The sequence below is a fragment of the Cannabis sativa genome, chromosome 2, assembly GCF_029168945.1.
Source record: "Cannabis sativa cultivar Pink pepper isolate KNU-18-1 chromosome 2, ASM2916894v1, whole genome shotgun sequence".
NCBI lineage: Eukaryota > Viridiplantae > Streptophyta > Magnoliopsida > Rosales > Cannabaceae > Cannabis > Cannabis sativa.
The window spans coordinates 68,138,383-68,282,561 of NC_083602.1; the positions used below are offsets into that span (position 1 = coordinate 68,138,383).

The 144,179-nt window shown below is 33.1% G+C and overlaps 8 protein-coding genes and 4 non-coding genes across 18 annotated transcripts; 8 read left to right on the plus strand and 4 right to left on the minus strand.

The window, feature by feature from the left end:
- Positions 1-36,158: 36,158 nt before the first annotated feature.
- On the plus strand, positions 36,159-41,713 carry LOC115721094 (uncharacterized). 2 transcript variants are annotated; one of them, XM_030650340.2, is made up of 8 exons: positions 36,159-36,918; positions 37,277-37,354; positions 37,442-37,584; positions 37,649-37,719; positions 37,938-38,036; positions 40,776-40,868; positions 40,955-41,045; positions 41,274-41,713. In XM_030650340.2, exons 1-7 carry the CDS (start codon positions 36,457-36,459, stop codon positions 41,035-41,037), a joined length of 1,029 nt encoding a protein of 342 aa, XP_030506200.2. In that variant the 5' UTR covers positions 36,159-36,456; the 3' UTR covers positions 41,038-41,045; positions 41,274-41,713. The 2 variants fall into 2 exon arrangements, with proteins under 2 accessions (XP_030506200.2, XP_030506199.2); XM_030650339.2 differs by having other exon boundaries at positions 36,213-36,918; positions 41,296-41,713.
- Positions 41,714-44,665: 2,952 nt separating this feature from the next.
- On the plus strand, positions 44,666-46,947 carry LOC115720862 (uncharacterized). Of its 2 annotated transcripts, none has more exons than XM_030650049.2 (3): positions 44,666-44,851; positions 45,287-45,598; positions 46,463-46,947. In XM_030650049.2, exons 2-3 carry the CDS (start codon positions 45,346-45,348, stop codon positions 46,495-46,497), a joined length of 288 nt encoding a protein of 95 aa, XP_030505909.1. In that variant the 5' UTR covers positions 44,666-44,851; positions 45,287-45,345; the 3' UTR covers positions 46,498-46,947. The 2 variants fall into 2 exon arrangements, with proteins under 2 accessions (XP_030505909.1, XP_030505910.1); XM_030650050.2 differs by having other exon boundaries at positions 44,671-44,851; positions 45,308-45,598.
- Positions 46,948-55,669: 8,722 nt separating this feature from the next.
- LOC115720777 (uncharacterized) lies at positions 55,670-59,805 on the plus strand. Its single transcript, XM_030649958.2, has 7 exons — positions 55,670-56,135; positions 56,437-56,555; positions 56,659-56,724; positions 56,817-57,014; positions 57,571-57,689; positions 57,811-57,916; positions 58,891-59,805. Exons 1-7 carry the CDS (start codon positions 55,910-55,912, stop codon positions 59,458-59,460), a joined length of 1,404 nt encoding a protein of 467 aa, XP_030505818.2. The 5' UTR covers positions 55,670-55,909; the 3' UTR covers positions 59,461-59,805.
- A 790-nt stretch (positions 59,806-60,595) lies between these two features.
- Positions 60,596-63,778, plus strand: LOC115720413 (F-actin-capping protein subunit alpha). The gene is made up of 10 exons (XM_030649562.2): positions 60,596-60,860; positions 60,991-61,106; positions 61,613-61,702; positions 61,894-61,958; positions 62,049-62,210; positions 62,365-62,443; positions 62,573-62,650; positions 62,757-62,831; positions 62,914-62,949; positions 63,271-63,778. Exons 1-10 carry the CDS (start codon positions 60,755-60,757, stop codon positions 63,376-63,378), a joined length of 915 nt encoding a protein of 304 aa, XP_030505422.1. The 5' UTR covers positions 60,596-60,754; the 3' UTR covers positions 63,379-63,778.
- A 93-nt stretch (positions 63,779-63,871) lies between these two features.
- On the minus strand, positions 63,872-63,943 carry TRNAE-UUC (transfer RNA glutamic acid (anticodon UUC)). Its single transcript has one exon. It is a non-coding gene; the product is annotated as a tRNA-Glu (tRNA).
- An 82-nt stretch (positions 63,944-64,025) lies between these two features.
- On the minus strand, positions 64,026-64,097 carry TRNAE-UUC (transfer RNA glutamic acid (anticodon UUC)). Its single transcript has one exon. It is a non-coding gene; the product is annotated as a tRNA-Glu (tRNA).
- An 80-nt stretch (positions 64,098-64,177) lies between these two features.
- Positions 64,178-64,249, minus strand: TRNAE-UUC (transfer RNA glutamic acid (anticodon UUC)). The gene has a single exon. It is a non-coding gene; the product is annotated as a tRNA-Glu (tRNA).
- Positions 64,250-64,486: 237 nt separating this feature from the next.
- On the plus strand, positions 64,487-68,946 carry LOC115720876 (uncharacterized). Of its 5 annotated transcripts, XM_030650074.2 has the most exons (13): positions 64,520-65,462; positions 65,719-65,856; positions 65,972-66,053; positions 66,297-66,373; positions 66,458-66,573; positions 66,656-66,773; positions 66,874-66,990; positions 67,095-67,186; positions 67,650-67,716; positions 67,819-67,900; positions 67,982-68,073; positions 68,166-68,309; positions 68,520-68,946. In XM_030650074.2, exons 1-13 carry the CDS (start codon positions 65,331-65,333, stop codon positions 68,664-68,666), a joined length of 1,404 nt encoding a protein of 467 aa, XP_030505934.2. In that variant the 5' UTR covers positions 64,520-65,330; the 3' UTR covers positions 68,667-68,946. The 5 variants fall into 5 exon arrangements, 3 of the variants coding, with proteins under 3 accessions (XP_060966787.1, XP_030505935.2, XP_030505934.2); XM_061110804.1 differs by having other exon boundaries at positions 64,487-65,462; positions 68,166-68,946; XM_030650075.2 differs by lacking the exon at positions 68,520-68,946 and having other exon boundaries at positions 64,505-65,462; positions 68,186-68,308.
- Positions 64,782-64,946, plus strand: LOC115721608 (small nucleolar RNA snoR127). Its single transcript, XR_004012617.2, has one exon. It is a non-coding gene; the product is annotated as a small nucleolar RNA snoR127 (small nucleolar RNA).
- A 3,143-nt stretch (positions 68,947-72,089) lies between the features above and the next one.
- LOC133029035 (F-box/WD-40 repeat-containing protein At3g52030-like) lies at positions 72,090-75,097 on the minus strand. The gene is made up of 9 exons (XM_061110805.1): positions 74,778-75,097; positions 74,513-74,698; positions 74,185-74,239; positions 73,684-73,782; positions 73,502-73,605; positions 73,195-73,284; positions 72,861-73,000; positions 72,471-72,587; positions 72,090-72,429 (listed from the first exon to the last, which is right to left on the minus strand). Exons 3-9 carry the CDS (start codon positions 74,221-74,223, stop codon positions 72,311-72,313), a joined length of 708 nt encoding a protein of 235 aa, XP_060966788.1. The 5' UTR covers positions 74,224-74,239; positions 74,513-74,698; positions 74,778-75,097; the 3' UTR covers positions 72,090-72,310.
- A 27,354-nt stretch (positions 75,098-102,451) lies between these two features.
- Positions 102,452-107,221, plus strand: LOC115718997 (26S proteasome regulatory subunit 6A homolog). The gene is made up of 10 exons (XM_030647838.2): positions 102,452-102,851; positions 103,088-103,204; positions 103,849-103,956; positions 104,442-104,633; positions 104,735-104,926; positions 105,030-105,148; positions 106,049-106,136; positions 106,262-106,381; positions 106,472-106,612; positions 106,739-107,221. Exons 1-10 carry the CDS (start codon positions 102,735-102,737, stop codon positions 106,814-106,816), a joined length of 1,272 nt encoding a protein of 423 aa, XP_030503698.1. The 5' UTR covers positions 102,452-102,734; the 3' UTR covers positions 106,817-107,221.
- Positions 107,222-109,749: 2,528 nt separating this feature from the next.
- Positions 109,750-115,146, plus strand: LOC115718968 (E3 ubiquitin-protein ligase RFI2). Its single transcript, XM_030647799.2, has 6 exons — positions 109,750-110,221; positions 111,358-111,530; positions 112,081-112,139; positions 113,531-113,556; positions 113,678-114,059; positions 114,216-115,146. The coding sequence occupies exons 1-6, from the start codon at positions 110,041-110,043 to the stop codon at positions 114,688-114,690; spliced, it is 1,296 nt and encodes a 431-aa protein (XP_030503659.2). The 5' UTR covers positions 109,750-110,040; the 3' UTR covers positions 114,691-115,146.
- The last annotated feature ends 29,033 nt before the right edge of the window (positions 115,147-144,179 follow it).

The following is a 144,179-nucleotide window of genomic DNA, read 5'->3' on the forward strand; positions in this document are numbered from 1 at the left end:
ACATGCCTATATGTTATTGTTGGGTTTTATGCCCTAAATAAAACTCATTTCATATAATCAGATTTACTTATTAATAAAGATCAGAAATAACATTTTATGTTGCATGGTTCACATGATTTATTTCATGATTATATGTATATAATGTATGAATTCTTTTTAAGTCCAGAACATATGAGTTTGTTAAAGATTATAGTGTTGTCAGCACAGTGGAATATAATCTTTATTATATGCTCAAAAGTTTATTCCCTAATTTGTCAGAACACTGGATTTAGACTGACATGGTATAATCAGCGATAGGTATTCTTACACCTTGGAAAAGTGTTATGTCCTTTCCAGGACATTGGCAAAGTTTACCAGTATCGGATGTATGGAGTATACATCGGAAGGGACCGATATTGAACTTTGATTAGATATATTAAAATTTATCGTAATATCTATTCAATTCAATATCACCTGTTGATCCTAGATCAAATGATCTTAATCCTGATATGGTTAGGTTCAATCTCAAGAGTGTTATCCGTGTTCTTCGATTTGTTAGTTAAGCTTACTTTTGGGTCAGGGTGATACTTACATTTTGGGAACACGGTAATGCAATTGAGTGGGAGCGCTAACATAAATATGGAATCTATAGCTTCTATCTGGCAAATAGAAGTAAAGGATGATTTCCTTCGAGCTTAACCAAATGAAGATAAATGGTGGAGATCTCATTTCACTTAGGTGAAATATCATTTATACAGGGTTAAGTGATTTAAGGATAAAATACATTGAAGGTGTAGCGGTAACAGTAGTGCCTTTTCAATGTAGATCATCTATATAAAGGATCATTGATCACATTAGGGTTATAACAATGGATAACTAATGACGTGTCTATATCGTGGAACATATAGAGCATTCTATATGACTGAGAGTGCAATTCCAAGTTCTAAGTGTGGATTCAATGAGGAATTAATAAGTTAGGGAATTTACTTGGTAAATTCGGTTCAACTTATTGGAAGCTCGGTTATATAGACCCATGGTCCCCATACTAGTTGAGACCATACTGCTTGTAAGACTCAGTTAATTGATTTTAATTAATCAATTATAATTCTAAAAGTTAGACTATGTCTACTTTATGAATTCTCACTAAGTAAGGATGAAATCGTAAAGAAAAGGGTTTCTAGGTTTAATTATTAATTGAGAGACTTTGCATGTCTAATTAATAATTATTTTAAATGACAATATTATTTAATAATCTATTTTAGTTATTAAATAATTAGTTTTGGCATTTAAATGATTAGAATTGGAAAAATGGCATTTTTGGAGAAATAGAAATAAAATTGAGGAAACTGCAAAATCCAAGTGAGGCCCATATCACCCTATGGCCGGCCACCTATTTGTGATTTTCCCAATTATTATTTTCAATTTTAATTGCCATGTAATTGCTAATCAAAGCCTAGGAAAAATAGGAAAGTTGTAGATCACACTAAATAAGGCAGTTAATTGATTACACAGTAATTAAAGAAACTGTTTTATTTGGAAAGTTGTGCTCTCCCTTTTCCCTATATAAAGAAACCCTTGTTCTCTTCTCTTGTATGCTTATGTAAGCTTAAGACCACGAAATTGAGAGAGAAAAATAGAGAGAAATTTCGAAATCCTTGTGAGATGAGTAGTGCCCACACACATCAAGTGGTACCTCAATCATAGTATGTAAGACTATGGAAATTCTGCATCAAAGAAGGAGAAAAGAAGATCCAGGTTCAGATCTTGGTGATGCTCTGCTACAGAAAGGAATCAAGGGCTAGAGATCTGAGCGGAAGGAGTCATATTATTCTGCTGCACCCACTGTAAGGTTTTCTAACTTTATATGTGTTTATTTTCATTGTTTTAGATTCATATTAGGTTGTTAATCCAACATACTTGTTAGTAAATCTAGATCCTGGTAAAATAAATTCCAACAGTTATGTCTATCTACCTCCTTCCATTATTTATATACAGGTCTATCTCCTCCCATTATCTTCATAGATGCCTATATATTATGTCTGTCTACCTCCTCTTAGTCATATGTATCCATCTCCCTACAGTATATATGCATATAAATGTCTATTTTCTTACACATCATACACACGTACGTCTATCTGCTCTCATCTCATATTTTGAGATAGATAGCCAAATATTTTTCATTTGACCCAACAAGACGACTTGGTCTAGTTAAGAGTTCCTTTGGAGAACTAATTGATCACACAAATATTATTGGCCAAGGTAGCCACATACACGCATGCGACAAGGACTACCCAACCACCATGCTCGAACCATTCAGCCTATTTTCTTGTGTCAAAAAACAAGGCTAGCGTACAACGCTTACTCAGACAGAACTCTTGGCCAACACCTAATTTAATATTAATAACTCTCCAGCTAAAATAAATTCTAGCTAGAGAGTGAGGGACAAACTATAGAAGCAAAAATTTGCTTGATACTTGTGATATTTTTGAGAAGTTTAATATGCAAGTCAGACGAGCTCATCAATAATGGATCCAACAATATTGGGCCCAATAAGACAGTCAGACGGACTTACTAGGCCTTGAAATAGACTAGAGAGTGAGCCTATAGGCCACAAGCCGAATCATCCCGCAACTGGGTCCGAGCCCAGCCAGTCCGCCAAACGGGTGAAATCAAGTAAATATGGAACAAGTCAGAAAGACAGTTACTACTCCCTAAGAATTAGGGAAGCAACCAACTTGTACGAGTCCAACGGGTGACGTGGACAGAGGGCAACGACACTGAGAACACACGATAAAAGGAGCCATACGATAGACGCTGGACAGAACACATTAGATACTCACACTACTCTCTGACCAAAGCAGACAATCACCCTTTCTAAGCTTTTCTCTTAAGCCTCACCACCATAGTTGCTCCTTTAGTCCGTCTGTCCGCTTGTCCACTCATCCGTCCGGCTACCATTTATATTACATTTATTTTCCGTTATTATTATTTTTTACTATAATCGTACTGACTTGAGCATCGGAGTCCCTTTGGCTGACACCCCACTGATGCTCCCAATTGAACTTTTGTCTCTCTCTCTTTGTTCTTGACACCAATTTGGCAGACCTACATTTAGACTAAGGGGAAAATGGGGTACCACACCCATGCAAGTCACCCAACCAGACAAAAGTTCATATTACAACCTTAAAAACATATAACACCTTACATATAGTTAACTCAAGAGAGATGTGAGTCATCCACTGGGAGATCGTTCGTAGTCATCTCTTCAAACGAGTTAGCCATTTGGCTAGTTCGAGCGTCTTCCTCGGCCCTCATCTGCAGCAATTCTTCATAATCAGCAATGTACTGGGGTATGTCCCAAGACTCGGCCTTGTTGTCTCGATACTCCATCGCCATTTTTCCACAACACTGGATCTCAGCCTCCAGTCCCATTTCCATTAACCGACCTTCCAACATGTCCACACGAGCTTGGGCAGTAGCAAGATCAGCCAAGGAAAACTTCAAACAATTAGAATCTTGCTCCTTAGCATCGAGTTGAGTTCGTAACTCTTCTTTGATACGGTCAAGCTCTTTCTTGCAGCCCTTCAGCTCCTTAATCTCCCCGCGTAAATTGTCACGCTCAGTCCTCATGTCCTTCATTTGCTCCTTCATGTTCTTGATCTTATCCAAAGCGTACATAAGCCCTTGCATACCCTGTCATACAATATAAAGTACCATAATAGTGAGACACAATAATATCTCGAGTTTATCCACACATAAATTGTAACATAGGAATACATGCATACCTGAAAGGAGCGAGAGATGGACAATTCCATGGAGGCTATTTCTCCGACGTTCTCAAAATGAGCTCGATCCTCTAGAAATAATAGCTTACTGGCCTCACCAAGGTGTAGGCCAAACTCAGAAAGCGCAGCCGCTGAAGATGGAAAAGAAAGATCAACTGTATTACTCAACCAATCGATCGACTCAGTCGGAGACGGTCTCTTGTTATTCTTCTTCTGAGCCCTCGCAAAAGGACAAGAAGGAGCAGCAATAGTAACAGCCTCCTTCTCAACACTAGGAGTCGTCCTAGTCTTCTGTTTGCGTGAGCGTAAACGTTCCATAGCACCGTCACAAGCTCGAGGAAGAGTGAAAGAAGATTGGGCCATGAATCGATCTGCAAAATCTCGTCCGCCTGATGTCAATTCAGGTAGAAATAAAGGTTCGCATCCCAAAATCTCCAAACTTCTTTGGAGTATAGCAACTTGAGACTTAGCGCGATTCTTAGGATGAGATATACCTTCGGGTTGACGAGGAACGTGATCCCTCAAACTGCTGTCTTGAAGAGAAGAATCAGACAATAGAACGTTCCAATAGCGCACCTCCTTCGCAATCTGAAGAACTTGTTCAACTCTCATTGGTGCTTGCCCACACACCCAACTAAATGGAAGGCCAATCCTCCCTACAAAGAAGACAAATCAACCAGTTATGTAAAGACCGCTTAGTTTAATTTGGAAATTAGCAGTTAATCATGTTTAATTATGAAAATTATTTATAGCTATTTAAATAATTATTTATACTGTTATTATTGAATTCTGAAATGCATTTTATGTCATTTAGTAGTTTTCATAATTTTGCATTTCCGGTGCCCGGTAACATGGAACTCGATGTTTGGCTCAGTAAAATCACAACTTAGTATGTTAGTAGATTGGGACGGTTTATTAGACATTGGGAATGTCGGGAATGGCCGGGAATTTAGAATTTCCCAAAAATACCCCTTTAGTGTTATTTATGTTATTTTAGCATGGAGGGGTAAATTGGTCATTTTGCCCCATTGTTATTTTGTCCTTTTGTGGACTTAGTATGTGGAAATTAAGGGTTTATTTTATTAAGTGTTGGCTGAAATGAAGTTATTATGTGATTAGTTACTCTTATTTCATTTTACCAAAAATTTAAAGAAAAGGAAAATTTCAAAATCACTCTTTCTCTCTCAAAGCTCTCTCTCTTTCGGCCACCTTTAGAGCAGCTAGGGCTTTTGATTTTGCTCTCTCAATCCTTTGATTCCAGCAGCTCTTTGTGTAATCTAAGCCAAGGTTTGATCTCTAACAACTTTCTTTGTGTTTTCTTGAGTTGTAAGAAAAGTTTGATAGTTGCATGCTTGATAATTTGATGTTGTTGCTGCTGTGTTTATGTGATATTTTCAGAGGTTTAATCTTGTTATTTTAAGTAGATTAGAGCTAGTTTAATGCATGATATTTGCTTTGATTCAAGATTGGAAGTTTTTAGCTCAAAGTTTAGTTTTCAAAGGGAAATTTCGAAATCTGTTGCTGTGATTATTGCTTGAGTTAGAGTTTGTTTTCTGCAGTGTTTTTATGCATGATTATGTAGTTTTAATCTAGTTTTGAGGCTTGTAAGTGAGCTTTAGCCAAGTTTGAGTTTGAACTCAAAGCTTGGAGCTCACATGGTGATTTTTAATTCTGTACTTTCTGGGCTGTATTGATGCTTTAGAATTGTTCCTTAGGGTCTAAATAGTAGGTCTGGAAGTTTTGGCATAGTTTGGTTTGGATTTGTGCAGTGTGTGAATTTTTGAAAAATTCCTGCGAGGAACCGGAATTCTTGTTGTGCATCCGGAATTCCAGATGGGTTTTGAAAATTTCCAGAACCGGAATTCCGGTTGGACAACCGGTCTGCCGGTTGGGTGATTTTCAGAAACCCTAGATTTCCTCGTTTTTATGTTATTTGGGGTATTGCCATGCTTTTTATCGATTTTAGTTCCTAGTTTAAGTCCCCGGGAAGTGATTTAGCGTATCACTTATAGTGTTGTGATTTTTATGGTTTAGGAGCCTGTAATTCGCCGCGCAGTTCGTTCCAGTCAGGTTGACCGGCACACCTGAATTTGGAATTGAGGTAAGATTAGTATAACAGTATGCATATATAGATTACATGTTTAGCGTGCATGTTAGAAAGCCTGTTAGATTACATTAGATATGTATGTTGGCTTCGAACCATCCGACTGTGTCACATCAGTACAGGCTAGAGTATGACTAGCAGCTGGAGTATGACCAGTTTGACCGAGTATAGGCTGACACTGTATCACATCGGCACATGCTAGAGTATGACTAGCAGCTGGAGTATGACCAGTGTGCCGAGTATAGGATGATACTTAGGTTGGTGGTTCCGTACTATTTGACGTATCACATTGGTACAGGCTAGAGTATGACTAGCAACTGGAGTATGACCAGTTCGACCAAGTATAGGCTGATACTGTAACACATCGGTACAGGCTAGAGTATGACTAGCAGCTGGAGTATGACCAGTTCGACCGAGTATAGGCTGTTACTTGTCAATAGTACCGTCCCTATGAACGTTCAGGACTCAGTATCGTGTTGGACATGGCAGTTAGGGTTATGGTCAGGGGTATGGGCGTCTGATCATGACTCGGGATTTATGTATGATTATTATTATGTTTTTCTTACTGAGTCTGTCGACTCACAGTGCTATGTTTATGTGTAGGTAAGGGCAAGGCTAAGGCTGATGGACCGTGAGAGCGAGCCGGTGAAGATTGTACATGTTGGGGCGGTTAGGCCTGGAGCGTACGATCATCGGGACAGCAAGGCTATTTTTGTAATTAGTCGCTAGGCGACAAGTATTATGTATAGACAGTTAACTTTTGTAAATGGTTTTGTAATCGGGATCCCGAGTATTTTGTATAAATATTTTATAAGTTTAATCAAAAAGTAAAATTTTTAATTAATCACGTTTTCCATAAACCTCGTTGATTAGCAACGAGCTGCACAATATGTTTAAAAATCACGTAATACGCTTATGCTAGTTAGGGTGTTACAATTTGGTATCAGAGCCGCCAGGTTGTCTTCCAAATATCGTCACGACATGTACAATCATCATCAGCAGTTAGCTCCTTCTACGGTTTAGTAAGCTTTTATTGCTTTAGTAGTTTATTTAATTTTTATGAAATAAGAAAAGCCTGATAGGAAGCATGTTAGTAGCCTGATAGTAGAATAGGCGCATGTTTCATTTTTAATTTCCAAATTAAGCGGCATTAGTAAGCTTTCCTTGAACATGACCTGATATGCCAACTCTTGGTTTCGCAGGCGGTTCCGACTAGATGGACGCCAGGCGGACTACCAGGAGCCAGGGCAATTCAGTAGGGTCGAATCAGGGACAGGGAGCTCAGTTTCCCCCGTAAGCTAGGGGCCGAGGTAGAGGTCCCAGGGGCAGGGCTCGTGGTCAGGGTGATGAGAACCCTGTTGGGAATTATTTTACTAGGATCTTAGATCTACTCACAAGTATGTTTATTAACATCCTAAATATGAACTTTCTAAAACGATAAAATAAACACATATAAAGTTAAGAAAACCTTACATTGATGCAGCGGAATTAATGTCTCCTTCCACTCAGATCTCTAACCCTTGATTCCTTTCTGTAGCAGAGTATAATCAAGATCTGAGCCCGAATCTCCTTCTTCTTCAAGCTTTGATCCTTCACAGTCTTCCAATCTATGATTGAGTTACTGCTTGCTGTGTGTGGGTACTTACTCTTTCACTAGGGTCACGAAAAAGATGAAGGGAAAAGAGAGAGAGGTATTTCGGCCAAGGTAGAGAGTGAGGGAAGGCTCAGTTTTCTGAAGAGAGAAATTTCTGTCAGAAAGCTAATCTGAAAACTTGTGATTTGACTGAGCCATCACTTTCTATTTATAGGCAACTACTAGGTCTAGGTTTAGAATTATTTGGCATTAAAATAATGAAAATATTAATTTGAAAAAGCTAATTAAGTGGCCGGCCTAGGTGTTGTAATGGGCCTCACTTAATTTTGCAATTTTATCAAATTTTATCTCTATTTTCTCAAAAATACCAATTTTCCAATTCTAACCTTTTAAATGCCAAAACTAATTATTTAATAACTAAAATAGATTATTAAATAATATTGTCATTTAATTTAATTATTAATTAGACATATAAAGTCCATTAATAAATAAATAAACCCAGAAAACTCTTTTCCTTACAATTTCACCCCTAATCAGTGAAAATTCATAAAATTAGACATAGTCTAACTTTAGAATTATAATTGACCAATCACGAATCAATTAATGAGTCTTACAAGCAGAATGTTCTCAACTAGAATGGGGACCATGGATCTATATGCTGAGCTTCCAATAAGTGAACCAAATTTACCAAGTAAATTCCTACTTATTAATTCTTCGTTGAATCCACTCTTAGAACTTAGAATTGCACTCTCAGACTTATATAGAGCATATTGTATGTTTCACGATACCAATATACTATCTCATTTAACCATTGTTATAATCTTATTGTGATTTAAAGATCCTCTATATAGATGATTTACATCGAGATGGGATTTCTTTTACCGTTCTCACCCCTCAATGTATTTTGCCCCTTAAAACACTTAGCTACCTGTAAATGGTGTTTAGTGATATAATAATTAGTCAGTTAAACAAGAGCTCATCCATTTACTTCTATTTGCTAAGCTCGAAGGGAATCATCACTTGACTTCTATACACCAGTAGAAGCTATAGATTCCATATTTATGTTCAGCACTCCCACTCAATCATACTATCATGTTCCCAAAATATACGTATCACCCTGACCCGAAAGTAGGCTTAACTAATAAATCTAAGAACATGAATAGCACTCATGAGTTGAGCCTAAGCATATCAGGATTTAGATTCTTTTAATCTTAAGATCAACTACTGATATTGACTTGGAAAGATATGTATAACGGTAAGTTTGTAATATCTTAACTTAGTTGCAATATCGGTCCAGTCCAATGTATTCTCCATACATTCGAAACTAGTATACTTTACTAATGTCCTGGAAAGAACATATAACACTTACTCCAAGTGTAAGTACACATCATCGCTGATTATCACATTAGTGTAAATCCAATAACACTGATGAAACAGGGACCAAAACTTTTGATTCATATGATCACAATCACATTCCACTGTGTTGACGATACTGTAATTGTGAATAAACATATGTTCTGGATTTAACTGATTTTGTGTGTATGAATGTAATAAACATATTAAACATGTTAAACATATTAAACCATTAGCATGTAAAATTCATGCAAACATCAATCACTTCAAATTTCTTATATTGATAACTAATCAGATTGTAAAGAGTTTTATTTAGGGCATAAAACCTAACAAACTCCCACTTGCACTAATATAAAACAAACTGTCCAAATAGGTCAATCTGATGTCTTGATCTTCAGATCAAGTGTAGTATATTTGAATCCACCCAAACTTTTGGAAACTAGTTCATAAATACTCTTATGAAACATCCTTTACTATATGCTTTACTCATCAAGGGATACTGAAATCTTTACTGTTTTAAAAGTACATCTGAATTAACAGAGGACATATCTCTCATATTTTAAAATATGTAATTGAGATAATACAGTGTAGATTTTTCTTCAGTGATATAACTTTCTGGTATTTTCGAATAGACCAAGTTATAGTTCTTCTCTGGTAGAGCTTGAATTATTATTCAATAATTCCTCCACCCCCAAAGTAAGCACCATCTCATAGAAATCGAAATTAGATGGTGAGATACAAGGACAACTGATACACAGTTCCTTAATATCTGACATATAGATCACTTTCATAAATCTTTCTTGAATATCTTCTAATGTTCCCTATTTGATTACATCTCAGATAGCTCCCACTCAATAGCAGATGTCTGGTTAAATAATACTTTTAACCTCTGATTGTTTAGAGAGTTACCTAGTTGTGACTTTTGTATTAGTCTGAAACTTTAAGTCAAGACTAAGTCATCAACATAGCAGACTAGTATTTGAAGTGAAAAATACATGCCAGAGTTTAAAGTAATCAAAATTAAGATACCAACAAATTTTATGAGGATTAAGAATTCTTGGTTCAAGTCATTCGAATGGACTGAACTAGAGTTCTTTATCTTATTCTCATAATTCTGATAAGCTATACCTATCCATGTGAATGGTTAGATTTGCTTTTCAGTAGTATTCTTAAGTACCTATCACAATTATCAACCTAATGAAGATGGGTATAGAACTTTAAAATTCTCCCACTCAATTAAGGTAGTGTGAAACTTTAACAAAGAACTTTCAAAGGTATCATACTTTTACTTACAGCAGTAAAATCGAAATGGAACATACAATCAAGATCAAGAATTTATATTGACAATAGCTGACTCATTATATTACTTCTATGTTTAAACAAGATATGTGTTTCATAGGGAATTGTGGAATAGATTCCACCCCTAAGAATATACATATAGGGTACTATGGATAACCTCCACCCCTAAGTATATAGAGATTATGATCCACCCCTAAAGGTTGTAAAGATCATGATTCTCTTAGTGTGATAGAGTTTGTGTGGAGTTGAATACTATCCAGAGTTCATTAGATGTAAAAGATCGTTGAACTGCATAGTTTTCTTAACTTTTCTCCACCCCTATCAGATCATAAGATCCTTTTATTAAACAAATTCTTAATAATTGTATTAGAATTAACAATTATTGATAAACATAGAAATAGTTTCTAATGTTTATATAATATAACTCTATGAAGAGTTGTAAATATTATAGAATTTGCATCAATAATAAAAACACTTACACATACAAACATACAAATATAATGTGGTAATAATTGATGAAGATAAAATAAATGAAGCTCAATCTCATAAATTGCAATAGGGAATTTCGAAAAAAAACTTTATTAATATTAAAAAAAAAATGTATTGCAACAATATGAGAGAAACAGGGATAATTATCCCTAACTAAAATTTGAAATCCAAATTGTCTTTAAACTAAAACAATTAATTCAAAAATTGAAGAGCTTCATCTTCATCTGGACGATTTCACCCTTGGTCCAGCTTTCTGATCCAACTCAATTGAGTTCAAGTAGCTGGGCCTATAAGAAGAAGAAAACAAATAAACAAAGTTTAGTCCAGAATCATAAATCCAATTGGATAATAATTCACTAAAACTCTTAAAGTTTATAAATGGAAATACCTTGTTTCTTTGCAAGAAGTTTAGGACACTGGGGTTTCCAATGACCTTTTTCATTGCAGTGGAAACACTTTCCTTTAAGTGTAGCATCACCAGAAGGAGCAGCCTTTTTCATGGCTTTTGCTCGCTTCTTGGTGTTCTTCCACTTCTTCTTCGATTTGGGCTTTGAAGCAGAGGCAACATTTGCTTCAGGTTTCATCGTCCCATTACCATTACCAGGATGAGGTTTACTCCCTTTCTTCTTGGGTCCTCCAATCAAATTTTCATAAGTTTGAAGGTCATTGACTAATTCATGAAAGTCAATTTCCTTCTTATTCATGACATAATTTGATGTATATGGTAGAAATGCGGAGTCGCTATTCAAGATAAGACTAACTTGAGTAGCACTTGTCCATTTCAAAGCACCATGATCCTGGGCTTCTTGGAAATAACTGGACATGAGGAGAACATGATCACGCACGTTTTGATGAGGTTCCATCCGTGCGTTAATGTACTTCTTAGTCGCGTCAAAGCGTGACTGAAGTGATGCCTTACCGAATAGCTCATTTAACTTCGTCATAACTTCAAGAACCTTCTCGCCTTTAGAAAACCGAGTTTCGAGGGTGTCAACCATGCTAGAAAGCATAAAGTATAGAGCTTTGTCATTTGCCTTACGCCAACGCTCATACTTTTCTTTCACGGCTTTGGATGCATTATCCCCGTGCACTTCAGTGACGGCTCGGTTAAAACAAACAAGGCACTTTCTCCTATGAGAGCAATATTAATGTTCTCATTCCATTTATTAAAGTTAGATCCATTCAGCTTATTTTCAGTCAACAGTGATAACATGGGATTCATTTTGACAAAACAGGATACTACAAAATAATAGAAATCAATAAATAGAAATTAATAATGGTTTAATACACAAAATCAATTCAGAAATTATAAGCACATAGCAAGTAGGAATGATATGAGAAAATACTTAAAAATTCAATCCTAAATAATTTCCAAGGTTTTCAACAAACTGGTATCAGTGTCCCGTTTAGGCGAGAGTCAAAGCTACCATCCATTGAATAGAGTTGTCAGCTCATCTAAAATGTTAAACATTCTAGCAAGCTTTTATTCGATCAAGATCAGAATCCAGCGTTGTCCCGTTTAGGCGAGAGTCAAGGCTATTCTATCTTATCAGCTTCTACCATTATTTCGCAATTTGCAAGTCAAATATGGTCGCCACCATTAGGGTGATCTATACCATATAAAACACTTACAAACCACTTATCATGCGAGATTAAACGGTGCGAAATTGCTAATGAACGTTCCTCCATTAGGGAGGATTACTCACTAAAACAAACGTGGTGTAAAACCCACAATGGAGATCGAATATCTTAATAATAATAAAGCTCATTGTTTAAAATGTATTTTCTTTATTATTCTAATAAATAAATCTCATTAAATTCTAAATTAAGAATTAAAATTCAAAAATAAGAATTTAATATAATATTTATAAAATTATACTTAGATGGTGATTGAAATAAAATTAATTATTTCCATCTTAGTAATAATCTAAAATATAAATATTAAGGAAATTAATTTAAGTTGAATTAAATAAATAATTAGCAACTTAAAAATTTCCTTTGAGAATATATTTATTGGGTTCGAAAATTTAAAGTATATAAAATATACAATTTTCGAAAAATAATAAAAAATAGAAACGAAATACTTCAAGCAAAAAAATCACCTATCTAGATTTTCTTTTGACTAGTTAATTCAATTTCTAATAATATATATATATATTTTAAATTCATTTATTTTAAATTAATCAATTAAATGAAAAAATCATTGACTTGAGTTGGTCCAAGAATTAATTAAAATAAATAATTAATTTACAACTCAATCTATTTTTAAAAAAAAATTCGAAAATATTGCATTATTAAAATGCAAATTTCGAAATTGATTAATAAAATAAAGAAATATATATATATTGAAAATTATTTAAATTTAGGTTGAAAAATTAAATTTCAACCTAAAAATAATTTTCTATTTAATTAAGTGTCATGAAAAATCAATAAATATTTAAGTATCATGATGAAAATCAACTTAGATATTTAGATTTTTCAAGTTAATTAAATGTATTAAATTCAAGAAATAAATAATTAAGTGTAGAGAAGGCTTAATTATTAAATTCTATTTAATACTAGGAAAAATATACTTAATAAAATTGTACCAAAATTAATTATTTAAATAATTAATTTCACAAAAGTATAATATTTTCCTATATAAATATTAGAAATAATAAGTAGTCTAGAAATTACTATCTAGAAAATATCTTATTTGACTAAGTATCTTTTCAAAATTTGAAAAATATCTAATTTAAGTTATATAGAAAAAATCTAAAACTTAAATAATCTCAAATCTAGATTTAATTAAATATCACAAATTAAGTTGTAACCACTTAATTTGAAGATATCTTTTAAAGTTAATATTTGAAAAGATATTAACCAAAAAATATCTAAGATATTCCATTTCAAGTTAATATTTGAAAAGATATTAACTTAAAAAATATCTTAAGAATCTTTAATAACTAATGCCTAAGATTCCTCAACTTGATTTAAAATTTAAATCAAATATTCAAATTTAAGTTAAATAAGAAAAATCAGTTGATACAACTAATTTATAACTTAAATAGGAATATTTAATTAAATAAGCTCCAGAAAGAATCTTAGTTAGTTAAATTCTATATTTAATTAAATACAAGAAAAATACAAATAGTTTATCTAGAAATAATATCTAAAACTAAAAGTGTTTTTTTTTTAAATTAACTTTAAAATATTAAAATGAAAAATAAATTTTCATATATTTTAAAAGTTAATTATGTTGCTAATTCAATTTTATTAGGTCAAACTAATATAATTAACCTAGTACAGTTATTTAAATCAGGCAAATGGGCCTTCACAATTGGGGTAGTTCATGTGAGGGGGTGCTGGGTTCAGTATGTCGTACCCACTTCTATGGCACCCAACTCTCACACAAGGCCCAAAAGAGAGGAATTTAACCTTAAAATGAATAACTATTATTAATTGAATAGGTCCAATAACTAAATGGACCTAAATAAAATCTATCATGGTGTGACATTTTATTTAGCAACAACCTATATGTATCTATATTAAAACAAATAAACATATAGGCTCACACAGACACACTTTGGATGGATCCTATCATGTTGCTAGGTCATACACAGATGAAAGAAGATTGTAAAATATACCTGTTACAAATTATTAACTTGACCAAGGGAGCCATCAGATCATTAGATCTGGCAAAAAGTAACCATGGCTATTTGCAATCAAGTAATAATAGGTTTTTAAAACTTACACACAAGCTAAAAACACATACTCCTGCAACAAGGTTAGCTGGATAGTTGGAAGTAGGATTTATTTAATTTTAAATAAATAATTTCGAAAAAATAAATAATAAAAAAAATATTTTAATTTTCGAAAAATAAAATAAAAAAAATATTTTAATTTCGGAAATAATAATTTAAATTTCGAAATAAAAAAAATATTTAAAATTAAACCTACTTTTTGAAAAATTAGGTTTCAACCAACCTAAATATCATTTCAAAAATTTGCTAACTACTTTTAAAAATTAAATGTTATTTTAAAAATAAAAATTAAATAAAAAATTAGAAAAGATAAATAAAATATCTTTTCAGATTTTTTTAATTTAATTTAAATAAATAAAATAACAAAATTTAAAAGTTAGCAAAATATCTTATATCTATTTAAAATTACATGATTATAAATATCTTATTTTAAATTTAAATAAGGTCAAAATATCTAAAAAGATTTAATTAAAAAATCTTAAAAGATAAGATATTTTTAAAATATCTTAAAAGATATTATAAATATCTTTAAAAGATATTATAAATATCTTAAAAGATAAGATATTTTTAAATATCTTAAAAGATATTATAAATATCTTAAAAAAATCTGACCTTAAATTTAAAAAAAAATATAATCAAATTTAAAAATAAGATAGATTTTTAAGCAAAAAGATAAATACTAATTCTATTCAAATTCAAATTACACTAATATCTTGAATTAAATTAAAAAAAAAATAAATTAATTCAAAATGATAATTAGAATTGAATTAGGAATAGTAATAGTATATATACAAAACCATACAAAAAAATTGGAAGTTAATTCCATGAAAAAGTATGAAAAATTGAAGAAAAAAGGAAAAATCCGAAACTGTACGGACAGTTCTGCGATCGCAGGAAACTATCAGCACAGCCCCGATTTTGTCAAATCTTCAAAAAATCATAACTAATTCAAATAAAATCCAAATTGAGTTCTGTAAAAGGCTAACTTGCTTAATTTTTTCCATACTATCCAATAAAAATAATTCCAGAAACGAAATCACAATTATTTTTCATGAAAATTTCACAATCATCAATCAATCATCAAATAACACTCAATACAACATGATACCATCCAAAGAACATACAAACAATCATTTTAAAGTCCAAATTTCATGTAAGTAAATCAATTACCATGGCTCTGAGGCCAGTTGTTGGGAATTATTTTACCAGGATCTTAGATCTACTCACAAGTATGTTTATTAACATCCTAAATATGAACTTTCTAAAACGATAAAATAAACACATATAAAGTTAAGAAAACCTTACATTGATGCAGCGGAATTAATGTCTCATTCCACTCAGATCTCTAACCCTTGATTCCTTTCTGTAGCAGAGTATAATCAAGATCTGAGCCCGAATCTCCTTCTTCTTCAAGCTTTGATCCTTCACAGTCTTCCAATCTATGATTGAGTTACTGCTTGCTGTGTGTGGGCACTTACTCTTTCACTAGGGTCACGAAAAAGATGAAGGGAAAAGAGAGAGAGGTATTTCGGCCAAGGTAGAGAGTGAGGGAAGGCTCAGTTTTCTGAAGAGAGAAATTTCTGTCAGAAAGCTAATCTGAAAACTTGTGATTTGACTGAGCCATCACTTTCTATTTATAGGCAACTACTAGGTCTAGGTTTAGAATTATTTGGCATTAAAATAATGAAAATATTAATTTGAAAAAGCTAATTAAGTGGCCGGCCTAGGTGTTGTAATGGGCCTCACTTAATTTTGCAATTTTATCAAATTTTATCTCTATTTTCTCAAAAATGCCAATTTTCCAATTCTAACCTTTCAAATGCCAAAACTAATTATTTAATAACTAAAATAGATTATTAAATAATATTGTCATTTAATTTAATTATTAATTAGACATATAAAGTCCATTAATAAATAAATAAACCCAGAAAACTCTTTTCCTTACAATTTCACCCTTAATCAGTGAAAATTCATAAAATTAGACATAGTCTAACTTTAGAATTATAATTGACCAATCACGAATCAATTAATGAGTCTTACAAGCAGAATGTTCTCAACTAGAATGGGGACCATGGATCTATATGCTGAGCTTTCAATAAGTGAACCAAATTTACCAAGTAAATTCCTACTTATTAATTCTTCGTTGAATCCCCTCTTAGAACTTAGAATTGCACTCTCAGACTTATATAGAGCATATTGTATGTTTCACGATACCAATATACTATCTCATTTAACCATTGTTATAATCTTATTGTGATTTAAAGATCCTCTATATAGATGATTTACATCGAGATGGGATTTCTTTTACCGTTCTCACCCCTCAATGTATTTTGCCCCTTAAAACACTTAGCTACCTGTAAATGGTGTTTAGTGATCTGATAATTAGTCAGTTAAACAAGAGCTCATCCATTTACTTCTATTTGCTAAGCTCGAAGGGAATCATCACTTGACTTCTATACACCAGTAGAAGCTATAGATTCCATATTTATGTTCAGCACTCCCACTCAATCATACTATCATGTTCCCAAAATATACGTATCACCCTGACCCGAAAGTAGGCTTAACTAATAAATCTAAGAACATGAATAGCACTCCTGAGTTGAGCCTAAGCATATCAGGATTTAGATTCTTTTAATCTTAAGATCAACTACTGATATTGACTTGGAAAGATATGTATAACGGTAAGTTTGTAATATCTTAACTTAGTTGCAATATCGGTCCAGTCCAATGTATTCTCCATACATTCAAAACTAGTATACTTTACTAATGTCCTGGAAAGAACATAACACTTACTCCAAGTCTAAGTACACATCATCGTTGATTATCACATTAGTGTAAATCCAATAACACTGATGAAACAGGGACCAAAACTTTTGATTCATATGATCACAATCACATTCCACTGTGTTGACGATACTGTAATTGTGAATAAACATATGATCTGGATTTAACTGATTTTGTGTGTATGAATGTAATAAACATATTAAACATGTTAAACATATTAAACCATTAGCATGTAAAATTCATGCAAACATCAATCACTTCAAATTTCTTATATTGATAACTAATCAGATTGTAAAGAGTTTTATTTAGGGCATAAAACCTAACAAACCCGCCACAGGCTGCCCAGGCTGCCCAAGCCGAGTAAGGAGCCCAGAATTGGGAAATTAGGTTTGCTGAAATGCAAGCCAGAATTGAAGAGCAAGACCTTGAGATACAGAGATTGAGGCAGCAGGGTGCTCCTGCAGTGCCTGTGCCAGAAGTTCCAGTGGCACCCGCCCCTGCTGCTCAGGCCGAATTGGTAGTAGCGGCAAACAGAATGGAACCCTTGTATGAAAGGTTTCGGAAGCAAGCACCTCCGGTTTTTCTGGGAGGTCCAAATGTGATGAAGGCCGAACAGTGGCTAACGGTGATCACCAGAATAATGAACTTTATGGGTGTCACCGGTAATGACAGGGTGGTGTGTGCCACCTTCCAATTCCAAGAAGACGCTCTGGTCTGGTGGGACATGGTGTCTCAGATCCATGACGTCACTATCATGACCTGGGAAAGGTTCCAGGAACTCTTCAACGCCAAGTATTATAACGAGGCGGTCAGAAACGCCAAGAGGAAAGAGTTCACCCACCTGACCCAGCAGGAGAATATGAGCGTAACAGAGTATACTACTTAGTTCGACCGGTTGGCGAGGTTAGCCTCGGGAATAGTGACAACCAACTTCAGCAAAAAGGATAAGTGTCTGGACGGGTTAAATGTGAAGATTAAACACGACTTGATGATCACCACTGAGTACAAGACCACCTATGCTGAGATGGTGGAGAAGGCACTGCGAGCTGAGGGCACAATTGGATGTATGTCGCAGTCAGCTAGTACTCCAGCGAGTGGCGGGGCTCCTACCCCTCCTGCATCAGGCTTTAGCAGGGGGAGTAGTGGTTCGGCCATGGACCAGAAGAGGAGAACATCCACTGCATCTGGTGGCTCGAGTCAGAACAAGAGGTTCTGGGGGAACCAGAGTAGAGGTAGTCGTCGTAGTGGTGCAGAGACCCGGTTTTCTTATCCTGAGTGCCCCAGCTGCAAAAGGCACCATCAGGGTGAATGCAAAGGTCAGGGATGCTTTCATTGTGGCATGCCCGGACACTTCAAGAGGGATTGTCCCCAGCTCCGATCAGAGGCACCAAGGGCTCCGGCGAGACCCACTCCAGCTAGGGTGTTCGCCATCACTCAGGCTGATCCAGATGCCAGCCCCTCAGTTGTAACAAGTCAGCTTTCAGTTAATAACTCGTATTACTCAGTGCTGTTTGATTCTGGGGCTACACATTCTTATGTGGCAGCCAGAATCTTTAGTAAATTGGGTAGACCGTATGATAGATATGAATCAGGGTTTGGAACCCTATTACCTGGCGGAGAGTTAGTTATCTCCAAAAGGTGGATTAGGTCTATGCCGATCAGAATAGATGGTAGGGAGTTAAGTGCTGACTTGATAGAGATGAGCTTAGTAGAGTTCGATATTATTTTAGGAATGGATTTCCTATCGAAATATTCGGCTAGTATTGATTGCAAAAGGAAGATGGTGATCTTCCAACCAGAAAGTGATGAACCATTTATGTTTGTTGGTTCAGTTCGAGGATCCCGGATCCCGGTGATTTCGGCCTTGTCAGCTAGAGAATTATTACATGGTGGATGCTTAGGGTTTCTGGCTGTGGTGATGGACACCACTCGGCCAGAAACCATTCGGCCAGAAGATATCAGAGTGATTCGGGAATTTCTAGATGTTTTTCCCGAAGAACTTCCAAGGTTACCACCTCAGCGGGAGATTGACTTCGTAATAGATTTGGCACCAGGGGTGGAACCGGTTTCCAAAGCCCCGTATAGAATGGCTCCAGCTGAACTTAAGGAATTAAAGATTCAGCTCCAGGGGTTGCTTGACATCGGGTTTATTCGGCCTAGTGTGTCACCCTGGGGAGCCCCGATTTTATTTGTCAAGAAGAAAGATGGAACTATGAGGATGTGCATCGATTACAGATAATTGAACAAGCTAACAGTGAAGAATAAATATCCACTACCTAGAATCGATGATCTGTTTGATCAACTTCAGGGGAAGGCGGTCTTTTCTAAGATTGATCTCCGCTCGGGTTATCATCAGTTGAAAATCCGAGAGGAGGACATTCCGAAGATGGCTTTCCGTACTAGGTATGGACATTATGAATTCCTGGTTATGTCGTTTGGACTAACCAATGCTCCTGCAGCGTTTATGGATTTGATGAATAGAGTATTCAAGGATTTCCTCGATATCTGTGTGATAGTGTTTATCGACGACATCCTCGTGTACTCTCAATCAGAAGAGGAGCATGAGTTACATCTTCAGATGGTAATGCAAAGGCTTCGTGAACACAAGCTTTATGCCAAATTTAAGAAATGTGAATTCTGGCTATCTCAGGTGTCCTTCTTAGGGCACATCGTTAGTAAAGATGGGATCAAGGTGGATCCCGAGAAGATTGAATCCGTCAGGGATTGGCCGAGACCGAAGACAGTGACAAAGATTAGAAGCTTCTTGGGTTTAGCTGGGTATTATCGTAGGTTTGTGGAAGGGTTTTCTAAAATTTCAACACCCTTAACCGAACTTACAAAGAAGAATCAGCGGTTTGTCTGGTCAGACAAGTGCGAAGCTAGTTTTCAGGAGCTGAAACAGAGGTTGATTACCGCTCCAGTGCTAGCTTTGCCTTCAGACAACGAGAAATTCGTAGTTTATTGCGATGCATCCAGACAGGGCCTAGGGTGTGTGCTGATGCAAGCCGACCGGGTTATCGCTTATGCCTCCCGTCAGTTAAAGGATTACGAACAGCGATACCCGACTCATGATCTAGAGTTGGCCGCAGTGGTTTTTGCATTGAAGATCTGGCGGCATTACCTTTACGGAGAAAGGTGTGAAATCTATACCGACCATAAAAGTCTCAAGTATTTCGTTACTCAGAAAGATTTGAATATGAGACAGAGGCGTTGGTTGGAATTAGTGAAAGATTACAACTGTGAGATTCTCTATCACCCTGGGAAGGCCAATGTAGTGGCCGATGCCCTGAGCAGGAAGGGTCCCGGACCGGTAGCTAGCATGGTTCAGATCTCACCTCAGCTAGCAGAGGATATGGTTAGATCCAGCATTGAGTTTGTGGTAGGTCAACTTCACAACTTGACGCTGCAATCTGATCTATTGGAAAGAATTAAAGCCGCTCAGATGACTGATCCAGAGTTAGTGAAGATCAGAGATGAGGTTTTGGCTGGTCAAGCCAGGGATTTCTCAGTGTCAGACAATGGGATGCTTCTGTATAAAGCTAGGGTTTGTGTTCCGAGTAGTGTGGAACTCAGGAATGAGATCTTTGAGGAGGCTCATTCTACCCCTTATTCTCTGCATCCCGGCACCACTAAGATGTACCAAGATCTTAAACCGTACTTCTGGTGGAGCGGTATGAAGAAAAATTTGGTAGAATTCGTATCGAGATGCCTCACTTGTCAGCAGATTAAGGCTGAACATCAAAGACCAGCAGGGTTGTTGCAGCCTCTAACCCTACCTGAATGGAAGTGGGAAGATATCACGATGGATTTCGTGGTCGGGTTACCTAGAACCACGGGTTTGTTTGATTGCATCTGGGTAGTGGTGGATCGATTCACGAAATCTGCTCATTTTCTGCCTGTTAGAACAACATTTACAGTGGATCAGTTTGCAGAATTATATGTTAGAGAGATTGTAAGACTTCATGGGGTACCGAAGTCTATAGTTTCGGATAGGGATCCAAAGTTCACCTCCAAGTTTTGGCAGAGTTTGCAACGAGCAATGGGTACAAAACTGAAATTCAGTACAGCATTCCATCCTCAGACAAATGGTCAGTCCGAAAGGACAATTCAGATATTGGAGGACATGTTACGAGCCTGTGTTATGGATTTTGAAGGCTCTTGGAATAAATACCTACCATTGATAGAATTTTCTTACAACAACAGTTATCAGAGTACGATAGGGATGGCTCCCTATGAACTGTTATACGGTAGGAAGTGTAGATCTCCCATCCACTGAGATGAGACAGGGGAGAGGAAATACTTAGGTCCGGAGTCAGTGCAGCGGACCAATGAGGCAATAGAGAAAATAAAAGCTAGAATGCTTGCCTCGCTGAGTAGACAGAAAATTTATGCAAATCCGAAACGCAGAGATGTTGAGTTCCAAGTAGGGGACCATGTGTTTTTACGAGTCTCTCCAATGAGGGGGATCAAACGTTTTGGGAAAAGAGGCAAGTTATGCCCTAGATTTACAGGACCTTTCGAAATTCTTGAGAAGATAGGTCAAGTGGCATACCGGTTAGCATTGCCTCCAGCTTTATCAGCAGTTCACAACGTATTCCATGTCTCGATGTTGAGAAAATACGTTTCAGATCCCTCTCATATACTCAGTTATGAGAGCCTAGAACTGCAGCCAGATATGTCTTACGAAGAACAGCCAGTGCAGATCCTGGATAGAAAGGATAAAGTCCTTCGGAATAAGACCATAGCATTGGTCAAAGTTCTCTGGAGAAACAGCAAGGTGGAGGAAGCCACCTAGGAGCTAGAGTCAGATATGAGTGCTCAATATCCAGAGTTATTCAAGTTAGATTTCGGGGACGAAATCCTTTTAAGGGGGAATAGTTGTAAAGACCGCTTAGTTTAATTTGGAAATTAGCAGTTAATCATGTTTAATTATGAAAATTATTTATAGCTATTTAAATAATTATTTATACTGTTATTATTGAATTCTGAAATGCATTTTATGTCATTTAGTAGTTTTCATAATTTTGCATTTCCGGTGCCCGGTAACATGGAACTCGGTGTTTGGCTCAGTAAAATCACAACTTAGTATGTTAGTAGATTGGAACGGTTTATTAGACATTGGGAATGTCGGGAATGGATTGGAATTTAAAATTTCCCAAAAATTCCCCTTTAGTGTTATTTATGTTATTTTAGCATGGAGGGGTAAATTGGTCATTTTGCCCCATTGTTGTTTTGTCCTTTTGTGGACTTAGTATGTGGAAATTAAGGGTTTATTTTATTAAGTGTTGGCTGAAATGAAGTTATTATGTGATTAGTTACTCTTATTTCATTTTACCAAAAATTTAAAGAAAAGGAAAATTTCAAAATCACTCTTTCTCTCTCAAAGCTCTCTCTCTTTCGGCCACCTTTAGAGCAGCTAGGGCTTTTGATTTTTCTCTCTCAATCCTTTGATTCCAGCAGCTCTTTGTGTAATCTAAGCCAAGGTTTGATCTCTAACAACTTTCTTTGTGTTTTCTTGAGTTGTAAGAAAAGTTTGATAGTTGCATGCTTGATAATTTGATGTTGTTGCTGCTGTGTTTATGTGATATTTTCAGAGGTTTAATCTTGTTATTTTAAGTATATTAGAGCTAGTTTAATGCATGATATTTGCTTTGATTCAAGATTGGAAGTTTTTAGCTCAAAGTTTAGTTTTCAAAGGGAAATTTCGAAATCTGTTGCTGTGATTATTGCTTGAGTTAGAGTTTGTTTTCTACAGTGTTTTTATGCATGATTATGTAGTTTTAATCTAGTTTTGAGGCTTGTAAGTGAGCTTTAGCCAAGTTTGAGTTTGAACTCAAAGCTTGGAGCTCACATGGTGATTTTTAATTCTGTACTTTCTGGGCTGTATTGATGCTTTAGAATTGTTCCTTAGGGTCTAAATAGCAGGTCTGGAAGTTTTGGTATAGTTTGGTTTGGATTTGTGCAATGTGTGAATTTTTGAAAAATTCCTGCGAGGAACCAGAATTCTGGTTGTGCATCCGGAATTCCGAATGGGTTTTGAAAATTTCCAGAGCCGGAATTTCGGTTGGACAACCGGTCTGCCGGTTGGGTGATTTTCAGAAACCCTAGATTTCCTCGTTTTTATGTTATTTGGGGTATTGCCATGCTTTTTATCGATAGGGAAACTTTTAGTTCCTAGTTTAAGTCCCTGGGAAGTGATTTAGCGTATCACTTATAGTGTTGTGATTTTTATGGTTTAGGAGCCTGTAATCCGCCGCGCAGTTCGTTCCATTCAGGTTGACCGGCACACCTGAATTCGGAATTGAGGTAAGATTAGTATAACAGTATGCATATATAGATTACATGTTTAGCGTGCATGTTAGAAAGCCTGATCACTCCTAGGGCGATCAGTGTTTACTCCAACCCAGACGCATAGCGATAGACATCCGTATCCTGACACCCGTCATCCAACACATAACCTACCACCTAGTAGGAATATTCGAAGGATCATCAGACGAACTGGTCGTCTTATTAGACGAAGTGGCACAACTACCATGATTGCTGATAGACATAGCAAAAAACCCACCTAGAACAAAGATACTGGACTAAGAGCGAGTTCACCGAAAACATAATCATATAGAAAGCAAAACACTGGCTAGACAGAACAAAAAGATATGTATATATACATATATCAAAGCTCAAGGTGGCCAAAAAGAACTAGACATAAAAATGGACGCCATAATAATACTCACCAACTGGACATACGTGTTCTAAATAGACCACCCTTTATGGTCCTCTAATTAACTAAAGGAAGACAATATTCTAGCTAGCCAGACAGTCATTATTCAAATCACACATACTACTATGCAAAGACAAACAGTAAAAATGTAGATTTTTACTACCCACGAAGATCAAACACAAACACAAACATACAACAAGTAAAACATATTTACTCATCTACATCACAAAAATAAATATGAATATGTACAAGAACATGAAAAACATAACAAGAACATTCAAGGGAGAAGGTTTAGAAAACTTACCTCTAAAAAGGTTCCCTCTAAGACTTCAAGCCTCACTTCACCAAGAGCTCCAACAAATGTGAGCAAGAGTGAAAATGACTCTCTATATTTATAGGCAAAAGGAGACACTAGATTGGTGACAAATGTCTCTCATTTGATCAATCAAAAAAAAATTACATGAAATAATAATAATAATAAGTAGTACTTGTAAGAGTACCATGAACTCATACCTCTACAACTTACCTATCTTCTTTTTATGTGATGAGATGTATTGACCAAGACATATATATACATATATATGCTCCCATGACACACAAACGTGCATGCCATACGCCCAGGAGAGTTGTAGCCATCACCTTTACATATATACATATTACTTGCATATTGGTCCACATCAACCCTTTTTATGTGATGAGATGTATTGACCAAGACATATATATATATAAAAAAGCTCCTATGACAAAAAGCTATATGCCAGCCCATTCTCTACGCCAGCCCTCCCTCCTACTGATATATACAACCTATTACATTTGGCTTTAATGCCAAGCACACATCAGTAGGTAAAAAAAAAAAAAAACTATTACACTACTTGTCATATATGCATATGTCTATCTCCTCACAACACTTAATGTATGTCTGTCTACCTCCTTCTATTATTTATGTACATGTCTATCTCCTCCCATTATCTACATACATGCCTATATATTATGTCTGTCTACCTCCTTCTATTATTTATATACATGTCTATCTCCTCCCATTATCTACATACATGCATATATGTTATGTTTATCTACCTCCTTCCATTATTTATATACATGTCTATCTCCTCCAATTATCTACATACATGCCTATATATTATGTCTGTCTACCTCCTCTCAATCATATATATATATATATATATCCATCTCCCTACAGTATAAATGCATATAAATGTCTATTTTCTTACACCTCATACACATGTACGTCTATCTACTTTCATCTCATATTTTGAGATAGACAGCTAAATATTTTCCATTTGACCTAACAAGACAACTTGGTCTAGTTAAGAGTCCCTTTGGAGAACTAATTGACCACACAAATATTAATTGCCAAGGTAGCTGTTGGAAATATTTTACCAGGATCTAGATTTACTACCAAGTATGTTTGATTAACATCCTAATATGAATTCTAAAACAATAAAAATAAACACATATAAAGTTTAGAAAACCTTACAGTGGGTGCAGCGGAATATTATGACTCTTTCCATTCAGATCTCTAGCCCCTGATTCCTTTCTGTAGCAGAGCATAATCAAGATCTGAATTTGGATCTTCTTTTGTCCTTCTTTGATGCTGATTTTCCATAGTCTTATATACTATGATTGAGATACCACTTGATGTGTGTGGGCACTACTCATTCACTCAAGTGTTTCGAAATTTAGAGAGAAGAAAAGAGAGAGAGGGGCGTGTGGCTTTTCTGAAAGAAACCAATGTTCAAACTTGTGTGTTTCCTGAAGCCAACACTTTCAATTTATAGAATACCCTCTAGGTTTAGGTTAGAATTGTATGGCATTAAAATAATGGAAACTATAAATGGTATTTCTTGTGCATGTGGCCGGCCATACAAAGGGAATTCGGCCTCACTTTGCAACTTTCCCATTTTGTTATTTTTCATTCCCATTTTCTCAAAAATGCCAATTTTCCAATTTAACCTTTTTAAATGCCAATTCTAATTATTAAATAACTTAAGAATAATTATTAAATAATATTGTCATTTAATATATTTATTAATTTAGACATATAAAATATCTTAATTAATAAATAAACCTAGAATCTCTTTTCTTTACAATTTCACCCTTGCTTAGTGAAAATTCATAAAGTAGACATAGTCTAACTTTAGAATTATAATTGATTAATCAAAATCAATTAACTGAGTCTTACAAGCAGTATGATCTCAACTAGGGGTGTTCATTGGATCACATCCAATGATTTTAGGTCTATCCAGATCTGATCCAATCATATATTGGATGTTAGATTTTACCATCCGATCCGATCCAATTAATTTCGTCATCCAATCGATCCAACGTCTATTGGATGTTGGATTGGGTCGTCTATCCATTGGATGTATTTCATATATATTTATTTGTTTAATTTGGGTTTATCTAATATTTTAGACCTAGTATTTTTTGGATCGGATCAGATCCATCCTATATTTTAGATCCAGTATGTATTGGATTAGACTGGATCCATCCAATCCAAGAAAAAAAAAGTAAAACTTTAATGTTAATTTTCATATATACATCTAGATTTGATGTATAACAATATAAAATCTAATTACTCATCCAAACTAAATGAAAATACTAATTAGTTCGATTGGATGTTGGATGTATTGGATTTTTAGACACCCCATCCACCATCAGATCCGATCCAATTGGATATTTAAAAATAACATCCAATCTGATCCGATCATAATTGGATATCCAATGTTTGGCGGTCGGTTGTAATTGGATCGGTCGGTTCTCATTGGATTGGATCGTTTTATGCACACCCCTAGTCTCAACTAGTATGGGGACCATGGGTCTATATAACCGAGCTTCCAATAAGTCGAACTGAATTTACCAAGTAAATTCCCTAACTTATTAATTCCTTGTTGAATCCACAATTAGAACTTGGAATTGCACTCTCAGTCATATAGAACGCTCTATATGTTCCATGATATAGACACGTCATTAGTTATCCATTGTTATAACCCTAATGTGATCAATGACCCTCTAATAGATGATCTACATTGAAAAGGCACTAAGTTACCGTTACACCTTCAATGTATTTTATCCTTAAAACACTTAGCTCCGTATAAATGATATTTCCGTAAAGTGAAATGAGATCTCCACCATTTATCTCTGTTTAGCCAAGCTCGAAGGATATCATCGTTTCACTTCTAAGTTCCTATAGAAGTTATAGATTCCATATTTATGGTAGCGCTCCCACTCAATTATACTATCATGTTCCCAAAATGTACGTATCACCCTGACCCAAAAGTAGGCTTAACTAACAAATCAAAAAACATGTATAGTACTCTTGAGATCGAACCTAACCATATCAGGATTAAGGTCATTTGATCTAGGATCAACAGGTGATATTGAATTGAATAGATATTACGGTAAGTTTTAATATATCTAATCAAAGTTCAATATCGGTCCATTCCGATGTATACTCCATACATCTGATACTGGTAAACTTTGCCAATGTCCTGGAAAGGACATAACACTTTTCCAAGGTGTAAGAATACCTATCGCTGATTATACCATGTCAGTCTAAATCCAGTGTTCTGACAAATCAGGGAATAAACTTTCGAACTTATAATTAAGATTATATTCCACTGTGCTGACAACACTATAATCTTTAACAAATTCATATGTTCTGGACTTAAAAAGAATTCATACATTATATATATATATATATAATCATGAAATAAATCACGTGAACCATGCAACATAAAATGTTATTTCTTATCTTTATTAATAAGTAAATCTGATTATATTGAAATGAGTTTTATTTAGGGCACAAAACCCAACAATAGCCATATACACGCATGCGACAAGGACTACCTAACCACCATGCTCGAACCATTCAGCCTATTTTCTTGTCTCAAACAGCAAGGCAAGCGTACAACGCTTACTCAAACAGAACTCTTGGCCAACAAATAATTTAATATTAATAACTCTCCAGCTAAAATAAATTCTAGCTAGAGAGTGAGGGACAAACTGTTGAGGCAAAAATTTGCTTGATACTTGTGATATTTTTGAGAAGTCCAATATGCAAGTCAGACGAGCCCGTCAATAATGGATCCAACAATATTGTGCCCAATAAGACAGTCAGGCGGACTCACTAGGCCTTGAAATAGACTAACGAGTGAGCCTATGGGCCACAAGACAGATCATCCCGCAATTAGGTCCGAGCCCAGCCAGTCAGCCAAACGGGTGAAATCAAGTAAATATGGAACAAGTCAAAAAGACGGTTACTACTCCCTAAGAATTAGGGAAGCAACCAACTTGTACGAGTCCAACGGGTGACGTGGACAGAGGGCAATGACATTGAGAACACACGATAAAAGGAACCATACGATAGACGCTGTACAGAACACATTCGATACTCACACTACTCTCTGCCCCAAGCAGACAATCACCCTTTCTAAGCTTTTCTGTTAAGCCTCACCATCGTAGTTGCTCCTTTAGTCCGTATGTCCGCTTGTCCACTCATCCGTCCGGCTACCATTTATATTACATTAATTTTCCATTATTATTATTTTTTACTATAATCGTACTGACTTGAGCGTCGGAGTCTCTTTGGCTGACACCCCACCGGTGCTCCCAATTGAACTTTTGTCTCTCTCTTTGTTCTTGACACCAATTTGGCTGACCTACATTTAGACTAAGGGGAAAATGGGGTACCAGACCCATGCAAGTCAGCCAACCAGACAAAAGTTCATATTACAACATTAAAAACATAAAACACCTGACATATAGTTAACTCAAGAGAGATGTGAGTCATCCACCGGGAGATCATTTGTAGTCATCTCTTCAAACGAGTTAGCCAGTTGGCTAGCTCGAGCGTGTTCCTCGGCCCTCATCCGCAGCAATTCTTCATCATCAGCAATGTACTGGGGTATGTCCCAAGACTCGGCCTTGTTGTCTTGATACTCCATCGCCATTTTTCCACAACACTGGATCTCAGCCTCCAGTCCAATTTCGATTAACCGACCTTCCAACATGTCCACACGAGCTTGGGCAGTAGCAAGATCAGCCAAGGCAGACTTCAAACGATTAGAATCTTGCTCCTTAGCATCGAGTTGAGTTCGTAACTCTTCTTTGACACGGTCAAGCTCTTTGTTGCAGCCCTTCAGCTCCTTAATCTCCCCGCGTAAATTGTCACGCTCAGTCCTCATGTCCTTCATTTGCTCCTTCGTGTTCTTGATCTTATCCAAGGCGTACATAAGCCCTTGCATATCCTCTCATACAATATAAAGTACCATAATAGTCAGACACAATAATATTGCGAGTTTATCCACACATAAATTATAACATAGGAATACATGTATACCTGGAAGGAGCGAGAGATGGACAACTCCATGGAAGCTATTTCTCCGATGTTCTCAAAACGAGCTCGATCCTCTAGAAATAATAGCTTACTGGCCTCACCAAGGTGTAGGCCAAACTCAAAATGCGCAGCCGTTGAAGATGGAAAAGAAAGATCAACTGTATTACTCAACCAATCGGTCGACTCAACCGGAGACGGTCTCTTGTTATTCTTCTTCTGAGCCCTCGCAGAAGGACAAGAAGGAGCAGCAGTAGTAACAACCTCCTTCTCAACACTAGGAGTAGTCCTAGTCTTCTGTTTGCATGAGCGTAAATGTTCCATAGCACCGTCACCATCCAGAGGAAGAGTGAAAGAAGATTGGGCCATGAATCGATCTGCCAAAGCTCATCCGCCTGATGTCAATTCATGTAGAAATAAAGGTTCGCATCCCAAAATCTCCAAACTTCTTTGGAGTATAGCAACTTGAGACTTAGCGCGATTCTTAGGATGAGATATACCTTCAGGTTGACGAGGAACGTGATCCGACAAACTGGTGTCTCGAAGAGAAGAATCAGACAATAGAACGTTCCAATAGCGCTCCTCCTCCGCAATCTGAAGAACTTGATCAACTGTCCTTGGTGCTTGCCCACACACCCAACTAAATGGAAGGCCAATCCTCCCTACAAAGAAGACAAATCAACCAGTTAGGCATGCATCAATAAAACATAACAAATAAGGGCATAATTCAACACCAAAACTATGACACTCACTAGCAGGAGACCACGAATGGGGAATCCCACGATCAACCGATAACCCTAGAGCATCAAAAGGAACAAAGAAAAAATCCTCCTTCTATCGCTTAGCTTCTTTAACGCCAAGAATCAGATGGTCACTACCATTTCTAACGGTAAGTTGGTACCTACCTTTATCATGTGGATGCTCTTTCAAGTAGTAGACGTGCAAGACTTCAGCAATCGTAAATGTAATGTTATGCCTTTCGGTCAACACTTCTATGGCCATAAGAACACGCCAAGCATTTGGCATTAGCTGACTGGGAGAGATACCATGATAGGAGCACAGTTCAGACATCAATCTAGGGAGAGGAAATCTGAAACCATACTTGAATGGAAGCTTGTACAAACACGTCCAACCCGGTATCTTCCAGTCAGCCTGTTCCCCGCTAGCCGGAGCGTACAAACTAATGTGTATTGGAATATTATAACGACGACGAATTTTTGGCAAGTCTTTCAAGGTTATTACTGACCTAGGATTAACACCCGAAAGTATATCGCCCGACTCACTATCACTCCTAGGGCGATCAGTGTCTACTCCAACCCCAGACGCATAGCGATAGACATCCGTATCCTCACACTCGTCATCCAACACATAACCTACCACCCCAGTAGGAATATTTGAAGGATCATCAGACGAACTGGTCGTCTTATTGGATGAAGTGGCACAACTACCATGATTGCTGATAGACATAGCAAAAAACCCACCTAGAACAAAGATACTGGACTAAGAGCGAGTTCACCGAAAACATAATCATATAGAAAGCAAAATACCGGCTAGACAGAACAAAAAGATATGTATATATACATATATCAAAGCTTAAGGTGTCCAAAAATAACTAGACATAAAAATGGACGCCATAATAATGCTCACCAACTGGACATACGTGTTCTAAATAGACCACCAGTTATGGTCCTCTAATTAACTAAAGGAAGACAATATTCTAGCTAGCCAGACAGTCATTATTCAAATCACACTTACTACTATGCAAAGACAAACAGTAAAATTGTAGATTTTTACTACCCACGAAGATCAAACACAAACACAAACATACAACAAGTAAAACATATTTACTCATCTACATCACAAAAATAAATATGAATGTTGTATACCGAAATGGTACGTTTTACATTTATCAACTCGCAAGCGCACGAATCTTTATTGTAGTATGGAGATTGTGAAGAACGAGGTCGAACCTATGGAAATTACGTGAGATCGAAGAAAATACTTATTTAATTTAAGCTATTACAACTCTAACCTAGTTCCAAAAATGGTGAGATTTTTGGTAATAAAATAAAATAAAATATTTAAATGGTGAAAATGACTGCAAATGACAGTAACAGATATTTTCAGTTATATTTGGGAATATTATTAAGGGTTCAGAATCCACTTAAGTGTATATAAAAATATTTATGTTTATATTGATTCTCATAATTTAATCAGTAATCAAACCAATTATTTTCTAATAAAAAATAGATTTTCCTTCGCATTAAAATTACAACTTCTAAGCATTAAAAATGAAACAATTTAATGTAAATACAAAAAATCAAAGAATATTATTTTTAATAAAATGTGGAACCAAGCATAAATAATTTCTAACTATCAAAAATACGTGATATTAAAGATGAAAGAAATTATTTTAAGAAGCGAAAATCATAGGCATATATTGTACTGAGAATCAAAATAAAAATAAACACTTAATTAAATACACTAGGTTTCATCGTCCTCCTTAATAATAAGGGAACTTAGAAACCCATAAGAAAATTAACTAACAAAAGCGATAAACTAACACTGACCGCCTCGAGCGTTTTCTCTGGATTTTTCTGTCTGAAACTCTGAAACTGTAACTGAATTCTAAAAACCTAAGCTTCTATTTATAGAAGGGTAAAAGGACTAATACGCAATTAAACTTTTTACAAATTGCATGTGGGTAAAAATGTAAATACAAAAAATTATAACCGGAGTGCCACGTGTCAAGCTCGGATTGGTGGCTTTGGTGTGCAACTTGACACGTGGCGAGAGGAGAGAAAGCCACGTGGAAAGTGGCTTTTGGCTGATGGGGCTCGGACCAAACGAAGGCCAGCCGCGTGGCTGGCGAGTGGACGAAACGCATGGCCCATAGGGGCCGGTGCATGCCACGCGCGCGTGGAGGAGGCAGAGGGGACAAGGCACCTGTTGGTGCTGTCCGTGTGGGGCCCAGGCGTAGATGGCCTCTGCGCGTGACACGTGGCAGCGGAGAGAGGAAGAGGAGGCTTGGGCCAAATGGGCTTTCCTTCTTGGGCTTTGTTTTTATCTTCAAAAATGCTATTTTTCATACTTTTGGGCCTCATTTTGATCACCTTTTTATTTCTTTTCCACTCTTTCACAAATGCTATTTTCTCAACTAAACACAAACAAAATTAAATCCAAACAAAATATTTTCAACATAAAATATATCACAATAATTTTAATGAAAATATTTATTTAAAATTTAATTAATTTGTATTTCTTTAAATAAAAACAATGCATTTTCTTAACTTTTTATTTCTTTTTCTCTATTATGCCATAAATACTATTATTATTTATAAACAAAGATAAAATTAATCTTAAATAAAATATTTTCAATATAATAATATATTACATTAATTTCTTGAAAATATTATAAAGAATTAATTTTATTTTGTATTTTTACACTATAAAATATGTAATATTTTGGCATTTAACAATGAACATGTACAAGAACATGAAAAACATAACAAGAACATTCAAGGGAGAAGGTTTAGAAAACTTACCTCTTAAAAGGCTCCCTCTAAGACTTCAAGCCTCACTTCACCAAGAGCTCCAACAAATGTGAGCAAGAGTGAAAATGACTCTCTATATTTATAGGCAAAATGAGACACTAGATTGGTGACAAATGTCTCTCATCTGATCAATAAAAAAAATACATAATAATAATAATAATAATAATAATAATAATAATAAGTAGTAGTAGTACTTGTAAAAGTACCATGAGCTCATACCTCTACAACTTACCTATCTTCTTTTTATGTGATGCGATGTATTAACCAAGACATATATATACATATATATATGCTCCCATGACACACAAACGTGCATGCCATACGCCCAAGAGATTGTAGCCATCACATTTACATATATACATATTACTTGCATATTGGTCCATATCAATCCTTTTTATGTGATGTGATGTATTGACCAAGACATATATATATATATATAAAAGCTCCTATGACACAAAGTCATACGCCAGCCCATTCTCTATGCCAGCCCTCCCTTCTATCGATATATACAACCGATTACATTTGGCTTTAATGCCAAGCACACATCAGTAAGTAAAAAAAAAAACTATTACACTACTTGTCATATACGCATATGTCTATCTCCTCACTTGATGTCCATCTCCTCACAACACTTAATGTATGTCTGTCTACCTCCTTCTATTATTTATATACATGTCTATCTCCTCCCATTATCTACATACATGCCTATATATTATGTCTGTCTACCTCCTTCTATTATTTATATACATGTCTATCTCCTCCCATTATCTACATACATGCCTATATGTTATGTCTGTCTACCTCCTTCCATTATTTATATACATGTCTATCTCCTCCCATTATCTACATACATGCCTATATATTATGTCTGTCTACCTCCTCTCATTCATATATATATCCATCTCCCTACAGTATATATGCATATAAATGTCTATTTTCTTACACCTCATACACATGTACGTCTATCTACTCTCATCTCATATTTTGAGATAGACAACCAAATATTTTTCATTTGACCCAACAAGACGACTTGGTCTAGTTAAGAGTCCCTTTGGAGAACTAATTGATCACACAAATATTATTGGCCAAGGTAGCCACATACACGCATGCGACAAGGACTACCCAACCACCATGCTCGAACCATTCAGCCTATTTTCTTGTCTCAAACAGCAAGGCAAGCGTACAATGCTTACTCAGACAGAACTCTTGGCCAACACCTAATTTAGTATTAATAACTCTCCAGCTAAAATAAATTCTAGCTAGAGAGTGAGGGACAAACTGTAGAGGCAAAAATTTGCTTGATACTTGTGATATTTTTGAGAAGTCCAATATGCAAGTCAGACGAGCCCATCAATAATGGATCCAACAATATTGGGCCCAATAAGACAGTCAGACGGACTCACTAGGCCTTGAAATAGACTAACGAGTGAGCCTATGGGCCACAAGCCGGATCATCCCGCAACTGGGTCCGAGCCCAGCCAGTCAGCCAAACGGGTGAAATCAAGTAAATATGGAACCAGTCAGAAAGACGGTTACTACTCCCTAAGAATTAGGGAAGCAACCAACTTGTACGAGTCTAACGGGTGATGTGGACAGAGGGCAACGACACTGAGAACACACGATAAAAGGAACCATACGATAGACGCTGGACAGAACACATTCGATACTCACACTACTCTCTGGCCCAAGCAGACAATCACCCTTTCTAAGCTTTTCCCTTAAGCCTCACCATCATAGTTGCTCCTTTAGTCCGTCTGTCCGCTTGTCCACTCATCCGTCCGGCTACCATTTATATTACATTTATTTTTCGTTATTATTATTTTTTACTATAATCGTACTGACTTGAGCGTCGGAGTCCCTTTGACTGACACCCCACCGGTGCTCCCAATTGAACTTTTGTCTCTCTCTTTGTTCTTGATAGGTTGCTGGTGCCCTAATTCCGTAATTGTAGATTTCACCCTCTACATTAGTTCAATCTTAGGATTTTATATTGCTTCTAAAAGTAACCTGGTACCTTACTTTTGAATATGGGTGAGTTTGTTTTGTTGTGGCTACAATTTTCTACTTCAATGTAAATCAAAAATATTTCCTCGAATCATTAATAAAGTGATTTGGCTTGTCCCCCAATAAAAAATTATTAATTTTTAGAGAATTTTTTTTTTAAATTTGAGAAAAATAAAGAAAATATATTTAGTTATGGAATTATAGAATGTCGATTAAAATGAATGAATCATGAATAAAAATAATAAAAAATTCTATATAATCGTGAAGAAAGATCTTTTGCATTGAGCCATACGCAAAAAAATACCATGTCTCGAAAAAAGTCACCTGCTAGTTCAATCTTAGAGTTTTATTTTGCTTCTGAAAGTAATCTGGTACCTTACATTTTAATATGGTTGTGTTTGTTTTGTTGTGACTGCAATTTATAACAAAAAAATGCCATGTCTTGAAAAAAGTTATCTATCAGTTCAATCTTAGGGTTTTTTTTTTTTTGCTTCTGAAAGTAACCTGGTACCTTACTTTTGAATATGGCTAAGTTTGTTTTGTTGTGACTGCAATTTATAACAAAAAAATACCATGTCTTGAAAAAAGTCACATGTTAGTTCAACCTTAGGGTTTTTAATACTTTTGGAAATAACCTGGTACCTTACATTTGAATATGGGTGAGTTTGTTTTGTTGTGGCTGCAATTTATAACAAAAAAATTACCACGTCTCGAAAAAAATCACCTGTTAGTTTAATCTTAGGGTTTTTTGTTGCTTCTGAAGTAACCTGGTACCTTACTTTCGAATATGGCTGAGTTTGTTTTGTTGTGACTACAATTTATAACAAAAAAATATCATGTCTTGAAAAAAAAAGTCACATGTTAGTTCAATCTTAGAGTTTTTTATTACTTATGAAAGTCACCTAGTACCTTACATTTGAATATGATTGAGTTTGTTTTGTTGTGGCTATAATTTTATAATAAAAAAATATCATATCTTGAAAAAAGTCACATGTTAGTTCAATCTAAGGGTTTTTCATTGCTTTTGAAAGTAACTTAATGTTGGGAATATTTTATCAGGATCTAGATTTAGTAACAAGTATGTTGATTAACATTCTCTATTAATTTTGTTTTCCAGATGTCTATTACAAATTTTAGGGTTTTGTTTATATTTTTAAATTTTTATTTTTATTTTAATTACTCATTTTAATTTTTATTTTGGAAAATATGGTCATGTAAGATAATTTTTTAGTGACCTGTCATTGCCACGTAGGCAAAATTAGGACTTAACGAAATTGGACAGTACTTTAAAGAGTTTTTTCACTAAAATATGATGTTGGATGGTTTTTTTGTAAGTAAATTGATAGCTGGAAAATTTTGACGCAAATAACTCATATTTAATTTAATGTAATTTTTGGTGGTGTGGTTAGAGTGATTATAATTTTTTTTGACTTACTTATTGGAGTTCTAATCCACATGGCACTGACAAATTTCACAAAAATATTTGCCCCAAGTAAGCAGCTCTACGGCAGCCACTATCATCATCATCATCTTGCTTCTTTCAGTTGATCTATTTCTTATTTTTAATTTACATTCACTGCTCAAAGCCATGGCAACCCACCTCAGGCTTGACTCTCACCTATTGCTAATATTCTACTATTTCGAAGAACCAGGGCTCACTCCCTGAGAAGACAAGAGAAGAGAAGAGGACATATTCAATGGCCAAATCACCTCTCTCTCTTCAATTAACCTTCATGTTCTCCCTTTCTATGTCAGCCGCTTACTCCTTCTCATCGCTTTCGTCACCGCTCTCTCCTCTTAAACCATTTTCGACGTCCTCTTCACCTTCAAAAACACCCAAAGCCACTACTTCGGACCTACTTACTCTGCTCAGCGATAGACGCAGTTCCTCAACGCTCAATCCTCTTGTATCTCGCGAACTCAATTCTTGCCTCAAATTTCTCGTACCCTTTACCCCCAATGGGATTAAAATGGTCCCTATAAGTTGTTCGCATCGAAAGAGCTTGAACTCGAACAGAAATGGAGTTCTGGCACGTAGAGAGGAGGATGAGCTTATATGGTGGCCTCCACAATCAGTGTTGGATTTGGCTCGTCTTGCTTTCGATTCTCGTGGAGATTCCGCAGCGATCCACCGAGTCCTTGACCCCACTGTGATCCCTGTTAGTTCTTTCTATTTATTTATTTTTTTCACTTTTTATTGACATCTTCATTGATTCAGTTGGTAATGACATTTTGTCTTAGCTAGTTAATCCAGCATATTCTGTTTGTGAATTCTTTGTAAATATAATCACTCCAATCCACACATTGAGTTTTTGTGCTGAATTTAATTTAAGTAAAGCCGATTAATGTTTGTTAATACACATTGGTAGTGCTTGACATTGTTAATCTTTATGACATTGCTAACTAAAGGATATGTTTTGTTCTTATTTTTTTAAAAAAAAAAGAAGAAGAAAAGGATGTTTTGTTCTTAATAAGGAAAGAAATCACTGAAGGAGGCTTCATTTTGTAATGTAATAGGTACCTGATGTTGAAGGATCGAATGAAGACCGTTGCCAACTAACTCGAACTCCATATGGGTTTCGGTTTATTAGTGAGGTTTGCATCTATGGAACAAAATGTATTTCACTCTACCAAAATCATGCACTGTTGAATGAGTGGTGTGTTTTCATTGCCAAATTGCAGGAATTGAATTTGTACCTTAAATTTTTGTTTGAACTTATTGTTGCTCGAGCTCCTGCTGTTGGGTTGAATGCATCATTGAATCGATATGACTTTTTTCATGGTCATATTTTTCTCGCCACAGACAGTGGCAGGCTTGGTATATTGTAAGTGGCATCATTGTGGTCAATTTCCTTTATGTTCTTGGTACTTATAAGGTTTGCATTGCAGGTTCCATGCCAAAGAGTACCCAGCATTTGACAAAAAAGTGTTCCCTTACAATATGGGTTATTGCCAAAAAGGTAAACTTCAGTATATAACATCCTCTATCTAAATTTAGGGGTTTACTCAACTCCGTCCTTCCCTTTAATTTTCTAGAGATTATTTAGGCAAGGTTTAGATGACTATGTCTTTGTTTCTTTATCAAAGGAATTTGGAAACTAGAAAAATACAATGATAAAACAAGCTGAAAAATGATTTCTTTATGTCATTCATGTTTCGCTGTTCCATTTTCTTTCAGGATCAAATGTATCATACGATAATTCAATGAACTTGCGAAATATTCTTTGGCTGGCACCATTGCCTAGTGATTCAACCGGAGACACATGGGCAGCACCAGGTACTTTTCCAGTTATGGATTTTCTTCATAAGTCATCAGGTCACCCCCTGAGCTTAATGGGATTTCAAGGAATTTCGAAGAACATGTATGATTTTAGCTTTTTATATATATGTGAATAGAATTACAAAAGAAAGCTAATCACAAAAGTCTCCCACCTTAATGAGGTGCTTGGTGCAAGACTTGACTAACGATCAAGCTCCAAGACATGCTCATGTTACAAAATGGCCCCTTGTGGGTGTGTCATGGAACAGCACGCCACATTCTCCCCCACTTAATTGTTCGGCGTCCTCGACAAACTTGCTGCATGGTCTTCAGTCTTCTGCAAAAATTGTTGCAAATCCTTTGCCTTCTCCCAGCTGATCTCGTCATCAGCGAGATCCTTCCATTAGACCATGCACTCTTTTTTCTTTATCTTCACACGAACAGTTCTTTCGGCAAGGATTTCTTTTTGTTCTTCGCTGTTGTGTCGTTGAATGTTGATGTCGTCCTTGGTAGATTGGTTGCGCGCTGGATCTTCTAGATCTTCATGATACAGCATTAGGTTGTTGACGTGAAGGACCGAGTGTATCTTCATCCATGAAGGTAGTTCGACTTTGTAGGAGGCTAGGCCAACTTTGAAGATAATTGGAACAGGGCCCTCGTATTTGCGCAAGAGTCTGATGTCCTTGTCCCCTTAGAATCTCAGTTGTTCTGGTCGCAGTTTGATCAACACTAAGTCACTTGCTTTGAACTCCAGCGGTCGGCGTTTTTGATCTGCCCACTTCTTCAATCTTCGTGAGGCTTTCTCTAAGTATGCTTGGTCAATTTCTGTATTCTTTTTCTAGTCTTTTGTAAAATTGAAGGCTCGTAGATTCCATCCGTGGTACTCATCCACTGTGTGGGTTAACAGTAGTTGTTGTCCATTCATAACTTCAAATTGGCTCTTGTTCGATGAAGAACTCTGTTGAGAGTTGAAACAAAATTGAGCTACGGAGATGTTCATTTGTGACCCAAGAAGCTTAAATAGTTGGACCAGAAAGTCCCAGTGAATCTTCGATCTCGGTCACTCACTATATTTTGGGGTACTCCCCAGCATTTTACTATATGTTTAAAGAAAAGTTGAGTTGTCTCTCCGGACATTGCTTCGACACTAGGATGAAGGTTGCGTACTTTGAAAATCTGTCCATGATTACCAAGATCACATTTAAGTTTCATGTCTTCGGCAGACTAGTAATGAAATCAAGCGAGACGCTCTCCCATGGCCTGCTTGGGACCAACAAAGGCTTTAACAACCCTAGCGTCTTGTGCCTCTCCACTTTGTCTTGCTGGAAAACGAGAAGGTCCTAGTGTAGTCTACCACATCCTCCTGCATCTGTGGCCAATAGTACCCATGCTTTAAAAGGGCATGTGTCCTATGCTACCCCTGATGACCCGCCTACAACGTGTCATCACACTCACTCATCAACGTCCTCCTCAGATCGCCGGCTTTTGGAATAAACAAACGGCCACCCTTAGCCCACAAGAGATCATCCTCTACCCAAAATTGAGTTGTCTTTGCTTTTCTTGCAAGAGTCATGATGTGCTTTGCAACTGGGTCTGTCTTCAAGTTCTCCTTGATGCGTTCCTTGATTGGTGTACCCAGCAGCTAGCTGACATACTCGCTAACACCTTTAGAGTCGCCAACTCTACTTTTCGGCTAAGGGCATCAATTGCCTGATTGAGACGTCCAGCCTTGTGCTCGAAGTAGAAGTTAAATTCTGTCAAGAATTCTTGTCATCAGGCTTGCTTGGGGGTTAGTTTTGGCTGCGTGAGGACTAACAGTAGTATTATCTGTCTTTACCGCAAACATCGATTCCAACAAGTAATGGCTTTTACGCCTGTAGACAATGAATAACTGTTAGGAGTTCTTTCTCCTGCGCTATATACCGCTTTTCTGCTTTAGAGAGCTTATGGCTCTCAAATGCCACGGGGCGGCCCTCCTGTATGAGCACCCATCCCAAAGCGTAATCTGACGCGTTCGTTTGTACTTCAAAAGGCTTGCATACATTTGGTAGGGCTAATACAGGATTTTCAATCATGATTTCTTTCAAACTTTGAAACGCTTCTTCGCACTTATCAGACCACGCCCACACAACACCATTTTTCAAGAACTCTATCAAGAGTGTCGCTCTTCTCAAATAGCCCTCCACGATTCGTCTATAGTAATTGGCTAGACTAAGAAAAAAGCGTAATTGTTTCACATAGGTTGGGGTCGTTCACTCTTGGATTGCCCGTACCTTCTCCAAATCCATGCAGATCCTCCCGCGTTCCACGACATGACCCATGAACTTGATACTTTCTTGAGCGAATGAACACTTCTCTTGCTTCACATACAACTCTTCTTTTCTCAACTTCTGGAACACCGCAGTCAAGTGTTCTCGATGTTCTTCTGAAGTGGCGCTGTAGACCATGATATCATCTAAGTACACCACCATGAAATTATCTAAGTTAGTTAGAAAGAAAGCAACTAAACCAGTCTTAACTATATTAACAAACACTAACTAACAGTCTAGGTACACTTAACACTTACATTTATATCAAACTTATTTTTTCCATTTACTTTGTCTTGATCATTGAAAAGTTCATACTGAAGTATTATTGATCGCAAAAGGAAGACACATCAATCTCTCTCTCTCTCTCTCTCTCTCTCTCTCTCTCTCTCTCTCTCTCTCTCTATTTGTTTTTTTCCAAAAAAGCTAAAAGCTATGGTTTCTCATACAGGTGTGCTGGTGGTGTTGGATGCTCGTCCAGGAGGAATTATTTATAGAGACATTATACCTGATTATGTAAAGTTTGTTAGGACCATATATGAAGGTTTGAACTGAAACATTTCTCTCATATTTTCAGGGTTTGATGTGGGTTATATATTGATATAGGATTTGCTGTTGGTTTTGACTCAGATGATTTTGGGGAGGTGGTAGCTGATGTCAATTACTTGGACGTAGGAGATGTTAAGCCAAATTATCAACTTTTTATTTGCTGACATTCTTTGTAAGTTGCATACAAAAAAGTGCTTTGTTTTTCTTTTTTATTTTTTTTATTAAACAAAATTGGTATTTTTCTTTTCATCTTGCAAAACTGCTGTCTTCAGAATTGGTATTTTCTTTTCTTCTTGTAAAAGGCCAGTCATAGTTTTCTTTTTGATTTAAAAAAGGCTAGTCATAGTTACGCTTATATCTTGAGAATTATCTCTTTTCTATTTATCTAAGCCATTAGTAGTCTATGCTTATTTGATTGGCAGGATGGTACAACGGGGAAATTGCCATACCTGGCTATTCTCACAACAGAAAACAAAGATGTAGTACTTGTTTAGGCAATGTGATTTTCACTTGCCTTCATTTCATGAGGGAATTAAGTTCAGATAATTGGGACTGGAGTTGTGAATTCATTGATTGATTCATTTCTGCTTGATGGAAATTGGATTCTTCTAATAGAAGTGTTACTATCTTTTTACTAGCAATCTGATGTTTAAAAATCATTGTTGATTCCATAATATTAAAATTGTATGTTGTTGAGACTTGAGTTCATAAACTATGGGTGTGCCTGGTAATGGTATATAGTCAAATGGATGTCTCCAAAATATTCCAATGAAACGTAATGCTTGTCATTCTTGTATCGGAATCAGATTAATCGCTATTAGATTTTATTTTTCCTTTGAATAACCATTTCATGTCATTTATTAGCAATTCCAAATATCAGGCTTATCAGCTAATAATACATAAGAGAGGAAGCAAGTAAGATAACTTGGCCACTTCTATTGACAAATCTAGCTTAGCCAGTGCGCTACTCCCATTAGCACAAGTAGCAATTTGTGTCAGCTTAGGTACAAGGAAATGTCAAACTCAATTCCAATTCACTTATTAATGGCTTTGAAAAATAACTTATCTGATACCGTCCTTGTCTATAATATAATCATATTTAATTTGGTTAAATTTATCAAAAAACATTTATAAGTTATTTAATATACACGATTGATCTATTTAACGAACATATTTTAGATGTAATATGTATAATAAATATAAAAGTATATACTTTTAAGTATGTTGTTGTTGTTGTTGTTGTTGTTGTTGTTGTTGTTGTTGTTGTTGTTGTTGTTGTTGTTGTTGTGTAATTTTTAAGTTAAGCGTGTCAATTTAAAAATAGAGGTGTTCATCCAATTCAATTCGTACTATTTTGCTTATAGTACATCTAATCTGCACTAAGTGTGGATTTTATTTTTTGGATCCAATCCAATCCGTATAATAGCTCAAATCCAATCCAATTCAATCCGCAAAAATACAAATTGGATCGGTTATTTTAGATTGTTTACTTTTTAATATTAAATTATTTAATATTTATAAAAAAAAATATTTTTTTCACATAATTAATTAGTAATAAAATAAAATAAATTATTATTATTTTATGTCTTCAACAATAAATTATAAAATAAATAAAATAACAAATAACAAATTTAAAGGAAAAAAATTGTATGTATAAAAAAATATTTAATTTTATTTTACATTGTATTTAGGAAAAAAAAATATATATATAAGAATGGAATATACATGTGATCTATATAGTTTTGAAATATAATTGTATTAAATTTTTAAATTACTATTTTTTTTTACATTAAAATATTATTTGTATATATAATTTTTGTTTTTTTTTTTAATAAATATGTGTGGATTGGATTAGATCGATTACTTTTACATGTTAATCAATATCCAATCCGCACAAGTGCAGATTTTGAATTTTCCAATCCAATTCAATCCGCACTTTACAGATTGGATTGAATTTGATCAACTATTTTATAAACACCCCTATCTAAAAATATTCATTTAAGAAAAAAAAATCAAAACTCGTTTATTTCGTGTAAATTTGAATTATAGTTTCCTTGTTGAATTATTTGAGCGGTTCTCTCATCCGAATTTGGAACACGCTCTTATGGTCATATGAAATTATTTTCACTGGAACCATTTAGTTCACCATAACTCTATGCTCACCACATAGTTTATTGTTACTTGGGCTCTTTGTTTTTTGGATGCTTATCAAGGTGCGAATGTGAGAACTATGATTGTTAGAGTTTGTTAAGATAGACTCTCTAACATTCCTTCAAGATGGTAATTATCTTTTTTGCTCACAAATTTTGCAGATTACAAGTGACTTGACGACTCTTTTGGTTCATTATTTGGACAATATTTTTGGATTTAGATTGAATACCCTTTAGAGTTTAGTTTGGTAAGGTACATGAAGTTCATCTCAAAACCAATTGACAACAAAAGGAGTAACACATACATCGTATGTATGGTATTTAGTTTTCACACATTATTAATGTGAGACTCTCTAATAATAACTAGTGAGGTGGTAGGCTCTATTTCACCAAATGTAATTTATCTAAATGACCGAGTGGTTCAAACCCAGTGCTGGCATTATCAAAGTCAATGTGGTTGCTGCTTTGAATATCGGAAGAGCACAAGTGGGGTAGGGTTTGGTGGTTTGTGACTGTCATGGTGGCATTTTGGCATCTGCTACTTGGTTCTTGCAAACCACTTTCTCTCTAATGTTGAGCAAGCAATGTCAATTATTTTTTGTTTTAGTGAGCATCGTCAGTTTGGTTGTAAGATTTTTCTTTTTTTAGGCGTAAGAATTTAGTTGTGCTTTTGATAATGTTTCATTGGTGTATTGTTTTACAATTATTAATGGGATAGCAAAGCACACCTTTATTATTGGGAAATTTACATGGTATACTAACTTTTGCCCTTTTTTTATAAAAATACTGTTAGGCGGTATTTTTTACTTTTTTACTGTATTTTTTTATAAGTTTCATACTGCAGTATACTGTGTTAAGTTTTCACTTGTGTTCTACTGGTGGTTTACTGGTGTTCTACTGTTGTTTTGAGTTGTTCTGTTTTGTGTTTTACTGATGTTTTATAAAAACACAGTATTTTTGAAAAGATTTCCGTGTGACAGTATTTTTGTAAAAGTTAACCCAAATCCTAATATTTTTGTAAGTTATTTTGTCAAATTCTATTCGTTGGTCTAGTTTTTCCAATTATATCTTTGATTGATATTTTTTAGGTTAAGTTTGGAAATTGAAATTTGGTGGATAAATAAAAAGTTGAGAAAATAAAAAAAAAATAATAATAACAATTTTTTGCTAAAAAAAAATAAAAAAAAGTTTTATAAAAAAAAATGAATATTTAGAATGAAATGCCAAATTATATGGAAAAAGTTTGATTTACCAAAACTTTCCATAGCAAACATAAAAAGTTAAGAGCATGTTTGATATTGTTTTCTATTTTTTGTTTTCAAAAAGTTGTTTTTAGAAATGAGAACAAAAAATAGTTTTTGAAATTTTTAAAAACAAGTCATGTTTGGTTAGTGTTTTTTTTAAAACAATATTGACTAAAAGTGAATTGGTTTTTAAAACAGAAAATAACATTTTGTTGTTTTCAAAACAGTTTTTTAGTTATGATGTTAAACATGTACTAATGTTTTTTTATTCTCTATTTTTTTTCCTATATTTTCCTTAGTATTTTCTCTCCTCACCTAAGGTCTACTTTTGGAGCCCCGTCCACACCTCGCCCGGTATTGATTAGTGCGGGTCGGGTCTAAACCAACTCATCTGGTACACAACAGCCAACAGTTAATCGGCTCACTCTTTCAGAAAGAAAAAGAAGAAAAAAGAAAATCAAATCCCTACCTAATCGTCTCCGGCTACAGCCTTCGGTGGTCTGTGGTCTCTCTTCTCCCGTGAGTTCCTTCCTTCAAAACCTCCGTTGGTCAATCCCTCTCTTCCAATCGTTACTTCATAGAGGGTATGTTTCTATTCTTTAATTTATTCTCTTAATTCTCTATCTTGATTTCGATTCACCTAGGAAAGACAAAAACCGATTCCAGCAGAGAAAAAGAAAATGCTGTAGTTTTCTTACTCTAATTTTCTCCTTCGATCATTTACCTCTCGGCAAGTCGAACTCTCTCTATTTTCTGTTGATTTATTTATTTTTATTCTGAATTATAATTCAATGTTCTTATTTCAAATTGGGGAAAGGATATCAACAAAAATAAACTAAAAACTGGTTCTAAAATTCTCTAGAGACGTTAAATATTTTGTAATATTTGCTATCATCAACCATTTGCCTCTATAACGTTGGATTGAGTTTATGCAATTTCAATAATTTTTTGAAGCCTTGCAAACACTTGAATGTTTCATTTCGAACAAAGAATTATTTATGGGTTTATTATCAACGTAGGGTTCTTGTATCAAACTTCAGATGCAAAGTTTATAGGTGTGAATTGTGGTCTAAGAGTTATGGGAAGTGAAGAAGCAAGAGACCCTTTTAGAGGGGTGGATTGGAAAGCTGTCGGTACTGATATACAGAAGGACCCAGGTAGTAAACCAGTTATAAAGAAGCGGCTCCCAAAAAAGATGAGGCAAATTCCAGAATGTTACTTCCTTCCTCGGAGATCATTACCTTCAGCCATTGGCTTTTATGGAGCTTGTATTGCTGGAGGAATTGGTGCGGGGATGCTACTTGAGATTTGGATTAATAAAAAAATTGCAGGTTTGACCTTTCTTCTTTTCCATCTTTTCTTTTTCAGTTCTTTAGAGTAGAAACTGAACGTATGTATACCATATATTTGTAGAAAAGTGAATTTGTTTTACTTGTTCAAATGTTTATTCGTTTTGTTAGCTTAGGCTATGTTCAAAAAGGAGAGATGAATATGAGAAATGAGAGGCAGATTGATAAGGGAAGGGGACTGAAAAGAGTCAATAGTTCTTTTAGTGTGTGTTAACTATGACATGAAGAGAAAATCAAAATCCTCTCCAAGTGAATTAAAAGTGGCTACCTGTGAACTCTCTTCTAAATTGTCTCTAATTTTTAAGTTGAAAATTGATTAAAATGAAGGATTACAATTGGTTGCTTAGTTTCTTTTAAAATGCTTCCTACCAAATAAACCTGCCCTGCCCTAACCTACGATTCTCAAACTTTCTCGTTTATTTGACATTTCCCTCCTATCCTACTAAACACACTTAACCTTTATACCCACCTTATGGTAAGCTGAAGTTCTGACTTTTTTATAGGGGAGATTGTGGCCAAGTAAAGTAAAAGGACAATGGTCTGAAAAATATTCACGGTCATTGTTGGTAGATATCCAGATTTGATTCCCAGCGATTGGTTAAATGGAAGATGAGTTTCCTTATGATAATTCTTGATGGAAGTGTATTACTATGAGATCATCCTTTCTACTAAAGTTTTGTCCATTTGGCTGAAATATAAGAAATAGTATGTTGTTTTAAGCGTTTCTCGTCTATGAGAACTTATGCATGATATCTCTTGATTGCTTTCTCTGTTGATTGACCATTTTGGTTTGAAACTGAAGCTTATAACATTCTTTCCTACTTTATGTTGTATTTGGTTTTGCAGAGGATGGAGGTGTTATATGGGAGTTTGATAAATAGATCTTAAGAGGAAAATGCATTTACAATGGCGTTTAACCCTCATAGGATCCCCTCTCCAAGCTAGATAGAAGGGTTTCTCGCATTCCTTTAAGATGTTTATTCAAGAGGCGTCCGCTATAAACATAAATGGGACTGTTTTCTAATCGAGAGCAAGAGTTTACAATCATCTTGTCTCTTTTTGTTTTGGTGCTATTCTTCTACACTTTGAAAAGCTTAACCAAGATTTTCTTTTGTTGTTAGAATAAAAAGCTTAACCAAGATTAGTATTTATCTTGAAACTGATACAAAGAAAAGGTTCGCATTTGAGTAAGAACGTTGTAACTAATATATTCGTGTTCCAAGAAGCTTACAAGAAAATTGCAGCTGTGACCATGTTATGAGGAAATCTGATGAACAATGCTACAAATTTTGCTATAATATCAATGTTACTTTTGTAGAACTGTATAAAAATACCCCTAGTTGTTGCATATATATTGCCTCATTGTGTCAAAATGTATGTGTATATCGCTAGACTAATAACTAAATTTTTTGGTTCAATTCCTCTACTGAATTTTTTAAGGTAAAATTTTTCAAATTTCAATTCCGTTTTGGTCTCCACTTTTCTGTTCACTTTGGTATGTTAAGTGTTACGCTGGAATAACTCCTAAAATATTCAAATAAATACAAAGTACAATTTTACTTATGTTAAATTATAGCATAAGATTTAATTAATTTAAGTTCGACTCATCCAAGATTATAAGAATAACTTCTTAATTACAATCCTTTTATTTAAATGAAACACCTTTTAATTTCAATTATGATGATTTTAATTATTTGAAATAATTTCGAGCAAATTGGAGTGAATTTGGAATTGCAGTTGATTAAGCTACTTACATACATTTTTTGTGAAAGATCAAGCTACTTTTAGTTCAAAGTATGGTATTTTAGAATTTAAATAGAAGAATTCCGGTACGTGACCATTTTTAGGAATTCTTTAACATTTAAAAAGTTGAAAAAAATTTCTAGGTGGATAACCTTTTATGGAATTTTGAAATTTTTGTTTTATACCATTTTGTGGTATTGTGGACTGTACTTAATCTTAACAACTAAGTTGCCTACGTATCTTTTTGTAGGAATCAAGTCAAACTTAATTCCAATTATCTTTATAAAAAGTTAATTCACTTTGACATTTTGAGGTGAATGACCTCATTTAGCATTTTAAGATAAGAAAACCTCACTTGAAATTTTTGAGGTAAAAGACCTCATTTGAAAATTTTGAGGTGAATGACCTCATTTTGAATTTTTGTTGAGGTGAATGACCTCATTCGGGAATTGTCGAGGTGAATGACCTTATTTAGATTTTTTTTTTTTTTGTGGAGTATGATTGTACGTAATCTTAGCAATTAGGTTACTTACATATCCTTTAAAATAAATCAAATCGAACGTACTTTCAAGATTTTGAATCTTGTATTCTTTAGAGACATTGAGTTTGTTTAGAAAAGAAATTCATATTTAATTTCACTTGAATGAATTTAAAAACCATTTGAGTTGCAATTTTATTTTGATGAGCATTGTGAAATAAAATTCAGAACAACTTTACAGTTTTGTTGAAAGAAATATGAATTTTATAACTTAGAATTGGACCCAAATTCATAAAAATAACTGATATATTATTGACTTCAGTGCCACGAGTGTATACATAAAAGATTTTTTCTGAGTAGTAATTGTAATTACACAAAACAGGGAAAATGGGTACAAAGTTACAATTACAACAGAGAAAAAGGAGCTCAGCTCTCTAAACTAACTACTTATCTTGTCATAATATATCTCTAGCAATATTATGAGCTGAAACATTGAGATTCCTAAAAATATGGTACAAAGATACATTAAGAAAAGTAAATAAAGAGTCGATAATCTTTGAGATGAACCCTAAGGTCGTTGAACGATATTTCCATTTGTGCTTGATCTTCAATGCCAGCTAGAGGCAATCTGTCTCTATGTGTATGATTGTCATCTTGATTAAAGAGCACCATCTGAGAGCGTAAAACAAGGCATGTGCTTCAACGTAAAGAGGTGAGGTAGAACCCACCATGAGAGATGAAAAACCTGCTATCATGTTTCCTTCCTAATCAGTAACAAAACAATCGCTCCTAACCCTGTACACTGCCTTCGGTTGTCTAAGGCAACATCCACATTTCAATTTATATTGTCCTGGAAGTATTGGAGGACCATTTGTAGTGTTTCTCAGAGGGAGAATTGTATGGTGTGGCTAACTTTGTTTTGCACGTACATTTCTGTTAAAAATATTTTGACTGTCTAAATTGCCAAAGGGGGGAGATTGTAAAGTCTTTTTTTGACAATTTAGGTGTCAAAATATTTTTTATTTATTGTGTGATTTCTTTGTACAATTAAACTGATTTGGTCTCCTTGTGTCTTTTTTTGCTCTTTTCTTTCAAAGGAAAGAATTATTTTCCAGTTGTTTATTTTCTTGTTTTGGAAACTTCTTGTAAGAGAAGAAATTCTCTTATGAAAAGTTGGCTTTATTTGGAAACTTTGACCATTTTTTTCTCTTTATTGTGATTGATTGTGCCTAGATTAGATCAGATCAAACACACTGTTTTTGGTAGGAATGAAGTCCATGTTCTTGATGGGGCACCTGTTTGCCAAGTTTCATTTCTGGTATAGTTTGCTGCTGCAAAAATCTGATTCTGATGCTGCAAATCAAGATCTTTTTTAGGAAAGTTTGTACAGATGTGGAATCGATTTTGTGGCTGTCTCTAGGGTTGCTATGTTTAATAAATAGAGCCTAGAGAGTACCAAATCGGTTCAACTCTTCTAGCTTTCATTTTTTGCATATATTTTTTTTTTTGTGAAGAGAGAGTTCTTCTTGTGAAAACCTAGTTGTTCATCTAGGTTTTAGTGTTTATATATTAGTTCTTATACTAGTCTTAGGGTCGGTTAGAACAACTTGTTTGAACAAGAGAAAGGTCTTTGAGAGAAGACTTGTTCAAGCCTTACTTCGAGAGGAAGTAAGCACTCACACATCAAAGACGAAGGGAGTTCGCTGTTTGATGGTGGTTCCAAAATCAGATTCATAAAGTGTATTACAAAGGATTGTGGCAAAGATTTAGAGGGAGTCTAAACTTGTATAAGTCAATTGTCTTTGTAATTTTTTGAGACTTTACTAATTGATTTCTTTTTCTGGGCATGACCCCGTGGACTAGGAGTGTTCGAAAGAAACTGATACCACATACAATTTTCTTGTGCCAAATGATTTTATTTTCTGCTGGTAGTTTAATTTCTGGTATTTTATTTCTAGTTCTGGTTTGTTTTTGCAAAACTATGTTTTGCAGTGACAGAATTGCATTCTACTGCTGCAGACTGTTACAGTTGTGTTTTTACTGTTATTGTGTAAAAATTTATTGGCTTTTGCAAAAACACGGTTTATCATACACATTTCTTTTGAGATGAGCATTGATTGTTGGCATCCATGAATTGATTTGAATGTTAGTAATATGATGAGTTGATTGAACACACACACACAAAATTGAGTTTGAAAATTAATTATCTTGAGTTAAAATTCTAATGATTGAAGAGTTTGGATTTTTTTTGGAATTATAAGTGGATGCACAATTTTTAAAACTAAAATTATTTTTCATAAAGATCGATTTGCTTAAGTATCATTCATTTTATTATTAACTTACTCGAGGACGAGCAAGAGTCAAGTGTGGGGAAATTTGATGAGTCCATGTTTGTCATATAAATATAAATAGTTTATGTATTAATATTCTTAAATTAATTCTTTAAATTATTGATTAGTGTGATTTTAATTGTTTTGAATATTTTAAAGACTAATCATGCATTTAGAGTCATTTGGAGGGATGTAAGCACATTTTAGTAGAAAATAGTTGAACTCGGTTTTACAAGGCAGAACTTAATTGCAAATTTTGATGACCTTAGAAGTAGAAATGGACTTGGAACTCAACATGAAAGTTTTAGATCTCGCTCTTAGCTTTAATGGGTTATCTTGAATTGTCCAATTCTGAGTTGTATTAAAGAAGTTATGACCAAAATACTAATCAGGTGATAGAAACAAGGAGCAACCGAGTCGAGAAACAAGTTGGAGTATGAAAAATGGTGCTATGCGTTATAGTGCAGGTTCTAGGCACTATAGCGTAGGTCTGGAAAAAAAAAATATAATTTCAACACGTGGGTTATTCAAAAAATATCTCATGGGCGCTGTAGCGCAGGTCTCAGGCGCTATAGCACTGTACTTATCTTTTTTAAAAAAAAAAAAAAATCTTAATTCTATGGGGATTTATCTATCTTTTCAAGCAATTTAAATTGAACCTTTTAGGCTACGAATTGGATGACCCTAGAGCTACCAAAATGAGATAGAAACTTAGAGAGAGAGAAAGGAAGAGACGGAGATCGCAACTTCGAAGTGTTCTTCATCATAGTTCTTTTCTTCTCCTTAAACTCTTACTGTTTATTATGATTATCGTTATAATGTCTAGTTCTGAGTAGTTTTCTTTTAGTTAAGGGTTATTTCAAAACCCGAGACATGAATTCTTAATTTCATTATTGAATGTTGATTTTTAGTTTCCATTATATCAAATTTCTATTCTTTTAAGTTCAATGTTATGATTATTGTTTTAATCTTGTTTAGATGCCCACTAAATTAAGTTTTACTTTAATCTACCGTCATCTTAGGATTACTATTCACCTAATAGTCTAGGATTCTAAGTATTTGTGATGAATTGTAATTTTTAATATTGTCAAAGGTATTTTTAATTGTGATGAAGAATAGAACCTATGTTAAATAAATTATATGCTTCATTGATTTATCCTAGATTAATCTATCTCCATAATCTTAAAATTTTGTCTAAGTTAAATAAATTACATGCTTCGTGGATTTACTGGTTCGGTAAAAGAGTTAATAATTGAGCGCTTCATCTTGATTAAATGTAATAAGAAGATTGAGATAATTAACTGTTTCAGCTTTATCTGCGGGATTAATAGTTTAATTGGAAATTAAAATTACATTCATGAATAGGAATTAGGAATGATTGTTGAGGGTGGAGAATAACCTTTTACTAGTTATCTCATAGCGTAGTCTCACATTTAATTTTTTTTTAATGCTATTTTATTCTAAACATCGAAACCCCCAATTTTCTAATTCTTGTCACTAATTTGTGAATAATTGAATAAACACAATCCTCGTGGGATCGACCCTTACTTACAATTATACTAAAATAATTGGAGGTATTGGAAATAAATATTGGTAAATTTGTTGTGACTTAGGACACGCATCAATATTGGGTTGGTGGTCTTGTTTTGGAGCTTCTAAGAAGCATGCAAAATTTTTATATGAGTTTTGGTATTTGTAATGTAACTGATTTTTTTGTTAAGAAACTAATTTTTAATTGGGAAATTTGATATTATATGCTTAAAATTAATTTATCCACTAAAAATATGCTAGCATATTTTGCATGATGCAAAATATACTCACATTATTTTTCTATCCAATTTTACCCTTAAACAAATAAAAATCAAACATCCATGTCTCTCTCTCTTTCTCTGGCGTTAACCCCCACCTAGAACCCCTACCGTCGAACACACAGACCCAGAACTTCAGTCGCAAGGCCTCGCCGTCATCTTCTCTCACAACCTCTCTCGTTTTCTGCATTTTTTTTATTCTGGTTTACCAGTTTTTTGCGATATTTAGCGATATTTAGCGATGTATTTGCAATGATAGAACAAATTTGAGGTCAGTGATGAAGTTTAGTGATGATTTGCGATATTTAGCGATGTTTCGCGATGTTTAGCGAAGATATTCACGATGTGTTTCGCGATATAGTGAATTGGAGACATTTAGAGATGTTTTCATGATTTCGCGATGTTTCGCGACATCTAGCGACATTTCGCGACATCGTCAAAAATTAGAAAAAAAAATGTAGAAAAAACAAGCGTTGTTGTGAATTAAAGACATTTATAGATGTTTCATGATTTCGCAATGTTTCGCGACATTTAGCGATGTTTCGCGACATCGTCAAAAACCAGAAAAAAAATGCAGAAAACAAGCGAGTGGGTTTCGCCGGAAGTGGTGCGGTGGTCGTGGGTTTTCGGGTGCTTCTCCTGGGTCGTCGCAAGTCATAATGGGTCTTCTCGGTCGTGAATCGTCTTGGTTGTGGGATGTCTTAGTCGGTCGGAGCTCGTGAACAGTCAGGGCTTGAATGCTTCTCGTGGTCCGATGGGGTTTCGTTGGTGGTCTGGTGGGGTTTTGTTGGGAATGGGTTTGGAGAGTTAGAGAAAGAGAGAGAAACGAGAGAGTTAGAGGGAGAGGTGGGGTTTGAAATGAGGAGGGTATTGTTAGGATTAAAGATGTTTGGAGGGTATTATTTTTACATTTTTTTAAGAAGCATATAAAAACAATTTATGCTTTTTTTAAGTATATAATGTCAAATTTCCCTTTTAATTATATAGAATTACTTAGTTTATTAATTTATTGCCTTAGAAAAATTGCTTTAATATTGCTTCAGAAATTAAAATTAAAAATTAAAAACTAAGCTTTTGTAGTTACGATTGACATCATTTTTTCTTTATTTCAGTGTTTCATTTTTTAAAAAAGAAAAGAAGAAAAAAAATACAATTTTAAAATTTTTTTATGACATTTTTCTTTATATATAATGATTTTTTTTCTATATTTTTTAATTTTTTTTTAAAAATATCATATTTAGTACAATTAAATTTTTATGTCATATATATATCAAGAGTTTTTGGCGGCTAAACCCTCTCAATTGTTGTTTTACTTGTATTTAACCCTCTAACTTTAAATTTTGACAGTACAACTCTCTAAACTACTGAACTAGTAGTAAATTTAAGGTGCCATACGGTTTAACTGTCACTATGAGCTGCTTATGTGTGTACTTTTGTACACGTTTATGTTGGTACACCTTATATTATTATTTAAAATTATTTTTATAATTAAATAAAATTATAAAAAATAAAAATAATTTTTTTTTTAAAAAAAATAAAAATATTATAAATTTTGAAATAATTTTTATTTTTATAAATAATAATATTAAGTGTACCAATAGAAATATTAGGGGTGAGCATAAAATGCAGAAAACTGAAAAAACTGTTCAAACCGACCTACCGAACACCGTTGAAACCGAAAACCGAAAAAACCGCTAACGGTTAAAACTGTCATTAAACTATCGATTTTTTTTAATAATAAACCGATCGAAAAAATCGAAACCGACCGTTATACATATATATATTAATTTATTAAGTTTTTTTTTTCATGTATTATATTTACTAATAATATATTATTTTTTTTATTAATATTAAAATTAAAAGAATAAAATAATTAGTTTTTGAATAACTAATTTGTATGTTTGTAGTTGTGAAATGTAGAATAATGTATTTATAGAATAAATTGGATCTTTTTTTTTTTTAAAAAAAAAAGTTTGGTTTGGGCAGCTTAAACCGACCGAATCGAAGTTCAAAGTTGTCGGTTTTAAGATAGGTTCTGGATTGGTCGGTCGGTTTTCGGATTGCACCAATCCAGACTGAAAACTGAATTTTGGATTTTTATATAGAAAAAAACCGATCAAACTGACCAATGTTCAGCCCTAATAAATATACCTTAAATTTATAAGCATTTTAGTAATTTAGAGAATTTTACTATTAAAATTTAAATTTAGAGAATTAAGTGTATACAAAATGATAGTTAAGAGAATTTATCTATACAAAACTCATATCTTAAAGAGAAATGCTAAAGGGCACTAATGGTGCCTAACACTCTCCTATGTGTCTCGTTATTAGTCCAACTAAGTATCGGATCTCATATAATTTAATATAATAGCTTTTAGGGAGTAGCAATCACAATGCAACATATCGAGAAAGTACTAGGCACTACTAGTACCTAATAGCAATGCTCTATATCAAAACTTTACTCCTTTTTTTCATATTTTGTAAAGGGAAATTTGATTTTCTATGCTTAGAAAATCAAAAAATTTGATTTTTAAACCAAAAATTTAAAACCTAAAAAAACTATTCCTTTTTTTTCAAAACCCCAAAAATACCCCCCTCACAATATTCTCTCTCTGCATCATCTCTCTCTCCCTCTATCTCACCCCAACCGCCCACCCTCACCCGAACCACCCTCACCCACCCACGTCAACCCCAACGCCGATCACCACCCTCACCCCCGTCGACCACGACCCCAACCCCTCCGACCCCAACCCCAACCCGAAAGAGCAACCCCGCCTCTCGAAACTTTTTTTTTTTTTTTTCCTGCGATTTGAGAGAGGGAAGAAGACAAAGGTCCGATGGTCGGACCTTGGGGGTCCGATGGTCGGACCCATCGGACCCCCAAGGTCCGACCATCGGACCTTTGATTTTTTTTTTTTTTTTTTTTGCGATTTTGGAGAGAGAGGAAGAAAGTGGTCCGATGGTCGGGTCCGATGGGTCCGATGGGTCCGATGGTCGGGTCCGATGGGTCCGATGGTCGGCTTTAATTTTTTTTTTTTTTTTTTTTTTTTCTCGCGATTTTGGAGAGAGAGGAAGAACGGGTCCGATGGTCGGGTCCGAGGGGTCCGATGGGTCCGATGGTCGGGTCCGATGGGTCCGATGGTCGGCTTTAATTTTTTTTTTTTTTTTTTTTCCTGCGATTTGAGAGAGAGGGGAAGAGAGAGGTCCGATGGTCGGACCTTGGGGTCCGATGGGTCCGATTGGTCGGACCCCATCGGACCCCATGGTCCGACCATCGGACTGGGGTGTGGGATTATTGGGGCCAGAAGCTAGATAGAGAGAGAAAGAGAGATAGTTTTAGTTTGGGGGTATTTTTGGGGTTTTGAAAAAAAAGGTATAGTTTTTTTAGGGTTTTAATTATTGGTTTATAAATCAAATTTTTTGATTTTCTAAGCATAGAAAATCAAATTTCCCTTTGTAAATAGCCCAAAATTCTTTAAAAGATCTTTCTGGAATGTGGCCCAATGGCCACGTCATTCCTCTGTCTTGGGGCCACGTCTCTCCACTATGAACGCCAGCGTGTACACCTCCATTGTTTTGTACTGTAACTTAAACCTACTGATATTTATCTGAAAGCAACCAAATTAAAAAAAAATAAAAATAGCTATGTTATAATCCATTAAAAATTGGATTTAAAAAAAAAAAACAAAAATCCATTAAAAATAATTTTTAAACAAATGAAACCAGAAATGGCAACTTAGTAAATAATGAAATACATGCGCATTGAACTTTGAAGACGATGGAATGTAACAGGCGCACCCTAACACAACAGTAGTGACTCGGGTTTTTCAATACAGAGGAACAAACAACACATTCTATATTTCTTTTCTGCGCGGAAGAATAAGATCGAATACTACTTGATTTCATTCTCTCTAAGTCTCTCTCTCAAACTCTCATGGCGGCGGCCAGAATTGAGCGTGGAGATCTCTGGAAGAACAAGGCACGCTCTTTACAGCTTCAGCTGAGGAACCGGTTCAGAGTGGCGGTGGACCGGAGGCTCCGTCGTCACCCGATCTTCGTCCATGGTTACTTCTCCTCCACTCTCCAGCGTTACCTTCAACGATTCCAAGACTTCCGTCGTGACTCTCTTCCTTCTTCCTCCGCTTTCTATATCAAACGAGGTACTTTCATTATACATGGTTATATTTTTCTGATTTTGAATCGTATGTACGCATTGGACGATAAGAAATATTCGTTTACTAGTGCCCAGAGTGTGTAATCGGGTTGATTGTTCGATATGCAAGCTAATAAGGTTGTCTTATTCTTGTTTTTAGAGGTTCTAGTGTCTTAGATTTTGAGGTAGTAGATCGTTGTCTTTCAAATTGGCTGTGTGTTTCGTTTAAAGTTGTGCCTAAATGTTTGAGATTTGAGATTGTTTTCTATGATTTGTTTTTGTGATCGAATTGATCCTTGTGATCGCAGTGAGCAAAAACTTTAGTGCCGAAGAGGATTCGGTCATTCTTCGAATGCTCCAAGCTGTTGCTGTTCCTGTTATTGGGAATGTTTGTCATGTGTTTATGCACGGATTAAACCGCATTCAGGTTTGTGTGGTATCCCGCGTAGACCCTGCATTTGGGGAACTTGATTGCTCTTTTCTTAACTTGAAGAATCCAAGAGTTAACTTTGAATTTCGAATTTATATAGGTATATGGTATAGAAAAATTCCATGATGCTCTGCTAAATAGACCCAAGGACAAGCCTCTTATAACGGTATATCCCCCTTCTCGCACACGTTTTTGGAGGATTTAATTTCATGTTGGTTAGTTGTTGTTGATTGACATTATTATTTTCTTCTGATTCAGGTGAGCAACCATGTTGCTTCTGTAGACGATCCTTTTGTTATTGCTGCTTTGCTTCCTCCACATGTTCTTTTGGATGCTCAGAATTTGAGATGGACACTTTGTGCAAGTGATAGATGCTTTAAAAATCCTGTGACTTCTGCATTCTTTCGATCAGTCAAGGTCTTACCAGTTTCTCGTGGTGATGGAATTTATCAGAAGGTAAATACTAAAAGTGTGTCTTTGGTTTGTTGTAGATTAAAGCTATTGACAATGTTTTAGAAAGAAAACAACAATCTTGACATGCCAACTTCATATAAGTCTACCACTGTACTAGTTTCCTGTATGCTTATATCTGATCTTACCACAATTCTGTGATAACTAAATGTTAAGAAAAGCCACATGGCTTAGTTCCTTGCTCACTGGTGTGTGCGTAGGATCCAGGCAAAACATATATTTTAGTTTAAAAATTTGCTAACATAGTAGTAGTGAGGGACTAGATATTTGGTCTTTCTTTGAAACTACGATGCTCTGATGAATCTGATCTGGTGGAAGTTTCATGAATCAGATTCTGTTGTTTGTTTGAATGATTGAAGTTGTACACTAGCTTATATGTGGAAAAAGTATGTGGTCCAATTGCACTTTCTTTCTTTTTTTCTTTTGTAGTATTTCTCTAATATGTACCTTTTTATGTTCTTGTACGTTTATTCTGTTAAGTTTTAGTACTGATTTGCTGATGTTGTGGCAAATGTTTTGATATTGATCTTCTTAATTTCAGGGCATGGACATTGCTATTTCAAAACTTAATCAAGGTGGGTGGGTTCATATCTTCCCAGAAGGCAGTCGTTCTCGTGATGGGGGAAGAACAATGAGATCTTCTAAAAGAGGTGTCGGAAGGTCAACAATTACAACACCCCCTTCCCCTCTTTTATAGTAGCATTTTGGCTACTATGGTTCTTTTTTTTTTTTTCCTTATATTCTGCCTTACTGACATTTGGTTAAATACTATACTTGGCAGGTTGATTGTTGATGCCGACAATGTCCCTTTAGTTCTTCCGTTTGTACATTCTGGAATGCAGGAAATCATGCCTGTTGGAGCCAACCTCCCCAGGATTGGCAAGACGGTATGTAGTCCAAACACACATTTATATACAATCTTTTAAGGTAGGCCATCTCTGTCCGCATCATTATGCATTAGGTATATAGTTGGTATTAGTGCATTGCCATGAAGCTTGAATTTGTGTCACTTTTTTGGCTCCTTATCTAATCCTTATGATCTCATAGATGTTAATGGTTTCATAAACAAACGTAGACTCTAAGGTAGCATTTGGTTGGGAGGAATGAAAATATAAGAATAGAAATGAGAATGGGAATAGAAATAGAAATGGAATGGAATTAAATTTAAAAGGCTAATTAGGATTTTTGCCCCCTGAACTTTGACATGTATCAAATCATGCCCCCTGAACTTTTAAGGTCATTCAAAATGCACCCTGAACTATTGAGATTGTTGGATTTAAGGACTTTTGTCTAGTTTTATTCAATTTTACAATTTCAATAATATATAGTACTAAACCATGTTCCTCAGACTTTGATATCTAACAAATCATGCCCTTCGAACTTTGACATGTACTTAATTATGCCCCCTGAACTTTCATTCATGTTAGACTTTTTTACTAAAATTAGAAAAAAGTCTTTAAATTCAATAATCTCAATAATTCAGGGGTATTTTCAATGACCTTAAAAGTTCAGGGGCATAATTTGGTACATGTCAAAGTTCAGGGGGCAAAAATCCTAATTAGCCAATTTAAAATATATAAAAAAATTGATAAAATAATTAGTAATTTTTTTTTATCTTGCATTGGAACGATTATTCTTTCTATTTTAAAATGAAATAGTCATTCCATCAAAATGATGGAAAAGTCATTCTATTGAAGTGACATTCCAATATTTTAAAGTGCAACCAAACAAAAGAATGAAACAAATTCCATTCCATTTCATACCTCCAACCAAACATCACCTAAATTTCTGCAAGTCAGTTGTTTATTGGAACATGATGTACATGAAAAGTTAAATTGCATGTATTACTTGGAATGTGCAGGTAACAGTACTTATCGGTGACCCTATCCATTTTGATGATTTACTCGATGCTGAAGTAGCCAAAAGTGAATCTACAGGAAAACTATATGACGCTGTTGCTTCAAGAATTGGTCGTCAATTACATGAGTTGAAAGTTCAGGTTGACCAGTTAGCTCTCCAACAACAACTCGAATTACAAAACCACCATGGAAGGAGTGCAGAACGAGCTGCTGGGATTTTGCAGCAGGTCGATTGGGAGTCATTTGGTATGGAGAGCTTTACTTCTGATGACTATGAAGCATCATCCATAGAAGAAACTAAAGCAAAGCCAAATACAAGTTATCAGCAACAGGATGAAGTAGTAACGCCTGATCGGTATTTTAGAGTTGGGTTCTCCTATGATGGTGTTATCGGGTCAAGGATGCGGAGTTTTGTGGACCCATCAGAGCTGATGGGTTTTGCAGCTAGAGGCTTATTCATGAATCGTAAAGCACAGAACATTTCTTCCACCACCTATCGGGAGGTCGGTCCCTTGCAAGCATGGAAGCAATTCTTAGAAGCTAATGTACTAAGACAACTAAAATACTGCTAACATACAAACCAATGAAGCACTCGTAACTGATACAAAATAGAGTTTATGTTGGTAAATAAGATTTTACAAAATATGAGTCAGGTATGAAGACTAAGTATAGTCGAGGCTTTAAATATTTTATTACACCATTATACATGTTTAAATTTGTTTTGGGGGGGAAATAAGCACTTGGGACAGGTGGATATGTTTCGAGACAAAGCATTCAAACAATCACATCTGCTATGCAAGTTGCTCTATGCTTTTCGTAAGGCTGCAAATGTGGTTACTAATGTGTCAATTGTTATAGTAGTTGGCACATGTGAAGAGACAATGACCCACTTAAAGAATATATTGAAACTTGTTCAACATCGTAATCATATAAAATATATCTAATTATCTATAACTTCATTTAGCTGATTCAAATTTTGATACCCATTGACGATATATGAAGCAAGGTAAAAGTGAAACAAGAGAAGTAGGTAGACTGGGATTTGGGATCCGTTGGTTTTTAAAATCTTATATGTATTCATTTTCCTTTTCTTCTTATTTTTTATTCTTACATGTATTCATTTTCATATCTTACAGTAATGTACAATCGGTAGCTCAAAAAGTAAATGAAAAAGCATGCTGATAAAAGAACATGTTTGCCTTTTATGATGCAAATGCCATATGCAAACAGCCCTTCGCATATGGTAGGTTCCTTGCACAAGATATACTATTTATATTGGTTAGCAAAAATAAAAATATATACTATTCAAACGTTGTCGTTTTATTAACTTTTTTCTTATTAAAAGATTTTGGTTTACTCAAGTGAAAAAGACGAGGCGTAACTTACGTTCTTAATAAAATAAAAGAAAGTGCTGAACATTTTACCAATATTTAATCGAAGTATTGTTATACTACCTTCCTTTCGTTTCATCCTATTTATTAATACAATAATTTAATAATAATTAAAAAAAAACTCCTAATAATAATACTAATAATCTCGAGTGAATTAAGATTTAGGATTTGGTCCGAGAAACAAACGGTCAAGATCATCCGAAGAATTGACTCGAAATTCCACGTAAACCACCGGGCCACCAATCAAAATCATTCCAATTTACCTTTACAGATCAGTTACGGCAAGAACAAAATCCCCTACGGTGATTTTCGGAGGGTTCACTGACAGTAAGTGGGTCCCACTAGTTTTAACGGCTGCGATGCTTTAAATATTTCACAACAGAGCGGATATTACATTGCTCCCTCTCTCTCCTCTCTCTCTCTCCTCTCCTCTGTTCAAATCAGAGCGCTTAAACGACCGAGAGTTTGAGAAAACATGGCGGACGTAGAAGAATCAGAGCTAAACGAGACGCAAAAGAAAGATATAGCCAAATGGTTCCTCCTCAACTCACCTCCTGGTGAAATCCAATACGTTGCGAAAGGTCAATTTTCTCTAAACAATTCACTCTCAAATGTATTTACTTTGTGGAATGATTTGATGAATAATACTACGAGATACACATTTTATATTTCTCGTGTTGCTGTTTTCGTGCGGGTTTTGTTCTGTGGCAGATGTAAAAGCGATATTGGATGACGATGAACTGTACGAGGAGGCAGCATCAGAGTCATTCCCGGTCTACAACAAATCCCACATGATTTCCCTCGAACTGCCTGATCGAACCGGAGACGTATGCATCTCGCGACTTTTACGTCATCTCTATTAACTAGTTTTTGTTTCTAAATTCAGTTATGGCGATGCGGTGAAACTTGGTCTTATTCTAATCTGATTCAATTGTACTTAGAAACACTTGAATATCTAAGAAAAATTTCAACTTTTTGTTTATGATGATTTTTCTTTTTTGCCGAGGGTTTCGAACGTAGTTATTGCTATCAATGAAGTAGATGAGAATGGTTTGTACTTCTTTATACGAATGTAATGTCCTACCTAAAATTACCGAGATAATGAATTCGAGTTGGTCCCCAATTGGTTGTTGCAGTGGGAGAGTATTCCCTCCATTTTGAGAGTTTTAGAAAATCTTTAACGTTAAAAGTTTGGCATTTATGCTTTTGGATTTCTATTCCTAAACTGTGGCAGGTTTTTTTTTTTTTTTTTTCTTTCCAATTTGATATAAATTCTAATGTAGTGAATCTTTTTGGTATTGATCTCCACTTATTTGACCTATTGCGTATATAGGTGATCATTACGTCATTCGGAGAGCTCGGTAAAAATGAGTTCCTTGATCCTAGAACTGCTCAAGTTGCTATCATTGATCATGTCAAACAAGTAAGTTCTGCTATTAAAACTTTTTGTTTGAAAATTAGGTTAGAAATTGCAGCATAAACATAACAAAGAAGAATCAATATGAAGTTTAAGAGTGGAAGACTTTATCTATTGTGATATTATGTCATTTTAGTTTCCGTTGCCCTACAGCTTTTGTGTTAGTAAAGTTATCATAATGTGCTAAATTGATTCAGGTTTGTACAGAGGTTAGACCTGCAATGGATGAGGAACTTCCCTCCCCATATATTGAGGAATATCGGTAATGCTTTATAAGCTTCACTCCCATATTTTACTCAGCAAACCAAGAGTTTTCTGTTAGTTATTGGTGCTTGATACTATTATTTGGCAGGTGTGCTCTTGACGCAGAAATTCTGAAATATATCAGTGAAGCTTATCCAAAAGGTGTCTGCTCAGTTTACTGTGGGAGTGGAAAAGATTTGGAGGGTCCAGGATCTGATTTTGAACTTGTGGTGGTGATATCCGCTGCTAGACACAGTCCACAGAACTTCTGGTGTGATATTAACTAAATCATAAAAACTACTGAGATATTTCATACTGCATTTGTGTTGTTGTGGTTTATGTAGGACTTTTGGATTTCAACTCACCTTTTAGTTTACCAGTTTCAACTTTGAAATTGATGCAAGTCTTATTGACACAATGTATAGCAATGGTAGCTGGCGTTCAGTCTGGAACATTGAGTTCAAAGATGATATCCAACTAGTGGAATTAAGTGGCAAGTTGCAGGTATTTCCTAAAAGTGATTGCTCTGAATTACGGATATTTGAGTTTATGTAATTCTTTGATAAATTTGTTCTCTTTTCCATCTATTTGCCTTTTTTCTTTTCATCTTAGTCAATATTTTTTTGCTGTAAGGTGGGTGCTCATTATTTTGAGGAGGGAAATGTTCAGCTAGATGCCAAACATGAATGCCAGGATTCCACCATTGCCCAGGTTGGCTAATTGTGCATCATATTTGCAAACAAACATGTCCTAATTGGTTACAAATAGATGTCTTTTAGCCATTCTGCATGGTTAATATGCTTCATAATTGTTTCAGTGTGCAGAAGATTGTGCAATTAGCTTAGCCAGCATTATTCGTCACCATGAGACAGAGTACTTGGCTTCTCTTGAGGTTCATACCATGCTTGTTCTCAGTTAAATTCTTTGTTCTTTAGAGTCTCTTGCTAACACAGATTACATTTGGTATTTTGCAGGCATCCTATTCAAACTTGCCAGATACCACTTTCAAGGTCTGCAAGGCTCATTGTTGCCTATTGAAAATTTTAATTTTCAGAATTAATACTTGATCTGTTTACTTCACATTCCTCTTTGTTTGAGCCCATTTATTAAGTGCTATTAACACAGAAAACTATAATGTTTGATATCTTAACATGGCTCACCTTTCTGAACTAAATTCTCTTTTTCAGGGCTACTAACAATTATTATGTTCTGTTAGTTTACATCTGGCTCTTCTAATATCTGGGGAAAAGTGTATTGTTTTAGTGAGAGTTTTGTGGAAGGCAAATTTGTGCATTACATCAAGTGTTTTGAAATGGAAAGTTGTTTTGCAGGACCTTCGAAGAAAGCTTCCAGTTACACGCACACTCTTTCCGTGGCATAACACCATGCAGTTTAGCTTGACAAGAGACATTAGTAAAGAACTTGGCATAGGAAAGTGAACATTGTGCATCATGAGCTGCTGCTTACTCAAATGGAAATTCTACTAATACAGCAAGTTCTTCCATTGGCTCGGTCTTATCTTGATTATTGAATGGTTATTAGCAAATAGCATTTATTGCTTTTTCTCTCTTTGGCGTCACAAACAGTCATCTTGAAGTCAAAAGTTTCTGATCCTCAGTTTTGGTTCATTTGTAATGTATTGTCAAATTTCATGTTGTGTATAGCAAAGCAGTGAGACTGATTCTGTTTTTAATATTTTGGGAAAACAAATTGTGGTGTGGAAAAGAGAGGATATTGTGGGAGTTTGTAGTTTGTATTGTATTATATAATATAAACAAAGGTGGCTTAAAATATCGGTTGCCCTTTCCTTTTCAATCAAAGTTTAGATTTTCTTTAAAAGATGGCTGATAAGTGATAATTATTGAATGGTTGACTTTATTTGTCGTAGGAGCACCAAACGACAATGATTGTTGAAAAAAAATTAACAAAAAATTCCGTTGCCGGGAATCGAACCCGGGTCTCCTGGGTGAAAGCCAGATATCCTAACCGCTGGACGACAACGGAATTGTGTACTTTTATATAAGAAAATTTATATATTCTATTATTTGTTAAAAAATTTAGTATATCAATTACATTTGACAAAAAGTTCCGTTGCCGGGAATCGAACCCGGGTCTCCTGGGTGAAAGCCAGATATCCTAACCGCTGGACGACAACGGAATTGTGAAACTTTTTATAAGAAAATATATATATTCTATTTATTAAAAAATTTAGTATATCAATAAAAAATTGACAAAATATTCCGTTGCCGGGAATCGAACCCGGGTCTCCTGGGTGAAAGCCAGATATCCTAACCGCTGGACGACAACGGATTGATGTTTCACTTTGAGCTATTAAAATTTAAAGTATATGTACTATTTTATTCTACTAACTGTAATTTAGGTATTGAATTTTCTTTTTTGACCTGGAATTTAGGTATTGAATTTTTGAGTATAAAGTTACTGAGTTTGTTCCTCTGCCGCAACTGTGAGGATAGTTGAGGTTTTTTTTAGGATAATTTTAATCGTTCAGCTTTGTTCCATTTGGTTACCGAGAAAACCAAAGAACAATGAAAGGAATCACCCTTTTGATGAAGCTTTATTATTATTATTATTATTATTATTATTATTATTATTGACTCTGAAAATGTGGAAAGCCTTTCTTTACTGGTTTCATTCTTTTATCCAATCCATACTTTCGGACATTTTCAGATGTTAAGCTTACCGGATGAGTTTTGTGCTGTATTTGATTTTGTGAAATCCCAAATGGGTTCTCTCTTTTTAATTGATTATATTGCTTATGGCACCAGTATTTGAAAATGGTTTTTCTTCATTAACTGAAAAAAAAGTGTTTTACCTGTACTGTTTGGAATGATGCAACTTAGCCAAATCAGACAATGATGTGCTCCATTAGCCATTTTCTTCTAAGCTTGTTCTTTAAAACTTGAGCAAGCTTTGGAGTTAAAAATGACTTTTGTAGAAGCGCATCCATTTGGTGATAAATCAGAGAAATGGTTCTTAGCTGACCAAACTTATTCCACAGTGATTTTATAATTGCACATTCTCAACCTATTTTTAATCTGTGAAAAATGGGTTCCTTAAAGAACCCTCCTTTTTTATGATGTTGACTAACATAGTTGCGTGTGGATGCGTTCCTCTCACTCTCATTGCCCATCTTACTCCATTTAACATCTCTTTCTTCAATACTTTGATATTACTAGCCATAATTTTATTCGGCACATAGTGTCTTATCCATACGTTTGTTGAATGGGCTGTTATGCGGGCCCCAACAACTGCTTTATCAGAAGAATCAGAATATTGGTGTATCTTTTCCTTTGTTGCTACACAAAAAACAGAAGAACTTAGCTAAGAAAATAAGCTGGTCACAGCTGAAATTGGGGGGCTACCATTACCAATGACTGAAATCAAACCGGAGACTAGTCACCAGCACAGTCTTTTGGTACCGGAGCCTGATATCTCCGACCAAAAGCTTCCTAAATCAAAGCGCCTGGCTTCTTTGGACATCTTCCGTGGCCTTACCGTGGCGGTAATTCAATTAGTTGTTGGTGTTTATAGATTTATTTATTTTTAGGTGTGTGAAACTGAATTAGTGGCAAGTTGGATAGTAGACAGACAGTAGAGGTGCTTTTAGGATTTTTGTTTGACTTGTAAGTGATGGTTTTTAATGGAGTTGGCTTAAATTCTTGTTGACTTGTAGCTAACCAATTTTAGGATTAAACTTTGGTGCTTAGTGATGTCTAAGAATTTAAATTTGTATAATTTTGTTCACATGCATATTCTAGCTGATGATATTTGTGGATGATGCTGGCGGAGAATGGCCCATGATTGGGCATGCACCGTGGAATGGTTGTAATCTTGCTGACTTTGTAATGCCCTTCTTTTTGTTCATTGTGGGAATGGCTATCGCCCTTTCTCTCAAGGTTGGTTATATAATACATATTCTTATGTTATTGGATGGAGAGAATGTTAATGATAATTTGATATAGCTACTTGTTCGTGTAATTTTTCTCTTTCTCCTTGGTATTTTCTTTATAGAGAATACCTGACCAATTTGCAGCAATAAGAAGAGTGATTCTCAGAACTCTGAAGCTCCTATTTTGGGGTCTTCTGTTGCAAGGTTAGTTTTTCATTTGCTTCTTGTTTAGATCAATGAGAATTAAGGGAAAGAAGTCATAGATGGTATACCTTTCAACTTTCAAATCAAGGACAACTCAAAGGGAAATCATTAGGTTCTGTAGCATCTTGTTATTGTTAAAACAACTTTAGCTGCATATTTGTCTTCTTTGACATGACAATGGAGTGTCGAAAACAGCTGGCATGGTTAGACCTCACTTTCATTACATATTACTATGACATGAAGGAGGTTTCTCACATGCGCCGGACAAGTTAACCTATGGTGTTGACATGAAAGAGATAAGGTGGTGTGGAATTCTCCAGGTAATGTTTCTTACATATTATTGTGTTTACAAAACTCAGTTTCCCATGGCATCAAATGATGGATTAATTAATTTTTCACCTTAGAGAATAGCTCTTTCATATCTTGTTGTGGCACTCGTGGAAATATTTACAAGAAAATCACAAGCCGAGGAGCTTTCCTCTAGATGGTTCTCTATATTCAAGTTATATGCATGGCATTGGTATGTGACTTTGTTTATTCTTCTTGATTGATTTTTTCTGTGTACAACAAATCTTACATTATTGCCTTTTATGATTTTCCAGGATTCTGGGAGCAGGTGTAATTGTAGTGTACTTGGCTATAATTTACGGGACATATGTTCCTGATTGGCATTTCACCATTCACGATAAAGATAATATCAATTATGGAAAAAGTTTCCCTGTGAGCCCTTAACTCCAAGTCTAGTTTTTAAGTGTAAACTACAAACAAATCATGCATATTTTTGGATTTTTGACATACCTGTACTCTATGTTGAGTTTAGGTAACTTGCAATGTCCGAGGAAAATTGGATCCACCTTGTAACGCAGTAGGATACATTGACAGAAAAGTCTTGGGAATCAATCATATGTATCATCATCCAGCTTGGAAAAGATCTATTGTATGTAGCTATTGTCTTTCACAATCCTTGTTTTAAGAATTCAGGATCACAAGTTAGAGTGATAGAATTTTCACAGTTCCAAACCTTTCTAACTAATTTTATAGGCTTGCACTGAAAACTCTCCATATGAGGGGCCTTTTCGGAGAGATGCTCCAGCATGGTGCTATGCTCCTTTTGAACCTGAAGGCATTATAAGGTTTGGATTGGTTTGGTATTCTTTGACTATATGACATGCATTTCAGTGAAGTGTTCTATGACAGTTATTTGTGAGAACTCCCTGGTTTGAAGGTCTTCCATGTTTGACATTTTTGTGCTTAACATCAACGCTTTCAAAAGCAAGGGTTATTTTGTGTGCTAATTTTAATCTTTTAGTTCTTTTGCCTAAGTATTGCGGGAGTCTATCTCAAAAGCGGGTTGTTAACTGTTATTTTCATTCCACACCGACCGAACTTGGAAATATGAATTGGGAAAATATTGACAAAGGACTATGATGCTAAGTTACATCTACCCTTTTTAACCCCTATAGAATGAAGCAGCACCCTCTGATTTCCCAATTCATTATACGGAAATTGCAGTTGTCGTGGCCACTTGTTTTTAACAAGGTTGCAATTTTAAGAAGTCATCTAGTAACAATTTACAACATTTACTTTGGCATGCAGCTCTATATCTGCTATTCTTTCCACTATTATTGGAGTGCATTTTGGGCACGTTCTTGTACATTTGAAGGTCAGGTTCATAATTATATTCTTATAACCTAGCTAATCATCAAAAGTTGCTCAATATACCTCATAATTCATCATTATTTTTTACCCATATTCCCAACCACAGGGCCATTCAGAAAGACTGAAGAACTGGGCCATGATGGGTTTTGCTCTTCTAATTTCAGGACTTATTCTTCATTTCACTCATGGTGCGAATTGATGGTGAATATTTGCAGCTTCTGTTGTATTTACATGTTATCTCTTCTTTCTAAATCTTGTTCCCTCTGCAGCAATTCCTTTAAATAAACAATTGTACACGCTTAGTTATGTTTCCATAACATCTGGAGCAGCAGCGCTGGTTTTCTCAGCCTTCTATATAGCAGTAAAGTTCTATCACTTAGTCTGGTTGTCATTTTCTGTTTTTGTGTAGGCTCATCGAATTTTCCTAATCTGTTAACTATACTGCCAAACTAGGTTGATATCTGGAATTTTAGGTACCTATTTTTGCCACTGGAGTGGATTGGCATGAATGCTATGCTTGTCTATGTTATGGCAGCAGAAGGAATTTTTGCTGGCTTCATCAATGGGTGGTATTATGATGACCCCCATAATACACTCGTACGTTCTCATGTCCTTCCTCGTTCTAGCCCAGTTCTTTTTCCTAAGTTGCATTTGAATTATCCTAAACTGGTTTTCTGCTTCATTGGTTTCACAAATGAGAAGAAAGAAGCTTCTTGTTATTTCTCTTTTCAATTCTTAGTATTATCTTAGTGATTATCTATAAGTATACATAAATACTTATAGATGGGTTGTACTAACTCATTGCAGATATACTGGATCCAAAAGCACATATTCATTGGAGTTTGGCATTCAAGGAGAGTTGGGATCCTACTTTATGTTATATTTGCAGAGATCCTATTTTGGGGGGTTGTCTCAGGAATATTACATAGCCTTGGCATTTATTGGAAGCTTTGAAACCCAGTATTGGATTCCTACCTTTCTAGGCTACTTGCCTATTTACTGTACTTGATCTTCAGTTGCCATTATCTTATCTTGTACATTTGTCTTCAATTTCTTTACTTGGCGTTTGGCTGTGAAGTGTGAAGTGTGACACCATTATAGTAACAGTGGTGCTTGCTTTGAAAGAAAATTCGCATGTGGTGATTTTGTTGAAATTATCTCCAGATACATGATTTATGTTAAGTTTGGTATAAAAAAATTAGTCAAATAATGTCCCACAGGGTGTTTGACACCAGCAATACTCTCAATCTGAATCATTACAATTTACAAGGAATTATTTTCTGCTCTCTTAGGTACATATATGAGCTGAGATGGAATGCTAAACTTTTGTTTTGCTTTATTAATGATAGTAAAATTAGTACGACTCATTTTCAACAGTTAAGGAATGAGTATTCGTTAACTTTGTTTTATTTGGTTCCTTGTATATTATAAACATAATTTATGTACCATCAGTAGTATTTTGAATTTATAAAGGGAAAATTGGAAGTGGTGCCATAAAAAAAAAAAAAAAAAAAAACCCTATCTTTATTATATCTAAAATATGTTGTCTTATTTCAAAAATACCCTTTTCATAATAACATGATCATCTAATTAAGCCAGGGAATTTTGGAGAAGACCATTGTTATAATTATAATCTCGGGAAGATAGTTGTAATTTTATCCCTAAAGAAGTTTAGAAGACTACTGAGGCCATATAAGATTAGAATTCGTATGTTAGCTTCAAAACATAGTAATATAGAATTTCAAGTTGGTGATTATGTCTTTCTCCCAGTTTCACTAATGAAAGAAGTGAAAAAAATTGGAAAGAAAGAGAGGTTGAACTATTGATTCGGTGGTCCATTTGAAATCCTGGAAAGGAATGGTTAGGTTAGGTAGCTTATAAATTGGCATTGCATCTAGCATTGTTGTCTGGAGTTCGTAATGTACTTCATGTGTTAATGCTCAAAAAGTACATATCAGTTTCAACACGTGTACTAAGTTATGAAACTTCAAAATTTCAAATGAATTTGACTTGTGAAGAATAACTTGTTCAGATTTTTAGATCGGTAGGAGAAGAAAGTCTTATAGAATAAGTCAATTTTCTTAATTAAGTACTATTGAAAAACAACAAGATTGAGGAAATGACTCAGGAGTTAGAGTTAGACATATAAGATCGGTATCCCAAATCTTTTTGGTAAATTTCAAGGACAATTTCAAAAAAGAAGAGACAATTATAGTGTAGAATTTATTTAACATGTTTGGGACTATATTATTTTATAACTAGAAAAATAAGCTGCTCTTTGTGCGGCTATTTAAATTTTTATTTTTAAAAAAATTATACTTTATACGATATTTTTTATGGTAAAATAATTAATTAGAAAAATATTGCTTAATTTTTGTAAATATAATTTGAAAATATGTAAATAAAAACTATCTTTTTAGCCAAAATGACTTATATAGAGGCAGTGACGGACTCAGCATTGTCATTATGTGGGGGTTTAATTGTTATTAAAAAAATTAGGTTTATTTTATTTTATTTATTTATTTTTGTCGGAATTTTTTTCAATTTTTTGTGCTATAATTATCAAATGAGAAGAAAAATATTTAATTTTTTTCATACAATTTTTTATTTTACTGGGGGGTATAGCCCCCACAATTCTATAAGTGTATCTGTCACTGTATAGAGGTGAATCCCGAGTTCAGACTTCTAAGGTAAGAGTTATGCCCGGAATACTTAAGACTGATTATTATAATCCCTTTGGCATATATCATCGAAACTAAACATAAATTCAAACTTATCACTTGATGTGCAAGCTAGTGAAATCTTAATTAGTAGGTTTTTTTTTTTTTTTTTTTTTTTTGGAAAATAAGCGTAGATTTATATTAAAAGAATTTAATTAGTAGTTTTTTCAACTTGAATATCGTCTCAAATTTAAACTTTTTCGACAATATTATAATTAATTAACTAAAAAAAAGGCGTAAACACAATATTCAAAACCAAATCTTATTATATTCAAGTTCGCGTGACTACAATTATTTTTTCAACCAATTTTACAAATATGCTATTGAACACAATTGTCTTTTAAATTGTAAAATAACATTTTATGTATATATTGAATTATTTTTTAAAAATAAATTAACCTTTTGATAGAAAAATATAAATAAATAAACAAGTATTTATTTAACGATTGTATTTACGGAATAAATAGAGATATTTTTTTTGAAAGGAAACCGATACAGGTTAAAATAACAAAGGTAACAAAGTTACGCAGCCAGAAGAAGATTTTCTTCCATCTATAGCAGTTCATTGTCTATATCCTAAGGGCATGCAGAGATACTCCAGGAGAACTAGACAATAAAACCATAATATCATAAAAGAAAACCTCAAAACTGAGACTTGTCACTTCCGATCCACTAGTAGAACACCTACAAAATAAAGAGAAAAACAATTAATACATAATAAATATTTAATAAAATAAAATTTCCCTTACAAATAAAATAAACACATGAAATTTTATATAAATAGTCACATAGAATTCTCTGATGTAAAAACTAGAACTTATAAATAGTCACATAGAACTCACCTACACTACATTTGATGTGTTATTATTAGACCAACCTGACCTTACAAAATTAAAACTAGCCATATAATAACTTTACAAAACTAAAACTAGCTATGTTAGCCTTGTAAAACTAAAACTAACCATACTGGCCTTACAAACCAAAAACTAGCCATACTATGTTGGATTAAAAATCCTAAGTGGGCACATATGTATAATGTATATGCTATTATAAAGTGTGATACAAAATTAAGTGACCAATTATGTTATGGGTATCAAAAGGGTATTAAAGTGTCATGGAATTAATGTGTAGATACCATAAGCTAATTTATAATTTGTTGAGGGGCCAAATTATAAATACCCAAGAGTTATTCTAAGATGACTCTATAAATAGGTAGTGGTCCCCAAGAAACACTAGGATTTTCTGTATTCTCTCCTTCTCCATCAGAGAAAATACTTTAGAAAATAGTGTATTCTTGAAAGATCAAAACCTTCTCTGCAATCTCCAACAATGGCTTCAGGTTAGTGCTTCCGCTGATCTTTTATCATCATCTTCTTCTTTAATTTAGCAAAGGCTTTATAGATCTATATGATTTAAGGTTTTTTACATTAAAGCACTTTGGGAATATGTTTAGATTTGTGATTTATATATTTCTTTGAGTGTTTAATAAACCTTTACAATTGGTACCAGAGCCACCTTTGTTAAATTGATTGAAGATCTGATGATTTTGGTTTATGAAATTTGCAGTTTTTTAAAAATTAGGATTTTGATTAATATATTGTGCTGCAATACAATATTTTTGGCTTCAGTTTCTTTGAACGTATTGATATACTAGATGAATGTTACGTGGCGAGCCACGTAAATATTAGTTTTATTTAAGTTTTAGTAGTTTTAGTTCAAGAATTCGGTAACTAATTGTAAATTATTGTTTAAACGATTTGTTTTATAAAAGTAAACTTGTTAAGAGTGTCATAATTGTGTATATAAACCTATGATATACACATTGTTATTAATAATAAACAGTAAGTTTATCTCAATATATTCATACTCATATAGTAATTATCTTAATGTGTGAACATCTTCTGCAAGCCTTGCTCCTCTTGTTCTCGCAACTATTCCATTCTTGTCTCGAGAGCTTGAAATGCTTCCTGCCAAAACAATTCTGGAAACAACTTCACCTGTGTTCTGGTTCAGAACAAGCGCAGAACACGCAGTATACCGTCTATCCCGCCCACAACTAATGTTGATGAGTCATTTCTTAGGTGTTGCAAGGAGTACAAAACGTTGGGGCTAACTCGATTTTCCCATAAAATTCTTATTGTCCTGCAAAATGTAACTGAGAAAGAAAAAATGGTTCATAGATTTCAAAAATGATAAGGAATGTTAAGAAAAATCTTAAAAAAAGTATGTGTTATTACCTAAGGTCTCAACAAGACATATTTCCAGAAGTTGCTCTCGCAAATACCAAGTGAGAGTGTGGATTAAAACACAAAGCCCTCAAGTCTAATTCGAAAAGTTTGTTATGTATTCTAACCTGTAAAAATTTTGAGTATCACGAATAACATTCCTAATTATTTTTCTAGCTAAGCGAGTGAGTGGACTATCTAACCTGTGGAATCTCTTGTTCTTAGCTTGGAAACCTGTTGATCGGACGAAAGACTTGAGATGCTGACATTGCCTAGAGAAGAACCGCTGAGTACCAGTTGATCGTCGCTCACACATAAGCACGTCACTGACCCGGTATGCATCCTGAAATTAGAAAACCAAACATAAAAATGACCTCCATCAGATAGTTTATTTAGATCAAAGAGTTGCAATTATTTTCTTCAAGAACAAAATGTAAAATCTATAAACTGATTTAGAAGGATAGCAGGGCATCCTTAAGAACATGCTATAATTAGCTTTTACACAAAGAGTATATAAAGTATTGATTTACTTTTTACCTAATTATCCGAGAGCATTTCTTACTGTACATATCGAATACACGAACTGTTCCATCTTCACACCCGACCATAGCCTCAGGATCTAAGTATCTATAAATAGATAAGAACACAAATTTAGACATGAAAGAGAAAGGGTCAGAAGCAATAATACCGTAAAAGGCGAAGCTGCTTAGTTCCAAGTGATGCACATTTTCGGACTTAACATAAGCCAGTGATCATGAATTATCTTTCTAACTAAAATTTTCATAATTTTTTATAACATTTTTATCAAATGACCAAGTAAAAATGAGAGGATGAAGCACCACACTGCATGCATAAACCCTTAGAAAAGGTACCCTCACAAGGAGGAAATACACTTCTTGCCCCATCTCGCCTCCATATACATATACGAGTGCCAAGTAATCCAACAATCTATGAAACACAAACAATGTCACTAACATAGGAAAGAAAATCATGAACTACAATGATTTGCTGATGTATTCAAGTTACCTTATATTCATCAAAATTGAAGTCAATTACAGAGGTTGAGTCTGGTGTTGAATATTCTTCCAAACATTTATAGTTTCCTAACGACCAGAGACGCATAACCTACCATAAGAAACATATAGAAAAACAGTAATTTACCAATTATTAACGGTAAAGATTTATAAGAAAATAATTGCATATATAAGAGCTCTAAATTTATAATTTACTATGGAGGCTAATAACTAATGTGACCTAGCATTATGAGAACCTGGAAATAATGTTGAAGATTCATTTATTTAAATAACAATACATTCTACTTGTGAACTTCTTAAAGCCTATGTAAGATCTAAACAGAACGTCTGCAAAGGAAACTTACCTATGATGAGAAAAAACCAACATATAATTACAGTCTACTAAGCAAGAACATATGTCAAAATCAGCACAGAATCTCTCATTTTCACGTTCTAACTAAGTAATCATAAGTGAAAAAACTCTACTATTATCTTGGTGTGAGGTAGAATATACCTTATCACCTCCACCAGTAAGAAGCAATCCCCTCTTCATTCGACATTAATTCGTCCTAAAAAGTTAACTTAGAAATTAGCAACAACAACAACAACAGAAGTTAGAAAACATGATATACAGTCTTTGCCTTTATTGATTACATTTCAAGTTTAAAACAACCATCTTGATCTTTATGCTCATTTTTAAGCATTGTCATTAGTAAACACTTAAATCCCAATAACTAACTATAGATGAAACAACATGTAATTTCATAAGTGAATTAACATCTTCCAAAGTGACCAAAAATAAAGTTTCAAACTTGAAGAAATACTATATCATTAAACATTACCCAATTGAGTGGCCTCTTCACTGATTAACAACAATCGATCCTTTAGCCAAAGCCAATCTATGGCGCTCCATAGCCACCTCCTCCAAATACACATTCAAAAGCTTCTCCAAACTCGTAGAAACATCCAATTTCTGCTGCTGCATGTAAAAGACTTGAAGCAGCTTAGACTTGTTGATAACCACATGCCTGCATCAAAACACAAAAATTAAAAATTAAAACTTTAGATACTTTTTCAAATGGGTTTTTCATATAAACAAAAGGGTACCAAGATTTGCAAACAACAGAGCAGTGAGCGAGGTCGAAGAGGTCAAGGAACGAGAAGATGATGTAGAGGACGTTGACTGATTCTCATGTCGAATATACCAAAGAAGAAATTTGGAGTCAGATCTACGGGGCTTGGGGCTAGTAGTGGCGGCGGGGTGCTGGGTGGATTCATCTCCAATCGCAGATCAGCGAAAAAACATTTTGCAAGCGACTGAAGCGACTGAATTTATGCCTTCAATCGTCGACTGAACGACTTTGCGGGTTGGTAGGCAATCGAGAATTTATACATATATATATTTTTTTTTATGTTAACGACTTTGCATATTTGTAGGCAGTGGGAATCTATACATATTATTATAATTATTATTATTATTATTATTATTATTATTATTTTGATGTTAACGATAACGATTCAAAAGAAATATAATTTAAATGTTCTGTTAAAACTAACGGAAGAGGAGAAGAAAAACGTTAAACCAAGAAATGCCGTTAGATAGACACTTTTAATATATAAAGATACTTCTTGGCTTCTTAGTGCGCATATATATATATATTATATTCATGGGTGATTGTATTAGCTTGAATATTTAATGATTTTTAGTTCTTTTGATAATTGTTGAATCTCGTTATTGCCAATAGTATATGTGGTTTCAGTTAATATATATGACGTCGTATATATATATAACTTGTCAATTTACTGTGTTATTGATATGATGATTCGATGACATGGCTGGCTTGAAAAAAAAAAAAATTGAAATTTAATATATGATGAAATCTGCCATAAGTTCTATGTATATAGCTACAATTTTGTCAATATACTTAATGTATTTTGGGTTTCCTATATAATATATATTCTATAGATTTGATAGTATATATAATTAAGTTTTACTTAATTTTATTCGGATCATATATAATATTTGTATGATACATACTATAATATATGTTATATAATTTGGATGTATGCATATTATATATTTTGGTGCAAACAATTTAATTCAAATTTTGGTGTTGGTTAATGACTAATATTTTGAGTAAATTAATTGAAAAAATATGTCGCCAAAGTGACCTCTTTTGTGTAGATTAATTTATTTAAATATTAGGATGGTTTTGTGTTTGTAATTGATGCTTTTATTGACTAACCCAAAGGTAAGTGAATATTTTGCTAGATTTCAAACATACCTGTGGCGATAAATGTGTGACAATTATAAGGTATTTTGTGTGAGCAATACGTTAATCCAAAGATTGACCTATTGTTTGGCACAGTTTTATTGTCAATGTTTGATTGCTACACCAAGAGTACCGCTTACAGTTAATATTACTGTCCAAAGACTTGATATTAATGTGTGTTTGGTATCTTGAGATGGGATTAACCAATTTTTGAATGTATTGTTTTATTATACATATTAATGTGAGCTTGTTTTATTTGTTCTATATTCAGCTAGTTCATCTTCTGCTGCCTCAATATCTGCTAACATTAATTCTATTCCTATGCTTAATGGGACCAATTTCAAGGATTGGAAAAGGAACCTACTTATAGTTCTGGGATGTATGGATTTGGACCATGCACTAAGGAATGAACAACCTGCACCTCTCACTAAGGAAAGTTCCCATGATGATAAAAGGGAATTTGAGAGGTGGGATCGTTCAAATCGCATGAGTCTAATGATTATGAAACAAAGCATTCCAGAAGCCTTTTGGGGCACAGAATCCGAAGGGGTTACTATGGCTAAGAATTTCCTTGAACAAATTGAGGAACGTTTTGCTAAAAACGATAAGGTTGAAATGACAACACTTCTTGGTTCTTTAATGAACATGAAGTATAAGGGTCAAGGAAATGTAAGGGAGTACATGATGGAAATGCATCATATTGTCTCAAGATTAAGGACACTTAAGATTGAGCTTTCAGATGATGTACTTGTACTCATGGTTTTGTTAACGCTTCCTCTATAGTTTAACCAATTTAAAATTAGTTACAACTGTCAAAAGGAGAAATGGACTCTCGACGAGCTTATTTCTCATTGTGTGCAAGAGGAAGAAAGGTTGAAAAAGGACAAAACCGAAAGTGCTCATTTGGCCACTACCCCTAAGGATAAGGGCAAGAAAAGGAAATTTGAGAATGAAGCTGCTAAGGGTCCAGTTCAAAAGAAACAACAACAGGATTCTAAGGGTTGTTTCTTTTGTGACCAACCTGGACATGTGAAGAAAGATTGTGCCAAATATCACGCATGGCGTGTAAAGAAAGGTATTAATCTTGCTTTGGTCTGTTCTGAGGTTAATTTAGTTTCAGTACCTAGAAACACTTGGTGGATAGATTCTGGTGCTACTACTCACATAAGTGTTTCTATGCAGGGTTGCCTGAGCTACCGAAAGCCAAGTGATGGTGAAAGATACATCTTTGTGGGCGATGGTCAATCGGTGGAAGTGGAAGCAATTGGGCATTTCAGATTGTTATTAGGAACTGGTTCTTATTTGGATTTGAAAGACACTTTTGTTGTGCCGTCTTTTAGGCGGAATTTAGTTTCTGTTTCTTTGTTGGACAAATTTGGATATTGTTGTTCATTTGGAAACAATCAGTTTACTTTGTCTTTAAATTCAAATATTATTGGAACTGATTATTTGAATACTTATGACAATCTTTATTTGTTAGAAACAATTGCATCCTATAATGAAACCTTGCATGTGGAATCACGAGGTACTAAACGCAAATTAAATAAAGAAAATTCAGCGTCATTATGGCATAAACGCTTAGGTCATATCTCAAGAGGTAGAATTGAGCGTCTTGTGTCTGATGACATTTTAGAGTCTCTTGACTTCACAGATTTCAATGTCTGTGTAGATTGTATCAAGGGAAAACAGACCAAAACTAAGAGATTAGGTGCCAATAGAGCTTCAGAAGTCTTAGAATTGATTCACACAGATATTTGTGGGCCATTCCCTACGACATCTTAGAATGGTCAACAATATTTTATATCATTCATAGACGATTACTCACGTTATGGGTACCTATATCTCATTCATGAAAAATCTCAGTCTGTGGACGTGTTCAAAGCTTACAAAGCTGAAGTTGAGAATCAACTCAACAAAAGGATTAAGAACGTCAAATCTGATCGTGGTGGTGAGTACTACGGTAGATATGATGGCTCAGGTGAACAACGTCCAGGACCATTTGCTAAATTCCTAGAGGAATGTGGTATTGTCCCACAGTACACCATGCCAAGATCACCTAGCATGAATGGTGTTGCTGAGAGACGAAATAGGACTCTTAAGGATATGGTAAGGAGCATGATCGCTCATTCTACCTTACCTGAGTCCCTCTGGGGAGAAGCATTAAAGACAGCAGCTTACATTCCGAATAGAGTACCAAGTAAAGCGAGCTTGCAAAAACACCTTATGAGCTTTGGACAGTCGAAAGCCTAGTCTAAAGCATTTCCACATTTGGGGATGTCCAGCTGAGGCAAGGCCTTATAGGCCACATGAAAATAAATTGGACTCCAAAACAGTTAGCAGCTACTTTATTGGTTATTCTGAGCGATCTAGGGGCTATAAGTTTTATGATCCCACTGTCAGAAATATATTTGAGACGGGAACTGCAACATTTTTTGAGGATGTTGAATTTGGGGGGAGAAATAAGGTTAGAGACATTGTTTTTGAGGAGGAATTGAATTCAAACTCAGTTCCTACTATCATTTTAGACAATGTTCAGGCTTCCACACCTGTCATTGATCAAGAAATGAATCCGGAACCTCAACAAGACAATGTTGAACAACTCCCAAATCAAAATGAGCTATTGTTCCAGAAGAACAAATTCAACACCCTCAAGAACAAGAGCCATTAAGGAGGTCCACAAGAGAGAGAAGAAATGCTATTTCAGATGACTATTTCGTATTTCTTCAAGAACATGAGGATGAAATTGGAATGATGGAAGATGATCCAATCAACTTGCATCAGGCCATGAAAAGTTCTAACTCTCAAAAGTGGATTGATGCCATGGATGAAGAGAATAAGTCTATGCAAGACAATAAAGTTTGGGAAGTTGTCCCATTACCAGAAGGTGTAAAACCAATTGGTTGTAAGTGGATACTTAAAACCAAGAAGGATGAATATGGTAATGTGGTGAGATTTAAGGCACGTCTTGTAGCAAAAGGCTATACTCAGAAACAAGGCATTGATTATACAGAGACTTTCTCTCCGGTTTCATCGAAAGACTCTTTTAGGATAATATTGGCACTTGTTGCTCATTTTGACCTTGAGTTACATCAGATGGATGTTAAAACAGCGTTTCTCAATGGCGACATTGATGAGACAATTTATATGGAGCAACCAGAAAACTTTGTGGTTGGTGACCCAAAGAATATGGTTTGCAAATTAAAGAAATCCATCTATGGACTCAAGCAAGCTTCTCGTCAGTGGTATCACAAGTTTCACCAAGTAATTATCTCATTTGGTTTTGAGATGAATATTATTGATGATTGTGTATATCACAAGTCCAGTGGGAGTAAATACATATTTCTGGTTCTATATGTCGATGACATATTGCTTGCTACTAATGATATAGGCTTATTGCACGAAACCAAGAGATTTTTATCTAAGCAATTTGAGATGAAAGATCTTGGTGACGCCTCTTTTGTATTAGGAATTCAAATACGTCGAGATCGTTCTCGGGGTATTCTTGGATTATCACAAAAGGGCTATATTGATAAAGTACTCAAAAGGTTTGGCATGCAAGATTGTAGACCAGGTGATACCCCTGTTGCTAAAGGAGACAAATTCAGTCTTAGACAATGCCCTAAAAGCAGCCTTGAAATTCAGGAAATGAAAAAGATTCCCTATGCATCAGTTGTAGGGAGTCTAATGTATCTTCAGGTATGTACGCGTCCAGATATTGCGTACATTGTTGGGATGTTAGGCAGATATTTAAGCAACCCTGGTATGGACCATTGGATAGCAGTCAAGAGGGTTATGAGGTATCTTCAGAGAACAAAAGATTACATGCTCACATACAGGAAATCAGATCATTTGGAGGTCGTAGGGTATTCTGATTCTGATTTCGCTGGATGCCAAGATAGCAGAAGGTCTACATCAGGCTACATTTTCTTGTTAGCTGGAGGAGCTATATCCTGGAAAAGTGTCAAACAGACACTTGTAGCTTCTTCCACTATGGCAGCTGAATTCGTAGCGTGTTATGAGGCATCAAATCAGGGAATATGGCTGAGAAACTTTGTCACTAGGCTGCGTATTTTGGAGAATGTTGAAAGACCACTTAAGATATTCTGTGACAATAAATCAGCAGTGCTGTATTCCAATAACAATAGGAGCTCATCCAAGTCAAAGCATATTGACATAAAGTTCCTAGTTGTGAAAGAAAGAGTGCAGAGTGGACAGATTTCCATAGAGCATATTGGGACAAACTCCATGATAGCGGATCCGCTCACAAAAGGATTACCACCCAAAGTCTTTCATGAGCACACTGCTCATATGGGTGTAGTATTACTTGAGGATATCATGATTTAGTGGGAGTTTGTATTTTCTTTGCTTTATGTTTGTTTAAGACATTTATGTATTTGGTTATTTTCTGATCAGAAATAAAGTTTTCAGTTTATTCACTCTATTTTGTTATGTTTAAGTTTGACCTCACTTTGGTTTAAGGAGGACCAGTTGGAAATAGGCATGTTTGGTTCACATTGCATGTAATTTCCATGCTACACATCCATGATTGATCTATGTCATTTGACTATATTTGTATATGTGACCATTGATGGGTTTAGTCATGATTGATATGACGAAAATCGCTTTGATCCTATATGGGTATAGTTGATGGACGAGATTGTTGTGAATACCTTTACATAATAGCAAATTTTGAGCTCATAAGGTTATACATTTATCAGGTAACATATGTTGCCCAAGTGGGAGATTGTTGGATTAAAAATCCTAAGTGGGAACATATGTATAATGTATATGCTATTATAAAGTGTGATACAAAATTAAGTGACCAATTATGTTATGGGTATCAAAAGGGTATTAAAGTGTCATGGAATTAATGTGTAGATACCATAAGCTAATTTATAATTTGTTGAGGGGCCAAATTATAAATACCCAAGAGTTATTCTAAGATGACTCTATAAATAGGTAGTGGTCCCCAAGAAACACTAGGATTTTCTGTATTCTCTCCTTCCCCATCAGAGAAAATACTTTAGAAAATAGTGTATTCTTGAAAGATCAAAACCTTCTCTGCAATCTCCAACAATGGCTTCAGGTTAGTGCTTCCGCTGATCTTTTATCATCATCTTCTTTTTTAATTTAGCAAAGGCTTTATAGATCTATATGATTTAAGGTTTTCTACATTAAAGCACTTTAGGAATATGTTTAGATCTGTGATTTATATATTTCTTTGAGTGTTTAATAAACCTTTACATACTAGCCTTACAAAACTAAAACTAGCCATACTGGCCTTACAAAACCAGAACCTAGTCACATTGGCCGTACAAAGAAAACTAGCCACATTGGTCATACAAAAAAAAAAAACTAGCCACATTGGCCATACAAAAAAACTAGCCACATTGGCCTTACAAAATAAAAAATAAAAAAACAAAAACAAACCACTTACAAAACTAGACATATTGTCTTACAAAACCAAAAAGTACATTAGTCATAAAAACTAAAAAGCCATATTAGTCATAATTAAAATAACAATGATGATAATAAGGTAGGTTATCTTAATTTTTAGTTTTATTATTATAAAAATAAAATGATAATTCTTACTTTATATATACTTTACCTATAGAATCAAAACCATGAACCGCCAAATTCAAAAGCATGTAATTTTTCAAATTGGGTTAAGACCAAAATACCCTTTGTAATCATTTAAAATGTACTTTTTATTAAAAAATAACTTTTTAAGGGGTAATTGTTATACCCGAAATTCGGTTGTACTTCAGAAAGTGACACGTGTCAATCTCGTGGAATATGAACCAACAGATATAATGATGATTATATCATTAAATGCAAAATAGAATAACTCATTAACTATAAAATTAATAGAGTATATTCATAACCCGTTGAATGTATAGTCTTAGGTGAGATAAGGATACACAAACTATCAATTTATGTATTAACGAGAAACCATCTTGCCTCGGAAGGCATAATCCCGAGGGAACTATGGACAATGCATATCGAGACATCTACCTCGTTACATGTAAGGAAGTATTGACGAGGCGAGTCGGCTGCTGAAACATCTAGTGTATAATCCACATTATAATAACTAAGTGTAACAACTTGGGAGCATGTAGGACATGATTGTCTAGTTTGCGAGGCTTTATGGTCAAAGAGCAGTTCCTAAATTTGCTCAGTACACTGGTGCTCATGCCATTGCTGGAAGGCATATGAATAAACCAAGTCATTATTGGTTATCTATGTACAAAGCTAGATGTCTCTAGCGAGATGCTCCTATTCCACGTCAGCATCCACTAACTTGAAGATAAGAATGATAAAAGGTTACACGGATTTCTAGTTCTACACGTGTTAAAATAGAACGTGGTCAAAGCCCACATTTTGTGAAAACAGTTATGTAATTCAAATTCAAATGTAAATAACTGTCAACCTATATTCTTATAAATAGGGGCCGATTATATATACAGAAAAGGGGACGGAAAATCTTTGAGAGAAAAAGATCACTGATTATAATACTGTATTGAATATCTAAAAATATCTTGAATAAGATAGACTCATGGACTATGTAGATTTAACTGCAAAACTACGTAAAAAAACTTGGTGTCGTTATTATTATTATTATTAGTATTATTATTATTATTATTATTATTATTATTATTATTACTATTATTATTATTAATTCTTTTCAGTTTTCTAATATATCTGTGTTTAATTTATTACGAAAAAAGGCTCCTTATTCGTCAATGAAAATCTGTGTTAACAAATATAATATATGTTCATTCTAAAAATATGGAGTTAACTTGTAAAAAAAATCTCCTTAAACTTTGTCACTAAAATATCATGCCTCCTCTATTTATATGGATGTTAAATATACATTTTAAATTTTAGACAATTATGGAAAGTTAGTATTATGTAATATTTTGTCAATTTTCGTAGTTATCTTACAAATATGAAATAGTATTGTCTAATTTAGTTCTTACCTAAGCAAATCGAAATAAAATTAAATTCAAGAGAATGTATTTGATTTTCACTATAAATTAGCTTCATCATATTTTTCATTATTTTTTTAAAAAATTTAATCACTTTTTTTATTTTTTAGCCCTATAAATTGATATTTGCACAAGTGAAAAATTTAACAGAAATTTTAATTTTTACTAATTAATAAAATTAAGAAGTATTTTGACAACGTTAATATTAACGTAATGGTAGCTCTATTTGCAACCCATAAAATAATAAATACACTCTATTATTAAAAAAAATATATACTTAAATTTTTTTAAAAAAATTACTCTTGATATTTTTTTAAAATTCTTTCCTTATATTATTTTATGTTAATTTCAATACTTATTTTGATTTCATTTTCATCTTTTTTTTCTAACTCATGTATATATTTTTTTATTTTTTTCTAAAAAAATCTCATATAATTTTTTATTTTAAATTTTTTGTCATAATATTTAAAATATAATTTATTTTTGTTTAATAGGTATATTGTTTAAGAATATGAATTGGAAGAAAAAAAATTAAAAAAATTTAGTACAATTAAAAATATAATTTTATATAAAATAAAAATTATTAAAATAGGGTGTCTTTATAAATTTTTGGAGTATTAATGAAATTTCCTGATTGACATAATCCTATAAGTGCAAAATAGTTTTTTTTATCTTAACAAAAGTCTTAATTTTACTAACTAATAAGGTTAAAGGGGATATTTTTGACAACGCTTAAATTAGAGAGACACAATTATATAAATGATATGTTTACTTGGAGGGAATAAGAATCAATAGTATGATATTAATTTCCATATAATAATTTATTAAATTGTGGAAAGAGAGAAAGTAATGGGGTTCACACAAATTAGAGAGAAAATAAAGAATAATGTTCTCTCCTCATTTTTATAGGGAATACTTTCTCCTTTATTAATTTAGGGAAATTTTATTTACACCTCAAAAATTTCTAAAGACACCTAATTTTAATAATTTTTATTTTATATAAAATTTATATTATTAATTGTACTAAATTTTTTTAAACTTTTTTCTTCCAGTTCATATTCTTAAAAAATTTACCTATCAAACAAAAATAAATTATATTATAAATATTATAACAAAAAATTAAAATAAAAAATTATATTTAAGTTTATATTTTTTTAATAATAGGGTGCATTTATCATTTTATGGGGTACAAATAGGAAATCCCTCAACATCGATGAGAATATGAGCGTTGTTTGCCCTTAAAATTTGCTCTGTGGCAGTTGTGTTTTTGTTATTTCTTTTTAAATGTTTTCTCTCTAATTTTGTTCCCTTTTTTGATCATAACTTCCTCTTTTGGTCTATAACTACTCCCGCCCTGATATATTCAAAATCTAACCTCCTTCTTCCCTAGTTCTTTCTCCCTTGTTCTTGCTTCCGACAGTGTTTCCACCCTAGCTTCTAAGATGGATTCGTTCCATCCTGACATCTCCAATGCCCTTTCCATTAGAGAAAGAGAAGTTGTTAACTTGTCCAATCTCCCTACACCTCCCCAACGTCCTGTTTCCCACCGAATTATTTGCAGAATCTTCTCTCACAGAGGTTTCAATCCAAAGCAACTTATTAATTTCTTCACCACTCACTGGAAAGGCCGATTTGAAGTCACAATTTCTACTTATGAAAAGGATTCCTTTATGATCACCTTTGGTTGTGAAGGTGACTTAAGAAGAGTTCTCTCTAAGGAACCTTGGCATTTTCATAACAAACACATGATACTATGCACTCCAACTAATTGTTGGATATTATTTTACCAGGATCTTAGATCTACTCACAAGTATGTTTATTAACATCCTAAATATGAACTTTCTAAAACGATAAATTAAACACATATAAAGTTTAGGAAACCTTACATTGGGTGCAGCGGAATATAATGACTCCTTCCGTTCAGATATCTAGCCCTTGATTCCTTTCTGTAGCAGAGCATTATCAATATCTGAACCTGGATCTCTTTCTCTGAATCTTTGATGCTGAAACTCCTTTGCTGATGATCTTTCTTCACGATCTTCCTCACTATGATTGAGGTATCACTTGATGTGTGTGGGCACTACTCATACACTAAGGATTTCGAAATTATCAAGGAAGAAGAGAGAGAGTGGTCAGCTAAAGATAGGGAGAGAGAAGGCTCAGTTTTTCTGAATAGAAAAAGTCAGAAGAAAAGTGTAATTTTTCTGAAGCCTTCACTATCTATTTATAGCATTCCACTAGGGTTAGATTTGAATTATATGGCATTAAAATAATGAAAAAATCAATTTAAAAAAGCTACAAAGGTGGCCGGCCATACACTTAATGGATTGGGCCTTGGGCTTTGCAATTTTGCAATTTTAACACCTTTTGTATCTGATTTTCTCAAAAATGCCAATTTCCTAATTCAATCATTTAAATGCCAATTCTAACTATTTAATAACTATAAATAATTATTAAATAATATTGTCATTTATCATATTTATTAATTGAACCATACAAAGTATCATAATTAACAAATATGCCCCTATAAACTCTTTCTTTACAATTTCGCCCTTACTTAGTGAAAATTTCACAAATAGACATAGTCTAATTTGAGAATTATAATTGATTAATCAAAACCAATTACATGAGTCTTACAAGCAATATTATCTCAACTAGTGGGGGGACCATGGGTCTATATAACCGAGCTTCCAATAAGTAGATCAAGAATTTAGCACTAAAATTCACTAACTTATTAATTCTTCGTTGAATCCACGCATAGAACTTAGAATTGCACTCTCAGTATATAGAATGCTCTATATGTTCCACCATATAGACACATCATTAGTTATCCATTGTTATAATCCTAATGTGATCAATGATCCTCTATATGAATGATCTACACTGTAAAGGGATTAAATTACCGTTACACCCTACAATGTATTTATTCCTTAAAACACTTGACCCCGTATAAATGATATTTCAGCTTATGTGAAATGAGTACTCCACCATTTATGTTCGTTTGGTCAAGCTCGAAGGAGATCATCCTTTGCTTACTATTCGCCAGATAGAAGCTATAGATTCCATGTTTATGATAGCGCTCCCACTCAATTGCACTACCGTGTTCCCAAAATGTACGTATCACCCTGACCTAAAAGTAGGCTTAACTAACAAATCAAAGAACACGAATAGCCTTTCAAGATTGAGCCTAATCATATCAGGATTAAGATCATTTGATCTAGGATCAACTAGGCGATATTGACTTGAATAGATATTACGGTAAGTTTAATAAATCTAAGTCAAAGTTCAATATCGGTCCCTTCAGATGCATACTCCATGCATCCAACCTGAGCTTTACTTTAACCAATGTTCTGGAAAGAACATAGTATTTCTCCAAATACAAGTAAACTCTTGTTGTAGATTATCATATCAGTAAAACCCTGTGTCTGATAAATCTAGGAAACTTTATTCACATAGTCATGTTTACTTTCCAATGTGTTGACGGCACAATAAACAGGATCAAGTATGTGAAAAGGGTTTCAGATGAATTTATACATTATGTACATATAATCATGAAATAAATCATGTGAACCATGCAACATTAAACGTTATTTCTGATCTATATTAATAAGTAAATCTGATTATATTGAAATGAGTTTTATTTAGGGCATAAAACCCAACACTAATCTGCTAAATGCTCCACTTGAATCTTATACTACAGCTCCCTTTTGGGTTCAAGTGTTGCAACTGCCCTTCTTGAGTAAGTCTGAATCACTTGCACGGGTTATTGGGAACTTAATTGGCTCCTTCATTGAAGTTCATGAAGACTCCCTTTACGAAGGATGGGGTCCGTTTCTTCGAATTCGTGTTGGAATTGATGTATCCAAACCAATTCTACGCGGGCAAACTTTTACTTTTCCTTGGATGTCGGATGAATTATGGCTTGATTATCGATACGAAAGACTTCCAGATTTCTGCTACGAATGTGAAACTATTGGCCATGTAGTTGACAAATGCCCCACTTGCTTGGAAAAATTGGATGACGGCAAAGAACCTGGCCTTCCTTATGGTCCCTGGTTAGAAGGGTCTCCTCTCCCAAAATCCAATTATGACCGCTACAGACAAGACTTTTCTAAAGCAGGTCCCTGTCCTTTCATCACTCGCCTTTCTCGCAACACTATCTCCCACATCATCCCTCACCCAAAGCCACTCCCTGCTTCCCCCTCAGGCCACTTCACGAGAAAAAGGAAAAGCTGTGATGATTGACAATGACAATCCTCTCGCTGCTCTTAAAATCATGTACATGTTGGGTTTTATACCCTAAATAAAACTCCATTTCAATGTAATCCATTTTATTCAACATCAATAAAGAAACATAAGTATTTTTCATTCATTTGTGTATGTTTTGGTTCATGTTATCAATTGCTTGTCTATTTGATTTATAAATTTATCTGAAACCCTTTTCACATACTTGATCATGTTTATTGTGTTGTCAACACATTGGAAAGTAAACATGACTATGTGAATAAAGTTTCCTAAATTTATCAGACACAAGGTTTTATTGATATGATAATCTACAACAGAGTTTACTTACATTTGGAGAAATGCTTTGTTCTTTCCAGAGCATTGGTTAAAGTAAAGCTCAGTTGGGTGCATGGAGTACGCATTGGAAGGGACCGATATTGAACTTTGACTTAGATTTATTAAACTTACCGTAATATCTATTCAAGTCAATATCGCCTAGTTGATCCAAGATCAAATGATCTTAATCCTGTTATGATTAGGCTCAATCTCAAGAGGCTATTCGTGTTCTTTGATTTGTTAGTTGAGCCTACTTTTGGGTCAGGGTGATATATACATTTTGGGAACACGGTAGTGCAATTGAGTGGGAGCGCTAACATAAACATGGAATCTCTAGCTTCTATCTGGCGAATAGTAAGTAAAGGATGATCTCCTTCGAGCTTGACCAAACGAAAATAAATGGTGGAGTACTCATTTCACATAAGCTGAAATATCATTTATACGGGGTTAAGTGTTTTAAGGATAAAATACATTGTAGGGTGTAACGGTAATCTAATCCCTTTACAGTGTAGATCATTCATATAGAGGATCATTGATCAAATTAGGATTATAACAATGGATAACTAATGAGGTGTCTATATGGTGGAACATATAGAGCATTCTATATACTGAGAGTGCAATTCTAAGTTCTATGCGTGGATTCAACGAAGAATTAATAAGTCAGTGAATTTAGGTTATAAATTCTTGATCTGCTTATTGGAAGCTCGGTTATATAGACCCATGGTCCCCCCACTAGTTGAGATAATATTGCTTGTAAGACTCATATAATTGGTTTTGATTAATCAATTATAATTCTCAAATTAGACTATGTCTATTTGTGAATTTTTCACTAAATAAGGGCGAAATTGTAAAGAAAGAGTTTTAGGGACATATTTGTTAATTATGATACTTTGTATGGTTCAATTAATAAATATGATAAATGACAATATTATTTAATAATTATTTATAGCTATTAAATAATTAGAATTGGCATTTAAATGGTTGAATTTGAAAATTGGCATTTTTGAGAAAATGAGATGCAGAAATGATTAAACTGCAAAATTGCAAAAAGTGAGGCCCAAATCCATATTGCCTAGGCCGACCACTTTTATAGGCTTTATCATCTGATATTTTTATTATTTTAATGCCAAATAATTCAAACCTAACCCTAGTGGAATGCTATAAATAGATAGTGAATGCTTCAGGAAATTTACACTTTAACTTCTGATTTCCTTCAGAGAAAAACCTGAGCCTTCTCTCTCTCTATACCTAGCCGCCACCTTCTTCTCTTTCTTATTCCTTGAAATTTCGAACCTCTTAGTGATAGAGTAGTGCCCACACACAGCAAGTAATACCTCAATCATAGTGAGGAAGATCGTGAAGAAAGACATTCAACAAGAAGGAGTTTCAGCACTAAAGAAGGAGAGAAAGAGATCCAGGTTCAGATCTTGATAATACTCTGCGACAGAAAGGATACAAGAGTTAGAGATCTGAACGGAAGGAGTCATATTATTCAGCTGCACCCAATGTAAGGTTTCTCATACTTTATATGTGTTTATTTCATAATCGTTTTAGAATTTCATATTTAGGGTGTTAATCAACATACTTGGGAGTAGATCTAAGATCCTGGTAAAATAATTTCCAACAGTACACACCATCCAATTTTGCTGGAAGTTCATCCAATGCTTGCATTTCCACATCCATTAACTTGGACAAACTTTCCAATGACAAACAGATCATATCGCCAACATCTAAATTGACTGCTACAACTTCTTCTCCTCGATCGACTATTAAAAAATCTGAACATCACCCTCTTCTTCACAACACTACCCCTTCGGCTTCGATCTCAGCAACAACATCTGTAATGCTTTCAATTGCTACACCTCCAGCATATGTGCATGTACCACCAATACATAGCAACCATCATCCTTCAATTGCTGCTACACCAGTAACCACAAACTCCACCATAGTCACAACTCTTCCACTTGACTTCTCGACTGTTACCATCTCCACTGCTGCTATTGACTCAACACCAACTCCACATATTGAAAATAGAATGTCCTCTATTTTTACCAAAAGACAGTATGTTTCCACAAGTGGTAATGTGCGTAATGTTTTGAAGCGATGTCGAACGAGAATGACTCCCCTAGCAGACTCCACCAACACTTCTACTCACCAACAACCTGATCCTTCCTCTGAAATCACAGATATTTCACTGTTGGCTGATGGTAATGGTGCTCCCTCGGCGAAGGCTGTTGTACAGCCTCGCCAATCGCCATGAATATCATCTCTTGGAATGCTCAGGGTTTGAGCAATCCAAAGGCATTCCGACAACTGCGTTTGCTCATCTCTCAAAATAAACCTGATGTAATTTTCATTATGGAAACAAAGCTTAGTTTAGGATCTATTTCTAAATTTTGTAATGCTTTTAAATTTCAGAATGGTATAGAGGTCCCTAGAGTAGGTCTAAGTGATGGTTTGCTATTTCTTTGGAATTTGAATGTAAATGTAACTATTATTAATTATGGAAGGAAATTTGTTGATTGTTACATGGCCCGCTTTGATGGCCCCTCTTGTCACTTCTCTGGTTTTTATGGATCCCCCGTTGTTTCTCAAAGAAAATTTACTTGGGAACTCTTAAAGAAGCTTAAAGACTCAGCTCCGTTAATGCCTTGGGGGCCCTTTAAAAAATGACTCTTAAATTGATGATTTCAGAACCACCATTGATGCAAGAGGACTTCATGAACTTATCTTTGATGGTGAGAGATTTACTTTGCATAACAACAACATTTGCGGCTCTAATGTGAAAGAACGTTTGGACTATGGTTTCATCAATTCCTCCTGGATGAATGAATTTCAAGTTCCAACTATTTCACATCTTGACTTTTTTCAATCGGATCATAGGGCATTAAAGGTTACTATACAACCTCATTCTATTGCACCAGCCCAAAAATTTAAATCCAGATTCAGATTTGAAAAGCTTTGGCTCCATGAGGAAGATTGTACCTCCATAATCTTAAAGAATTGGAAATCAACCAGGGCAAATCCATCTACCCAAATCCTGCAAAATCTTGCAGATTTCTCTCTTCAATTGCAATCTTGGCATAGAGCCAAATTTGGAGACTTGCCTAAAAAAATCAAAATCTCTCAAGAAAAGGTGGCTGCCCTTCACAACTCTTCGGACACTAGCAGATCCCACTTTGAAGAGCTTAAATCAAGCGAAAATATCCTTGATGAATTACTTGCTCAAGAGGAAGACTATTGGCAACAACGTGTTAGAACTTCATGGCTTAAATCGGGAGACTCCCACAAAAAGTTCTTCCACCAAAAAGCCAATACCAGACTCAACAATAATACTATCAAAGAACTCTTCGATGACCAATGTGTTTTAAGATCATCAAAAAAAGAAATTGGGGTTATGATTGAAAGTTACTTTCAGAGCATCTTCTCCACTGCTGGGTTTGATGCAGAAGCCATTCAACATGTCCTTCACACTGTTCCGTGCACCATTTTAGCTGACATAAATCACTCCCTGCTATTGCCTTACACGCGTGAAGATGTGTTTAATGCCTTGTCCTCCATGGGAGACGATAGCAACCCTGGTTTAGATGGCATGTCCGTCATGTTTTACACAAATTATTCGCATATTGTTGGTGATTTGGTGTCCAAAACAGTCCTTGAGGTTCTGAATAATGGTGCGGATCCCTCCTGCTTTAATCAAACTTTAATAACTTTGATTCCTAAGGTCAAGAAACCGAATGCTATGTCTCAACTTCGCCCCATCAACCTCTGCAATGTGTTATACAAGTTGGTCTCTAAGGCAATTGTGATTCGAATTAAACCTTTCCTTTCAATGGTTATTTCCGAATCTCAAAGTGCTTTCTTCAATCGAGGCTTATTACGGATAACGTGTTGGTTGCTTTTGAACTTTTGCACTCATTAAAACACTTAAAGAGAGGCAAAGAAGGCTACGCCGCCATCAAGCTCGACATGAGCAAAGCCTTTGATAGGGTGGAATGGCACTTTGTTTACAACATGATGATTAAAATGGGGTTCGATCCAGCTGTAGTGGATCTCATATATTGCTGTATCAACACTATTACATACTTTTTTTCTGTCAATGGCTCTATTCAAGGTCACTTAAATCCAACTCGTGGAATACGACAAGGTGATCCATTGTCTCCTTTCCTTTTTATCATATGTGTCGAGGGTCTCTCAAGGCTTTTTCAGTTTGAAGAACTATGAGGTAATCTTAATGGTCTTCGTATTGCCAGAGGTGCTCCAAGTGTCTCTCATCTATTTTTTGCTGACGATAGCCTCGTTCTCTGCCGTGCTAATAAAAAATCTGCCATGGCCATCAAGCGATCACTTGATTATTACTGCAGAGCTTCAGGTCAAAGCCTTAATGTGGATAAGTCTGTGCTTTCATTCTCTCCGAATACACTTCCGGTATTGCAGTCGAATGTTTAACAAATTCTGCAAATGGATATCAAACCATGTCATGAAAGATACTTGGGATTACCTTCATATTCAGGCAGAGACAAAAAAATCCTCTTTGGAGAAATCAAGGATAAGTTATGGAACCTTCTATCCGCTTGGCAAGAAATTTTTTTTTTCAGTTGGTGGCAAAGAAGTCTTACTCAAAGCTGTTGCACAATCCATTCCAACCTATGTCATGAGTTGTTTTAAACTCTCTAAAACTCTCATCAACCAAGTTGAAACCATGTGCAACAAATTCTAGTGGGGTTCTAACTCCTCGTCATCGGGTATTAATTGGAAAACATGGAAGGCTCTAACCCAGTCAAAAGTTCAAGGAGGAATGGGTTTTAAAAGTTTTGTTCACTTTAACCAAGCTTTATTGGCAAAGCAAGCTTGGCTAATTTTCTCGAAAAATACTAGAAAAATACTTCAAGCAAAACAGATAATATCTATCTAGACTTTCATTGACTAATTAATTCAATTTCTAATTATAATATATTTTAGTTCATTTATTTTAATTAATCATTAAATGAAAAAATCATTGATTTAAGTTGGTCCAAAATTAAAATAAATAATTTTCAACTTTAATCTATTTTTCAAATAAAATTCGAAATTTCTGCATTAAAGAAATGCAATTTTGAAATTGTGGGAAAAAGATTAATAAAATAAAATAAAATATATTTTGAAAATTATTCAAATTTAAGTTATTCTGAAATAAGATTCCAAACTTAAGATAATTTTCAACTTTAATTAAATAACATGAAAATAACAATATTTAAGTATCATAATGAAAATCAACTTAGATATTGAAATTTTCAATTTAATTAAATGTATTAAATTCAAGAAATAAATAATTAAGTATAGAGGAAACTTAATTATTAATTCTAGTTTAATACTAGGAAAATATACGAAACTTAGATTGTCCCAAAATTAATTATTAAACAATTAATTTCATAATTAATGATATTTTCCTATTTAATATTAGAAATAATAACTAGTATAGAAATAACTATCTAGAATATATATCATTAACTAAGTGTTTTTCTAAAATTAACTTTAAAATATTAAATGAAAAAAATTTCATATATTTTAAAAGTTAATTATGTTGCTAATTCAATTTTAATTAGGTTAGACTAATATAATTAACCTAATACAATTTTAAATAAGGCAAATGGGCCTTCACAATTGGGGTAGTTCATGTGAGGGAGAGTTGGGTTCAGTATGTCGTACCCACTTCTATTGGCCCCCAACTCTCACACAAGACCCAAAAGAGAGTAATTTAACCTTAAAATAAATACCTGTTATTAATTGAATAGGTCCAAAAACTAAATGGACCTAAATAAAATCTATCAGGGTGTGACATTTTATTTAGCAACAACATATATGCATCTAAACATAAAGTAAACATATAGGCTCACATAGGCACATAGATTTGGATGGATCCTATCATGTTACTAGGTCATACACAGATGAAAGAAGAATGTAAAATTTACATGTTACAAATTATTTACTTGACCTATTGACAATTGAACCGTGGGTTAAAATCATATCATTGGATCTGTCAACAAGTTAACCATGGCAATTTAGATCAAGCAATAATAGGTTTTAGAAAAACTTACAAACAATCTAAAACACATACTCCTGCAAACAAGTTAGATTGGATAGTTGGATGTAGGATTTATTTAATTTTAAATTAAGTAATAAAAAAAACCGGTTTAAAAAAAATTTAAAATAAACCTACAATTTTTGAAAAATTATGTTTCAACTAACCCAAATATCATTTCAAAAAAAAAATTTGCTAACCACCTTTTAAATTTCATGTTATTTTATAAATTAAATATTCAATAAAATAAAATGATAAATACATACCCTTTTCTGATTTTATAATTTAATTTAAGTAAAAATAACAAAATTTAAAAGTTAGCAAAAATATCTTATTTCTATTTAAAATACCATGATTATAGTAATCTTATTTTAAATCTAAATAAGGTCAAATTACTTAAAATAGAATATTTTATAAAAGAAATTTAATATCTGACCTTAGATTTAAAAATAAGATAAAATAATCAAATTTTAAAAAATAAGAAAAGAACTAAGCAAAAATAGATTTTTACCTATTTTCAAATTCAAATTACACTAATATCTAAAATTAATTTTAAAAAATCAAATTAATTTATTTCTGATAATTAGATTTGAAATATGAAAAGTAAAAATCAAAATACAAAACTACACAAAAAATCGGAAGTTAATTCCATGAAATAGTATGAAAAATCGAAGAAAAACGAAAAAATTTTGAGCTGTGCGGACGGTATGCAAAGCACACCATCCAGATGCACATCCTTGGGCGCAAGGGGCCGCTTGGGCGCACAAAGGGTGCTGCCAGCAGCCAGCCACGCGCACAAGGTTGTGTCACCACCCCCGATTTTTTCAAAACTTTCAAAAAATCATAACTAATTCAAATAAAATCGAAATTGAGTTCTGTAAAAAAGGAAATTGCTTAATTTTTTCCAAACTATCCAATAAAAATAATTCCAAAAACGAAAATTTAATTATTTTTCATAAAATTTCACGAGCATCAATCAATAATCATATAACACACATATCAACATGAAACCATCCAAATCAACATATATCATCGTTTTAATTCATATTTCATGAAAGTAAATCATTACCATGGCTCTGGTGCCAGTTGTTGGAAATATTTTACCAGGATCTAGATTTACTACCAAGTATGTTTCATTAACATCCTAATATGAATTCTAAAACAATGAAATAAACACATATAAAGTTAGAAAATCTTACATTGGGTGCAGCGGAATATAATGACTCCTTCCATTCAGATCTCTAGCCCTTGATTCCTTTCTGTAGCAGAGCATAATCAAGATCTGAATCTGGATTTCTTCCTCTCCTTCCTTTGATGCTGATTCTCCTTCTTGTTGTTTGGATTCTCCTACAGTTTTACACACTATGATTGAGATACCACTTGATGTGTGTGGGCACTACTCTATCACTCAAGGATTTCGAAATTGAAGAGAGAAAAAGAGAGAGGGTGGCGCATGGCTTTTTCTCTGAAGGAAACAATGTGCAAAGTCATGAGTTTCCTGAAGCCAATACTTTCTATTTATAGAATGCCTTCTAGGTTTAGGTTAGAATTGTATGGCATTAAAATAATAGAAAAATAAAATGGTAAACTCTTTGCATAGTGGGCGGCCATATAAGGAAATTGGGCCTCACTTTGCAACTTTCCCATTTTGTTATTTTTCATTCCCATTTTCTCAAAAATACCAATTTTCCAATTTTAACCATTTAAATGACAATTCTAATTATTTAATAACTAAAAAAATAATTATTAAATAATATTGTCATTTAATATATTTATTAATTTAGACATATAAAGTATCTTAATTAATAAATAAACCTAGAATCTCTTTTCTTTACAATTTCGCTCTTGCTTAGTGAAAATTCATAAAGTAGACATAGTCTAACTTTAGAATTATAATTGATTAATTAAAATCAATTAATTGAGTCTTACAAGCAGTATGGTCTCAACTAGTATGGGGACCATGGGCCTATATTTCTGAGCTTCCAATAAGTCGAACCGAATTTATCAAGTCAATTCCCTAACTTATTAATTCCTTATTGAATTCACACTTAGAACTTGGAATTGCACTCTCAGTCATATAGAACGCTCTATATGTTCCACGATATAGATACGTCATTAGTTATCCATTGTTATAATCCTAATTTGATCAATGACCCTCTAATAGATGATCTACATTGAATAGGCACTAAGTTATCGTTACACCTTCAATGTATTTTATCCTTAAAACACTTAGCTCCGTATAAATGATATTTCAGCGAAGTGAAATGAGAGATCTCCACCATTTATCTCTGTTTAGCCAAGCTCGAAGGATATCATCGTTTCACTTCTAAATTCCTATAGAAGTTATAGACTCCATATTTATGTTAGCGCTCCCACTCAATTATACTATCATGTTCCCAAAATGTACGTATCACCCTGACCCAAAAGTAGGCTTAACTAACAAATCAAAGAACATGTATAGTACTCTTGAGATCGAACCTAACCATATCAGGATTAAGAACATTTGATCTAGGATCAACGGGTGATATTGAATTGAATAGATATTACGGTAAATTTTAATATATCTAATCAAAGTTCAATATCGGTCCCTTCCGATGTATACTTGTAACGCCCGTACTTTTATAAAAATATTAATTTTATTTACAAGCGTTAAACATGGAAAATCATAATGTCGCATTTTTATTTAATACTTAAAAATGTTCACAACTGGCCAGTTTTCGAAAAAAAAAAACATAATAATTAATAACTAAAATAATTGTGACATAAGTTTAATAACATAAATAAATAAACAGAGCGCCCTAGATCGCGCACAGTTATATGGCCCTCAGCGAGTTCACACACACAAGCATCCAAAGTTCCACGCGCCACCGACATTCTAGACTTTTAGTTACTTTGGTCTGCACATGGTAATTTAATAAGGGTGAGCTACTAAACTCAGTAAGGAAATGTGTGTCAGGTAGTCACATAATAAAAATAAAACTTAACTAAAAATGCACATGCACATATATAGACAACTAGCAAAACATAAACTTAATCATATCACTGGTAGCTAATAACTAGGTTCTAAGCTAAATCACATAAAATGATTACGCCCGAGTCCAACTTTGGCAAATAAACCCGAGCTATTGGACTAAATGGCGGAGGGCTGGGTTCAGTAAAATCGTACCCACTACTAAATGGCCCCCTATCTACCATATAGACCCAACAGTCAAGTATTTAACAATTATCTTCTCGGTCAAATCATGTCACATAAATTATAATCTGCCTAATTTAAATAATGCCAAACTACTATACATTATTTAACTAACATAACAATCATAACTAAATAATGTGAATCTTATAAACACACTATTTACATACATACGTAAATAACATGAATCTTATAAACATATTATTTAAATATATACCTTTAGCAATGGCCATGCTCTAATACTGTAAACATACATAAATAACATGAATCTTATAAACATATTATTTGAATATATATTATACAGTACATTAAATAACAAACAATAAAGAGTCAGGCAGAAAACCTTAGTTAACTTCTTTTTTACTATTCTCACTCTTCCTATGAATGTTATTACATACAGAAAACTTATTTTTTCTACTTAATTTTCTTACCTCGAATGTGGAGTACTAGCCTTGATTGCAATGAAAGTGACCCTTGAGAAATAATTGTCTTATGAAAAACCTAAATTTCATACTTATTAATTAGAACACATTATAGGGGTATATATACATATATACATATATTTATATATGAAACCTTAAATTTGAATTTAGAAACCCAAAATTATAAAATGATATACCTTAGTTTCCAATAAGATCTAGTTGAGCACTAAAACTTGAACGTAAAATAATGGTGATGTGATGCTAATCCGATGATGGAGATAATTGTTGGGTTTCATGCCCTAAATAAAACTTTATTTCAATGTAATCCAGTTTATTCAACATCAATAAAGAAACAGAAGTATTTTTCATTCATTTGCATGTTTTGGTTCATCTTATCAATTGCTTGTCTATTTGATTTATAAATTCATCTGAAACCCTTTTCACATACTTGATCCTGTTTATTGTATTGTCAAGATATTGGAAAGTAAACATGACTATGTGAATAAAGTTTCCTAGATTTATCAGACACAGGGTTTTACTGATATGATAATCTACAACAGAGTTTACTTGCATTTGGAGAAATGCTATGTTCTTTCCAGAGCATTGGTTAAAGTAAAGCTCAGGTTGGGTGCATGGAGTATGCATCGGAAGGGACCGATATTGAACTTTGACTTAGATTTATTAAACTTACCGTAATATCTATTCAAGTCAATATCGCCTAGTTGATCCTAGATCAAATGATCTTAATCCTGTTATGATTAGGCTCAATCTCAAGAGGTTATTCGTGTTCTTTGATTTGTTAGTTAAGCCTACTTTTGGGCCAGGGTGATACGTACATTTTGGGAACACGGTAGTGCAATTGAGTGGGAGCGCTAACATAAACATGGAATCTGTAGCTTCTATCTGGCGAATAGTAAGTAAAGGATGATCTCCTTCGAGCTTGACCAAACGAAATAAATGGTGGAGTACTCATTTCACATAAGCTGAAATATCATTTATACGAGGTTAAATGTTTTAAGGATAAAATACATTGTAGGGTGTAACAGTAATCTAATTCCTTTACAGTGTAGATCATTCATATAGAGGATTATTGATCAAATTAGGATTATAACAATGGATAACTAATGATGTGTCTATATGGTGGAACATATAGAGCATTCCATATACTGAGAGTGCAATTCTAAGTTCTATGCATGGATTCAACGGAGAATTAATAAGTCGGTGAATTTAGGTTATAAATTCTTGATCTGCTTATTGGAAGCTCGATTATATAGACCTATGGTCCCCCCACTAGTTGAGATAATATTGCTTGTAAGACTCATATAATTGGTTTTGATTAATCAATTATAATTCTCAAATTAGACTATGTCTATTTGTGAATTTTTCACTAAGTAAGGGCGAAATTGTAAAGAAAGAGTTTTAGGGGCATATTTGTTAATTATGATACTTTGTATGGTTCAATTAATAAATATGATAAATGACAATATTATTTAATAATTATTTATAGTTATTAAATAGTTAGAATTGGCATTTAAATGGTTGAATTTGAAAATTAGCGTTTTTGAGAAAATGAGATGCAGAAATGATTAAACTGCAAAATTGCAAAAAGTGAGGCCCAAATCCATATTGCCTAGGCCGACCACTTTTATAGGCTTTATCATCTGATATTTTTATTATTTTAATGCCAAATAATTCAAACCTAACCCTAGTGGAATGCTATAAATAGATAGTGAATGCTTCAGGAAATTTACACTTTAACTTCTGATTTCCTTCAGAGAAAAACCTGAGCCTTCTCTCTCTCTATACCTAGCCGCCACCTTCTTCTCTTTCTTCTTCCTTGAAATTTCAAAACCACTTAGTGTTAGAGTAGTGCCCACACACAGCAAGTGATACCTCAATCATAGTGAGGAAGATCGTGAAGAAAGACATTCAACAAGAAGGAGTTTCAGCACTAAAGAAGGAGAGAAAGAGATCTAGGTTCAGATCTTGATAATACTCTGCGACAGAAAGGATACAAGGGTTAGAGATCTGAACGGAAGGAGTCATATTATTCTGCTGCACCCAATGTAAGGTTTCTAATACTTTATATGTGTTTATTTCATAATCGTTTTAGAAGTTCATATTTAGGGTGTTAATCAACATACTTGTGAGTAGATCTAAGATCCTGGTAAAATAATTTCCAACAACAATTATGGTTATGTATGATATAGCTTGAGGTAGTATATGATGATATGATGTTTGTGGGGTAAGGTTTTGGCTATAGATGAAACAAATGAGAATAACAAAATGGAAGAAAGGGACTATGACATGGATATTGGTAATGACGAAATCGGGGAATGTTTGAGAGATTGGTTTCGCTTCTTTGAATGAGTGAGAAAATAAGTTAATTATATGGCTATTTATAGGCCTAAATCTTAACTATACTGCACCATAATTTGAAAAGAAACTATTAAATTATTAATAAAGCATCATAATCACCTTTACAATCGGTCAAACCAGTTTAATACTATCTGTAATTAATTTGAAAAAAACTACCATGCAGAGAATATCATTCTTGACTGCGTATAATATGGAGTAACTCTCTCATTTATTGTTGCTACATAAACCGTTCTACCATGTGACTAACTATACTATTAATTACTCAAACTCTAAATTCTTAAATATGTCCACGTCCTCTACTAGCACTAGTAACTTCTTCTTATTATATGTTATATATATTTATTGAAACAAAAGTTTTTTTAACCCTTAGTGGCCCACGTTTTCTCTTAAAAAAAATATAACTAAATGTGATGATGATAGAACACATAGAATTTAATATAACCTAATCTGCTTGTGAATCGATTAGAGATTCAAAACCCTCCTACTCCTATGTATAAACTATCATTGAACTTGAATTGATCCTTGGTGTGCCACATACCTAAAATTATTCATAAAAATAATAATTCTTTGATTTATTCCTTAATTGATTACATAAATTTAAATATAGTTTCTAACAAAATTAATCACTTAGCTATTGTAATCTCTTACTTACAAGATGTAAGAAATAAATACCATTTTATTTATGAAGTAAAGAAACATACCACTTTCTAATAACAATAATAATAAAAAAAATACTATATTCTATGCAATAACTATTTCCACATCGAGATAACTAGACTATCGTAATAGAAAAAAATAATCAAATATTTTGGTTATTACAATACTCCATACATCCAATACTGGTAAACTTTGCCAATGTCCTGGAAAGGACATAACACTTTTCCAATGTGTAAGAATACCTATCGCTGATTATACCATGTCAGTCTAAATCCAGTGTACTGACAAATCAGGGAATAAACTTTCGAACATATAATTAAGATTATATTTCACTGTGCTGACAACCCTATAATCATTAACAAATTCATATGTTTTGGACTTAAATAGAATTCATACATTATATATATAATCATGAAATAAATCATGTGAACCATGCAACATAAAATATTATTTCTGATCTTTATTAATAAGTAAATCTGATTATATTGAAATGAGTTTTATTTAGGGCACAAAACCCAACAGTCTCAACCTTATGGTCCTCCTTAGAGCTTGAACAATTTGTAACTGTATTATGGAGCGTTTGGACAAAACGAAACAAGGAGAGACATGGATCGAAACCGAAACCACATGATGTTCTCCTGTATTTTGCTCTCTCATATTTGGATGAATTTCACTCTGCTAATCATAAATCAGCTGTGAGGGAATCAGACACAGCTACTGCCTCATCTTCAGCAAGTAATTCTGCTGTCTCTTGGCCGAATCCTCCTTCGGGACGCCTCAAACTCAACACATACGCAACAGTCAATGTAAGGAATCAAATGTCCGGGTTTGGTGTTGTTTTAAGAAACAGTTCAGGTGACATTGTTGCTACAATGTCATTGCCTTTCAAAGGCTGTTTCAAACCAGACATTATGGAAGCATTAGCTTTAATGCATAGTCTACAGTGGATCAAAGACCTTCGACTACCAATGCACTTAATTGAGACGGACTCCCTTACCGTAGTTAAAGGACTGCTTTCTTCGCATGAGCTAGTTTCTGATTGCCATTGTTTGCTTCGCAACATCTCTCTTTTAGTTTCCAATCTCCCTGGAGCCCAAATCTCACATGTATATAGATATGCTAATAATGCCGCTCACTTGTTGGCTAGGTTCGCTCTTTCGACGGAAACTAAATGTTCATGGTTGGAGGAAGTCCCTCCACCAATTATGCCTATTATATTTTAACTCTTTGTTCCAATATAATAGCATTTTATCTCAAAAAAAAAAAAAGAACTCCCTTAATTTATTTTAGTTTTATTAATTAAAAATGAAAAAGACAAATAAATCCTTTAAAAATATATAAACAAAAAATAATTAGCATGTTTATCAAATTAAAACATTCTAATTATCTTTCCTAGTTATGTAAATAAAATAATATGATTTTAGTTTTATTTCAATACAATTTAATAAAATATTGTTTTCGATTATTTTCTATTTTAAACTTACACTTTTGTAAAAGGAAATTTGATTTTCTATACTTACATATACCTAATATTTTTTCTCTAAACACATAACATTTAATATTTGTGGGATATGACACATTTTAGAATATCCCTAAAATACCCTCATTTACATTACCGCCTCCCCTCTCTTTTCTTCTCTCTTTGTTATAAACAAAAAAAAAATTAAAAATTAAAGTGGGCATCGGGCCCTACATCAGGCCCATCGGGCCAATCCTATAAAATGAAAAAAATTAAAAAAAAAATAAAGTGGACATCTGACCATCGGGCCCTACATCGGGCCAGTCCTATAGATAGAATTTTTTTTAAAAAAATCCAAAATGGGCATCAGACCATCGGGCCCTACATCGGGCCATGCATCGGGCCTTCATCTTCAAGCTCATATCAAACTAGAAAATCAGATTTTCTTGCCCAGAAAGATCACAGACCCTAGATCTACTCCATCTAACCCTAGATCTAATCAAGAATGCACATATCCAACCTAAATCTATCAACTAACAACATTTTTACCATAATCAATAAGAAAAAAAAAATAAAAAATCGAAAGGGGAAAGACTTGTCGCATGCTCAGTGGATGGGTTCCCTCCGTGGGGTGGTGGGTTCGGTGGGTTCTTTGTTCGAGTGGGGATTCGTGGGTGGTGGGATTTCAAACGCTAGAGAGAAAAGGGGCGAAGAGAGAGAGATAGTCAGTTTAGAAATGAGGGAGTAAAATTGGGTTTAAGTAAAAGTTATCCCATTTTACAAATTATGTATAATTTTAGATTAGGATACCAATTTTTTTAGCATATAATTTCAAATTTCCCTTTGTAAACGCCGAATAAGTGACAAAGTTTGGGGTAAAATAGTTTTTTTTTTTTTTCAAAATAAATATAAAATAGAGTTGGACTTCATTTTTGTTCCATAGGATATAAAACTCTCATCTGAAGTGAAGCAAGAAGAAAAGGAAAGGGTTTCTTTGGGAACAAGCAGAGTTAGGTTCTTCACTTCTTCTCTGAAATTTGAACAAATTTCAGCTTGATCTTTCATTCTCAAACAATGGCGGCCGCCATGTTAGAAGATACGAGTTTTGAAGATGATCAATTGGCATCTATGTCCACTGATGATATTGTTAGGGCCTCTAGACTTCTCGATAACGAAATTCGAATCCATAAGGTATACCCTTTTACTTCTTATCGCGCTAGATGTAGCTAAGTTTTTCTTTCTGACTGTTTAATAATTCATATCTATATCTTCGGTTTCAGTCTGCGCTTTTAGGGTTTTCTATGGCGACCATTCTTTTTTTCTGTCACTTTTTAGATCTCTACCCGATTTCTTTTGTAAATACGGGATATTTGTACTGTGATTATTTGTTTATCCTTGCTTATGATTTTTATTATTATTGTTTAAAGGAAGAATTGCAAAGAACCAATCTAGAATTGGATTCGTACAAGGAGAAGATAAAAGAAAATCAGGAGAAGATTAAGCTCAACAAGCAGTTACCTTACTTGGTGGGCAACATCGTTGAGGTAATATTATGATTCCCTTGAACATGGTTTCAATGCTTTTCTTATGTTGGTGATAAGTTAGTTTCCCAAGTTGCTTACAAGTTTGGTTTGAGCTGTGTTGTGTTTGTATGTTTGATATATGAATTTAAAGGAAGAATAAAGGGTTACCAAGTAAATGGGTCTGTGAGGTATTGATGTTATTATGAATGAGGGTCCCTGCTAGTGGTACTGGCGGGCGTGGTTATGTACTGATTATATGTACCAGTAAACACACCATATAAAAACAAATAACCCGCCTGCTATGTCAAATTGTGGTAGGTATGTTTCTTGTTTACACACCACGAAATGAAGAGTAGAAAAACTTGCTCTTATTTCATTTGAGAAAGGTTTCATCTTAAAATTTACTGGAGGTAGTCATATCCCAAAGTTATGTTCTTGAAGTTCCGAGGTTTTGTTCCTTTACATTTATGTTTTGGAAGTCAGAACTCATAGGATTATCATACTAACTACTAACCATTCACTGGATTTAGATTAAGGAAATTATGATTATTTTGATAGATGTATAAATTTTGAGTTAACGGGGTCATCTATGCCATTTGATGTTTATTATGGACAACATCACCTGTTAGTATTCAACCATATTTACTTATTCCTTTTGTTTTCAGATTTTAGAAATGAATCCTGAAGATGAGGCCGAGGAAGATGGTGCAAACATCGACCTTGATTCACAGAGGAAGGGGAAGTGTGTTGTTTTGAAAACATCTACCCGCCAGGTAACTTAGTATGCAAGTCCTTTGTTCTTGTATTAAACTGATAGAGTTACAGAATAGAGCCTACTTAATCAGTCAGTTGAGCTGTGCCAAATTTATTTGCAAAAGAGTTTCTCATATTATTGATCATGCTACATATTTTGGTTATTATTAGGAAAGAGTAGCTATGTTTCTATGATGATGTGTATTGTGCACGTGTTGCTGATACAAATGAGGAAAAATTTATCTTTCAAATGGAAGAGCTAGAAGAGTCTTGCTGTGCAAAAGAGTTTCTAATATTATTTTGATCATGCTACATTTGGATATTTTGGTTATTATTAGAATAGAGTAGCTATGTTTTTACAATGATGTATATTGTGCACGTGTTTCTGATACAAACGAGGAAACATTTATCTTTCAAATGGAAGATCTAGAAGAGTTGTTGTAAATTATTATTCTATGTTTGCTCATATCTGATTGCTAATTTCTGTGTTAACTATTGATTGCAGACAATTTTTCTACCTGTTGTCGGACTTGTTGACCCTGACAAATTAAAGCCTGGTGATCTTGTTGGAGTGAACAAAGATAGTTACTTGATCTTGGACACGTTGCCATCTGAATATGATTCTCGAGTAAAGGCTATGGAGGTTGACGAAAAACCTACTGAAGATTACAATGACATTGGAGGACTAGAAAAGCAGGTAAGTAAAAGGCTGATGCATGTCCTTTGTGGCACTTCAAATTTTATGTTCTCAAGCACCACATGCTTACTTTTGTACTCAATTTGGTTATTATTGCACAGATCCAAGAGCTAGTAGAGGCCATTGTTCTGCCTATGACACACAAGGAACGGTTTCAGAAATTGGGGGTCCGACCCCCTAAGGGAGTGCTATTATATGGACCTCCTGGTACTGGGAAAACTTTGATGGCTCGTGCTTGTGCTGCACAGACAAATGCTACATTTTTGAAACTTGCAGGTCCACAGTTGGTCCAGGTATTGTATAGGATAGATTACTATCTTTTTCTTTTGTGAATACATACTCATATTCTGTTCTTTTGTAAGTTTTATGTTAATTTTTTATATTGTAACCTTGAAGATGTTCATTGGAGATGGAGCAAAACTTGTTCGTGATGCTTTTCAGCTTGCAAAAGAAAAATCTCCATGCATTATTTTTATAGATGAAATCGATGCAATTGGGACAAAGCGATTTGATAGGTAATTAATGCTCTACAATTTTTTTTGTCAGTGCATTTTGATAGGATATATGTTCTAATATATAAGCATGAATAAGTCTCAAGCTGGTGGATGACATTTTTGTTTTTGTTTTTGTTTTTGTTTAGTTTTGTCCTTTTCAAATATCTATATATAAACTTCCTTTTTACCAGCTTAGAGCGGCAATAAGAATCCTCTCTCCTAATTACCTATTTTCCTTACTTCTCCACCCCTACCAAATATATTATTATTTTTTTGTTGAACACTTGCAAAAGTGATTATTGTTAACTTTTTTTTTTGGCGTGCACATAATGCAAATACAAATGATCTTTATTTTAATTTTTTTTTCTTCCACAAATTAGTAGTAAAAATAACCTTTTTAGAGAAAATAATCTATTCTTCTGCACCAATATTATAATGTTTATTTTTAATTACTATATAAATATTTATTATTGTAATAAATATAATATTAATCTATAATCTATATAACAATATCTATACTAATATATAGAAGTGTGGAATGTGAATGACTTTTGTACTATTCTAACTCTTGATTTTTTGTTATTAGATGTTATTAAGTTTTTTCATTAGCTTCTAAATATGTACCAGGTGTCTTTTACTTTTCGTCAATTATTTCTTTATTAATTAAATATTATTATTATAATACTATTTTTTTATGATTATGGACAATTCTATATAATTTTTATTTATATTAATACTCACTATTTGCAATTCTTAATAAATGACAAATAATTAATAAATTGTGCACCTTCATTTATTGAGCCAAATGCACCTTCATTTATAATTCTGAATAGATAATAAGTAAAATAACAAAATATATATTTTCTGCTTGGAATTGCCAAATGCAATACATAATAAGTTCTTTAATCTATTTTACTACAGTGAAGTAAGCGGAGACCGAGAAGTACAACGTACTATGTTAGAATTGTTGAATCAGCTAGATGGTTTCAGCAGTGATGACCGTATCAAGGTAACATATTGGATGGTTATTTTTTTGTGCATCCAGAAATATAGATGCAGTCTGCTAATAGAAGATATTATACTAAGTTCTAACTAACTATCCAATACCATTTTCTTTTTATCATTTTAATATAGGTTATAGCAGCAACGAATCGTGCTGACATTCTAGATCCTGCTCTTATGCGTTCTGGCCGTTTGGATCGTAAAATTGAGTTTCCACATCCTACTGAAGAGGCAAGGGCCAGAATCCTCCAGGTATATAACCTTTTTTTATTAACTTCTCAGTTCATTTGTTTTTGGTTGTATGTAACTGTATTACTGGATCTTTCTACTACAAATCTGCAGATCCATTCTAGGAAGATGAATGTTCACCCAGATGTCAATTTTGAAGAACTAGCTCGATCCACTGATGACTTCAATGGTGCACAACTAAAAGCTGTTTGTGTGGAGGCAGGCATGTTAGCTCTTCGTCGTGATGCAACCGAGGTACCAATTCTTTCTACTCGATAACTCTGGATTTCACTTTAGTTGTTTGGATAAATTTATTCAAGGGCCTCCTGTTAATAGGATTGTTTGAGTTGTGGCATAAAAATAACTGTAATTCCGTGGCAGGTGAATCACGAGGACTTTAATGAAGGTATCATTCAAGTTCAGGCAAAGAAGAAGGCAAGCTTGAATTATTATGCATAAGGTGGGATCTATGGAGATGTTTAGCAAGCTGACTAAGAACTGTTCGAGGACTAAAGGCAAAAGCTTGTTTCTCATATACCATTGGAGTGCAAAAATGTTAAATGTCTGCAGCGTTTTGGGACTTGGGCATTTATACTTTTAGTTCTTCTATTACTCCCAGCTGTTTATTGGAGCTCTCTCACTGTCTCACTTCAATTTTCTTATATTGCCATTTTTATATGAAATTGTTGCGCAATGGTTCTCTCATCCCTAGAATAGCTCATATGCCACAAACCATTACATTATACGGTAGCTTCTGTTTTAAGGAAAACATTCTCTGGATTCCTCTTGATTACAATAGAGATTTCTAAACAATGCAAAGTAAGGTTTTGCGTTATGAAATGATTACTACCCTTGAGTAAGAAATATTAGTGAAATAGAGAATGAAGGTGAATACTGTGCACAACTGGATTTGGAGGAATAGAGGATTGATATTTGAAAGCAGTTAGTTGCTTCTATGCCTCCAATTTTTAATGTCATTTGGAAAAGGCTTTTCCAAGTTAATCCACAGAATTATCTGTGAAGCATACATTGATTTGATCCTTGAAATCTAGTTCTTATAGGCACATCAACAAAGAAAACAAAAGTGTATTCAAATGTAAATAATAAAGTAGTAAACTTGCTAGTTATAGCTGTGAAGTAGCAGAAGTTTGAATAAATGAAACTAACTGGGAATAATGAAAATTGTCGTGATTGTGACCCGTCTTGCTTGGAATGCCAGTACTCAAATCACATGTCACCGTATCCAAATAAAAGATATTCGTAGCCACTTTGCTCAAGGAACAAATGATTCACTTGATAAATTTGATGATGTTAGGTATGTCCTTTTACAAATTACAATCCATTTTAATTGTTAACGTTTAGTTGATTTTTTTTTATGATAGTTTATTTGTGTATTGTTTTTTTTTTTTGCGCTCTCTCTTTTGGGAGCCTGATAAAAGCTCGAATAGTTCGGGCCAAAGTCGCCCCATCGGGCTGGAGGCCCGACTCGGCCTGCGAAAATGGCCCTAATTGTCATCCCTATCAGGTTCCCTTGGTCGACGGAAGCTCTCTTGGTCCGAAAGTCACCTTTTGGCCAGTCAGCTTGTGCCCAGATCCTGGCCGACCATATAAGCTCTTCCTAGCTGGCCTATAGACTTCCCTTGGTCGGTCAAACATGTTGGTACAGTTCCTTGACGACTCGCTCAACTCCTTTTGGTTGTTGCTTGGTGGTTTTGCCATACCTTGTAAGGAGACATTGTCTTGCTATTGGCAAGACTCTATTCTACCTGTACTCTGTCTTGGCTTACATGGACATGCCACGTTAGGTGAAAAAAATTTAGGATAACATTTAGCAAAAATTTCTACAAACTCTCAGTGATGTCTTGATGGTACTGACGATTTTCATCTTGATCGTGTTCACACCTTTCTTCATATGCATTTCTCTTGCCGAAATTTTTCCTTTGCAAAGCACCTTAACTCTTCATTGTGCTTGTCTCACGCATTCATTCTTTGGTTTATCTCTTTTATTTCTGCTGCCAGAGCAACGGTAGGATCAATAATCCAACTTGACGTATCTCCTTCATTCGCCACCACAGTTTCTGCGCATTCTCCGATGCTTTCTTGGATCCCATATTAGGCTGTAGCCTAGTCCTCAATTTTTTGTTCTAGTGTTTCACATAAACAACGATAACTGTTGATGTTGAATTATCTCAACAAAAAATTTATATTTTCACTTAGAATTCCTTGCACCAGAATTGATCCAATCAAAAGATTGCAATTCTGCAAAATACACAATTTTTCCTAAATCGGTCATGATTCTCTTCTTTTTTTTGCAGCCCTAAGCTTACAAGTATTTTAGAGATGTAATCCGACAGAATTTCGACTGATCTGGTGTGCTCAGAATCTATCCTCTTTTTGAACGATGTGGGTCTCTTATTTATAGGCGGGAAGAGATGTTGTGCAATCCTATTTCCTCTACTCAAATTGGTGCACATGGATTCGTTCTCCTCACTTCTTCGCGTGCTTTCCCTTCTGCTCCATTCGTCAAGCTCTATTCTCCATATTATCCAGAGCTAAGCTTTGCTCTCTTGTCTTTCTTTTTCTTTTAAATGAAACAGTTCGTTTGCCTGCCACGTTACCTTATTAGTTTTACTGCTCTTGTAAAAGTGAAAACTCCCCATATTATTTTTATCCCTTATAGTTACCAAACATAGGACCTCCACCACTTAGGCAAACATTGGTTTAATTACTTTTTTGTAACTTACTATCGATTTTTTAATTATATTTTTTTTTTATAAAAGAGCTAAATATAAGTCCTAACAACTACTTATATCAAAGCAACTAACTTTGACAACTAATTTCTGAAAAAAAGTAGTAGGATGACTTATTTGCCCAAACGTAAAATAATAGTACTTAATTTTGATTTAATTTATAATGTAATAAACAAACTTGTATAAAACAATATCATTACAAAATAAATTAATTTAGAACCATCTATAAATTCTTATAACAATTACTATTAAATTTGACTACCTAAAGGCCTGAATAAGTTCTTTCAAAAAAAAAAAAAAAAAAATAAAAATAAAAAAAATCCTAAACAACCAATTTTTAAGATTTTTTCTAAGATATGGTTTTGAAATAAAATATGTATATTTCCCAAATTATGGTAGGTAAATTTAGTCCATATATATTTTATTTAAATTTGAATATGTAATAAGATTAATAATTTTTCAAAACTAGATGATTATATGTTTAAAAAAAATCGATGATTATAATATTAAGATAAAGAAGTTCAGTAATAAAAAAAAATATTAAGATAAAGTTGAATGAATCTTAGCCGTCCATCCCCATATTTGGTAAAACAGTTATTGTCAATTACTTAAATAAAATAATAATAATAAAAGAAAAAAATCTGACGGTGCAAAATCTATTGCTTACGGATATAGACCAAAAAAAACTAAGAGAGACCCAATTCAGACAATATTTTTTTTTAAATATATATATATTTATATAAATTTCAATAATTAAAAAAATTAAAAAACGACCCATCTCCTCCAAATTTCTTAGCTTCGTTTCTTACAATAGAGAATCAGACAATCTGTCTCTCGTTTCGCGGTGACGTTATCTGTGCTGATTAGCCTGATTTTGGTGAACAATACGTTTTGAGACGATTACGGTTTTGACCTTCGTGATTTGGGGCTCCTATGGGGTTGGGGAACGATGATGATCTTACCACTGATGATAGCGATGGTGTTTGTGGCGCTGCTGGTGGATGTGGCAAGTCCTGTGGTGTCTCCGTCTCGTGTTCGATTTGCCTCGAGGTCGTCGCCGAAAGTGGAGATCGATCTTGGGCTAAGCTTCATTGCGGGCATCAATTTCATCTCGGTGAGCTATATATTATAATCGGCGTTGGATTTTATACTAGAGTTTTAATTTGGTGGGAATTCAGTTTCCTTTTGATTACAATTGTTGAGATCTGGTTGCAGTTTTGATTGTTCATGCATGTATGTACCCATTTGAATTTTATAATTTTATAATGGGTTGCTTGGTCGATTAGGATGTGAGAGAAATATGAACGAAATGGACTTTATATGTCATCATCTTACTTGCATTTTTTTCCTTATTGCTTATGTATTTGTATTAATCTAGCTGTTAAAATTTAGAACAGTCATGTTTTGGATGAATTGCGCTATCTAGATCATTTTTGGGAATTATATTTTTGCATGTTGCTATATTATGCTGTGAATTGCAGATGTTTTCTATTTGGTTTGACAATTTGATTAGATTATGACGGTTTGGATTTGTTTATGAAGACCCGTAGATATGAAATGAATGAAGCAGTTCAAGAGAGTTTTTGTATTGGGTGTGGAATTTCGAGAAATTTGTTGTTTGTTGGATGCATATTGGTTTGTGAGATTGTGATTTTGGCGAATTTTAACATTTTCAATATGCAGAAGAGGTATGGAAAGAGCTATTGTAAGAAAAGTAAATGCAAGGAATAATGCACTCAGCCCCATTATACTCTGTGATCCTAGGTCTTTAACTCTATATATGATAGTTGAACGAGCTCTACAGAACCTCATTCCCGTGCCTGCTCTTCAAATAATTATATTCCTTAGAGCACTTGTATTGAGAAGCCACTGTTCTCATAGGAATCTAAATAAATTAAGCTGATCATTTCTGATCGGCTTCCAAAAGTATGGTCAAATAGTATGTGTTGATTAATTGCAAATGTATGTTGTGGTATAAATCTTAAAAATTGTATTATAGTTTCAAATGTATGTATCTTATTATGCAATTGAAAGATGTTTTTGGACATATTTCTTCAATCTAGCTCAGTTTTTTTTTGGATTGAGGGTTGAGCTAAAATTTTGAAGACACCTATGCTATCTTTACCTATAGACAAATATTTGCCATTTTTTTTTAATATTAGATCAGATATTTCATTTTCAATATATAATTTCCCTTTATTCTTATTACACTTACGCTTAATTTTCTTATTCTTCTTTTCTCCCAATCAGATTGCATTGGTTCAGCATTTAACATAAAGGGAGCTATGCAATGTCCCAATTGTCGGAAGATTGAGAAGGGCCAATGGCTTTATTCTAATGGCTCTCGTTCATATCCTCCAGAGTACAGCGTTGAAGATTGGGCCCATGATGAGGATCTATATGATTTAAACTACTCTGAAATGGTAAAAGAAAAATAAAAATTCTGTTGGATTCTCTTATATATATAAATATATATTTTTTTATGGTTTAGTTTTTATGTTTATTTAGTTGGACATATTTAAAAGTAAAATTATTTTATACTTTTTACACCATTTTATATCTTGGAATTATAGTTAAATACTAGATATAACCCTAACAGTCACTTAGAATTCTTTCTTTTTTTTTTTTGTCTGAGGTTTGAAGGGATTTTGGAAGTGAAGTATTTTGCTGCCTCTATTGTTTCTATTTTGTATATGACATTTTTGAGGGAGTTTTATTCTTGTCCAAGTACATGAACCAAACTTTGAAAGTATATTTGACTTCATTTGTAACTTATTAAATAAGTTCCATAGCTTTCACTTTCAGTTCTATTGTATATAAATTATGTATTAAAACAAAAATTAAATAACACATTATCGTCTATCTTCTAGCCCTAGGTACTTTTTTGAGTTTCTGCAATTTTGCATGTTCATTCATTTACAGTAATGGTATCTGGATGGAGCTCTTCATTTAATGCTACTTTGGTTTTTGCAGACCTTTGGTCTTCATTGGTGTCCATTTGGCAGCTTAGCAAGACTTCCTTCCACATTTGAGTAAGCATGATTTTATGTATTAAAGCTTAAATCTCATTTTATATCTTCTTCAACTTTTATGCAGGAAATATGGGTTGTCTTTTAATTTCTTTTTCTTTTCTTTCAGTGAAATTTTTTTGCTTGTCTCTCGTAATTTGATGTGCTCTAACGATTAACAAACATCTGCTTGTGAACTATGTAAATTAAAATCTGAAAGAAATCATAAATAATTTGGGTCAATCAATTGTTGCAATTAGATCAAGCAATGTAAGGTTTCTAGTAATAGTAGTAAAAGGATGCACTTATGAATTTTTTTTTTATCTAATATAGGCAACTTGAAAGGTTGCCATTCTGGCATATTGGATTGCTTTGACTGAGCTTGGTTTTTGCGTTCATGTTAATCTTCCTTATCAAGCTTTGATAATGCATTCTTGCTAAAACTCTCATGCTTAGATTTGATGTCTGTTTCATAATGAGCCAAGTCTTATTTATCCTTTTGTAGCACATTAATGGCAAATCTGTAATAGTTATGTTATGATAATGCTTCATGCTAAACCTGTCATATGTTAACAGAAAGCATCCTCCTGTTAGAGGGTGTTTGGCATCATAACTACTTAACTGTTTTATGAAAACAAGTAGCAGCGTCTGATATTGTTTTCAGAAAGCAATTTTTCAAATATAAAGTTACAAAAAATAGAAAATTTTGAGAACAAGAAGAGGCGTGTTTTCTGCTTCAAAAACTCATTGTAGTTTTCAATATTTTTTTCTTTCACTTTCTCTCATCGTAATTTTGCACATCACTCTCTCTCTCTCTCATCACATTCTCTCATATCATTTTCTCTATTACTCTTTCATCACTTTTAGTAACATCATTTTCTTTCTCGTTACTTTATATTGAGTCACTTTCTCTCTCCTCATTTTTTTTATAGTTTCTCTTTCACATTACTTTATCTCATTATTATCACTTTTAAGAAGATTGTCTCTTATTAAAGAAATTTAATAATTTTTTAAATCATAGTTTGTTTATTTTTATTTTATTTTTTGAAAACATTAACCAAACGTCTCATGTTTCCTGAAAAAAGAAAAAGAAAAACTGTTTTTTGTTCTCATATTTGAAAATACAATTTCAAAAACAAAAACAATACCAAACATATCCTTGGTTTCTGCGATGTGCAGTAAACGTATACCATTATACTTTGAACTATTGATGATTTAAATTCTTCAGAAGTTGAAATTAAGTGATGCCCTTTTTGGTTCTGTAGTTTTGTAATTAAGCATACTATTTTTCATGCTTTATTTATTATTATTTTGTTTTTGCAAGTCTCTTTTCCTTTCCACATTTTTTTGGGTCCAATTATGTGATCTTACTAGTAGTTATTCTTCATACTAAAGTTCATCTTTTTTTATTGCAGGGATGGTGAGTTCTCATCAACTGCATGTAAGCTGACTCTTCTATGCATTTATATTTTTCTTGCTGTCTTCATCTCTTTAACCGGTGATGTTTCTTCACGACTAGCGAAGGCAAGCATTTGACTGAAAAACCTAATGTTGCAATGCAGATCACAATCTACTTGGACAACATGCTATTTTTGCTGAGCATACAGCTGTATCCTCGGCTACTCATCCTTGCCCATATATTACCTACTTTGGACCAGTACACCCGTCATCCTCAAATTCCAGTGGAAGTATTTCAGATGGTTCTAGCTTCAACAATCATTGGCATGGCACATCAGCACCTAGTGATTTGCCAGCTTCTTATGCTTTTCCTGCCATGGATCTTCATTATCACAGTTGGGAGCACCATTCACCTCAATTTTCTACAACCGGCAGTCGTATTAGTGGAGCTGATCAGCCATCTATTCCGCCTGTTGGCCAAAGGCCAGCTAGGCCCAATTCTGATGTACCAAGATCAGTTTTTGTCCATCCATTGCTTGGTCACAGGTACACTAGACAAATTAAAGTCTAATTATTAACTCTTTTATTTGGACCAAGTTATGTGAAAAGTGTTTAACTAACTCTTTCTGAAGAGTAAAGACATTTATTTCTGTTTGTGTGTGCGCACACGATAAATGCTAACTTCAGACATGCTTTTTGCAGTTCTAGTGCTAGAGCTGGGAGCTCAGTTACTTCTTCAATGATTCCTCCTTATCTAGGTAGCAATGCTCGTAACCGTGAAAGAGTCCAAGCTCTCCAAGCATATTATCAACCTCCTAGCAATTCACCAACAATGAGGGCGCCTCCCATTTCAAGCTCTCGACGATCCAGCAGTCATAGAGGTATGGCCCAAGCAGGCCCGGCGGCATCATCATCAGATCAAACCGGTGGTTACTACTATTTCCCATCCGGGTCATCAGGTCGTAACTTCCAAGAAGGTGAGAATCCATTGCCCAGTCGATACCACCATTCATGGGAAAGGGAACCCTTGCCTTCATTTACGTCAAACCAGGTTGAGAGAGATCCAGGTTGGGGTGCTTTTCACCACGCGGCTGGTGGGTCAGATTCAAATCTAAGACCAAATGGCTTCCGGCAAAGGCATGGGTCTGAGAGAACCTCTTCACAGAATCGGTCATGAGCTCTCCTCATTATCCTTACTGGGTGAAGCAAACTATCAGTACTATGAATGAAACCAAAACATTATGTAATGCTTTTGAAAATGGTAGATATGCCTGGTGTTTGTCATATCATGACAGGCTTCAAATACTTTTGGAGTGGCCCCAAAAACAATATTTTTGGCTGCCACCAGGTGGTGTGAAGGACTGTGTTGGCTTCCTCTTTAGTTTCTTTGCCTTGGGAGGATATAGAATAAGACAATTTGTTGGATGGGCAAAGAAGAAAAAGAAAGCGCCATATTATCGGTCATGTGACCCAAAATGTTAGGTTTGGTGAAGAAAAAAACCTAATGCTCCACAGGACAGTTTAATTGATGGGTCATTTATTTATGTTTGAAAGCATATTCGTCAATGCTTTTGTTTCCCTGGTGAACAATTGTTTTCGAGTATATAAGAAATGAGGACTTTTTCCGATCAAACACTTTCGTTTTCTTTATTGTTAGAGAATACATGAGTGAATGAATGAATGATATTTAGCAATCAATGTTAGGTATGTGCGATCCCTTGATGGGTGTTACTGAAATGGTAATCAATAGGTATCATCCACACGTTTTAATAAAGAAAAATGGGAATTATTATCTTCATAACATAATAAATGGATGTTTGGGAGAGAGCCAATATAAGGGTTAGTATATTGTCGAGACATTAATGGATTCTGAGAAGTGAAGGGCATGAGATAAAAGATATATTGCCTTGGATAGATTTTGTTTAGGATTGCATATTATAAAGAAAATTTTCATTAGGTAAATCAGACAAAGAATATTTTCTTTTTACAATTTTGTTAAAAGAATAATATATAGTTTTTTGCTTAACTAAGAATTATATAACGAAGTGCTAGCTAATTTTTATTGGTAAACCCAAAATATTGATCAAAACATTACCAAATATCACTTTAGAGAGATTTATCAGAGATTTATTGGTAAACCGGAAAAGATCTGTTTGAAAAGAAGAGGATGAGTGAATGGTTATTTTCCCTTTCTCAAATACCAAACACTAAACACAAAAAAAAAAAAAAATTAAATAAATAAAAAATGCTCTGCGAGAAACGGAATACAAAAGGAGACCCCGATCATGAAAGAGTTATATAATTCCTTTTATTCATTTGGTGCAAGGTCATGGTCATCAAAATTTCACCTTTTATATTTTATCCTCTGCATCTCCTCCAAAGATATATTAAAAGGTAAAACCAACGAAATTAAACTATACATACCTGGTGATGTTGATGAAGTAACAGTGGCATTGTCATTACACATTGGAGACTAAGAAGCTCTTCATATTAACAATTGATTTTCACATGGACAAGAAATTTATTTAATACTAAAACTAAAAAGTATCTAACGGGATGATTTATTACGTCTTGTCTATTGATATGTTTTCTCTGTAAGTTCTCTATATCATTTTATTGGTTTTTATTTCGTAAATGGTCTTTGTGGATTATGGCTTCTACTAGCCGCGTGGCTGGTGAGTTAGAGGAGCAGTGCGGTAACATTCAATTGAATGAGAAAGAGGATATTTTTTTTAAGATTATGATACAGCGGCTGCCCCACATGATCGTAATTGAGTTGATAATAGGTGGTGTCTTGTTTGTCGATTTTTAACAACGAGAATAATTGATTTTGATGCTATGCATGTTAGATAATTATATGTAAAACATTAAGCATATATGATCTTTTATAAAATGCGAAATAAATTGAACATATATGCATTATGAACAAAAGATCGAAATACCTTTAGCTATTGATTTTTTAATCTTCAATTACACACGAGCTTTGATCTACAAAAGAAAACTAAAAGTGAGTTAGTGTGGGCATTTGGACTTCCAATCTCTCTCTTACTCTCTTAGATAAATTTACTATATTTCACAAAATGAGTAGTGAGCATAGACAAAGACAAGACTAAGGTTATCCTAGCCATGAAGGTACCGCAATCAACCAAAGAGTTGAAAAACTTTCTCGGAAAAGTTTCATATCTACGACGTTTGTATACCAGCTTTGGTAGAACTCACAAGCCCGCTTTAATCATTGATGAGAAAAGGTATGTCTTTTAATTGGGACGAAAAATAACAAAAAAATATTTCTTAAAAGATGGTAGTGACCTCTACCGTAGATGATTCAGTGGAAAATTGTTACGCTGCATTAGTAAAGAAGAAGATGAGGAAGTCATGGAAGAAGTCCACCGCAGGGATTGTGGTGAACATCAAGGGGGGAGGAAACTATTTGAAGAAATCATTCGTATAGGGTATTATTGGCCAACCATGGAAGCAGATACAATGGGATTCACAAAAAAGTGTCAAAAATGCCAAATTTTTAGAGACAAAGTTCACGCGCCAGCCATTCCTCTCCAATCTGTAACCACTCCTTGGCCGTTTCACACTTGGGCTATGGACCTTAGAGGTCCAATTTCACCACCTTCTCAAGGAAGAATTTGGATTTTTGCTGCAACAGAATGTTTCACAAAATGGTCAGAAGCAATTCCTTTGAAAAAAGCCTCTGCAGAAGCTGTGGCCACTTTCATTCTAGAACACATTATTTGTCGCTTTGGTATCCCGAAAATGATTTTCTCAGATAACGGCACTCCATTTACTGGAAAAGCAACCAAGAAATTGTTGGAAGACTATCAAACTTTTCATGGGAAGTCAACTAGGTACTACCCACAAGAAAATGGCATTGCTGAGGCGTTTAATAAATCATTATTGTGGATCTTAAGTCGCATGGTGCACAACAATCCTACAATATAGCATGAATTTATCCCTTTAGCTCTATGGGCCTATCACACTTCAAAACGGGGATCTACAGGGTTCATACCATTTTCTTTGGTTTATGGATCAGAAGCAGTATTACCTGTCGAAATAGCTGATGTGTTGGAAGGTAGTGTGAACTGTTTAGTTTTCATAAAAGGTTATGAAATAGGTAGCTTAGTTTTCGTAGAAGGTTATGAAATAAGCAGCTTGATTTTCATGGAAGGTTATGAAATAAGCAGCCTATTTTTTTTATAGAAGGTTACGAAATAAGCAGCTTAGTTTTTATAGAAGGTTACGAAATAAGCAGCCTGATTTTTATAGGATCTTGCTAAATAGGCATCCTAGTTTTTATAGGAGCTTGCTAAATAGGCAGCCTGGTTTTTATATGAGCTAGGCAGCCTAGTTTTTATAGGAGCTTGCTAAATAGGTAGCCTGATTTTTATAGGAGCTTGCTAAATAGGCAGCCTGGTTAATGGTAAAAGTGTGATTAATTACAGAGAGTTATTAAGAACTAGATGGATGTGTATGAAAGAGTTTTTATGAGATGGGATGGTTGTGTGTAAGAAGAGAATTGATGAGACGGGACAGTTGTGTGTAAGGGAAGAGAATAGGGAGCAATGATGAAAACTGAGATTTTTAGAGAGAAACTCTTCTTTTCTTTTGATGTCTGTTATGTGTCCTCTCAACCTTCCTTTTATAGGAGCTGAGTACATAACCTACCTGTTGGGTTTTGTGCCCTAAATAAAATTCATTTCAATATAATCAGATTTACTAACTAATAAAGATCAGAAATCATTCTATGTTGTATGGTTTATATGATTTATTTCATGATTATGTTTAATGTATAAATTATATTAAGTCCAGAACATATATAAATATGTATAAATTTGTTCATGATTATAGTGTCGTCAGCACAGTGAAATATAATCATGATTATATGTTCAAAAGTTCAATTCCCATGATTTGTCAGTTCACTGGATTTAGACTGACATGATAATCAGCGATAAGGTATACTTACACCTTGGATAAGTGTTATGTCCTTTCCAGGGTATTGGCAAACTTTACCAGTATCAGATGTATGGAGTATACATTGGAAGGGATTGATATTGATCTTGGATAAGATATCATAAACTTACCGTTATATCTTTCTAAGTCAATATCAATGGTTGATCTTAGGTCTATGGATCTTAATCCTGATATGGTTAATTTCAACTTAGATGTATTATTTATGTTCTTAGAGGCATTCGTGGAAGCTAACTTTTGGTTCTGGCAAATATTTACATCTTGGGAATATCGTAGTTCAATTGAGTAGGAGCGCTGATCATAGATATGGTACTATAGCTTTTATAAGTATTTAAAAGTGAAACGATGATTTCCTTCGAGCTTGACTGAATAGAGATAAATGATTGAGATCTCATTTCAGTAATTATATTAGTTTACTTAAATATCATTTATAGATAGCCAAGTGTTTTAAGGATAAAATACATTGAAGGGTAGAATAGTAAATTTGTCCCTATTCAGTGTAGATCATCTATAGAGGATCTTAGACTATTAGGATTGTAACAATGGATAATCATAACATTATTATATCGTGGTACATATAGAGCGTTCTATATAATTGAGAGTGCTATTCAATTCTAAATTTATAGTGGCGCAAGGCGGAATTAATAAGTTAGAGAATTTACTTGGTGAATTCTAGATCTACTTATTGAAAGCTCGGTTATATAGGCCCATGGTCTCCTCACTAGTTGAGATAATACTGCTTGTAGACTCAGTCAATTAATTTTAATTAATAAATTTTAATTCTAAAATTAAAATATGTCTTATTATTGAATTTTTACTAAGCAATGACTTAATTATGAAGAAAAGAGGTTTTGGGGTTAATTTATTAATTAAGAGACTTTTTATGGTCTAATTAATAAATTACATCAATGATAATTTTATTTAGTAATTAATTATAATTATTAAATAAATAGTTTTGGCATTTATAGGATTGAATTGGAAAATATTGTATTATTGAAAGAAGAATAAGTGGTTGAAAAAGTGGCAAAATTGTAACTAGAGATTCGCACTTTAAGTGGACCCTAGTGTGATTTTTGCCCAATATTTTATTCTTTTTTAATTCATATAATTCAGCCCTAAGCCCTAGTTAAAACACTATAAAAGGAACATGATGCTCTCACTAATCCAACTAATGTCAACTTGACTATTCAACCAACCTGGATAAGAGAGTTCCTTCCTTAGTGATTTCAGCCTCCTTCATTGTTCTTCCATATTTGAAACCTGGAGTGAATGAGTGCCATGCCCACACATAGAAAGTAAAGTACTCAATCATAGTAAGTAAGACGGTGGTAACCAAACCCGAAGGAGAGAAAGAGATTCAGGTTTAGATCTTGATAATGCTCTGCTACAGAAATGAATCAAGGGCTAGAGATCTTGAATGGTAGGAGTCATTATATTCTGCTGCAATCAATGTAAGGTTTTCTTAAACCCTTATGTGTTTATTTCATTGTTTTAGAGATATTCATATTTAGGATGTTAATTCAACATACTTGTTAGTAAATCTAGATCCTGGTAAAATATTCCCAACAACTGGCCTCAGAGCCATGGTAATGATTTACTTTCATGTAATATGGATTTAAACGATGAATATTGTTCTTGTGCTGATTTGGATGTGTTCATGTTGGTTTATGTGTTAATTGATGAATGTATGTGAATTACAAAATTTTTCTATGAAAATAATTTTATTTTCGTTCTGAAAATATTTTATTTGAATTTCTTGTGAAAAATTAAGCAATTTTAGTTTTACAGAATTCGATTCCGATAAAAATTGAAAGAGTTATAAATTTTGGAAGTTTCGGGTTGAGTTGGTGCATCGAGTGCACCAGGCACTCGGACAAGGTGGCTTCTGCACGCGCGTGACAGGGGACAAAATCCCTATCTGAACTCGTGTGCCCTGCCCACGTGACCCTGCATCCATCGCCCAGCATGCTGCACATGCCGAGTGACACCCTGCAGCTGACCGAGATTTCTCGGTCAAGGAAGCTGTAGGTCTTCCAATCCACGTTCGCATCAGGCATTTTGCAACCTATTTTCAAACCCTAAAATCAAAATAAAATATTATTTTTAATATATTTAAACTTAAATATCAATTTTAAATTAATATTATTTAATTTTTAATAGATTATTATTAATTCTTTGATATTTTGAGGTTTAAATTTAAAAATTGATTATTTTATTTATAAATTATGGTTAGATTTTTTTTTTTTAATTTCTTTAATATTTAGATATTATTTAATTATAAGATCAGATATTTTAATATTAGCCAAATTTTAAATTAAAAGATAACTTAAACCTTTAAATTTGAAACATTATATTAAAATTATCTTATATGATAAATTAAATAATTAATAAATTTGAAATTAACCTAGATATTTTTATAGATATTCTAACCATAATATTTTCAAATTCAAAATTGGTTATTTTAAATAATATTTAATTTTTTTTTATAAACTATAAGTTAGAAAAATGATATTTTATATTATTTTACTTATCAGACATTTATAAATGATATTTTAAATATTTAAATGACCTAAATATTTTTGTCGAAATTTGAAAAAGGATTAATTTGAGATATTTTTACATATAATTAGGATAATTATTATATGTTTATTATTTTATTCTTAAAATAATAATTGCCTAACCATATCTATTTTAAAATTGGTTTATTTTATTATTTTAATTTTATTAATTTATAAGAATTGAAAATGATATTGAAAATATCCATTTGGTTATTTTCAAATCATTTATCTTATTAGATATTTAATTTAATTTGATAAAATAATTCGAATAAACCTAGATATTTTAAATTAGTTTTATTTTTGAATTTTAAATTTTGAAGAGATATTTAAGGTTATTTTTGTAACAACCCTAATTTTTTAAAATTAGTTGGTTAGTTAAAAATAATAATTTAATTATATAAATATCTTGCTTCACAATCTGATACATGAACATTGTTTGTTATGTATAATAATCAAAGGGGTATTAATAATAAGTCTTATATTATAGGGGGCACAATTTATTAGTGTAAAAAGTTCAGGGGGCAAATATGCTAATTATTCAAATTGCTATGATTAATTTGTTAACAGATCTAATGATCTGATTTTAATCATAGTTCAATTGTCAATAGATCTTATAAATAATTTGTAACAGGTAAATTTTGTACTTCTTTCATCTGTGTAAACCTAAAAACATGATAGGGCCCATCCAAATCAATTTGACATGTGTGAGCCTATATGTTTGTTTTTGGGCTTAGATGCATATAGGAAGCCCATTAATTTTTAAATATTTAAATGGACTAGGTTGCTAAAATTATTTAATTTAAGGTTAAATTCAACTCCTTTTGGCCTTGTGTGAGAGTTAGGGGGTCATTAGTAGTGGGTACGGCATACTGAACCCAACCCTCCCTCACATGAACAACTCCAATTGTGAAGGCACATTTGCCTTATTTAAATAGTTGTATTAGGCTAATTATACTTGTTTAACCTAATTAAAATTAAATTAGTAACATAATTAATTTTGAAATAAATAAAATTAATTTTTTATTGGATTATTTTAAAATTAATTTAGAAAAACACACTTACTTTAAAGAAAAGATTCTAGATAGTGAATTCCAGTAACTAATTTATAGTTTCTAATATTTAATTTAGTAGAAAAATATATTTGAGTTGAAAATTAATTTTAATTAATTAATTTTAGACCAACTTGAGTTAGCATATTTTTCTTAGAACTTAAATAGAATTAATAATTAAGTTAATTTTTTCAAGATACTTAATTATTAATTTCTATTTCCTGAAATTTAATTAAACAAGTAAAATATATTAAGTTGAAAAGTAATTTATTAATTAATTTTAGATCAACTTAAATTAGAATATTTTTCTTAAATATTAAATTAGAATTAATAATTAAGTTGAATTTATACTAGATACTTAATTATTTCTATTTTAATATATTTAATTAAATAGAAAATTATATTTAAGCTGAAATTTTTTCAATTTTAGGTCAGCTTAAATTAGAATAATTTTTAAAATATATTTTATTTTCATTTAAGAATCATTTCTCACTTAAATTTCGAATTGCATTGATTTTAATGTAGATATTTCGAAATTTTTTAATTTTGAAAATTAATTTGTTAATGAATTTTACATCAACTTAAATCAAGTAATTTTCATTAAAGAATTATTTAAAATAAATAGACTAAAATATATTATATTTTAATTAGAAAATAATTAATTAGTTTATGAATTATCTAGATAGATATTTGTTGGTTATTGTGCCCTAAATAAAACCCATTTCAAAATAATCAGATTTACTAATTAATAAAGATCAGAAATTATTTTTTGTTGCATGGTTCACATGATTTATTTCATGATTATATTTAATGTATAAATTCTATTAGGTCCAGAACATATTGTTGGGAATTATTTTACCAGGATCTTAGATCTACTCACAAGTATGTTTATTAACATCCTAAATAAGAACTTTCTAAAACGATAAAATAAACACATATAAAGTTAAGAAAACCTTACATTGATGCAGCGGAATAAATGTCTCCTTCCACTCAGATCTCTAACCCTTGATTCCTTTCTGTAGCAGAGTATAATCAAGATCTGAGCCCGAATGTCCTTCTTCTTCAAGTTTGATCCTTCACAGTCTTCCAATCTATGATTGAGTTACTGCTTGCTGTGTGTGGGCACTCACTCTTTCACTAGGGTCACGAAAAAGATGAAGGGAAAAGAGAGAGAGGTATTTCGGCCAAGGAATAGAAAGTGGGAAGGCTCAATTTTTCTGAAGAGAGAAATTTCTGTCAGATTACTAATGAAAGCATGTTATGTGACTGAGCCATCACTTTCTATTTATAGGCAACTACTAGGCTTAGGTTAGGATTTATTTGGCATTAAAATAATGAAAATATTAATTTGAAAAAGCTATTTAAGTGGCCGGCCATATGGTGTTATTGGGCCTCACTTAATTTTGCAATTTTATCAAATTTTATCTCTATTTTCTCAAAAACGCCAATTTTCCAATTCTAACCTTTTAAATGCCAAAACTAATTATTTAATAACTAAAATAGATTATTAAATAATATTGTCATTTAATTTAATTATTAATTAGACATATAAAGTCCATTAATAAATAAATAAACCTAGAAAACTCTTTTCTTTACAATTTCACCCCTGCTTAGTGAAAATTCATAAAATCAGACATAGTCTAACTTTAGAATTATAATTGACCAATCACAAATCAATTAATGAGTCTTACAAGCAGAATGTTCTCAACTAGAATGGGGACCATGGATCTATATGCTGAGCTTCCAATAAGTGAACCAAATTTACCAAGTAAATTCCTACTTATTAATTCTTCGTTGAATCCACTCTTAGAACTTAGAATTGCACTCTCAGACTTATATAGAGCATATTGTATGTTTCACGATACCAATATAATATCTCATTTAACCATTGTTATAATCTTATTGTGATTTAAAGATCCTCTATATAGATGATTTACATCGAGATGGGATTTTTTTTACCGTTCTCACCCCTCAATGTATTTTGCCCCTTAAAGCACTTAGCTACCTGTAAATGGTGTTTAGTGATCTAATGATTAGTCAGTTAAACAAGAGCTCATCCATTTACTTCTATTTGCTAAGCTCGAAGGGAATCATCACTTAACTTCTATACACCAGTAGAAGCTATAGATTCCATATTTATGTTCAGCACTCCCACTCAATCATACTATCATGTTCTCGAAATATACGTATCACCCTGACCCGAAAGTAGGCTTAACTAATAAATCTAAGAACATGAATAACACTCCTGAGTTGAGCCCAAGCATATCAGGATTTAGATTCTTTTAATCTTAAGATCAACTACTGATATTGACTTGGAAAGATATGTATAACGGTAAGTTTGTAATATCTTAACTTAGTTGCAATATCGGTCCAGTCCAATGTATACTCCATACATTCGAAACTAGTATACTTTACTAATGTCCTGGAAAGAACATAACACTTACTCCAAGTATAAGTACACATCATCGCTGATTATCACATTAGTGTAAATCCAATAACACTGATGAAACAGGGACCAAAACTTTTGATTCATATGATCACAATCACATTCCACTGTGTTGACGATACTGTAATTGTGAATAAACATATGATATGGATTTAACTGATTTTGTGTGTATGAATGTAATAAACATATTAAACATATTAAACCATTAGCATGTAAAATTCATGCAAACATCAATCACTTCAAATTTCTTATATTGATAACTAATCAGATTGTAAAGAGTTTTATTTAGGGCATAAAACCCAACACATATGTATTTGTTCATGATTATAGTGTTGTCAGCACAGTGGAATATATCATGATTATATGTTCGAAAGTTTAATTCCCTAATTTGTCAGTTCACCGGATTTAGACTGGCATGATAATCAGTGATAGGTATGCTTACACCTTAGATAAGTGCTATGTCCTTTCCAGGGCATTGGCAAAGTTTACCAGTATCCGATGTATGGAGTATACATTGGAAGGGACCGATATTGAACTTGGATTAGATATGATAAATTTACCATAATATCTATTCAATTCAATATCACCTAGTTGATCCTAGATCAAATGATCTTAATCCTGATACGGTTCGGTTCGATCTCAAGAGTATTATTCGTGTTCTTTGATTTGTTAGTTAAGCCTACTTTTTGGTCAGGGTGATACGTACATTTTGGGAACACGATAGTACAATTGAGTGGGAGCGCTAAACATAGATATGGAATCTATAACTTTTATAGGTATTTAGAAGTGAAACAATAATTTCCTTTGAGCTTGCTAAATAGAGATAAATGATTGAGATCTCATTTTAGTGATTATATTATTTCACTAAAATATCATTTATAGGTGGCCAAGTGTTTTAAGGATAAAATACATTGAAAGGGTGTAACGATAATTTTATTCCTATGCAATGTAGATCATCTATAGAGGATCATTGATTATTGGGATTATAACAATGGATAACTGATAGCGTATCTATATCGTGGAACATATAGAACGAGTTCAATTCCAAGTTCTATGGGTGGATGAAACAAGGAATTAATAAGTCAGTGAATTTACTTGGTAAATTCTAGGACTGCTTATTGGAAGATCAGTTATATAGGCCCATGGTCCCCATACTAGTTGAGACCATACTACTTGTAAGATTCAGTTAATTGATTTTAATTAATCAATTATAATTTTAAAATTAGACTATGGCTAGTTTATGAATTTTCACTAAGCAATGGCTTAATTGTGAAGAAAAGAGATTCTAGGTTTTATTTATTAATTGGAAGACTTTATTATGTCTAATTAATAAATATATTAAATGGAAATTTTATTTGATAATTAATTTTAATTATTAAATAATTAGTTTTGGCATTTAAATAGTTAGAATTAGAAAAGTGACATTTTTGAGAAAATAAGGAAAAATTGTCAAAAGTGGAAAAATTCTCTAGTGGGGCCCATTAGTATGGCCGGCCACTATAGATGGAATTTAGACTTATTTTTTTTATTATTTTAACGACTAGAAATTCCTAACCTAAACCTAGGTGGTTACCTATAAATAGATAGTGATGGCTCACATTTAATGAATGATGAAATTTCTTGTCTTCAGAAAATTGAGCCTCCTACCTATAGCCGAAACCACTTCCTCTCTTTTCTTCTTCATAATTTCGAACCTTGAGTGATAGAGTGAGTGCCCACACACATCAAGTGGTATCTCAATCATAGTGTGTAAGACTGTGAAGAATCCAATCAACAAGAAGGAGAATCGGGCTCAAGGAAGGAGAGAAAGAGATTCAGGTTCAGATCTTGATAATGCTCTGGTACAGAAAGGAATCAAGGGCTAGAGATCTGAACGGAAGGAGTCATTATATTCCGCTGCACCCAATGTAAGATTTTCTTAAACCTTTATGTGTTTATTTCATTGTTTTAGAAATTCATATTAGGATGTTAATGAAACATACTTGTTAGTAAATCTAGATCCTGGTAAAATATTTCCAACAACTGGCCTGAGAGCCATGGTAATGATTTACTTTCATGAAATATAAATTAAAACGATGATTTGTGTTGATTTGGATAGTTTCATGTTGGTTTATGTGCTTATTTGATGAATGTATGTGTTGTAAGAAATTTTTCCATGAAAAATATATATATTTTTTTTCTAAAAATATTTTATTTGGATTCCTTGTGAAAAATTAAGCAACTTTCGTTTTTACGGAACTTAATTCCGATTAAAAATGAGAGAGTTATGGAGGTTCGAAAAATCGGGTCCATTGGGTGTCGAGGGTGGTGCTCATGCGCACCAGACCCTCGGACAAGAAGGTCTGCGCGCGCGGATTTCAGACAGTTTTTGTCTAAATGCTTGGTCAGCTCACCTGCTTCGGACATGGGACACGCGCGCCAGGGATGCTGCATGTGACCGAGAAACCTCAGTCAAGCACCCTGGGTTTTCTCCCTTCCGCGCGCGTAAGGCTCTTTTTGCAGCCTCGAGGCCTACTGACAACCAACACCTATTTTGCATTTTTTGTGGGATTTTTTCCCAAAATTCGATTTTTTCTAATTTTCAAACCCCAAAATCAAAATAAAATATTATTTTTAATATATTTGAACTTAAATATCATTTTTTAAATTAATAATATTTATTATTTAATAGACTATTATTAATTTTGATATTTTGAGGTTTAAATTTAAAAATTGATTATTTTATTTTTTAAATTATGGTCAGATTTAAAAATTTGTTAATTTCTGTTATAATTATATATTATTTAATTATAAGATCAGATATTTTGATATTTGACATATTTTAAATTAAAAGATAACTTTATCTTTTTTATTTGAAATATTATATTAAAATTATCTTAAATGATAAATTAAATAATTAATATAAATTTGAAATCAACCTAGATATTTTTATAGATATTCTAACCATAATATTTTCAAATTCAAAATTTGTTATTTTGTTAAATATTTAATTGTTTATAAATTATAAGTTTGAAAAATGATATTTTTTTTATATCATTTAACTTATTAGAATTTTATAAATTATATTTTAAATATTTAAATAACCTAGATATTTTTGTAGAAATTTGAATAATGCTTAATTTGAGATATTTTGACATATAGTTAGGATAACTATTATTTATTTATTATTTTATTCTTAAAATAATAATTATCTAACCACATCTATTTTAAAATTGGTTTATTTTATTATTTTAATTTTATTAAATTATAAGATTAGAAAATGATATTGAAAATATTATTTTTCAAATCATTTATCTTATTTGATATTTAATTTAATTTGATAAAATAATTCAAATAAACCTAGATATTTTAAATTAGTTTTTCATTTTTGAATTTTAAATTTTGATGAGATTTTTAAGGTTGGTTTTAACAACCCTAAATTTTCAAAATTTAGTTGGTTAGTTTAAAATAATAATTTTATTATATTAATATCTTATTTCACATCTGTTACATGGACAATGTTTGTTTACTTATATTGTTTATTCAAACTTTTTTTAACAAACCTATTATTTATTTGATCTAAATTGCTATGATTAACTTGTTGACAGATCTAATGATCTGATTTTAATTATAGTCCAATTGTCAATAGATCCTATAAATAATTTGTAACAGGTAAATTTTGTACTTCTTTCATCTGTGTATACCCAGTAACATGATAGGGCCCATCCAAATCATTTGACCTGTGTGAGCCTATATGTTTGCTATTGGGCTTAGATGCATATATGAAGTCCATTTAAGTTTTACTAAGTAAATGGACTAGGTTGCTAAAATAAAATTTCACATAAGTAATTTTATTTAGGCCCAATTAGAATTGGGCTTATTAAATGAATAACAATTATTTATTTAATGGTTAAATTTCTCTCCTTTGGGTCTTGTGTGAGAGTTAGGGGCCAATAGCAGTGGGTACGACATACTGAACCCAACCCTCCCTCACATGAACCACCCCAATTGTGAATGCCCATTTGCCTTATTTAAATAATTGTATTAGGTTAATTATATTAGTCTAACCTAATTAAAATTGAATTAGCAACATAATTAACTTTTAAAATATATGAAATTTATTTTTCATTTAATATTTTAAAATTAATTTTAGAAAAATACTTAGTTAATGAGATATATTCTAGATAGTTATTTCTAGTGACTAATTATATTTTCTAATATTTAATTAGGAAAATATTTTAAGTTGAAAATTAATTATTTATTTTTAATTAATTTTGGACCAAATTAAATTTAGAATATTTTTTCTAGTATTAAATTAGAATTAATAATTAAGTTTATTTTATACTTGATTATTTAATTCTTGTATTTACTACATTCAATTAAATTGAAAATTAAATATTTAAGCTGATTTCATTCTTGATACTTAAATATTATTATTTTCAGAATATTTATTTAAATAGAAAATTATTTTAAGTTGGAAATTTTAATTTCAGAATAACTTAAATTTGAATAATTTTCATTATATATTTTATTTTTATTTTATTAATTTTTTTTTTCGAAATTGCATTTTTTATTTAAATGCAGAAAAAATTTGTTTTTTTTTTTTAAAAAATAGATTAAAGTTGAAAATTAATTATTTTAATTTTATACCAACTTAAATCATTATATTTTTCATTTAAATGATTAATTAAAATATATTATTATTAGAAAATGAATTAATTAGTCAATGAAAGTCTAGATAGTTATTGTCTGTTTGCTTGAAGTATTTTTCTAGTGATATTTAATTAAATAGAAAATTAATATTTAAGTTGATTTTTATCATGAACCTTAAATATTTGATAATTTTCTTAATATTTAATTAAATAAAAAAATTATATTTGTGTTGAAAATTAATTTTTAATTAATTTTGGATCAACATAAATTAGAATAATTTTTTTCAGGTTTTATTTTATTTTATTTTATAGCATTTTTTTTTTCAAAAATTGTATTTTTTTTTTAAATACATTAGTTTTCGAAATGCAATATATATTTATAGAAAATTAAATTTGAGTTGTAAGTTAATTTAAATTAATTTTGATACAACTTAAATTGAATAATTTTTTAAATATTTATTGAAAATTATTACTAAGATGGAAAATAATTCATTTTATTTTTCATATCCATCTAAGTATAATTTTATAAATATTAAATTAAAATTTATATTTAGAATTTTATTCTAAATTGGTAATTTTAATTAAATAAATATATATTAAAATAAATAGATTAAAATAAGTATCAAAGAAAATACAACTGTTTAAAATAATGAGGTTTTAGTTATAAGGATATTCGATCTCCATTATTGGTCTTACAATAGTTAAATGTTTTCAATATAACCTCGAGACGCTAGACTTCGTCCCCCTTATGGATGGTTATATTGGAATTTATTTTACCAGGATCTTAGATCTACTCACAAGTATGTTGTTTAACACCCTAAATATGAACTTTCTAAAACGGTAAAATAAACATATATAAAGTTAAGAAAACCTTACATTGATGCAGCGGAATTAATGTCTCCTTCCACTCAGATCTCTAACCCTTGTATCCTTTCTGTCGCAGAGTATAATCAAGATCTGAGCCCGAATGTCCTTTTTTGAGTTTGATCCTTCACAGTCTTCCAATCTATGATTGAGTTACTGCTTGCTGTGTGTGGGCACTCACTCTTTCACTAGAGTCGAAATTTTAGGAGAGGAAAAGAGAAGAGGTTTTCGGCCAAGGTATAGAAAATAGGGAAGGCTCAGTTTTTCTGAAGAGAGAAATTTCTGTCAGAAGATGTTATGAAAACTTGTGATATGACTGAGCCATCACTTTCTATTTATAGGCAACTACTAGGTTTAGGTTAGGAATTATTTGGCATTAAAATAATGAAAACATCAATTTGAATTTCCACAATTAGTGGCCGACCATGGTGTGATAATGGGCCCCACTTGATTTTGCAGTTTTAACACATTTTATTTCTATTTTCTCAAAAACGCCAATTTTCCAATTCTAACCATTTAAATGCCAAAACTAATTATTTAATAACTAAAATAGATTATTAAATAATATTGTCATTTAATTTAATTATTAACTAGACATATAAAGTCCATTAATAAATAAATAAACCTAGAATCTCTTTTCTTTACAATTTCATCCCTGCTTAGTGAAAATTCATAAATTAGACATAGTCTAACTTTAGAATTATAATTGATCAATCACGAATCAATTAATGAGTCTTACAAGCAGAATGTTCTCAACTAGAATGGGGACCATGGATCTATATGCTGAGCTTCCAATAAGTGAACCAAATTTATCAAGTAAATTCCTACTTATTAATTATTCGTTGAATCCACTCTTAGAACTTAGAATTGCACTCTCAGACTTATATAGAGCATATTATATGTTCCACGATATCAATATGCTATCTCATTTAACTATTGTTATAATCTTATTGTGATTTAAAGATCCTCTATATAGATGATCTACATCGAGATGGGATAATTTTACCGTTCTCACCCCTCAATGTATTTTGCCCCTTAAAACACTTAGCTACCTGTAAATGGTGTTTAGTGATCTAATAATTAGTCAGTTAAACAAGAGCTCATCCATTTACTTCTATTTGCTAAGCTCGAAGGGAATCATCACTTGACTTCTATATACCAGTAGAAGCTATAGATTCCATATTTATGTTCAGCACTCCCACTCAATCATACTATCATGTTCCCAAAATATACGTATCACCCTGACTCAAAAGTAGGCTTAACTAATAAATAAAAGAACATGAATAGCACTCCTGAGTTGAGCCTAAGCATATGAGGATTTAGATTCTTTTAATCTTAAGATCAACTACTGATATTGACTTGGAAAGATATATAATGTTAAGTTTGTAATATCTTAACTTAGTTGCAATATCGGTCCAGTCCAATGTATACTCCATACATTCGAAACTAGTATACTTTACTAATGTCCTGGAAAGAACATAACACTTACTCCAAGTGTAAGTACACATCATCGCTGATTATCACATTAGTGTAAATCCAAAACACTGATGAAACAGGAACTTATTCTTTTGATTCATATGATCACAATCACATTCCACTGTGTTGACGATACTGTAATTGTGAATAAACATATGATCTGGATTTAACTGATTTTGTGTGTAAAAGTAATAAACATATATTAAACCATTAGCATGTAAAATTCATGCAAACATTAATCACTTCAAATTTCTTATATTGACAACTAATCAGATTGTAAAGAGTTTTATTTAGGGCATAAAACCTAACAAACTCCCACTTGCTCTAATATAAAACAAAGTATGCAAATAGATCAATCTGATGTCTTGATCTTTAGATCAAGTGTAGTATATTTGAATCCACCCAAACTTCTGGAAACTAGTTCATAAATACACTTATGAAACATCCTTTACTATATGCTTTAGTCATCAAGGGATACTGAAATCTTTACTGTTTAAAAGTACATCTGAATAAACAGAAGACATATCTCTCATATTTTAAAATATGTAATTGAGATAATACAGTGTAGACTTTTCTTCAGTGATATAACTTTGTGGTAATGTCAAATTTACAAAGTTATAATTCTTCTCTGGTAGAGCTTGAATTATTATAGAATAATTCCTCCACCCCCAAAGTAAGCACCATCTCAAGAATTTCGAAATGAGTTGGTGAGATACAAGGATAACTGATACACAGTTCCTTAATATCTAACATATAGATCACTTTCATAAATCTTTCTTGAATATCTTCTAATGTTCCCTATTTGATTACATCTCAGATAGGTCCTACTCAATAGCAGATGTCTGGTTAAATAATACTTTTAACCTCTTATTGTTTGGAGAGTTATCTAGTTGTGACTTTTGTATTAGTCTTGAAACTTTAAGTTTAGACTAAGTCATCAACATAGCAAACTAGTATTTGAAGTGAAAAATACATGCCAGAGATTAAGTAATCAAAATAAAGATAACCATAAAGTTTTATGAGGATTAAGAATTCTTGGTTCAAGTCATTCGAATAGACTGAACTAGAGTTCTTTATCTTATTCTCATAATTCTGATAAGTTATACCTATCCATGTGTATGGTTAGATTTGCTTTTCAGTAATGTTCTTAAGTACCTATCACAAGTATCAACCTAATGAATATGGGTATAGAATCTTAAAATTCTCCCACTCAATTGAGGTAGTGTGAAACTTTTTCAAAGAACTTTCATAGGTATCAAACTTTTACTTACAATTGTAAAACGAAATGGAACATACAATCAAGATCAAGGATTTATATTGATAATAGCTGAGTCATTATATTACTTCCATGTTTAAAGAAAATATGTGTTACATAGGGAATTGTGGAATAGACTCCACCCCTAAGTATATAGAGATTATGATCCGCCCCTAAAGGTTGTAAAGATCACGATTCTCTAAGTGTAATAGAGTTTATGTGGAGTTGAATACTATCCAGAGTTCATTAGATATAAAAGATCGTTGAACTGCATAGTTTTCTTAACTTTTCTCCACCCCTATCAGATCAAAAGATCCTTTTATTAAACAAATTCTTAATAATTGTTTTAGAATGAACAATTATTAATAAACATAGAATTAGTTTCTAGTGTTTATTTAATATAACTCTATGAAGAGTTGTAAATATTATAGAATTTGCATCAATAATAAAAAACACTTACACATACAAACATATAAATATAATGTGGTAATAATTGATGAAGATAAAGTAAATGAAGCTCAATCTCATAAATTGCAATGGTTGAATTCGAAAATAAAAACTTTATTAATAATAATAAAAAAAAAATGTATTGCAACAATATGAGAAAAACAGGGATAAATATCCCTAACTAAAATTTGAAATCCAAATTGTCTTTAAACTAAAACAATTAATTCAAAAATAAATTGAAGAGCTTCATCTTCATCTGGACGATTTCACCCTTGGTCCAGCTTTTCGATCCAACTCATCTGAGTTCAAGTAGCTTGGCCTATAAGAAAAAGAAAACAAATAAACAAAGTTAGTCCAGAATCATAAATCCAATTGGATAATAATTCACTAAAACTCTTAAAGTTTATAAATAGAAATACCTTGTTTCTTTGCAAGAAGTTTAGGACATTGAGGTTTCCAATGACCTTTCTCATTGCAGTAGAAACACTTTCCTTTAAGTGTAGCATCACCAGAAGCAGTAGTCTTTTTGTGTTTCATGGCTTTTGCTCGCTTCTTGGTGTTCTTCCACTTCTTCTTCGATTTGGGTTTCGAAGCAGAGGCAACATTTGCTTCAGGTTTCATCGTCCCATTACCATTCCCAGGATTGTGAGGTTTACTCCCTTTCTTCTTGGGTCCTCCAATCAAATTTTCATAAGTTTGAAGGTCATTGACTAACTCATGAAAGTCTATTTCCTTCTTATTCATGACATAATTTGATGTGTATGGTAGAAATGCTGGAGTCAGGCTATTCAAGATAAGGCTTACTTGAGTAGCGCTGTCCATTTCAGCACCATGATCCTGGGCTTCTTGGAAATAACTTTCCATGAGGAGAACATGGTCGTGCACATTTTGATGAGGTTCCATCCGTGCATTAATGTACTTCTTAGTCGCGTCAAAGCGTTACTGAAGTGATGCCTTACCGAATAGCTCATTTAACTTCGTCATAACTTCAGCAGCCTTTTCGGTTTTAGAAAACCGAGTTTTGAGGGTGTCAACCATGCCGGAAAGCATAAAGTATCGAGCTTTGTCATTTGCTTTCTGCCAACGCTCATACTTTTCTTTCACAGCTTTGGATGCATTATCCCCAGGCACTTCAGGTGACGGCTCAGTTAAAACAAACAAGGCACTTTCTCCTATGAGAGCAATATTAATGTTCTCGTTCCATTTAGGAAAGTTAGATCCATTCAGCTTATTTTCAGTCAACAGTGATAACATGGGATTCATTATGATAACACAGGATACTACAAAATAATAGAAATCAATCAATAATGGTTTAATCACAAAATCAATTCAGAAATTATAAGCACATAGCAAGTAGGAATGATATGAGAAAATACTTAAAAAAAATTCAATCCTAAATAATTTCCAAGGTTTTTCAACAAACTGATATCAGTGTCCCATTTAGGCGAGAGTCAAAGCTATCATCTATTGAATAGAGTTGTCAGATCATCTAAAATGTATAACATTCTAGCAACCTTTTATTCGATCAAGATTGGAATCCAGCGTTGTCCCGTTTAGGCGAGAGTCAAGGCTATTCTATCTTATGAGCTACTACCATTGTTTCGCAATTTGCAAGTCAAATATGGTCGCCACCATTAGGGTGATCTATACCATATAAAACACTTACAAACTACTTATCTTTCGAGATTAAACGGTGTGAAATTGCTAATGAACGTTCCTCCATTAGGGAGGATTACTCACTAAAACAAACGCGATGTAAAACCAACAATGGAGATCGAATATCTTAATAATAATAAAGCTCATTCTTTAAAATGTATTTTCTTTATTATTCTAATAAATATATTCATTAAATATCAAATTTAGAATTAAAAATTCAAAAATAAGAATTTAATATAATATTTATAAAATTATACTTAGATGGTGATTGAAATAAAATTAATTATTTCCATCTTAGTAGTAATTTTAAATATAAATATTAAGGAAATTAATTTAAGTTGTATTAATTTAAATTAATTAGCAACTTAAAAATTTCCATAAGAATATATTTATTGTTTTCGAAAAATAAAGAATAAAACCATACATATTTTCAAAAATAATAAAACTTAGAAAAATACTTCAAGCAAAAATATCACCTATCTAGATTTTCTTTTGACTAATTAATTCAATTTCTAATAATATATATATATATTTTAAATTTCATTTATTTTAAATTAATCAATTAAATGAAAAAATCATTGATTTAAGTTGGTCCAAGAATTAATTAAAATAAATAATTAATTTACAACTCAATCTTTCAAGATAAATTCAAAAATATTGCATAATTAAAATGCAATTTTCGAAATTGATTAATAAAATAAAAAAAAATATATATTGAAAATTATTTAAATTTAAGTCGAAAAATTAAATTTCAACCTAAAAATAATTTTCTATTTTATTAAGTGTCATGAAAAATAAATATTTAAGTATCATGACGAGAATCAACTTAGATATTTAAAATTTTCAAATTAATTAAATGTATTAAATTCAAGAAATAAATAATTAAGTGTAGAGAAGGCTTAATTATTAATTTCTAGTTTAACACTAGGAAAAATATACTTAAATAAAATTGTACCAAAATTAATTATTTAAATAATTAATTTCACAATGTATAGTATTTTCCTATTTAAATATTAGAAATAATAAGTAGTCTAGAAATAACTATCTAGAAAATATCTTATTTGACTAAGTATCTTTTCAAAAAAAAAATTTGAAAAATATCTAATTTAAGTTGTTTAGAAAAAAAATCTAAAACTTAAATAATTTCAAATTTAGATTTAATTAAATATCAAAAATTAAGTTACAACCACTTAATTTGAAAAATATTCCATTTTAAGTTTAAAACTAACTTAAAAAATATCTTAAGAATCTTTAATAACTAATGCCTAGGATTCCTCAACTTGATTTAAAATTTAAATAAAATATTCAAATTTAAGTTAGATATGAAAAATCAGTTAAAATAACTAATTTATAACTTAAATAGGAATATTTAATTAAATAAGTTCCAGAAAAAATCTAGTTAGTTAAAATTCTTTATTTAATTAAATACAAGAAAAATACAAATAGTTTGTCTAGAAAAATATCTAAAACTAAAAGTGTTTTTCTTAAAATTAACTTTAAAATATTAAAATGAAAATAAATTTTCATATATTTTAAAAGTTAATTATGTTGCTAATTCAATTTTATTAGGTCAAACTAATATAATTAACCTAGTACAGTTATTCAAATCAGGCAAATAGGTCTTCACAATTGGGGTAGTTCATGTGAAGGGGTGCTGGGTTCAGTATGTCGTACCCACTTCTATGGCTCCCAACTCTCACACAAGGCCCAAAAGAGAGGAATTTAACCTTAAAATAAATAACTGTTATTAATTGAATAGGTCCAAAAACTAAATGGACCTAAATAAAATCTATCATGGTGTGACATTTTATTTAGCAACAACCTATATGCATCTATATAATAAAATAAATATATAGGCTCACACATGCACACATTTGGATGGGTCCTATCATGTTGCTAGGTCATACACAGATGAAAGAAGATTGTAAAATTTACCTGTTACAAATTATTAACTTGACCAAGGGAGCCATGAGTTAAAATCACATCATTGGATCTGTCAACAAGTTAACCATGGCTATTTGCAATCAAGTAATAATAGGTTTTGAAAACTTACACACAAGCTTAAACCACATACTCCTGCAACAAGGTTAGCTGGATAGTTGGAAGTAGGATTTATTAAATTTTAAATAAATAAATTTCGAAAATAAAATAATTAAATAAATAAATAAAAAATAAAATTTAATTTTCGAAAAATTAAAAAAAATATTTATTTATTTTCGAAAATAATTAAAAAAAAGATAAAATAATATTAATTTAATTTCGAAATTATTTAAAATAATTATTTAAAATTAAACCTACAATTTTGAAAAATTAGGTTTCAACTAACCTAAATATCATTTCAAAATTTGATAACTACTTTTAAAAATTAAATGTTATTTTATAAGTAAAAATTAAAAAAAAAAGATAAATTAAATATCTTTTTCAGATTTTAAATTTAATTTAAATAAATAAAATAGCAAAATTTAAAAGTTAGCAAAATATTTTACATCTATTTAAAATTTCACGATTATAGTTATCTTATTTTAAATTTAAATAAGGTCAAATTATTAAAAAAAAATTGATTTAAAAAATTTAATATCTGACCTTAAATTTAAAAAAAAATAAGATATAATCAAATTTAAAAATAAGATAGATAATTAAGCAAAAAAGATAGATATTGACTATTTCAAATTCAAATTACACTAATATCATGAATTAAATTTAAAAAATATTAAATAAATTAATTATGATAATTAGAATTGAATTAGGAATAGTAAATATATAAATACAAAACTACACAAAAAATCGGAACTTAAATTCATAAAAAAGCATGAAAAAACGAAGAAAAATGAAAAAATTGCAAGCTGTACGGACGGGATGCTGTGCATACCCGTCATCGCGCGTGCATGGGTGCTGGGCTGAGAATCCTCGGCGGAATGAGTGTCACGCACGATTTCCGCGCGCGCAGAGGAGATTCAGCTCAACCCCGATTTTTTCGAAACTTCAAAAAATCATAACTAATTCAAATTAAATCGAAATTGAGTTCTGTAAAAAAGTAACTTGCTTAATTTTTCCCATACTATCCAATAAAAATAATTCCAGAAACAAAATTTCAATTATGTTTCACGAAAATTCACAAACATCAATCAATCATCATATAACACTCAATACAACATGAAACCATCCAAATAACAAATAATCGTTTTAAAGTCCAAATTTCTTGCAAGCAAATCAATTACCATGGCTCTGAGGCCAGTTGTTGGAATTTATTTTACTAGGATCTTAGATCTACTCACAAGTATGTTGTTTAACACCCTAAATATGAACTTTCTAAAACGATAAAATAAACACGTATAAAGTTAAGAAAACCTTACATTGATGCAGCAGAATTAATGTCTCATTCCACTCAGATCTCTAACCCTTGTATCCTTTCTGTCGCAGAGTATAATCAAGATCTGAGCCCGAATGTCCTTGTTTTTTGAGTTTAATCCTTCACAGTCTTCCAATCTATGATTGAGTTACTGCTTGTTGTGTGTGGGCACTCACTCTTTCACTAGGGTCGAAATTTTAGGAGAGGAAAAGAGAAGAGGGTTTCGGCTAAGGTATAGAAAATAGGGAAGGCTCAGTTTTTCTGAAGAGAGAAATTTTTGTCAGAAGATGTTATGAAAACTTGTGGTTTGACTGAGCCATCACTTTCTATTTATAGGCAACTACTAGGTTTAGGTTAGGAATTATTTGGCATTAAAATAATGAAAATATCAATTTGAATTTCCACAATTAGTGGCCGGCCATGGTGTGATAATGGACCCCACTTGATTTTGCAGTTTTAACAAATTTTATTTCTATTTTCTCAAAAATGCCAATTTTCTAATTCTAGCCATTTAAATGCCAAAACTAATTATTTAATAACTAAAATAGATTATTAAATAATATTGTCATTTAATTTAATGATTAACTAGACATATAAAGTCCATTAATAAATAAATAAACCTAGAATCTCTTTTCTTTACAATTTCACCCCTGCTTAGTGAAAATTCATAAATTAGACATAGTCTAACTTTAGAATTATAATTGATCAATCACGAATCAATTAATGAGTCTTACAAGCAGAATGTTCTCAACTAGAATGGGGACCATGGATCTATATGCTGAGCTTCCAATAAGTGAACCAAATTTATCAAGTAAATTCCTACTTACTAATTCTTCGTTGAATCCACTCTTAGAACTTAGAATTGCACTCTCAGACTTATATAGAGCATATTATATGTTCCACGATATCAATATGCTATCTCATTTAACCATTGTTATAATCTTATTGTGATTTAAAGATCCTCTATATAGATGATCTACATCGAAATGGGATAATTTTACCGTTCTCACCCCTCAATGTATTTTGCCCCTTAAAACACTTAGCTACCTGTAAATGGTGTTTAGTGATCTAATAATTAGTCAGTTAAAGAAAGGCTCATCCATTTACTTCTATTTGCTAAGCTCGAAGGGAATCATCACTTGACTTCTATACACCAGTAGAAGCTATAGATTCCATATTTATGTTCAGCACTCCCACTCAATCATACTATCATGTTCCCAAAATATACGTATCACCCTGACCCAAAAGTAGGCTTAACTAATAAATCAAAGAACATGAATAGCACTCCTGAGTTGAGCCTAAGCATATGAGGATTTAGATTCTTTTAATCTTAAGATCAACTACTGATATTGACTTGGAAAGATATATAACGGTAAGTTTGTAATATCTTAACTTAGTTGCAATATCGGTCCAGTCCAATGTATACTCCATACATTCGAAACTAGTATACTTTACTAATGTCCTGGAAAGAACATAACACTTACTCCAAGTGTAAGTACACATCATCGCTGATTATCACATTAGTGTAAATCCAAAACACTGATGAAACATGGACTTATTCTTTTGATTCATATGATCACAATCACATTCCACTGTGTTGACGATACTGTAATTGTGAATAAACATATGATCTGGATTTAACTGATTTTGTGTGTAAAAGTAATAAACATATATTAAACCATTAGCATGTAAAATTCATGCAAACATTAATCACTTCAAATTTCTTATATTGACAACTAATCAGATTGTAAAGAGTTTTATTTAGGGCATAAAACCCAATAGGTTATTCGTTGGAAGCATTTAACACCGTAAGATCTCATATGATAAGTATTTTGTAAGTTTTCGTCTCTAGTAGACTCTCCCCTACAGTGACTACTTAGAGATAAATTTACGAAGTATGAAACAATGGTGGAAGCTCATAAAATAAGATAACCTTGACTCTCGCCTACCGAGACAACATTGGATTTTTATTTTGATCGAATAAAAGGTTGCTAGAATGGTTTCCATTTTAGATGAGCTGACAACTCTATTCAATGAATGATACTTTGACTCTCGCCTACCGGGACACTGTATCAGTTTGTTGGAAACCTTAGAAATTATTTAAGATGTGCCTGTTTTGTATTTTCACATGTCTTTGTTATTTGCTAAATGCTTGATAATTTCTGAATTGTGTGTGAATTTATATTGAACCATGTCGTTTTCTGTTATTAATTATAGTTTAATTTCGAATCTTCATTGTTGGTCTAACTAAGCTTGTTGTTTTTAATGGAACAAATCCTAATGAATAGTCATCCATTAGACAAACATAATAGTGTTAGATCTCGATAGATAAATATTTGTAAATGCAACATCTAGCAATTCATCAATTGATGACACTTTAGACAAGTATTTACAATATGAAACAAGAAGATTATAAAAATAAGAATAACTTTGACTCTCGCCTACCGGGACATTGTTGGATTCTTATTTTAAATCAAAATTATCCTTTACTTATTCCTCTTAGCTTATTCATTTCAAATTTGCTTACATAGTATCTCATTGGATGAATGATTTATAAATCATTTGCTTATAATGTTATTCTATTTTTTTTTTGAAATTGAATGGCGCATATGATTATATTCCCGATATTCTATCCCGAAATGATATAAATCCTCAATCTTAGAATCTCCTGCTTATATATGCTTACTTTAGGCAAATTAAACTTAAAGTTAGATTAGTAGTGGTGGTCCAAGAGAGAAGAATACTCATGTATATTCGGTATAAATTTAAGTCTTTGACTTTAAATTTTAGATTCCAAATAGAATTATTTTTTTTATTTCTATTTCCAGAATACAATACAGTTCAACTTTCACAAGTGTTTAATATCCATTTTCTGTCAATGGATTCAAACTGTATGTTAAAGTACGGAATATGAGTTTAGTATTCTGTGACCAGGATCCACTTGGACTATTCTAAGAACTCTTTATTGTAACTAAACTTAAGTCATCAAAAGACACAACCACATTTTAGTATCTATGGCATTTGTATCTTGTTCATAGTGGTTTTGACAAGATCATTCTCTACAAAGAGTCAATATGCCTATATCCACTGAAAGTATAATCATCTCATTCGAAGATGGAGGTACATTCAGGGGTGGATATGAGTTTTCGTTATATTCTTAAGACGATCACTCTAGATTTTACCTTATGCAAAAGAAATTTGAAATGTTTGAAAATTTTCATGAATTTCTAGCAATGGTGAAAAACCATTAAGGTAAGTGGTTAAAGATCTTGCGAACTGATAGGGTTGGAGAAATATTTGGTACATATGCAGTTCAGAGATCATTAAGTTGATTTTTGAATTATATCCAAACTTACCTTCACAGCAATTCGATTTGCATATTGATGATTAGTTACTAATCGTTGCCTAAGTCCTTCTAGGGATATACCCTAGTGATAGGAAAATTTCAGAATGATGGAATGGTTGTGTACTTAGTGTAAACCATTACTAGATTCATGGATGACCTAATCATAATCTTAAGAAAAGCTAGAACTGTTAACTAAGGTTTGCATGTTTGTTAGCTATTCTAAGTGATTAGGGGTGGACCATCCCATAGTCATTAGATAAGAAAGTGTTTGTTTAAACAAATAATACTTTTCTAAGAAAATGACTAAGTCTGAAAATAAAGTAGCAAATAAAGGAGATATTTTTTTCTTGATTCCAAAAGTGTTCAATCATCTTATTTCGTATAAGATGGTCCCACTACCTCTGTTGTCTTAACACAACCGAAGGGGACAATACCATTTAGTATTCTTAGACAAAATTTGTGGTACCTTGTTGTAGTGGGAGGGTTTCAAGGAACTCACCCTGTTATGACTTGGAAGACACTTGTGATGAAAATCCATTATTAGTTTAAACAAGTAATGGATTGTCAGAATAAGAAACTAAGAAGAAAAGCCAAGAGAACTATTGTTTTTAAAACCATTCATATGGAACGACCAAAAGTTTTCTATTACAAGGACAAGAAAGGAAATTTTCGTTAATAATTCTATTCAATGGACTTAACAAAACTTCCTGTTCCTAGTATTATAGGTTTGAGTTTATCTAAACCTATGGCTTGTGGTATCCTGGTTAGTTTACTTACTCTAGTGCAAGCAACTTACTTTAGTAAGATGCTAGAGCATTTTTCTAATGGCAATCTATAGAAGCTTCTCGACTTCTAGATATAGATTTTATTTATCTAAGGAAAAGTTTCAACTATTCCAGAAAAGATAAAGCCATGAAAGAATTCCTTGAATCAACAGTAAGAGGTCTCAGATATGGTTTAGTATGTCTTAGACCAGACACTTGCTGTTGAGTGGGAGTAATGAGTAGGTATCAGATTAATCCAGGAAATGAACATTGGAAGACAATTAAGTAAATCTTAAGATCAAGAAGAGGAACTATATGTTAGTCGATAAGGGTGTATTTAATACTCTTAGACTACACCAAATCAGATTTCTAGACTTACCTTAGTCCTAGAAAGTCTGCTATGAGATAATGATTACTCTGGGGGTGGAGTAGTGATTTTGGAGAAGTGTAAAAACCTATCTGAAGTCTCTAAGTCTACCAGAGAGAGATTGAATGTTAAAGTTGTTGGAAATTATTTTACCAGGATCTAGATTTACTAACAAGTATGTTTGATTAACAACCTAATATGAATTCTAAAACAATGAAAATAAACACATATAAAGTTTAGAAAACCTTACAGTGGGTGCAGCAGAATAATATGACTCCTTCCATTCAAATCTCTAGCCCTTGATTCCTTTCTGTAGCAGAGCATAATAAAGATCCGAATCTGGATCTTCTTTTCTCCTTCTTTGATGCAGATTTTCCATAGTCTTACATACTATGATTGAGATACCACTTGATGTGTGTGGGTGTTGGGTTTTATGCCCTAAATAAAACTCATTTCAATATAATCAGATTTACTTATTAATATAGATCAGAAATAACATTTAATGTTGCATGATTCACATGATTTATTTCATGATTATATGTACATAATGTATGAATTCATCTGAAACCCTTTTCACATACTTGATCCTGTTTATTGTCTGTAGTCGGCTTACATTGGAAAGTAAACATGACTATGTGAATAAAGTTTCCTAGATTTATCGGACATAGGGTTTTGCGATATCATAATCTACAACGAGTTTACTTGCATTTGGAGAAATGCTATGTTCTTTCCGAGCATTGGTTAAAGTAAAGCTCAGGTTGGATGCATGGAGTATGCATCGGAAGGGACCGATATTGAACTTTGACTTAGATTTATTAAACTTACCGTAATATCTATTCAAGTCAATATCGCCAAGTTGATCCTAGATCAAATGTTCTTAATCCTGTTATGATTAGGCTCAATCTTGAAAGGCTATTCGTGTTCTTTGATTTGTTAGTTAAACCTACTTTTAGGTCAGGGTGATACGTACATTTTGGGAACACGGTACTGCAATTGAGTGGGAGCGCTATCATAAACATGGAATCTATAGCTTCTATCTGGCGAATAGTAAGCAAAGGATGATCTCCTTCGAGCTTGACCAAACGAACATAAATGGTGGAGTACTCATTTCACATAAGCTGAAATATCATTTATACGGGGTCAAGTGTTTTAAGGAATAAATACATTGTAGGGTGTAACGGTAATTTAATCCCTTTTACAGTGTAGATCATTCATATAGAGGATCATTGATCACATTAGGATTATAACAATGGATAACTAATGATGTGTCTATATGGTGGAACATATAGAGCATTCTATATACTGAGAGTGCAATTCTAAGTTCTATGCGTGGATTCAACGAAGAATTAATAAGTTAGTGAATTTTAGTGCTAAATTCTTGATCTACTTATTGGAAGCTCGGTTATATAGACCCATGGTCCCCCCACTAGTTGAGATAATATTGCTTGTAAGACTCATGTAATTGGTTTTGATTAATCAAT

Coding starts and splice junctions, on each gene's coding strand:
- LOC115720413 (XM_030649562.2), top strand. CDS start 60,755: ATGGCGGACGTAGAAGAATCAGAGCTAAACGAGACGCAAAAGAAAGAT. Junction 62,211..62,364: donor CACAGTCCACAGAACTTCTG/GTGTGATATTAA, acceptor CACAATGTATAG/CAATGGTAGCTGGCGTTCAG. Junction 62,444..62,572: donor AATTAAGTGGCAAGTTGCAG/GTATTTCCTAAA, acceptor TTTTGCTGTAAG/GTGGGTGCTCATTATTTTGA.
- LOC115721094 (XM_030650340.2), top strand. CDS start 36,457: ATGGCCAAATCACCTCTCTCTCTTCAATTAACCTTCATGTTCTCCCTT. Junction 36,919..37,276: donor TTGACCCCACTGTGATCCCT/GTTAGTTCTTTC, acceptor GTAATGTAATAG/GTACCTGATGTTGAAGGATC. Junction 40,869..40,954: donor TGTTAGGACCATATATGAAG/GTTTGAACTGAA, acceptor GTTTTGACTCAG/ATGATTTTGGGGAGGTGGTA.
- LOC115720777 (XM_030649958.2), top strand. CDS start 55,910: ATGGCGGCGGCCAGAATTGAGCGTGGAGATCTCTGGAAGAACAAGGCA. Junction 56,725..56,816: donor AGGACAAGCCTCTTATAACG/GTATATCCCCCT, acceptor CTTCTGATTCAG/GTGAGCAACCATGTTGCTTC. Junction 57,917..58,890: donor TCCCCAGGATTGGCAAGACG/GTATGTAGTCCA, acceptor TGGAATGTGCAG/GTAACAGTACTTATCGGTGA.
- LOC115718997 (XM_030647838.2), top strand. CDS start 102,735: ATGGCGGCCGCCATGTTAGAAGATACGAGTTTTGAAGATGATCAATTG. Junction 105,149..106,048: donor GGGACAAAGCGATTTGATAG/GTAATTAATGCT, acceptor ATTTTACTACAG/TGAAGTAAGCGGAGACCGAG. Junction 106,137..106,261: donor GCAGTGATGACCGTATCAAG/GTAACATATTGG, acceptor ATTTTAATATAG/GTTATAGCAGCAACGAATCG.
- LOC115720876 (XM_061110804.1), top strand. CDS start 65,331: ATGACTGAAATCAAACCGGAGACTAGTCACCAGCACAGTCTTTTGGTA. Junction 66,991..67,094: donor CAGCTTGGAAAAGATCTATT/GTATGTAGCTAT, acceptor CTAATTTTATAG/GCTTGCACTGAAAACTCTCC. Junction 68,074..68,165: donor TCTCAGCCTTCTATATAGCA/GTAAAGTTCTAT, acceptor CTGCCAAACTAG/GTTGATATCTGGAATTTTAG.
- LOC115720862 (XM_030650049.2), top strand. CDS start 45,346: ATGGGAAGTGAAGAAGCAAGAGACCCTTTTAGAGGGGTGGATTGGAAA. Junction 45,599..46,462: donor GATTAATAAAAAAATTGCAG/GTTTGACCTTTC, acceptor TTGGTTTTGCAG/AGGATGGAGGTGTTATATGG.
- LOC115718968 (XM_030647799.2), top strand. CDS start 110,041: ATGGGGTTGGGGAACGATGATGATCTTACCACTGATGATAGCGATGGT. Junction 111,531..112,080: donor ATTTAAACTACTCTGAAATG/GTAAAAGAAAAA, acceptor TGGTTTTTGCAG/ACCTTTGGTCTTCATTGGTG. Junction 112,140..113,530: donor AGACTTCCTTCCACATTTGA/GTAAGCATGATT, acceptor TTTTTATTGCAG/GGATGGTGAGTTCTCATCAA.
- LOC133029035 (XM_061110805.1), bottom strand. CDS start 74,223: ATGAAGAGGGGATTGCTTCTTACTGGTGGAGGTGATAAG. Junction 73,285..73,501: donor TCTAAGGGTTTATGCATGCA/GTGTGGTGCTTC, acceptor ATCTATTTATAG/ATACTTAGATCCTGAGGCTA. Junction 73,001..73,194: donor AAATGCTCTCGGATAATTAG/GTAAAAAGTAAA, acceptor TTCTAATTTCAG/GATGCATACCGGGTCAGTGA.